This window comes from Chamaea fasciata, unplaced genomic scaffold, assembly GCF_029207755.1.
Source record: "Chamaea fasciata isolate MVZ Bird 193981 ecotype frontalis unplaced genomic scaffold, bChaFas1.0.hap1 SCAF_6, whole genome shotgun sequence".
NCBI lineage: Eukaryota > Metazoa > Chordata > Aves > Passeriformes > Sylviidae > Chamaea > Chamaea fasciata.
The window spans coordinates 665410-800892 of record NW_027094091.1 but is presented as its reverse complement, the minus strand read 5'-3'; the positions used below and the strand labels follow the sequence as shown (position 1 = coordinate 800892).

Below are 135483 nucleotides of genomic sequence, written 5' to 3'. Positions count from 1 at the left end.
GGGGACAATCAGCACCCCCGGCCGCTCGCTCTCCCTGGGGCTGTGCAGGGACGGCAGCACCCAGTACAACCTGAACCCTGACGGCTGTGCTGCCCAGAGCTCTCCTGCTCCGAGGACAGCCAGCAGGGCAGGGCAGAGCCCGTGGAGCTGTTCCTGCTCAGCCAGGAGATAAGGAGCCCCAGCACAGGTGTCTGGCTGAGACACCCACACCTGCCCTGCCCATCCTCACTGGGGTCACAGCTCCCAGGGTTTCAAACCCGGCTCCAGTGTGGCCAGAGGCTGCTGCATCCGCTGCCCAGAGCAGCTTTCTGCTGCCCAGGGACCCCCAGGTTAGTCTGGGGCCACCACTGATGCTCCAGCACAAGAGCTGAGTGTCACCTGCTTGAAAGCCACCGCAGAATTTGTCCCCCTCGACGAGGCCAAAAGGAGGGTGAGGAGCCAGTTAAGGCGGAATGACACTCTCATTTATTTTTGCCTCACTTTTGACTTTTGTTCTGGGCTTGAGCAAAGTCCAGCTCCTTCTCAGCATGATGGAAAGAGAAGTGACCTGATGCTCCCTCCCTGCAAGGAGCAGGCACAGCCGTGCACCATCCTCGAGACGGAAACATCCAAACAACCATCCATTGGGGTGGGAACATCCATCCTCTGGCATGGGAACATCCAAATCTCCATCCATTGGGATGGGAAAATCCAAACAGCCATCCGCTGGGATGGGAACATCCAAAGATCCATCCATTGGGATGGAAACGTCCAAACCTCCATCCATTGGGATGGAAACATCCAAAGATCCATCCATTGGGATGGAAACATCCAAACCTCCATCCGTTGGGATGGAAACATCCAAACATCCATCCCTGGGATGGAAACATCCAAACATCCATCCATTGGGATAGGAACATCCCAACATCCATCCTCGGGATGGAAACATCCAAACATCCATCCATTGGGATGGGAACATCCAAAGACCCATCCATTGGGATGGAAACGTCCAAACATCCATCCTCTGGCATGGGAACACCCAAACTTCCATCCATTGGGATGGGAACATCCCAACATCCATCCTCAAGATGGGAACATCCAAACATCCATCCACTGGGATGGAAACATCCAAACCTCCACCTGGGATCTCAGCAAAGCTCGGGATGATGGGCTGTCTCACTGGTGACAACCCCACCAGCTGTGTGTCCCAGCGGTGCTGTGTCCTCGTGCCTCGTCCGCGGTGATAGGATCAGGACACACCAAGGATGTGGAAATCCTCTTCAGCCACGATGGTGCCTCCTGCTGCCCATGTGCTGGGAGGGGACAGTCCATGTGCCGGCAGCCACCAAGCTGCCCCAACAAGCCAAAGGATCAGCTCCTCCCGAGGGGCAGCACAGGGGCAGCTCCGATCTCTTCCCTCTGGTGCCCAAGGACAGGCCTGGGGAAGGGCTGGAGCTGTGCCAGGGGAGGTTTAGGATGGATTTCAGGGAAAGGCTCCTGATCCAGAGGGTGCTGGGCACTGCCCAGGCTCCCCAGGGAATGGGCACATTCCCAACTCTGCCAGAGCTCCAGGAGCCTTTGGACAGCCCTGCCAGGGGTGCCCAGGGTGGGACTGTTGGGGGTCTGTGCAGGGACAGGATGATCCCTGTGGGTCTCTCCCAGCTCTGGACACTGTGACTCTCTGATCCCCTGGCAGAGCTGTCCAAGCACATGGACAGAGCCCAGGATCCTGGAAAGGATGGAGAGGGATCCCACAGGTGGAGTCACTGACAGTGCCAGGGGCTGGAGGAGTTGCTGCTCTGCACATGAGGCTCCACACTGCCCACTGGGACTAAACCCTACAGGAGCTACAACCACCAGGACACTGCAGGAGAAGGGAGAGAGGGCTGGGGGAGCCACCAGGGCTGCTCATCACAGCCAGGCCTGAGCCCCAAATGTCACTGTCACACCCCCACAGCCAGCACAGAAGCTATGACCAGAGCATGGCTAGGAACCTCCCTGGGACCAAGCTGGCCTGGGAAGCCAGTGGGAATGCTTGGATGTGTTTGAAAACAGGGATAATCCCACCCAGGTGTGGTCACAGGCAGCTGCCAGCCCCATGGCAAGTGGGAACAGTCACTGCTGCAGGGCTGGAAAAGGTACTTTGGAAAAGAAATCATTATCCTGCTGCTTCCCACTGAGGGCTCTGCCTCCTCCGTTTGTCTCCGGGAGGATCCAAGAGCTGGAGACGTTCCTCGAGCTGTGTTTGTCCTGGGATGGTGGCACCAGGTCCTTCCAGGGATGCTCCACACCTCCCAGACAGGCCTGAAGTCCTGGTGGACCTGCCAAGGAGCTGGGCCAGTTTCCTCTCCTGGTCCATGAACATCAACCCGAGTGCGGAATGAGCTGCTCACAGGCTCCTAATCCAGAGCTGCATCCCAAGTGGATCTGAGTCATGATGGAGCTTAAGGCCAAGGTGGAACATCTCAGGGTGACACTGGCCCAGCCCTGTCCCCCTCTCTGAGCCAGCCTTGCCCTGTCCCAGCTTTCACCAGCGCTTCCAAGGTCACTGCAGAGCACAGGGCAAAACCAGGAGCACTTCCCTCAGCAACTCCCAAAGGAAACCTGTGAATGTTCATGAAAATGCTCCTCACACAGAACCAGACAGCAGAGGACAAATCCCTGGGAATGGCTCTCCCATGGCCCAGCTGCTGTGCCTGGAGCACCACACAGCAGCCACGGGCCAGCTCTCCATGGAGAAAGGCTCTAGAGGAGGAATGGGAATGGCTGGGCTCGGGATCAGCTCCCCCAGGCCTGGCCCTGGCTGTGCCAGGCCACAATCCCAGCTCCAGGGGCTCCACCAGGACCACCAGGGTGAGGTGACCTAACCTGAGACCTCGTTTTCAGAATGCTGTGACTCCCTGCACTCCTGACACGAGGGGGGCACAGCCTGTGCCACCACCTCGGCACCTGTGACATCCCCACTGCTGTCACCTGCACCTGCCACAAGATGCTGGGCCAGCCCCAAGGCAGGGGCAGGAGCTGCACAGCTGCTGGATTCCAGTGCAGGAGCTGCACAGCTGCTGGATTCCAGGGGAGGGGCAGGAGCCGCACAGCTGCTGGATTCCAGGGGAGGGGCAGGAGCCGCACAGCTGCTGGATTCCAGGGGAGGGGCAGGAGCCGCACAGCTGCTGGATTCCAGGGGAGGGGCAGGAGCCGCACAGCTGCTGGATTCCAAGGGAGGAGCAGGAGCTGCACAGCTGCTGGATTCCAAGGGAGGAGCAGGAGCTGCACAGCTGCTGGATTCCAAGGGAGGAGCAGGAGCTGCACAGCTGCTGGATTCCAGTGCAGGAGCTGCACAGCTGCTGGATTCCAAGGGAGGGGCAGGAGCCGCACAGCTGCTGGATTCCAGTGCAGGATCTGCACAGCTGCTGGATTCCAAGGGAGGAGCAGGAGCTGCACAGCTGCTGGATTCCAAGGGAGGGGCAGGAGCTGCACAGCTGCCAGGCTCGTCCCAGCAGCGGAGCTCCCAAGGCACAGTCCCAGGCTGTCCCTGGGGTCCCTCCTGTCCCAGGGATGCGACACCTTCCCAGCAGTGAAGGCACCATCCTGCCCTCTCCCCAGGAGCAGCACAGGGCCCTCCACACACCTGGGAGTTGCAGCTGATGCTCCCTTGCCCCAGCAGCCACACAAGATGACCAAAGAGCCTCTGGCCACTTGGGAAGGGGCCATGGGACCCCAGTCCCAGTTTCCAGCTTTCCTGAGGAGGCACTGAACCCCCTCACCTCAAACCCTCACCAGGTACCTGCTCCCCTTCACCTGCAGACACTTCTGTCCCAGCCAGGACTTAAAGCCCATTCCAAGCCTGAAGTCTTTCCTCTTTCCTTCCACCTTTTTTCCTACCATCTTCCCCTCATCAATGTGCCTCTGGCCATTCCAACAGGAGATGATCCTGGGAAGGGAAGCGTGGCCATGAGGATTGGGAAAAGATCCCTTCCAGTCTTCCTCCCTCACCCTGGGACAGTTATCATATCTCCCCAGAGGCCTCAGGAGCTCTTCAGAGGTTCTTCAGTCACAGCAAGTATCCGAAATGTGCTGGAGGCACCCGAGCAGGGAAGTTCCAGGACCTCCTGACCATGTCACGACAGAAGGCAGCACTGATAACCAGGATATCCAGCTCTTGGATCCCATTCCATGCCAGGAGCCTGGATGGATGCACAGGCAAGGCTGGGGATGACCACGAGCAGGCACTACCAGCACAGAGATTCCTGCACTCCCCTCACTGCCTCAGTTATCCCGTTGGGATGGCAGGACACTTCTCTTTCCATGAAACGCAACAAAATTCATGTTTCTGTGCAGCATCTCTGCAAATTTTCAAGAAGGCTATCTGCTGGAGGATGAATAATCCAATTAAAAATGATTGGAGGACCTGGCCTAAATAGGAAGAAAAAAAATCATCCGACAGACCCAGGCAGATGCTGGCCTTTGCTCCAGAGATGACTTTGCACCTCACGCTCAACCCAAGGAGAGCTGCCCTTGTGGAAGGGCTGGAGCTCAGTGAGTCCTGCTGGTCCCATCTTCCCTCCTTTCCTCAGAGCCACAACCACTCCTGCTCCTGGGGCAAGGTGGGATTTTACCATCTCAGTGCCCCTAGGAAGCTCCATGTGCCTCAGGATCAGTGAGGCTGATCAATAAATCCCTGCTGGAGCTTGGGAAATCAGTTTGGGAAATCGGGCAGGCAGAGCCCAGGCAGGCCAGGGGAAGGAGAACCAGGACAATGAGATGGACTGAAGGACACAGGGCAAGACTCCATGCCCTGAACTCACCAGCTTTGCTTCAGGGCGTTTGTACAGAGCCAGGATTGACCTGGGAGGAGGAGCAGCCCCTTCTTTCCACCCTTCCCATCCCCCTCAGCCTCAAGGCTAAATCCCACTTGCTTCATCACCAACGGGCATGTCGGCAGGAGGGAGGGGAGAAGGGCATTTTGCCCTGGTGAGAAAACTCTCTTTTTCTTTGGCTACGGAGAGAAGGAGGTTCTCAGTACCCAACGGGCACTTGAAAGGAAAAGCAGCCAAAGCTGAATGGATGGCAAGGGCAGGGGCAGCAGCTGTGCACATGCCATGAGGGAGCTCAGGAGAGCAGAAACAGCCACAAGCTCTCCTGGCAGGCACGGGAAAAGGCATTTCTTCTGCAAGCACGGGGAAGATGATGGGAGCCAAAACCAGCGCCAAGTGAAACGTGGGTCCAGTTCTGAATTTCCAGCTGGGGCAGGCCGTGGGTGCACGGAACCCTTTGCCCTGGCCAGGGGACACACGGGACACCGGAGGCCATTCCCCTCAGGATCCCAGAGAGCCCAGGCTCCCAGCAGCTCGGGCTGGGGCTCTCTGCGACCAGGGGAAGGTGAGAGAAGGAGGAGCTGCAGCACTGAGCGGAGCAGCCTCCTTGGAGTGAGCCCAGCTGGCCGGAGAGCAGAAGGGGCCAGGGCTCAGCTCTCCCACACACACACACACACACACAAAACCCTTTGCCTTTCCCCGCAGTGCTCACCTGGTCGTCTGCTGGCACAGGGGCTTCTCAGCCGGCCGTGTCTCCCTGGGCAGAACCGGGAGCGCTGAAGCTTGAGCATCCCCGGGCTGCGGGCGGGGCCGGGCGGCGGCGGGGCGGGCGGGGACCCCCGCGGGGCTCCGGGGGAGGCCACACGGCTCGGGGTTAGTGGCAGCCACGAGGAAAGGGGTGGAGAAGGCCAGGGGCTGGCTGGCATGCAGGGGGGTAGCGTTAGTGGGCTGCAAGCCGTGCCCGGGGGCTTCCTCCTGCAGGCTGAGGAAGCTGAAGTCGGCCCGCTCAAGCTTTTCGGGCAGCACAGCTTGGACGGGGAGAGGGGCTGGGGGCTTCTCCACGAAGGGGTTGCTCGGGGAGTTGGGGCTCAGCGACAGGGTAAAGGGATTCCTCAAGGCTGAAGCTCCCTGTGTGTGCCTCTCCTCTGCCCTATCTGGCTTCCAGAAATCGGCTTTCTTGAAGTCTATCCTGCTCTCTGCCGAGTGCCCCTGGGGCTCCTCGCTGGTGCTGCCCTGCTCTGCCTCCTCGGGAGGGGCACAGGGCTCGGGCTGCTCTCCTGCTCGCCCCTCACCATCCTGGGATGGGCTCTCCCCACGTTCTGACCTTTGGCGCTGTGGCTGTGGATGCCCAGCTGCCTCTTGTTCTTCCAGAGCCGTCCAGCTGGCCGGCTGGCCCAGGTCTAGCTTGGAAGGTGGGTTTAGTCCTGAAATACTGAGCTCCTCGGGGAAGAGCTCCTGTTTGGAGGCCATTTCCCACTTGGCACTGTCTGTGGCCCCCCGTATCTGAGGGGATAAACGGGGCTGGCTCCAGCTCTCCTCAGCACCCGACTGCTCCAGTCCGTCCAGGGAGAACTTGGATGCGCAAGTCTCAAACTGTTCGGCCACATCTGTCTCGTTCATCTCTGCTGGCTGCTCCCCCACAGAGGTGTCCCCTGTCCCCGAGGCAGCTGCTGAGTCCACAGCGGCAGCTCTGGCACCCTCGGGCGCTGGGAACTCGCTCCCGGCTTCAGCGGCTCCCGCTCTCGATTTGGGCAGGCTGGGGGGTGCTGGCACCGAGGGCTCGCTGCTCCCACGGCTCCTTGGCAATTCCACCTCTGCTCTCGGGCCCTCTGAGTCCTCCCCTAGCTCCTGCTTGCCTGGCTGGGTGCCACCAGGCTCCCCCTCCTCGCCGTCCCCCGCAGCCCCCGCGGCCGCGAACCACCGGGGGGGTTTGGGGGGCGGCACCGGCGGGCCGGGCACGGGCTCCTGGTGGCCTTGGGGACCTGCCCACGGGGACAGCACCACGTGCCTCTCCCGGATGTCAGAGCTGAGCCTCAGGAGGCCGTCGCTGGCCTGGAGCCTCATGCTGGCCTGCAGCCTGTACACGGAGCTGCGGATGTCCACGGCGCCCTCCTGGGCGCCCCCGGGCTCGGCGCCCGCCTCGGGGAACCTCCGCGGTGCCACCCGCGGGGGCACGGCCACCACGGTGCTGCCGGGCAGGGCCTCGGGGGACAATGAGCTCCTGGGTAACACGCGGCTGGAGGCGCGGGACGAGCCCTGGGCTTCGAAGGTGCCCTCGGCCAGGAAGGGCGGGCGCGGGCCGAAGGTGGCCTCGCGCTCCTCGGCCGCGCTGGGGGTGCTCTCGGAGGGGTCAGCGGCGGTTTCCGTGGCTATGGTCATCCAACCGTTTGTCCCTGCACTGCACGAGTCCTCCTCACCACTGTCCCCTTCCTCCCTAGCGCTACTGGCAGCGCTCAGCGCCGTTGACGCCTCTTTGTCCCCGGGGTTGCCCGAGGCAAACGCGGCTGTCCAGACCGTGGGCGTGCTGCTTTTCCTCCTCCCGGCCATGGAGCCCGCAGACACGGGGCTCAGCACGTCCTCGATCACCGTGGCCTCCTGGGTGGTGCTCACCAGGTTGGCCCCCACGTCTAAAGTGGAGAAATTCGTCCAAGAGCGGAGAGCTGCAGGGATTTCGGCGCCGACGGGCGACTCGGCCTCCTCAAACACCTTGGAGCCCTTCTGGCAGGGCGGCTCGGCTGAGCTCTCCGCGGGGCCGGCTCTGTCGGGGTCGTCAATGAAAGCCATGCCCTCTGCTGCCACCGAGGCAAACGAGGTCTCCTTCTTCCTCTCCGGTTTGAGCCTGCTGGTGGCAAAGGCATCGAAGGTATCGTCCCACTCCGAGGGCGCCGGGGGGACGGCGGGGTCGGTGTCGGCAGGAGGGAGCTCTCCCGGCGCTGGGGGGGTGGTTTCGGGCACGGGGACACCAACGCTTTGGGCTGGAGACTCCCTCTCGGGGTCTGCCTGCCTTGGGGAGGCAGAGGGCCCGCAATCCTCAGAGGAATAAAAGCTCCCAGCGACCTCTGGCGCAGCACGCGGCCCAGGCGGGAAACTAGAGAGAAAGTGAGTAGGTGAAGGAGAATTTAGTACCTGGTCAGCGAGGAGCTCCTCAAAGAAGGGATTGCTCTGCAGGGAGTTGAGGAATGGGTTGGTGGGGGACAAGCATCCGGCCTGGCTGTCTCCAGGAGCGGCAGCGAGGTTAGAGCTGGGCATGCTAGCGGGGCGGGCAGCAGGGCACGGGGCAGGGGAGCAGGGAGCAGAATGAGAAGGAGCATCTGAGCTGGTTTCTACCTGAGGAGACACTTCCAGGCTGTGGAGGGAAGACAGAACAGTCCTCCTGGTTAATGCTGTGACAGAGCTGCAAGCACACACCACACACACCACAAACTCCAAGCAGCGCCATGACCAAACCCATGCCTGGCTCTTGTTAGGCAGAGCAATGATTATGGAGTCGAGGCGTGGAAAGGACATGCACGACACACAGGAAGGGGCAGCCCTGCTCCCAGGACACTCCTCCACATTCCCCTGTCTGCCTCAGGAGCCAGAGAGGTTTTCCCACCTCCTGCAGCCCCCAGGACTGGCTCGGTAAGTTTGTCCCGGTGCTGGTGGCACCACCCAGGGCAGGTGGAGCACGAGGAGCTGCCCGGGCTCCTGCATCAGGGTTACAGGGTCACTGCGTGCCTGAACCACTCCAGGCACACACAGGAGCCTTTCCCAGCTCGCCCCAGTGCCTCCTCACTGGTTTGTCAGCATGACCAGCATGGGAGCGCGCACGGAGCTCGCGCTTGCACAGGAGAGAGGGACAGGGCTGAGGAACAAGAGCCCAGCAGGAAGGAACACGTGGCCAGGACAGGGCCCTGGCCCCACTCTGGACTCTGCCCCGCCTCCCACATGCCCCTTGCCACGTCACTTCTGCCAGAGATCACTGAAACCCCACGGGGGATCCCAAGGTGGGAGGCATTCAGCACACCTGGAATTCAGAATCTCACCCCAAGTGAGGCTGAGAGCGCCCTGCTGCCTGTTCAGGCAGGGCCGAGGGACCTTTCTTTGGGATTTCCTCGATCTTCCTTTGGGAACAACTCCAGCAATGTGGAGTCACCACCCCGAGGAGGCTCACCAGGCTCAGAGGTTTTCACAGCACAGAGGGGGAGTGTGGAATGGACACCCCACGTCCACCTGGTGCTCCCACTGCCCTGCTCCCTCCTCCTGGGCCCATCCCCTTGACTCACCCCTGGGAGGAGCAATCCCATCCCCAGGACAGGATTGGGGCCCTGCCCCATCACAGATCCCATGGGATTGGTGCCTCCTGCAGCAGCTGAGCTCCAGAGAGTTCCCCTCTTGGCTGGGGAGAGATATGGGCATGGATCAGGCAGCTCTGGGCACACCAACGTTTAAGAAGGAGGAATAAATTCATTCCTTTGCCAAGGTGCCCAGGGTCTGTCCAGCCCTGGGGTTACACCCTGGGATTTCCCTCCCCAGCTGCTTGGGGGGATTGCAGGTGGCACTGCAGGATCACAGAGTTGCTGGGACAACTATTTCCACGTTACTGTGCATCCACCAAACGCCTCCGACACGCATTTTAAAGCACAAAATGCCATCTTGAGGCAAAAGCTGACGCTGGGGATAGTGCAGCTGGTCGGTCCCAAAGCAGGGAGGGCGCTGGGCTGGCACCACCTGGGCCCAGGAGTGATGTCCCCACCATGGGGACCCGCTGCTCCCACTCCTGGCAGCTCCACAGCCCCTCTGAGCACCTCCTTGGAAAGGTGCCCACTGAAGCCATCCATGCCACCAAAGTCCCCCGTCCCAGTTTGGGGACAGGGAACGCTCCCAGTGCACAACCAGCTCCGCTCCCGCACCCACGGGACACCACTGAAGTGACCTGGTGACCCAAGGACACAGAAAAGCCTCTTCATCCTCACTCAGAGCTGCAGCTCCCTTTTTGGGGCACACACAGCTCGTGGCTGCCCTCTCCTGCTATCACCAAGCAGCGGTGGTGGCCGTGCCCAGCCTGGTCCCTGCCCTGCTCCCTTGTCCTCTGCTGCTTCTGCAGGGAGGAACAGCCAGGAAGGCAGCCCACAGCTGCAGCCCAGCCCCTCCCAGGGGTTTGGGGCTCTGGGTGAGCACAGAAAATCTCCAGAAGTTTTGGGAGAAGCTGATGGGACCCTGAGGCACAAACCACTCCTGACTGGCAGCTCCAGGGAAACCTCTCCTGGCATTCCCAGCCTGGAGTTCAGCAGAGGGTTGGACCTTTTTCCCTAATCCTCCTCGAATTTAAGCTGCCCAGAAGAGAACGGCTGCTCAATACCTGACCACTCAGCTGGACGAGTTCACAACATCCACAATTAGATTTCGACAGGGCAAAGCATGGCAAATTTTCCTTCCCAGCTGGGAAGAGCAGGTGACAGGGGAAGGTGACAAGGGAAGGTGACAAGGGCCCTGCCCCACCTCTGCCTGTCCCGCTGGCACTCATTCCATGTTTTGCATCCTTTGTGCTGAGTAAGAGCAGCCAGGGCCTGATCCAGCTCTGCTGGGCTCCAGCTCTAAAAGGCTGCCGAGCATTAATCAGCTGCAGGCTCCTAACGAGCCCTGGCTGCTAATGACCATCCCAGCTGCCAGAAGGGGAGTGGGGGAAATTCCCTCCTCAGGGGTGGCTGATGCAGGAGCTGGAATTGCATCAGGTGCAGGAACAGCTTCAAGGCCTCCTCAAACCCCCCGAGATGATCCTGGCTTCATTCCCCAAGTCATCATGGAATGGTTTGGGTTGGAAGGGGCCTTAGGGATCATCCCATTCCACCCCTGCCATGGGCAGGGACAATTCCCACTGTCCCAGGTGGATCCAATGTCCATCCTGGCCTTGGGCATTCCCAGGGATCCAGGGGCAGCCCCAGCACGTGTGGGAATTCCAGCCCAGCCCCTCCCCACCCTCCCAGGCAGGAATTGCTGCCCAAGATCCCAGCCCAATGTCCCCTTTCCCAGTGGCATCCATTCCCTGTGTCCTGTCCCTCCAGGCCTTGTCCCTCCAATTCTTCTGGACTTTACAAGGGCTGGACCTGCAGATATTGGCTAAATATATAAAGACAGAAATTGAATCCATCTTTGTTGGATTCTCGTTTTCCTCCTTCAACTCCACTGTGGAAATTTCCTTTCTGCTTCTCAACCCCATTCCCACCGGGGTTTGTTCAGGGGCTCTTGGCTCTTCAAACTCCAGGCAGAAGAAATCATGGAATGTTTAGGTTGGAAAAGCCCTCTAAGACCACCAAGTCCAACCACTCCCTGCACTGCCAAGGCCAGCCTGTCCCCAGGTGTCACATCCACAGGGCTTTAAAAGCCCTCCAGGGATGGGAGCTCCACCCCAGCCCTGTGCCAGGGCTGGACAAAACCTTTACAGGCAGGAATTTCCCCAATATTTCCCAACCTGACCTTCCCCTGGACCAGCCTGAGACTGTTCGAGAATCTGTGACTTCCCAGTGGGATTTCAAATCGCAGCGTCACCGTCATTCCTTGGAAAAGCCTACCTGAATTATTGAGTACTAAAAAGAGAGAACAAAGAAATTCTAGGCTTTTCGAGGTGTTGTAGCAAGTAGGAGACTTGTCTCTGCGCTGTGCTCGGCTTTGCCTTTGTTTTTGTATTATTTTCTTCCTTTATTAAACCCCTTTTGATTTTTCAAGCCACACTCGATCGTGTTGTGTCGCTAATTGATTTTTTGCCACTGGTCCCTCAGGGGTGTGGGTTAAACCCACAGGATGAACATCCCACCAGCCTGGAGCCTTGCTCTGCCCCCCCCCCCCCAAAAAAAAAAAAAATCCCCTTTCCCGTTTTTCCCCGAGGAAGGAAGCTCTCCCTGAAGGATTCCTCTAGAGGGAAACCTTCCCTTGCAGCAGCCCGATGGAAGCAGCTCTTTGCAGCACTGAAACGCTGACTCACCCTCCTCCTCCTCCTCCCTCTCCTCCTTCTCCTCCCCTTCCCAGCACACGGCTCTGCCAGCCAAAATAAATCTCGGGTACCTTCCTGCCCTCATTTATTTGTTTGGCAGCACTTCACAGACGCCTTTGAGCCTCGCAGCAATAATAATAAAAAAAAAAAAAATAAAGGAAATAAAATATTGCTGAGCAAACCCCTGATGGAAAAAAAGACTATTGGAAACAGCTTGTTCAACGCAGGGAGGTTTCTCCCTAAGGATCCCAGCCTGGATTTCAGGCTGAGGGCAGAGCTCTGCAGTGCCCAGCCTGGCTGCAGGAGGCTGGGGGGACTCTGCACCACCGGGAGAAAACGGCACACGCGCTGGAAAAAGCAGCGGTTTGGGAAGGGCAGGGATGAATCCAGCCCTGAGGTGCTGAAGCTCAAGTGGAAAATCCCTCCGAGCAGGGCTGGATGCGGGGATGTGTCGTGCCCTGCCACTCCCCAACTGCTTTTGGCCCCGTTTTCCCCATTTTCAGGGCTGCCTTGGGTGGAAAAGCAGCAGGATGGAGGTGCTGGAGCATCCTGCAGCAGCTTCAGAGCTGGCAGGGATCAGGAATTTCCTGCCACCGGCAGGAGCAGGGCTGGCACAGCAGGAATTGTGCAGGAAGGGCTCGGGAAGAGCAGCAGCCCAGGACCTTTTTGTACAAGGTGGGAGCACCAGAAGGGAAGGAGTGAGGGAATGTATTTTAAATAGGAATTCCAGAGGTGGAAGGAGTGGATTTCTCTCTAATAAATCACCGAGGATAATCTATAAATTATCTATAGTAATTATCTGTGCAGTAATAACCACTTGGCTCTTCCCTTGGGCCTCACCTGTCCATCAGCCCCAGTCAAATGGACAAATCTTCCTTTACAGACATCTGCCCTCAAAACCACTTGAAATTTTAAAAAATTAATTTTTAAATAATTTGAATTATTTTTAGGATAATTTAATATTTAATAATAAAATAACAATAATTTATTATTCAAATTATTGTTATAATAATTTAATTATTTTTTAAAAAATCATTTAAAGAAGAGGAGAAATCTGGGCAGTAGGAACCCAGGGAGATGCAAACTCCAAGCCCCAATTCCCGCTTTCAGGAGAGGGAGTGGGGGCTGTGCTTTTCCTGGGAGGTTCCAAAGCACCTCAGGGCTCAGCTCTGGACCCAGCCCCCCATCCTGCCTGGTGCCCATGCCAGGGAAATGCAGGCTCAGCAGCACAAGGAGCCATTTCCCAGCCTTGCAGGCTCCTCACACTGATCCCACTCCTTCCCCGGGGCTGCTCCAAGGAATCCACACGGTTTCACATCGTGGCCTTCATCTCCCTCTTCCTCAAACCCTGCAGCTTTCCCAGGCTCTGCTCTGGGTCCTGCTGGCTTTTGGAGGGGCTGCCACAACCACATCCATGCTCCATCCCAAGGACTGGCCAAGGACTCTGCTCCAAGCATTCCAAACCTTCCTCCCATTCCCAGCACTAAGGAAAGGCAGTTATCAGGAGCTCACGAGGAGCAGGGAGGAGCTGAGCCAATATCTGGCCAAGGGGATGGGCTCTGGGAAGGGGCTTGAAGGTGGAAATGGAACTGATGGCCCGGTTTTTACAGGGCAGAGCACAGTTCCCTTTCTCTCCTGTTGCCAGGCCTAAGATGCAGCCCCCGTTTTATCATCAGGATTCTCCACAGGAAGCAGGAGCTGCAGAGCTCTGATAACGTTGGAGGAAACCCTGGGAACATTTAAAGGATTGTTTTAGCCCCAGGCTTTGCCTCAAATAAACCTGCTGAGCTTCTTCCTTACATACAACCCTTCACGCACTGACCTTCAAAACAACAAACCCCAACCAGGCTTTGATTCGGCCTCCAAAGAGCAAACAGCATCTTCCCACTGCTCCCATCCCCTCCAGAATCAAAGCCGGCAGCTCCCAGGGATTAGCAAAGCCAGGGATGATGAGCAGAGCCTTTGGGAGCTGAGAAGACCCGGGGAAAACGGGGTGTAAATAAGGGCTGAGGGCAGAAATGCCCAGTTCTCTCCCCAGTGAGAGCACGGACAGGTTTGCAGAGCCAGCTCCCCACACTTACGGCTCAGCAAAACCCACCCAGCACATGACGAAACCCTTTTCTCATAAAGCTCCAGACAAACCCAGCCCAAAGGCAGCAGCTCCTTATTTTGGGAAGGGTGTGTTTGGCAGAGCAAGTGGGTAAAGATGAGCTGTGCCAGGCTGGGCTTTGCTGCAGGCAAGCTCGAACCATCCTTCTAATTACAGACCTTTTCACTAATTACAGGCTGAGGTTTCTGGGCTTGCCAAGAGATTTTGATGCTTTCTCACCACGTTCAGCCCTGGGTTAAACTTGGCCTATCCAAGGTGGGCAAACAGGTGAGAAGGTGCTGCTGGCAGCAGCCCCAGAGCTGGAGTTTCCAGAGTCAGGAGAGCAGGAGGGGATTATTTCTTATTTATTCCTGTAAATAAGACTTCAAAGTGCTCAGGTCAGCAGCTGCTTCTCTCCAGAGCAAGGGTTAATCCAGCTCTAGAAGTGACACTGGTACTGAACAGCTGCAGGCGGACATCAGAGAACCCCCAGAGATCAGAGAATCTGCAATGGTTGGGGCTGGAGGGACCCTAAATCCCATCCAGTGCCACCCCTGCCATGGCAGGGACACTTCCCACCGTCCCAGGGGGATCCAACCTGGCCTTGGGCACTGCCAGGGATCCAGGGGCAGCCCCAGCAAATGTGGGAATTCCAGCCCAGCCCCTGCCCACCCTCCCAGCCAGGAATTCCTGCCCAATATCCCACCCATCCCTGCCCTCTGGCACGTTGAAGCCACCAAGACCTAAAAGCTCTTCCACAGCTTTGACCTGAATCACCAGCTTGGTCCACGAAGTTGTTCAGTGTAAGGAAGCAAAACAAAATCAGAGAGGTCAGTTCTGGTATAATTAAAATGACTAACGATGTCCTGATGAATGGCCAGGAAAGCTGAAGCACTGGGAAAAACCAGGGCAGAGACAAACCCTGTCCCCGTGACGATGCACAGGGCCTTTCTGCAGCAAATCAGATTCAGTCACCAAATTATTATCCCAAATCCCTGCACGCTGGGAGGGAGAAATCCAGCACTTCCCCATCCTCCAGGAGCCACTCCTCCCAGTTCCGACTCTCAACCCCCCCTGCTCCAGCTGAAGCTCATTATTTCCCATCCTCAGTTGCAAACTGAACTTAAAAGCCCACTCAGATCTTCCTGAAGGCCCTAAAAGTGGCTTCTGTGAATTCCTTCTCTCGTGCTGCCTGGAATCCACTCCTATTTTTGGGAGAGAAAATCCCAGCCAGAGGAGCTGCTGCCACACAGCTCATCCAAGCCTCTCCTCACAAGACAAAGTCCTCTGCAAAGCTCAGCTCCAAACAAATCTCAGCTCTGGCTGAGCTTGAGACTAAACTGCGAGCTGTGGAGTGGATTTAATAAAACCCACGGAGTGGAAACCCTCTGGGAAAGGAGCAAGGCTGGGAATGAGTCCAGGAAGGCAGGGAGCCGTCAGAAACCAGCAGCGTTCAGGGGCGCTCCTGGTGAATAGCCACTGGGTTAGATGGAGAAGAAACCGAATTCCAGCTGGAGCAGACATCCCTGCCTCAAAATCAGTGTCCAGCAGAGGATCTGGGCAGGCACGGCCCTGCCTGCCTCCTTCCCAGGGCTCCAAAAGGGGAAAACCTGCTGGTTTCTCACCCATTTCCCAACGACAAGGCCCCAGGGATGCCAAGGGCAGCTCCATCCCATCCCATCTCCCCTGGGTGCCTCAGGCACTTGTGGAGTCACTGCCTGGATACAGCAGCATTTTTAAGCCTTGATTTTTTTTTTTTTAATCTAGGCCTTAACCAGCAGGTTCCTTATCCCAAAATTAGAAGGAAAAATTAAAAGGACCATCTTGAGCGGGAATACTCCGTGTCCTTCCTCAAGGACAGGCTGCAGAGACCCGAGTCCTTCAGGCTCATCCACAAATCCTGCCCTGGGATGTGACACCAAACCACTGGCAGGCCTTTGAGCCTCCGGGGAATCCCAGAATCCCAGCATGGTTTGGGTTGGAAGGGACCTTAAAGCCCATCCCATTCCACCCCTGCCATGGACAGGGACCTTCCACCATCGCAGGGTGCTCCAAGCCCCATCCAACCTGTTCTTGGGCACCTCCAGGGATAGAAAATGCCAGAGCCACCCACAGGGAGACCCCTCCCCCTTGTCTCTCCTGCTGCTGGAAAAGCACAGAGCTCCCACATCCTGCCTGCTCCTTCCCAAGGATGGACGTTTTGGGACGGGATACTCCTGATATTCCTGACCCAGGGTCCCCAGCTCTGCCTGTGCAGCCTCAAGGCCACTCTGAGCACAGGAAGGAGGAATTTTGGGGCTGGTTCTGCAGCCAGGCTCAGGGATGTGCTCATCCCTTCACACGTTTAAGCCACGTGGGAGCCAGGTTTATGTGGAATAAACCAGGAGTGCCTTCCTCGTTAAAGGAGGCTCAGACTGAACTCAAATCCTTCTGCTTAGTAAATTAGGTTAAAGTCAGCCCAGATTAGAAAATCCCTCTAATAAACCAAGGCTGCAGGCTGAAGCAGCTCCCGGTGCTGGTTGTTTTTTGTTCTTTCTTCTGGCTGATTTTAACCCCATTTCCTGCCTCTCAATGACAACACCCTCGACCTCTGGACTGCCAGCTCAGCTCCAGGGGTGGACGTGGGTGATAAATTCCTCACAGGAACAGCACAAACACCACAAAAGCCCAAGGATTTGGAGGGATGAATCACCACACAGAGCAAGAACAGTTAGAGGTCCGTAACTGGGAGAAGGGAAGGCTGGGTGGGATGGGCAGAGCAAAGAGCAGGGTTGGGATTAGTTAACTTTGGGAATATCAATGATACCTCAGGTAAACAAAGTGCTGCTGCTCCCTGCCCAGACCCTGTCGGGGGTGTGGGGTTCATTACAAGAATGTTATGAACACGTCCCAGCCTGAGTGCCAGGGAAGCTTTTTTTAGCTCGTTAAAGGATAATAAATCTGTATTTTGAGGCCACGGAACCACTCGGGTGTGACCACACTGAGCCTCACCTCTGCTGAGGGAAACCTCTCTCCATGGAGGGGAGAGGGAAGGTTTCCCTTCCCTGAGAACACACCCCACATCCAGCAGAGGTGCTTTCTGGCAGAAGCCAGGAGAGGATCCAAGAAAATCCCCTTCCCTCTGAGACATCTAAGAGCAAGGAAGCGTCTTCCCTGCTCTGACCTCGCCTGAGCGCTCCCAGGGGCGCTCCAGGAGCTCTTGGAGACTGGACTTTGGGGCAGGAACCACCTGCCTGGACCTCCACACACCCTCATCCACTGACCTGGGTTTCTGAGGGGACTCTTTGGGCTCCTTGGAGCCAAACCAGCCGCCGTTCTTACTCCTCTCATCGCCCGCCGCCGAGGCGTGCACGGGGGTCCCTCCGTCCCCTTGGCTTTTGCCCCCATGGTGGAAGAAACCTCCCTTGGCCTTCTTGTCGTCCTTCCTGCCGTCCTCGGGCGCTCCGTCCTTGCCCGGCTCGGCGGAGAAGCCCAGAGGAGCGGCGGCCCGGCCGGCTTTGCCCTCCAGGCGATTGCTCTCCTCCATCCTGGCCCTGCCCAGGTGGTTGCTGAGGGTCACGGCCTTGGTGGACACCTTGAGCTCTTCCTGCAGGGCCAGGCTGGGAGGGGACGGGATGAACCTGGGCTCGTCCCTCTGCTGCTGGGCCCTCTCCAGGCCGCCCGGCCCCCAGGGCGCCTCGTGAGGGTCGGCTGGCAGCGGGCTGAAGCCCAAGGCCTCGTCGTGCCTGCGCGGAAGGGCGGGCACGGGCGGCGGGGCCGCGGCCGAGGCGGGCGGGTTCCTCAGGGCCGGCTCCTGCCCGTACACGTGGCTGCCGTTGATGCAGAGCGAGGAGCGCGACGCGGGCTCCGGCGGCTGCCGGGGCCGGGGGCTCGGCGTGCCCGCGGGCTCCGGGGCCGGGCTGACCTGCGACACGTCGTCGCTGAAGGCCCGCTTGTGGGTCGGCTTCGGGGAGGGCAGCAGCTCTCTCGCTGAGGGGAACAAAGACAAAAGAGTGAAGGGGGTCGGCTTTGGGGAGGGCAGCGGGCCTGTCACTGAGGGAAACAAACACAAAATAAGTGGGGGGAGGGTCACATCCAGGGAGGGCAGCAGGTCTGTCACTGAGGGAATAAACACACAACAGTGAGGGGGGTCAGCTTTGGAGGGGACAGCAGGTCTGTCACTGAGGGAATAAACACAACAGGTGAGGGGTCAGCTTTGGAGGGGACAGCAGGTGTGTCACTGAGGGAATAAACACAAAACAAGTGAGGGGGTCAATTTTGGGAAGGGCAGCAGGTCTGTCACTGAGGGAAGGAAACACAACAGGTGAGGGGGGTCAGCTTTGGGAAGGGCAGCAGGTCTGTCACTGAGGGAAGGAAACACAACAGGTGAGGGGTCAGCTTTGGAGGGGACAGCAGGTCTGTCACTGAGGGAACAAACACACCACAGTGAGGGGGGTCAGCTTTAGGGAGAGCACCGACAGAAACAAACACAAAACAAGCGAGGGGGGTCAGCTTTGGGAAGGGCAGCAGGTCTGTCACTGAGGGAATCAACACAACAGGCGAGGGTTCAGTTTTGGGAAGGGCAGCAGGTCTGTCACTGAGGGAAACAAACACACCACAGTGAGGGGGGTCAGCTTTAGGGAGAGCACCGAGAGAAACAAACACAAAACAAGCGAGGGGGGTCAGCTTTGGAGGGGACAGCAGGTCTGTCACTGAGGGAACAAACACACAACAGGTGAGGGGTCAGCTTTAGGGAGGGCAGCAGGTCTGTCACTGAGGGAAGGAAACACAACAGGTGAGGGAGGCCACGGGTACAGCATCATTTTCTTCCGCCTGTGAAGACCACAGAGATCGAGGAAACCACCCCAGGCCTTGTCCCTGTCAGGCTCCACAGGATTCTGATGGAATTCCTGGCAATGCAAAGCCCAGCTCACGGGTGTGAACTCAGAGGAGACACAGAATTGTCCCCAAGCACAGCAGGGGAGGACCCCCAGAGGAGGCTCTGTAAGGTGACAAACCCCTTGTCTGAGAGGATCTCAGAGGGTCCGATATTGGCAATAAATGCAAGGAACTCCCCAGAAGCTCCTTAAAAGGTTTTAAAGCTTTCCTGTGATTTATGAGCTTGCGCTAAACAAGAGATGATGGGGCCATGAGCTCCAGGCCACTGCTTGGTGTGACGAGCCAGGAGGCTCCAGTGCCTGCATCTCCCTCCCGCTGCCTCCAGGCTCGGACTTGATCATCTTAAAAATCTTTTCCACCCTTAACAATTCCGTGACTCTATGACCTTGTGGCTACTGCCAGTTTTTTGGGGGTAAAAGTCGTGGAGAACTCGAGAAAAACAACTGACACAGCTGCTGGTCCCACCCAGCTGGAGATGCTGCTTCCTTCACAGAATCCTGGAATGCTCTGGACTGAGAGCGACCTTAAAGATCACCCAGTTCCACCCCCCTGCCACGGGAAGGGAAGCTCCCAGTAGCTGCAAGGCGCATCCCAAGGAGGATGATGGCACCAGCACAGGAATGTCACCCAGCAGAAGCCACACGGCGTCCCCAGGGACTCCCACCCAACCTGGCAACGTGCTGTCCGCAGCCGGTCCAACCATTTCATTACAGATTTGTTTCCAAGGGGGAATTAATTCCCGACAAGGGCCTTTTTTGTTTGTAAATCGCTGCCCTGGGAGTGCCAAGAGCTCAGATTGTTTTAATCACCGGAGCCGGGCCCCGTTTGGGCTTTGCCTGCAAGCCGGAGGCGGCTCATTAGAGAGAGCAATGACCCAGGGCAGGGCCAGCAGCTGCCAGCCCAGCCCAGCCCAGCCCAGCCAGGGCCGTCCTGGCAGGGACTGCTCACAGGGGCTGAGAAAGAGCAGCCCTCCACAGCCCTCACATCCCGGGAGCTCGTGGTGCAGGCGTGGAAAAGCAAAATCTGGAATTCCTCCTGTTCTGGCAAACACCTCAGTGCCAGCACGCAGAAGGTCTCCGGGGGTTTGTGCAGGATGTCACCTCTTGGTGACATCCTGGAGAAAAAGGAGGCTCGGGGGGGACCTGGTGGCTCTGCACAAGTCCCTGCCAGGAGGGGACAGCCGGGGGGGGTCAGGCTCTGCTGCCAGGGAACAGGGACAGGAGCAGAGGGAACGGCCTCAGGGAAGATTTAAGGAAAATTTCTCCACTAAAATGTCTCCGCTAAAGGGGTTGTCCAGCCCTGGCACAGCTGCCACGGGCAGGGGTGGAGTCCCCATCCCTGGAGGGATTTCAAAGCCATGTGGACACTCGGGGACACGGTCAGTTGTGTCACAGCCTTGGCAGTGCAGGGAAGAATTGGACTCCACGATCCTGGAGCGCTTTTCCAGCCTAAGCAACTGCACAATCCCCTGGTTCTGGGTAAGCAATCAGTTAACAGAGCTGCATGGCAGTCACACCAGTCCCTTGCAAAGGAAGGAAGGGGGAACACTGGCGGGGGGATTATCCGTGATCCTCTTACCAGAGCGCTCGGTGGACAGGCTGCCGTGTCTGCTGGGCGATTTGGTGCCCTCGGGGGCCGTGGCTGCCAGGCTCAGGCTGGCAGAGGAGATGGTGCTGTCGGATCCCAGCGAGGTGTTGGACTGGGTCAGGGACGATTTCCGCAGCTTGTTCCTCAGGAAGAAGCCCTTGACTTTGGACTTCTTGCCCCCGAGCTCGAAGTCATCCTCCATGTCCAGGGCTCCCATGCTGGGGATGATGGCAGAGGCCGATTCCAGGTCGTACTTCTTCTTGCCTGTCACCTTGTCCTTCAGCTTCCCGAAGGGCGAGCGCGGCTTGTCCTTCATGGACAGGTCGAACATGCTGGCGGTGAGGTTGTTCCGTGTGAACTGGATGCTCACCAGGATCTCACCACGCTCCTTCTCCTTCTTCCCAGCCTTGGAGTGCAGCTTGTGCCACCTGCAGCCGGAGGGGACAGCAAAGGAAAGGGTTCTCTGTCATCCCCCAGAGCCACGAGGCAGGAGAGCTTTGGAGCTGCTGGCTGGGAGAAAGCGCCAGGGAAATCACAAGTTTCTAGCACGAATTTCTCCAGGGAAAGGGCTGGAAAATGTTGGAACTGCCCAGGGACGTTTGGAGACCCCATCCCTGGAGGTGGCCAAGGAATGGCTGGATGTGGCACTCAAGTGTTCTGGGCTGGGGACAAGGTGGCACAGGTTGGACTCGATGATCCAGGAGGGCTTTTCCAACCTCAGTGAGGCTGGGATTCTCACCCAAGTGTCCCAGATATCACCTAAAGCCTCGGCCAGAGACACAAACACCCCACGTGGAGGTGGCAAACAGGACCTGACCCCTCCCTGATGCACCTGCAGCTCCATCCCCATCCCTGTCCTTACCCCAAACGCTGCCCTTCCACTGAATAACCTGGAAAACACCACCCCAATCACCCCTGTCACACACCACTGGGATTCTCCAGGGAAAGCTGGGAGCTGGCTTTAGGAGACAAAGCTGCTGGCGTTTTGTGCTCGTGATTTAAATATCCCAGAGCTGGTGACTCAAGGGATGCTCTCAGCAGAGACTGACCCGGAATGGCAAAGGAACTCAACAGCATCCATTAAATCAATTTTCTGCCAGACCTGCTGTGTCTCACTCCAATGAAGGTGCTCAGGTTTGCCTGGAAGTGTCCTTGGATCAAGTACTTTAAAGGATGATGCATCCCAGCAGTTCTCCAACCCCACCCAACGCAAGCCCAGCCTTGCCAGGCTGCTGATTTGGGGACAATTCCCACCGCAGGGAATGGTGACAGCTGCAGAAGGAGCTATCGGCCATATCCAGCCCAAAGCTCCCACTGATTCCACAGAGGACTGGAATCCCAACCCCACTGTCCCACCCCACACAAACCCCATAACCCAGACTTTGCTCCAAAGCTGCCCATGGAAATGGAAGAACACTGGAAAAGCCTCCAAACCCTTCACTGCACGAGGCAGAAATACCCCCAAGCCTCCCTTTAGGTCCTGGTGCTTCTGCAGGGAATGGCCTGGGAGCTGGCAGGGCATGGAGCAGCCTCTGGAACGGGGCGGGAGGGGGGTCTGGATTCCTGCCAGCAGGGAGGAACGGTGGGATTGGGGACACCAAAGCAAAGCCACACCCTGAGCCACCCTCTGCTTCCCCATTTCCACATTGCAGTGAGGCGGCACCAAACAGAGGCCACGAGGGAACTGTTCCTTCCCAAAAAATTCCCCATCTCTCTGCCAGTCCCAGGCACCACTTCCCGGGGCAGCTGCAGGAGCAGGAGCAGGAACCCAGCACAACCACGGCCCTGATCCCACCCAGATCCAAGCCTTCAATGAATTTCCGATTAAAATTCCTCTTAACAAGGCACAGGGAAATCTGCAGGCTCGGGATAAATCCTATTTCTCTATGTTGTGCTTCCTGGGAGCAATGGGAGGTGAAGACGCTTCTGACATGCATGAACAATCTCCCAGAAAATAAAAATCCCAGTGGTGTCTTACATCTCCTTGGAGAGTGAAGTCACTGAGCAGAAAAAAAAAATAGGGAAGGAAAACGGGATGGGATGGAGCTGGGTGTGGAATCACCATGGTGAGGGGAAAAAAACCTGGAATTGTGTCCTCCAGAAGTTCCTGGATTTGTGCCAGGGAAGTTATCACAGCCTGGATGAAGGGAAGAGCTGGGAAGCCTGGGAATGCTACACCCAGAATTGCCCAAAGCCAGGTTGGACATTGGGGCTTGGAGGAATTGGGATAGTGGGAAGCCTGTGGGACTGGATGGGTTTCAAGGTCCCTTCCGACCCAAACCAGTCTGGGATGCTGTGAAGGGGGCACAAAATTCCCTGACAAATATTATCAGAGGATAATTTTTATGGAAGCATCCAGGTCCTTCACCACAGGGGCAGTGCCTGGGACTTTGCTGGCCACAGACATGGAATTAAATCCCAGTGAATCCACTCCTACTCCCACCACTCACTTCTCCCACCCCATCCCATGCCTACTGCAAAATTCTCAGCGCTCAGCTTGAAAACATCCAGGCAGGAAAAAGGAAAACAAAATCCCTGGGAAAAGGCAGCATTAACCCTTTAGAGCAAAGCAGCAGCAACAAAAGCAGCCCAGAAGAGGCTGAGCCAGTGGCAGGGAGCAGGAGCATCAGGAGGACACTTCCCGAAGGATCTGAGGGGAAAAGGCTGCCTGGAACATGCCACAGGGCATTGCTCACTTGAATGCAGGAGCTGGAAGCAGCTCAGGAGGGAAGGGGCTGCAGCAGCTGGGAAGGACAGACTGACGGGGCTTTGAATCACTGCACGGGGAAAAACAAAGAACTCTTGAAAGGAGTTTTTGTACCTTACATCATCCCATGGAAAAAAAAAAAAACAAACAAAACAAAAAACACAAAAAAAGCCAGGGAGAATCTGGGTGGATAAACACGAGGAAAGGCAGGAGCTCCTCAGGAGGAGATGGAACAGCCTGGACATGCCCCCAGCATCTCCCATCCCCGTGGGCATCAAAGGGAATTCGAGTGCTGAGCCTGAGCTGCTCCAAAAAGCAGCTGTTCGAGGCAAAACCTCTGCTCTGCCGGCATCCAGGAGCTATTTTTGGTTCCCAAGACCTCATCAACAGTCGGGGCTACACCTCCAACGGGCAACGGGGGCTATTTTTAGGCTGAGCTCTCAGTTTATGGCACAGGCCGAGGCTTTGGGAGGATTCAGCTGTTCCGTGTCCTGTGCTTGGGATTTTTATGAATCAGTGGAAACAGGAGGTGCAAACTCCTGGGATGCAGCAGGAGAGCGGGATCAGGGAGGGATCAAATCCCAAACAGCAACACACAAACTCCCGCCGCAGCTTTTCACCACAAACCCCATCCCACAGCCCTCGGTTTCTTCCAAATTTCTTCCAGGAGCTGCCCTCGGGGGGGATCCTGGGAGGGGTTTTCTGGATTGGGGCCACCCCAGGTCACATCTTGAAGAGGGACACGATGGTTTTTATATGGGAATAAACAACACATCTGGAAAACAAACATAAAATCCCTTTTGCAGGGGTGAAGGGGCAGAACATCAGTTACATCAGTCAGAGCTCGGGGGCATGGAGGGAACTGTGCCAAGCACATCCAGCCCCAGGGATCCACAGGGATCTGCTTCCTGGGGGTGTTTTGGAGGCCACAGCTGGCATCCAGCTCCTCGCTGCACAGGACACCCAGAACAAGCCACTCACCTCCAGCTCTGAGGGATCCCACCAAGGTTTGGAGGGGTCCCAGCCCCACACAGCCTCGGCTGGTTACAAAATTTAAATTAAAATGAAGTTAAATTCTGTCCCAGAGCTGGGGGGGATCAGGAGCAGGATTGCTCCCAGCTGAGGAGATGTGTCCTGGCCTGTGCTCCTGCCCTTGCTCCCTGCAGCTGGAATGTGCTTCCAGAGGATGGAACCCCCTGGATCAGCATCCTCTGCTCCGTGGGGAGCTGCTCCTTCCCCAGCTCCTGCCCTGCCAGGTGATGTCCTGCTACACACGGAGACATCTTGGGGGACATCTTGGGGACATCTCCAGGGTGACACATCCATGGGACAACTCCAGGGTGTCACATCCATGGGACACCTCCAGAGTGACACATCCATGGGGCACCTCCAGGGTGACACCTCCAGGGAATGGAGAGCCCAGGGACACCTCCAGGGTGACACATCCATGGGACACCTCCAGGGTGACACACCCAGGGAATGCATCTCCAGATGGAAGGCACAAGCCCCAGGCTGGGCAAGTTCACCTTTGCTAACAAACGTGAATTCTTCCCTGTGCCGCTCCCCCGGATCCCGCAGGGCTGGGCGTGCATCCCCAAAGGGAGGGATCCCAGGATCTGCCATCCACGCACAGGGAAGGGTCAGCACAGCAGCCTGGCCTGGCTGAGGGGGAAGGAAGCAGCCACTCACGCCAGCTGGGCAGAGAGGAAACCTCCAGCAGACGCGTCCCCGGAAAGGGGAAGCTGCTGTGAGCTGCGGGGCGTGCAGCTGCTGCTCCTGAGCTGTCGCACGCAGCGGGACCAGCCACGCGTGGCACGGGCTCCCCAGCCCCCACCGCGGGGCTGTGCACACTCATTTAGGTCAGCGTGGTTAATGAGCACAGCGCAGCTCTCCCAGACACCCTGTGAATCCCTCCCTCTCCCCTCTCTCCCCACGGCGAGGCCCGGGGAGCGGAGCCAAAGGCAGCTCTGGGAGGCGGCACCCGCGCTCTATTTTTACATTTGCTCTTGCCAGGATCAGTGGGAGGCACAGGGAGAGCAGACACGGAGCTCCAGGCTCCCCAGAAACACAGCTGCCCTCCTCCTCCTGCAGCGTCCCAGGCCGGGGAGACAAACGCCGCTGTGGAAACAGGAGCGCGGGAATGGGGTTAAGGAGGGAGAACGACCCCGCAGAGGATGAGGATGGGATGGATTGGCTCAGGGCAAACACCTTCCCTTTTCCTCTGCGCTCCCCTGGGCAGCAGGGGACAGGCCAGGGGGGACACAGAAACATTCCTGTGGGTCTCAGAGCTATGGGAGGAATGCTGGGGCACTGTTGATCCCATCAGTGAGGAACTCCCTGGGTTTGGGAGGGAACGATGGGATGAGCAGGACACAGAGCCAGCCCCGACAGGAGGGCAACACCAGCCCCGAGCCGAGCTTTTCCATCACTTTGTCCCTTCCACATCCCCCTGGGGCGAGTAACTCCTTCAGCCAAAGCCTCCAGCCCATCTTCCCAAAGCCCTGGCGTGATCCAAGCTCATCCCACCGCTTTGGGATTGCCAGTGGACACTGGGATGAGATCAGGAGAGCAAGGCAGCACCCTGCTCCACTTCCAGGGAGAATATGGATTATTCCCAGGGAGAATAAGGCGTATTCCAGGGAGGACATGGGCTATTCCATGGAAGACATGGGTAATTCCAGGGAGGACATGGGTTACTCCAGGGGGACATGGATTATTCCAGGGAGGACATGGGTTATTCCAGGGAGGACATGGGTTATTCCAGGAGGACATGGATTATTCCAGGGAGCACATGGGTTATTCCAGGAGCACATGGGCTATTCCAGAGAGAACCACCTTTGCCCTTCAACACCTCTGGCTGGGGTCGCCCACAGCCCCCTCCAAGCCCCAGCTCAGCTGTGCCCCACCAGCCCTGCTCACCACCCCCTGGGCCTCCCGTTCCCCTCTCAGACTGGTCCCAGGGCTTTGCCGGCAGGGAGTTCAGGGAGTTTCCTCGGGGATTGAAGTTCCTTGGTGACTCCTGGGGTTCAGGGATGCCCAGGGAAGGAGGCACAGCTGGAGCATTTCTGGAGAGCTTCCCAAAAACCTCCCAAAAGCGCCGAGCACTGTCAGGGCAGACAGCGCTCACCTTAAACCTGGCAGAAATTCTCCTGCCCTGCCCAGCTCGGAGCTGCAGTCGGACACACACACATCCCAAGCCAGAGGCTCTTCCCAGCCAGCTCCAGGCTGGCATTTACTGCTGATTCATCCCTGCAACAAGGTCAGCCCTTAAAGCCTTAAATCAAGGATCCCTTGGGCTGCTACAGCGACAGAGCAGGGCAGGGCGTGGAGAAGCCAATCCAGGGAAAACACTGCGGCTCCTCCTGGCACAATCCCCCTTAAAGCCTGGCACAGGGACACTTCCCTGAGCCTGGAGCTGAGGGGAAGCACAGGCTGGAAAACAAGCCAGCCCCGGGGAATTTTGTGGGTTTTTTTGGCCGGCTCCGTGTTCCTGCCCCAGCTTTTCCGCAGCGCCGTGTTGGTTTTGGACGGCTGATCCTGCCCAGGTGATCCCTGTGCTCAGATCACAGATGGAAAACAAACCCCAGCTGATTCCCCTGGGCATGGAGCAGCTGAGGTGGGAAGTTCATCTCTCCGAATGTTCTTCTGAGCAGTGCTCACAAACAAGGCTCCGAGGAACCAGCTCCTGACACCACGGAGCAGCCCAGCCCTGCTCCTGTGACAGGGACAGCTCCAGAGGGGCTGCAGGGCAGGAATGAGGAGCAGCAGCTCTGTGGAAGGGCAGGAAAGCCTGGCCATGGTGCTGGTGCTCCACTGGGACCACCAGGAACCCAGGTGAGACAATCCCAGCATGGACAGGCGCTTGCTGAAGGGCTCATCCCAGCACTCCCGGGCCAGGAACAGAGATGTTGTCACTCCCAGTGGGACTCGAGGGCAGGAACAGCCTGAAAACCAGGGAAAACTTGTGTCCCAGCAGGATGTGGGACATCCCAGTGCCCTGGGGATGGGACACGGCCCATCCTGGCAAGGGCAGAGGCAAGAGGGTGGGATGGGATGGGATGGGATGGGATGGGATGGGATGGGATGGGATGGGATGGGATGGGATGGGATGGGATGGGATGGGATGGGATGGGATGGGATGGGATGGGATGGGATGGGATGGGATGGGATGGGATGGGATGGGATGGGATGGGATGGGATGGGATGGGATGGGATGGGATGGGATGGGATGGGATGGGATGGGATGGGATGGGATGGGATGGGATGGGATGGGATGGGATGGGATGGGATGGGATGGGATGGGATGGGATGGGATGGGGACAGCTTTTGGAGCAGGATAGACACCACGGATGGAGAAAAGCTCCCCAGGACAGTGCTGGAATGAGATCAAGGGCAGTAGCTTCATGTCTAAGCACTTTGGGCTAAGAAAATCTGAGGCTTTTCTCTAGCACAGGATTGTGAAAAACGAGTTTCACTTGGTTAGAAAAATTTCTAAGTTGAATAAAAATAAAAATAGACAGTTTAGGAGACAGAAGAGCAAAAGTTCCAGCTGGGGTGCTTCACTAGAAATCACCCTTTCTCCTTCAAATTTTTTGCTTTTAAGGATTAACCTTTTACATATTCAATAGATTTTAACGCACGATTCAAAACATTCTTTTCGAGTTTTTATTTAAGTACCCCAAATCATCTTATCTGGTGGATTTATTTGTGGGTGGCTCCACTCTTTCTGGTAACACGGGTCTTAGGAGTCTTTCTCTTGAGGTTTGTTGGTTATTTTCATTTTGAAAATGAAAAAAAAAAAACAAAAAACAGAAAGTTAGCAGTCTTTATGCAGGGTTACAAGGTGACGACCCTTTCCTCATACCTTCTGGCATGGTCAGTTGAGATGTTACAAAGAAAAAAGAAACAAACCCAGTGTTTTTACTGTTAACCCTCTGGTGCAATCAAAAAAATACACATTCATCACCTCTCTAAACTCTATTAATAAAACATAATACCTTACAGTTATACATCTAGTATTCACGTTCGTATCTGCAAAAAGCCATCGATATAATCTGCATTTCTAACAGCATGGACAGGTGGGAAGAGGGAAGGAGGGAAGATTTAAGGAGCTGTAAAACAGCACGAGACATACTCAAGCTGAGTCAAGGGAAATTCAGGTTGGATATCAGGAAGAAGTTTTCCACGGGAAGAGTGATAAAACCCTGGAATGGTCTGCCCGCGGAGGTGGTGGAGTCACCATCCCTGGGTGTGTTCAGAGCAGACTGGATGTGGCCGTGGTTCAGTTGAGGTGTCGGCGCTGGGCTGGACTCGATGATCTTGAAGGTTTCTCCCAACCTTCACATTCTGTGATTCTGTGATTTCCGAGCGGGGACAGCGGCAGCAGGAGTCAGGACGTGACCACCTCGGCTGGATTTATCTGCTCACGCTCCACAGCACCCAGGGGCCAAGTGAACCACCCCTGTGGTCACCCAGTGCCCTGAGCTGCCTGCACACCCCCAGACAGGGGACAAGGTGACACTGGCACTGCTGCTGCACAAGATCCACAGTTAAACCACCGCCAGCCCTGAGCTGACCCTGAGAGCCCGCAGGAGCTGGAGCACAGGCTCCCCTGGGGCGGCTGCTGCCCCCGGCAGCCCCTCCGCGGGCACGGGGAGCGCGGGACAAACGCCCTTTGCTGTAAACGCTTCCCACTTCCAGCTGGGACACGCACCGTGGCCGGGCTTGCACACAGAGCCACAACCCAGAGGCTTGGGAATGCCTGTTCCAAAGGGACACCGAGCCCAGGGAGGGGACACCAGGGCCAGGGAGGGGACACCAGGACCAGGGAGGGGACACCAGGACCAGGGAAGGGACATCGAGCCCAGGGAGGGGACACCATGCCCGGGAGGGGACACCAGGCCCATGGCTCCTCCCGCTCTGGGAACAGGTCACACACGGATTGCTCATCCATCACATCAAACCCTGCTCAGGAGCGAGTCAAACATGAAAAAAGGGAAAAGGGAACGGAATCCTGAGCCCAGCAGCACACTCCACTCCCTTATCCTGGCTGGATTTATCAGGGAAGAGCCCCCTGGGAACGCAGGGCTGGGGAGGATGCCAGGCTTTCCTTGGGCACCTCGACTGAATTTCTCCAAGAGCCAGATGTGTTTATCTCTGTGAGGCTGTCCAGCACCTCACAGAGAATGGTTTCAATAACCCGGCAGGGTGGAGTGTGTCTTGAAAACGCAAAAAGGTTTTACTAAAGGAAGAAAATAATAAAAAACCAAAAGAACAAAGCTGTTCACAGTGCGGGGACAGGTCCCACACAGCTGCTACAACACCCCGTGCTCTTCTTGAAGCATTGGGCGATCTGGGTGGGGTTTTTGGCCAACAGCCCGAGAGAGAAAAGCTCCATTTCTGAGGAACAGCTAAAGAGACCATCGGTGTTTTTGTCTTGGCGCTGAGACAATTGCTGCCAGGAAAGCAAAGAGGTTTCTGGCTCCTTTTACCTTATTAGAATCGCAAGGAGCGAGTCTCAAACCTTTCCCTGTATGGGAGCACCTGCTGGGGTGTGGGCTTTCTACACTCCTCCACCACCGAGCATGCCCCAAAAACAGGAATGGCAGAGCCCACCCTGCTCACCAAAGGCTGCCAGGAAAGGCTCTGGAGGGATCTGGAGGGAGGGAATCACCCAGGAGGCTCCTGGAGCTGGAGCAGGAGCTCTGCACCAACAGGACCGAGGGGTTTTCCGAGGTGCTGCAGGTTTTTCTGCAGCTGGAGGCAATCAGGGCCCTGGGAAATGTGTGAGAAGCCCGACTCTGCAGGTTTTGGGGCTGTAAGATGATGGAGGGTGATGGGGCAGCGCTCTCAGCCACCAGCACACCAGAGCCAGTGTGCCAGATCCGCAAAGCTGGGATCAGACCGCTCAAATAGCTCAGAAAAAAACCCAAGAGAAGCAGAGTTTTCCTGCAGGAGAGCAGAGCAAGGGCCTTAAACTCCTTAAACCAGCAATGGCAGCTGGGGGAAAAGGGGGTTAACTGGGCAGGTAGGAGCAAAATTACACCTGAGGAGCACCTGGGCCCTCTGCCCTGGGCAAATGCTTGCCCGGGGTCAGCTGGTCACCGTGAGTGGCACCCCAGCCCTGGTCACCACGGGTTTTATCCCATCCTGGTCACCACGGGTGTTATCCCACCCTGGTCACCCCAGATTTTCCCCCAGCCCTGCCTGCCCTCCGCACCCCCCCAGCAGATCATCCTGACCCAGTTTTTGGCAGCACCAACCCCTCCTTCCCTGCGGCATTTCGACACTCCAGGGCGTTTCCCTCCTCAGACACAACAAGGTCTCAGAGCTGAGTTTTCAGCCCCGAACCATCCCTGCTCAGGGCTGGAATGCTCCCTGGACACCTCCCAGAGCCTTGCTGGGCGCTCTGACCACAGGGAAAAGGGCTCTTGGAGTCTAAGTCCCCATCCCAAATCTATCCCAGAGCAGCAATCTCCTCCCCAGCCCCGCTCCAAGGTCTCTCCGTGTCCTCGGCCCGAGGACAGACGTGCCAAGGACAGAGCCGCAGGGGTTTGGCCCCGCTGGGAGCAGAGTCAGCTCCAAGCCTGGGTGTGAGAACCTCCCCGGGGAGAGGCACGAGGAGCCGAGGCCACGCTGGGAATGAAAACCAGCCCCAGGTCCCAGGGAGATGCCACAGCCTCATCCCGCTGCTAACGACCTCCTGATCCTAATTAAAGCAGGGAGGGAGACACCACAAGCGCGCCGTGGGGCTGACAGAGGTCCAGAGGGGCCGGAGGAGGAGGAGGTGAGAGCGGCTCCATGCCAGGGGAACACCAGGACGGTGCCAGGGAAAGCGTTTGGCACAGCAAGGAGGGGACAGGAGGGGTGCCACCAGTGAGGGGAAGGGACAAGTGCCCGGCGTGGGGCTCAGTGAGGGAGGCCTGGCAGGGATTGGGGACCGTCCCTGGCCCTGAGGGAGCTGCTCACCCCTGCAAGGTCCCAACGCGCTGAGCAGCCTCTGGATCAGCCCTTTCCTCCTCCCAGCCTCCCTGCCCCTGCTGGGGCTCACAACCTCCTTCTCTGCTCTCCTCTGGCTCCACGACATCTCCCCCACAAACCCAAGGAATCCCTGTCCCTTTTCCACCGAGCCTCAGCCCCCACAGGAGCTCCAGCACAAGGGCGGAGAAGCCCTGGTGGCCTGGAGGACTTTGGCTGGCCGAGTTTGGCCAACTGTGATGATGGAGAGGGAGGGGAGTCCCACCCTCTGCAGCCCCAGAGGAGCCCTGAGCCCCCCCGGCAGCAGGTGCCCCCACAGCTGGGCAGGAACAGGAACAAGAAGAGGGAAGTGCAGCACGGAAAGGCTTTGGGGAAGTCGGAGCTGAGCTAATTCTGCAGAAGGAACAACTCCCCCGGACGAGTTCCCCATCGCTCCCAGCCCAGGCAGAGCTGCAAGTCACTGCAGGAACAGCAGAGCCAGGAATCCTCACTCCTGCTGCACTCCCTGGCCCTCAAACGCAGATCCCAGCGCTGCAAAACCCCGGGCTTGGAGCCCTGGCAGGTCTGAGGTGTGTTATAAATACACGTGATTGGCTTCTGCAAATATTAAAATGAATATTATATGTGCTGTGTTAGAAAGGTAGGCTGTATTAATAAAGTCTCTTTCAGCAGGGGGATAAATAGAGTTTTTAGGCAATAGCAGGGGAAAAAAAAAAGTTAAACAGAAACACCTGAAGTCCAAAGAAATGTTTAAACCATGTCTGAAATTTATGAATATGCAAGAAATGACATTTAAAGGAAAGATCCTTTGTTAGTAAATTCCTTTGGTGTGGAATGCCAGGTACCCAGACATCTGTAAACCTTTTTTTTTTTTGCTTTACATGTCTCTTACTGTCTTCTTTTATATTAAACTTTAAAAAATTTTAACAAAAGTGCGTCCCACGTTTTTCACAGGTGTTTGCAGCTTGAGCCTTTCCCCTGTCCGAGGGGCTGGGAGAGATTTGGGCCAGAAGAAAAATGGAAATGGTGCTTCAGGGATGGAGAGACCAGGGAGTGGCAACCAGGAAATCTTGGCCCTTTTGCTGCTCCCTCCCACCATCAGCATCACCCTCACACGGCAAAATCGAGGATATTTTGTGTTCCCAGGCAGGGAGATCCAAGGTCCGGCCCTGCAGGTGGTGCCAGGCACCTCCTGTCCCCCCCTCAATGTCCCAAGGGATGCTGCACCTTGGCCAAGGGAAAGGTCTCCCACTGGAGAGGGGCTGGGGCCAAGGGCTGCAGGGACAGGACACAGGGAGTGGATCCCACTGGGAAAGGGGACATTGGGCTGGGATCTTGGGCAGCAATTCCTGCCTGGGAGGGTGGGCAGGGGCTGGGCTGGAATTCCCAGATTCCCAGGGGCTGCCCCTGGATCCCTGGGAATGCCCAAGGCCAGGCTGGATCCACCTGGGACAGCAGGAATTGTCCCTGTCCAAGGCGGAGGTGACACTGGGTGGCTTTTACAGCCCCTCCCAACCCAAACCACTCCGGGATTCTCTGATTCCAGCAAACCCAGCCTGATGTCTGCTGGGTGGGACCCTGTTTCTCGGGATGCACCCCCAGCTTTCCCAGGTGATGGGCTGCGTGTGCAGGGGACAGTCTCTGCCTCGCTGCCACCCCCACAGCGGGGGACCCCAAGGGCATTTCCTGCGTGTTGGGAAGCAGAACCAACAGCTGAGTTCCCAAAAATCCCTCTTCTCCTGGGCTTTGCAGGGACAGGGAACTGCAGGATCAGGTCAGGGGAGGGAGGTGAGGACCAGGAGATCCTGCCCAGCGTTCTCTGGCCAAAGGGGAAACGATGCTCGGAGCTCGTTTCTCCTGCCAAGCCCAATCCCTGGAGCTGCCTGAGCGTGGGACAAAGCCTGGGATGCCCAAAAAAAGGCCACGAGAGCCTCTCAGGCTGCTCTTGTGCAACTCCAGGAGTCGATTTTTCTCCTGGCAAAGCACTGAAATGACCCAGACTGGGCTGCACGAGGCAGCTCGTAAACACCCCCGGCCGGCCGCTCCTTCCCGGAGAAGAGTTCCAAGTTTGACGGAACATTTTCCACCCAGCCGAAAAACAAGGGGAATAATTATCACCCGTGTGGAGTCTCTGTGCAATAAAAACAAAAAAAAACAACCAGCAGGGAAACGAGAGCACGGTCACCAGAGCGACAATGGATCCTTTGCTGGAGCAGGCTCCCACCCCAGGGCTGTGCCCGGGGCGAGGATGGGATCCCAAAACCCGGCTGGGGCAGAGGCTCAGCCCCACAGCGCCGTTATCTCCCCAGTGCAGGCCTGGGTGGGCTCAGCAGGGGTGGGATCCTCTGTTTGTTTTGCTCTTTTTAATCTGAGCCTCCAAAGTTTCCTCCTGAACAAAGTTGTTTCCAGACCTCGGAGCGGGCTGGAAGTTCCCAAAAGAGCCAGAACTCCCTGAGCTCCATATGATCCTTCTCCCACCTGGGTGGACAAGCTCCAGCCGCCGAGATTCTCCTCCAGGCTGCAGAGCTGCCACCCACCCTGGGGACCTTGCCAGTTTGGGATTGCAAAAGTGGAAGTGCTTGGGGCACGGGGTGAGAGCTCCCGTCGTGTTTTCCGTGCTCGCTCCCAGCCTCGGGGGCCACGGGTGGAAAACAGCGAGTTCTAAAAGCTCTTGTGATCCCAAATGCCACAAGGGGAAGTGAATTCTCCTTACGCAAGCAAAGCTGCAGGAAGGGAGGGAGGCAGACAGCAAGTGAGAGAATCATGGAATGGGGCTGGGCTGGAAGGCACCTCAAATCTCATCCCACGGGCAGGGACACCTCCCACTGTCCCAGGATGCTCCGAGCCTCGTCCAGCCTCACCTTGGACACTGCCAGGGATCCAGGGGCAGCCACATCAAATCTGGGCACCCTGTGCCAGCCATCCCCACCCTCCCAGCCAGGAATTCCTTCCCAATCTCCCATCCAGCCCTGCCCTCTGGCAGTGGGAAGCCATTCCTGTCCCCAGTCCTCTCCAGCTCTCCTGGAGCCCCTTTGGGCTCTGGAAGGTGCTGGAAGGTTTCCCTTCTCCAAAGCCCTGTGGATGTCCAGCCTGGCAGCCCGGATCCCCCTTGGCTGCAGGAGGGATGTGGCACTTGGCTGTGACACGGGCTCTGCCCAGGCTGGACATTGCTCCCGTGGGATTAACAGCCCCTGACGAGACCTTTGAGATGGGACCAAGCCCTGGCGGGGCCTCACGGGGCTCCAGGAAAACCTCTCCCCAAGCCCCAAGCTCATTCCCCAAAAAAACCCCGGAGCCGTTCCACACCCGCCGCGTCTGTTCCCAAGGCCCCGCAGCCAGCGCTGGTTTCAATTAAACCCCAAGAATCCCGAGCCGGCTCCTCGGACACCGCCCGGCCTGCCGGCATCGTGCTCAGGAAAGCAGAATAATCGCCGGGGGTGCGGGAAGTTCCCAGCCGCTACCTGCGGGCTCACTCATTTCTGCTCCCTGCCCACGCTCCCATTTCGGGGCAGCCCGGAGCCTCCGGGGTTCTGGAGTCGCCTTTCTCCACGGGAAAAGTTGTTTTGGTTTTTTTTCCCCAATCCCTTTCCACGCTAATCCCCGGGTAGGAGGGCGAGGGAGGTTCCTCTCCAAGCCCGCAGCTTCGGGCGGCAGGCCAGCAGAATTCCCGGGATTCGGGGGGCCACGGTGCAGGGGAGGCGGCACAAAGCCCCCAAACTGAAGGAATTTCAGCCACATTCCTGCTTTTTTGGGGGGCTTTGTAAAAGCTCGAAAACATTGCGATTGTTTGCAACCCTCCAGGGCAAGGAGGAGGATCGGCAATTCCCCCCCAGGCATAGGGATTTGTGCTGGAGGCAGTGCGGGGTTTGGGGTCCGGAGCCCCACATTGGGGTCACAAACCAGGTGACAACGAGGTGGGGGCTGCAGAGCCACCGCAGCCATCAGGGGACAAAGCACGACTTCCCAGGAGGGACAGAGCCCGGGAGAACCGTGCGGGGATGCAGAGCGGCCGTGCTGTCCCCTGGGACCCCTGTCCAGGGATGGATGGATGGATGGATGGATGGATGGATGGATGGATGGATGGACGGACCTTTGTCCCACAACACCTTCCTGGCGCACACGTGATGTCCCACCCCTGCCACCATGTCCTTCCTTCCTTCCTGGAGCATGCCCAGGCCGTGCAAGCCCCCGAGTCCTTCTGGGGACACCTTCCCCCGGCCACCAGGGCCCCCGTGTCACCCTCCCTGCTGCGGGCACAGCCCACGGGCGGTGGGTGAGCCCCCGGAAAACCCTCATGGGGACACGGCTGGACCCGCCACACCCTAACCCCTGTGGCACGTCCATGGAAGCCGCGATGTCCTTCCCCCTCCAGCACCCGTCCTGGGTGCCCAGGGACCCCAGAAAGCCACAGAGCGACCCAGTGCCAGCCAGGCCAGGGCACCGGGGGGCTCCATGTGCCCACCCTGGGGCACAGTGACCCCGCTGTCCCTGCAGGGTAACAGTGACACCACCGTGGGGCACACAGTGACCCCGCTGTCCCTGCAGGGTTACGGTGACACCACCGTGGGGCACACAGTGACCCCGCTGTCCCTGCAGGGTTACGGTGACACCACCGTGGGACACACAGTGACCCCGCTGTCCCTGCAGGGTTGCGGTGACACCACCGTGGGACACAGTGACCCCGCTGTCCCTGCAGGGATACGGTGACACCACCGTGGGACACACAGTGACCCCGCTGTCCCTGCAGAGATACCGTGACACCACCGTGGGGCACACGAGGATCCAGGACAGCAATCCCAGGGCCACCCCGTGACACCCACCCGGTGCCGGGCCCCGCACTCACCGCTCGTCGGGCTCGCGGCCGCGCTGCCGGGCGGGCTCCAGGGGCACCAGGGCCTGGCCCAGGAACCGGTCCATGCCCACCAGCGCCCGGTGCATCACGGTGAGCACCAGCCCGCCGCAGGCCCCGGGCTCGGGGGGCAGCTCGAAGGCACATTCCTCCCTCCACTCGGGGCTGCCGCCGCTCTTCTCGGCCACCGAGGTGCTGTACTTCTCGCGGCCCAGCTGGATCACGGTGTACGCGTCGCTGCCGCCCGCTTTGCCTTTGCCGCCGCCGCCGCCCTTGCAGCGCAGCCCGCGGGCCCGCACCACCGTCACCTGGACGTGCGTGGGCAGCCAGGCAGGGCAGCCCTCGGCGGGCAGCGCGGCCGCCCGCAGCAGCGCCATGGCCGGGCCGGGCCGGGCCGGGCCGGGCCGGGCCGGGCCGGGCCGGGCGGGGCCGGGGAGAAGCGGCCGGGCCGGGCCGGGCCCCGCTCGGAGCCGCCGCTGCCGCAGCGCGAGCGACACCGGCCGCGCCGGCCCCGCCCACAACGCCGCGGGGCACGCCCACAATGGCGCGGGACACGCCCACAACGGCGTCGACCACACCCAGAGCCGCTCTGACCACGCCCGCAACGCGGTCTGGCCCCGCCTCTGCCTGGCTTTAGCCCCGCCCAACAGCCCCAGTCACGCAATAGCCCCGCCCCCTGCTCTTAGCCACGCCCCACCAGCAGTTCTAGCCCCGCCCCACTCCCACCCCACCCGCCTTGACTCCGCCCCATCCCATCGGCCCCGCCCCGGTCCCGCTCCGCTCAGCAGAGGGAGGGGGCGGGGCTCGGGGCGCGCGCAGGGGCGGGGCCGAGGCGGGGCCGGGGGCGGGGCCGGGGTGACGCCCAGCCCCGGCGCGGTCACACCCCGGCGGTCACACCCGGCGCGGTCACACCCCGGCGGTCACACCCGCGACACACACATCCCCGGCTCCGCATCCCCGGCGTGACCCTGCCTGGCTGTCCCCCAGACCCCGCCACGGGCGCAGTGTGCACATGAGCGTGAGCACAGGTGTGTCCCCGCACAGCTGTGTCCCCATGCCCATGCGTGTGTTCCCAGGTGTGTCCGCGCCCACATGTGCACATGTCCTGGTGTGTCTGTGCCCAGGTGTGTGTGTGCCCAGGTGTGTCTATGCCCAGTTGTAGCCACACACTGATGTGTCCGTTCCCAGGTGTGTCCATGCCCAGGTGTGCCCCTGCCCACACCCCACACCTGTGTGGGTGACGGAGCCCGCGGGCCGTTCTCCCGTGACCGCGCGCACACGGGAGCGGATTCCCGGCACCATCCCCGGTGGCCCCGAGCCGCGCTCACCCTTCCCCAGCCCAGCTCCCTCCCACCTGCGGAACGTTTCCCCGCCCGGGGCAGGTGAGGGGCAGGGCCGCGATCCCAATGTCCCGTTAAACGCCGGCGCCGCCGTTCCCGGCCCGGGGCAAGGTCGCGGGGCGGCCGCGGGCGGCGATCGAGCCGCGATAAGGGGCGGCGGGGTCGGTGCCTGCCCTGCGCTATCGCGGCCATCGCCGCTCCGCTCCCGCGGCTCCGGGCGCGCCCGTTCCGCCCCAGCGCGGGGACACCCGCGGGCTCCGCTGCCAGCCCCGGCCGTTCCGTGCTTCCCGCGTCCCTTTCCCTGCTTTTGGGGACACTGAGCAGGCTCTGCTTCCAGCCCCATCATTCCATAATTCCTGTGTCCCTTTCCCTGCCTTTGGGGACACCCAGCGGGCTCCACTTCCAGCCCCATCATTCCATGATTCCCGTGTCCCTTTCCCTGCTTTTGGGGACACTGTGCAGGTTCCCTTCCAGCCCCATCATTCCATGATTCCATGTCCCTGTCCCTGCTTTTGAGGCTCCTGCTTGCCCCAAACGCTGCCGACGGGGCTGAAGCTGCTGAGTGCAGGAAGGGCCACATTTCCCCCCCAAAAAAGCTTCCATGCAAACGCACAAAGTGTGGAAAATCCTGGATTTCCTCCATGGGGGTGTGCTGCCCCGGCCCATATTCAAATATCCCATTAAAATATGCTTCCTACAGGAACAAAAATCCTGTGCCGGGAATTTCTTATCGCCCCCGAGATGAACTGAAATCCAATTATCCCTCGAGTCCAGGGCCTGCTCCTGCTCCACCGGCCTCCCCTTATCCCTCCTCAGCATCTGCTTTTGATTTTCCCTTCTTTTGATTGTTTTTCCCCCCTTTTTTTTAATGCTCTGATTATCTCCACTCTCAGCACATCTCCTCCTCTCCGCCACTTCCCATCTTTTACCTCCATAATTGGGATTTTTTTTTCCCCATCTCCCTTCACCTTCCCTGCCCTGCTCCTGTTTATTTATCTCCTATTTATTCATCTCTTGGATTTCACGCTCACCTCTGCATTTGATGCATGAGGAGGGGTTTTTAATTACCCCTGAAATCAATTACTGTAGTTTTTTATTCCACTCTGGAATCAAAGGGAACACGGGCATTCTGCAGCAGCTTCCTCAGCCAGCCTGAGCTGAGCGAAATTTTCCTTTCATTCTTGCTCCAACTTTAACTTTTTTCTTGCTTTAAATTTTCCTTCAACTTTAATTTTGGTTTTAACATAATTTCTTTTTTTGCTTTGGCTTTAATTTCTGCTGTAATTTATTTTTTTTTCTTCAACTTTAATTTTTTCCTTTTATCTCTCCCTCGACCTGAACCTTCCCTTTGATTTTTGATTGATTGTTTTCCTTTCATTTCTCCCTCAACTTGAACTTTTCCTTTGATTTTTGATTAATTTAATTTTTTTTCCTTTTAGTTTCTCCCTCAACTTTAACCTTTCCTTCAATTTTTGATTAACTTCATTTTTCCTTCCTCCTCCGTGGAATTTCCCTCTCCCCAGCTCACCTGGATGCTCCCCTAAAACGCTGGATCTGGACTCCCAACAAACCCAGCTCCCACCCCGGGAAGAAGCTGGAAAACAACACAAATACAGTAAATAAAGTAAATACAATTTACAAATAAAGTAAGTGGGATTACTTTTTTTCTCTTTTTCCGTACTTTTGGTCCCAAATCCCGCTCTCCATCCCAATGGGACCAGCAGCCGCTCGCCCCAGGAGCTTCCCAGGCTGGAGCTGCCCCTCCCTGGGGATGGGAGAAGCTCCTTGTTGGGGCTGCAGAGAAATGGGAATTTCATGGGAGTGAAGGAAAACGCTGCAGGAACATCGGGAACATCGTGGGATGTGGGATTGGGAATGCTGAGCCAGGCTTGGCTTGGGGAGGCTGGGATCCCATTCCCAGGGCTGGGATCCCATTTCCAGGGCAGGGATCCCATTCCCAGGGCTGGGATCCCATTCCCAGGGCTGGGGTCCCATTCCCAGGGCTGGATCCCATTCCCAGGGCTGGATCCCATTCCCAGGGCTGAGATCTCATTCCCAGGGCTGGATCCCATTCCCAGGGCTGAGATCCCATTCCCAGGGCTGAGATCCCATTCCCAGGGCTGGATCCCATTCCCAGGGCTGAGATCCCATTCCCAGGGCTGGATCCCATTCCCAGGGCTTGTTGGATCCATTTTGTGGCAGAGCCAGGGCAAGAGCGAGGCAGTGCCAGCCCTGGAGGGAAGGGAAGGGGTGAAGGAAGATCCAGAGCTGGGAATGCAGCACCTCGAAGGTGGGAGAGGCTGGAAATGACCCCAACCCCCTGCCAGGCCTGGGCAGATCCCAAAGGAAAGATGGGAATTGTGTCCCTGTGGGCCCCGAGGTGATTCCCCCCCCAACCTGCAGAGCTGCCCCAGCCCTGGGGCCAGCAGCACAAGGATGTGGAGCTGCCGGAGAGAGTCCAGAGGAGGTCATGGAAATGCTCCCAGGGTTCTGGAGCCAGGCTGGGAGAGATGGGAATGTTCCTCCGGAGAAGGGAAAAATCGGGAATGCTCAGAGTCCCCAGAGGGGCTCCAGGAGAGCTGGAGAGGGGCTGGGGCCAAGGCCTGGAGGGACAGGACACAGGGAATGGCTTCCCACTGGGAAAGGGGACATTGGGCTGGGATCTTGGGCAGCAATTCCTGCCTGGGCTGGAATTCCCACATTTGCTGGGGCTGTCCCTGGATCCCTGGGAATGCCCAAGGCCAGGCTGGATCCACCTGGGATGGTGGGAGCTGTCCCTGCCCGTGGAACTGGATGAGTTTTAAGGTCCCTTCCAACCCAAAAGATCCCACGGTCCTATGGAATCTCCTCCCCAAGGATTCCCATCCCTGCACATATTCCCACCACCACCAAAACACCCCCCAGACCTGGACACGCATCCCGGGACTGACACCAACCCCCAAAGCTCCCCCAGCCCCAATTATTCCTTGGAATTCAAGCAGCAGAACTTGTTCAAACGCGCCGGGAAGGGGCTGGAGGCCGACGCCGGCGGTTTCCCGGTGCAGAATCCCAGCTGGCAGCGCAGGGATCCCAGGAATGGAAAGAGGGAGAGGAGGGGAGCGAGGGGGGGGGGGTATGGGGGAAGGGGCCTGAGCCAAGACAAATAAAAGAGTTCAAATGGGAAACGATTAAAACTAAACTAAAGTCAAATAAATGGAAAGCGGGGGAGATAAGGCGCGGGCGCCCTCGCCGCCTATTTAACATTCATTGGATTGAATAATCAGGCCTCATTATCTCAAATTGCTGCATATTTGCCCTCAAAATGCTAATTTGAAAGTTGGCTGCGAGCGCCGTCTGCCTATTTTGACTAAAATATGATTTTGCTTTATTGCGCGGCGCTCGTAGCTCCGGGGGCATTTCCCCTGCGCCAACCGAACGGGGAACGGGCGGAAAAAAAAAATAGGAATAGAAATAAGGGGAGGAGGAAAAAAAAAAGAATAAATCACCAATCACCCAACATTTATCAAAAGCTTGGCCGGGGAGGAGAGCGGGGCGCTGCTTTGCGTAGAAATGGCATTTTTAGGCCTCGCAGTGAAATTAAAGCGTTATCAGGCGCTTTTCGGGGATGGACGCTTTATCGCTCATCTCGGGAAGGGAAATGGGAGAAATAATTTGCTTTTATTCTGATTGTTTGGCGGAGCGGGGAGGGCTGGAGGCTCCTCCCTCCTTTCTCCTCGCCCCCCCAGTCCCCTTCACCCGCCCTTCCAGCCGAGGGGGGGGGGCAAAAATCGATCCTCTTGGGCTTAATCCCGAGGATCCCACATGGAAAATTCGCTCCATTTGATCTCGGCCCGGGGATTCAGAGCATCAATCTCCGGGTGTTATTACCCTTCCCGGGAGTCAATCAATGGATAATAAGGTGGGGATAAGGGGGAGCGGGAGCGGCCCCCCCCACCCCCCATTCCCGGCGGGGATTTTGGGGTGAGCAAAGGGCGCGGGCTCGGCTCCCTCAATCCCGTGTTAACGATGCCGGGATTCGCTCCCGGCCCCCCAAAGGACACGTTCCTCCTGCAGAGCCCCCACCCCACCCCAGCGCTGTTTGCACAGCAAACTGCAATTGTGTGGGGGATTAAGGGGGCTCCGGGGGAGGCCAAGGAGCCTTGTTGACAAAGCGGGGTGGAAATCCGGCGCCATCAATTCCGCGGGCGCCTCCGGATTTGGCAATGACACCGCCGGTGACTTTCCCGCTGCGCAGATGGAGGGGCGCTGACCCCTCCCACGTTTGGGGGGCAGATGGCGAGAAAAGGGGGGACCCAGCGAGGGGCTGGTGGCCCTGGGGATGCTGCAAGCCCCCCGGGGGTGACTCCAGGGGAAGGTCAGAGGAGTTTGGTCCTGCTGTCCCAAAATCAGCATGTGAGGCACAAATGTCCCCCTTGCCGTGGTCCCCATGGCTGCTGTCCCTTGGGGTGGTGGGGACGTGTCCCACATCGACACCCAAAGGCTCAGCCAGAGCTCGATGGCACCAAAGCACGGAGAGGGGACAGCTCAGAACCGCCATTTACCCATGGGGATAAACCTCCGTCATAAACATCCCGGGAAAAACCTCCTGGCACTGGGATGTCCCATCCTGGAGTGTCCCATCCCATTGTCCCATCCCAGTGCGTGCCAGCCCGGTTTGTCCCATCCTGCTGTCCCAGCCCTCCTGTCCCTTCCAGGTGTCATCAATCCCAGGTATCCCATCCCATGTGTCCCAGCCTGGTGTCCCCCAGCCCACGATGTCAGCCAAGTGTCTCCCCACTCTGGTGTGTTCTGTTCTGGTGTGTCCCCCGCACTGTCCCCATCCCGCTGTCCCATTTCAGTGTCCCCATCCCGCTGTCCCATGTCAGTGTCCCCATCCCGCTGTCCCATTTCAGTGTCCCCACCCCGCTGTCCCATGTCAGTGTCCCCATCCCTCTGTCCCCATCCCGCTGTCCCATTTCAGTGTCCCCATCCCTCTGTCCCCATCCCGCTGTCCCATGTCAGTGTCCCCATCCCTCTGTCCCCATCCCGCTATCCCATTTCAGTGTCCCCATCCCTCTGTCCCCATCCCGCTGTCCCATTTCAGTGTCCCCATCCCGCTGTCCCATGTCAGTGTCCCCACCCCGCTGTCCCATGTCAGTGTCCCCATCCCGTTGTCCCATGTCAGTATCCCCACCCCGCTGTCCCATTTCAGTGTCCCCATCCCGCTGTCCCATGTCAGTGTCCCCACCCCGCTGTCCCATTTCAGTGTCCCCATCCCGCTGTCCCATGTCAGTGTCCCCACCCCGCTGTCCCATGTCAGTGTCCCCACCCCGCTGTCCCATTTCAGTGTCCCCATCCCGTTGTCCCATTTCAGTGTCCCCACCCCGCTGTCCCATGTCAGTGTCCCCACCCCGCTGTCCCATGTCAGTGTCCCCATCCCGCTGTCCCATGTCAGTGTCCCCACCCCGCTGTCCCATTTCAGTGTCCCCATCCCGCTGTCCCATGTCAGTGTCCCCACCCCGCTGTCCCATGTCAGTGTCCCCATCCCGTTGTCCCATTTCAGTGTCCCCACCCCGCTGTCCCATGTCAGTGTCCCCACCCCGCTGTCCCATGTCAGTGTCCCCATCCCGCTGTCCCATTTCAGTGTCCCCACCCCGCTGTCCCATGTCAGTGTCCCCACCCCGCTGTCCCATGTCAGTGTCCCCACCCCGCTGTCCCATGTCAGTGTCCCCATCCCGCTGTCCCCTCTCTCTGTCCCCTCCCGGGGCCCAGCGCGGTCTGGGATCGCCCTCTGGCGGTCACTGAGGGAACGGCTCCGCGGGGACCCCACTGGGACATCACTGGGAACTGACCGGAACCCCACTGGGACCTTACTGGGACCTCACTGGGAACTGACCGGAACCCCACTGGAACATCACTGGGACCTCACTGGGACATCACTGGGAACTGACCGGAACCCCACTGGGACATCACTGGGAACTGACCGGAACCCCACTGGGACATCACTGGGACATCACTGGGACCTTATCGGAATCCCACTGGGACCTCACTGGGATCTCACTGGGACCCTGCTTTGAGACCTTGCCCTGCGGCACCTCCCATCCGGGATCCTCTGGGATCCGCTGCCTGGGATGTTTCATAACTGGGATCTCTGGATACACTCAGTAGGATCGGCCCTGACTGGCACTCCCAGTAATTAGCAGCCTGTTAATTGGGATGGTTGGTGATGGGAGCTGGCAGCCAGCTGCAGGCGTGCCGGCTGGGATTGGCACTAACTGGGATCCCTGCTAACTGGGATTGGCACTAACTGGGATTGTCACTAACTGGGATCCCTGATAACTGGGATTAGCACTAACTGGGATCCCTGATAACTGGGCTGCTCCCTAACTGGGACTGGCACTAACTGGGATTGTCACTAGCGGGGATCCCTGATAACTGGGATTGTCACTAACTGGGATTGTCACTAACTGGGATCCCTGCTAACTGGGCTGTTCCCTAACTGGGCTCCCGGCATCCCTGTGGATCAGAGATGCTCAGCACCTCAGGTGCCTTTGGGAATCGGACTCAGATGCTCAAGAAAGGAATTTTTTTTTTTTTTTCTGGAGGTGGCTCCTTTGGCACCACCAGCATCCAAAGGAGTTTGGATACAGAGCAGGACAAAGAGTGGGAAGGGCAGGGCAGGAACCCCAGGACAAGCACAGTTCCTAAGGCCCCAGAACAGAGATAAGAAAGATTATGGAGAAAAAAACCCCAAATCATCATTTTTCCTTCAGGTGCATGGGAAAAGCTTTGGACATTACACATCCCTGCTTCCTCAATTCCTGAAGGATCCATCCCAGCGCTGGGAAACCCATCCCATTCCTGGGGGATCAAAGCCAGCCCTGGAGGGCCCATCCCAGTCCCAAGGGGTTCCCTCTCCAACACCCCCACTTTGGGATTTGGGGCACATTCTATCCCATTCCATTCAGCCACGGATGTCATTATTTGCGGAAATTCCTCTGTTGGAGCTCCCAACTCCCAAAAGCTTCTGTCCAAGGTTTCTCAGGTCAGGGAAATCTGCCAGGGTTTAAAAATATTTTTTTTTCTTTATTTTTCCTGCATTTTCACCCTCAAACAGCCGGGGTGACCTGTGCACGTCCAAATCCTGCTTGGGAAAACCTCCCTGGAGCTGGGTCAGGTCTTTGGAGAGAAGCAGTGGAGCTGCATATCTTAGGACGCTTAAGGGAGGGCTTTGCTCTGCATCCCAAATGCGGCTGGCAGACCTTTAATAACCGCCAAAGAAGAGAGGATTTTCTTGGGGGCGGATGTGGAATTCCGATAAAACGATCCCACGGAGGCCCGGGGTCAGGTGTGGATCCTCCTCAGCCACTTGATGGCACTGGGTATCCAAACACTCTCCCTTTTTTTTCCAGTAATTTCGGCTGGATCGGTAGGAAATGTTCCTCTTTCCCGGCAAACTGGGGGCGTCTCCTCGTAGCGCAGGGCTGGCAAAGGGATTTTGTGGGTGAAAGGCTGCAAGAGCTGGGATGGACACACGGACACATGGACAGAGGGACGCTGCAGGACAGGGCATGGACACACAGCCCAGGGGGGTCCTGGGGCTCTGGGATCACCCTGAGCCTCACAGGGATCCTCCATCCCTCAGCAATCCACACCCTGCCCAGACAGCCTGGCCCAGGGCTAATGAGCAGCCTTGTCATTAATTAGCTCAGGAGCCGCAGCCTCGGGCAATTAATCCTCGAAATTAGGCACGAGCCATCCCTGGATTCACCTCCCGCCTGTGGATCCAGACCTGCTGAAAGGAGACCCGGGGTCTGTGGGCAGTGACCCCAAACCCAGCTCTCCCTGCTCCCTGTCTGCACCTCCCCAGATTTCTGCCACCTCCCTCCCACCCCTGCAGGACGGGATCCTCCCACCTGGGGAAAAAAGGGAAGAAAAAAGCTCCATTTTAACCCAAATCGTTTGGATCCCAAAGCCCCTCTGGGTCCCAGGATCCCCATTTCAGCTCCAGACCACCTGGATCCCAATCCCCGTGGATCCCAAAGCCCCTCTGTGTCCCAGGATCTCCATTTTGGCCCCGAATCACCTGGATCCCAATCCCCGTGGATCCCAAAGCCCCTCTGGGTCCCAGGATGCCCATTTCAGCTCCAGACCACCTGGATCCCAATCCCCATGGATCCCAAAGCCCCTCTGGGTCCCAGGATGCCCATTTCAGCTCCAGACCACCTGGATCCCAATCCCCATGGATCCCAAAGCCCCTCTGGGTCCCAGGATGCCCATTTCAGCTCCAAACCACCTGGATCCCACTCCCCGTGGATCCCAAAGCCCCTCTGGGTCCCAGGATCCCCATTTCAGCTCCAGACCACCTGGATCCCAATCCCTGTGGATCCCAAAGCCCCTCTGGGTCCCAGGATGCCCATTTCAGCTCCAGACCACCTGGATCCCAATCCCTGTGGATCCCAAAGCCCCTCTGGGTCCCAGGATGCCCATTTCAGCTCCAGACCACCTGGATCCCAATCCCCATGGGTCCCAAAGCCCCTCTGGGTCCCAGGATCCCCATTTTGGCCCCGAATCACCTGGATCCCAATCCCCATGAGTCCCAAAGCCCCTCTGTGTCCCAAGATCCCTATTTTGGCCCCGAATCCCCTGGGTCCCAATCCCCATGGGTCCCAAAGGCCCTCTGTGTCCCAGGATCTCCATTTTGGCCCCGAATCACCTGGATCCCAATCCCCGTGGATCCCAAAGCCCCTCTGGGTCCCAGGATCCCCATTTTGGCCCCAAATCCCCTGGATCCCAATCCCAGGGGTGCCAGCAGCACTCCGGGCTGCTGAGCCCCCCCACGCTGGGACCACCCGGCTCCGAGAGGGTTCCAGGGCTGTTTGCCGAGCTCCACCAAACACGGGAGAGGAAAAAGGGAATAAAAAGAGGGAAAGCACCTCCTGTCCAAACACAGCCGGGCCCACCACGGGCCTCCTGCCTTTTCATCTTTCCAGGGCCCTAATTAAGACCCAATGACGCCAAATCTGCCACCCTTTCATCTCGGCCCCCTCCCCAGCGCCTTTATTTGCCCCCAGCGCAGTGGCAGCGGGAGGGGTCCCTGCGCTGCCCTCGCGGTGCCCACCACGGGATTTTGGGGTATTTTGGGGGTATTTTTGGGGTACAAACCCCCTCCGAGAGCTTTCCCCTGCAGTCTCCAGGCCGGGGAGGGGTGTCCCAGCACGGCGGATTTGGGGGTCCCGGTGTCCGTGCCCACCCCCGAGGCGCGGGGGCAGAGGATGCTCCTGCCCAGGGCGCAGCCCTGTGCTGACTTTCCCGGCTCGGGGGTCGTTCCCGGCCCTGAGCGGGGCAGGTTTGGGGTTTGTCCCCGCGGAAAGCCGGACGAGGGGGCTGCAGTGGCGCAGATGTGACCCCGGCCCGGCTCCCCCGAGCCCCATTTCCTCCCCAATAAAGCCCCGAGCCCCGGGGGAGTCTTTGAGCGGGGGCCCGCCCCCCGCCGCTCGGGCCGAGGTGTGACTTTTCCCAGCTCGTTAGGAAAAGCTGCGGGATTTTTAAGGATCTCAGACCCCTAATGACCATCTGAATCCCATCAGCAGAGCGGGGCGAGCTGGGGGGGCCCAGGGAGAGCCCCCCCCTCCCCGCCCGCCGCCTCTGCCGCTGTCACCTCCCCTGGCTGACCCGGGGTGCACTGACCCCCCAAAAAGGCCGGGGACAGAGCTCAGAGTGCCAAAGGGGACCCCACGTCCCTTCCCCGGGAATTTGGGGTGACGCTGAGTTCCTCTGTGGTCCCCTGGGCATCCGGATCGGCCTGCCCGAGTAATTCAGGGCCAATGTCACCGCGTGGGGACACGGGGGGGTTCTGTGCCGCAGGGGCGGGGGGACACGGCGGGGACACCCAGTCAGGGGCAGGGGGACATGGGACAACACCTCAAATGGGCACAGGGGGTGTGCGGGTATCCTTCCATCCGGGGTAAGGTGACATTTAGGGACACCCAGTCAGGGGCGGGGGGACATGGGGAGTCCCCCACTGAAGGCAGAAGGACACGGAGGGGACACCCAAGGGGACATTGCCATGAAGCGCTGGAGGACACTGCGGTGGCCTTGAGGGCCGGGGGACATGGAGGGGACACCCTACGGAGAGCAGGGCCCAGGGGACATCCCCAGGGCGGGCAGAGGGACAAGGAGGGGACACGGAGCGGGTTCCGGGCGGGGCAGGGGCGATGCCGCGGTCCCGCCCCGGTGGCCCCGGGCCCTATAAAGGGCCGGGCAGCGCTGCCCCGCGACCCCGCCATGCCGCCCCCGGAGCCCCCCGGCCGCTCCTTCACCATCGCGGCGCTGCTGGGCCGCTCGTCGCCCCCCCCGCCGGCCCCGGCCCCGCTCTGGGGCTGCCCCCCGGGCCCGACCCCCACCCCGCTGCTGCCGCCGCCCCTCTGCGCCCCCGGCTGCGGGGTGCCCCCCGCCTGGGCCGCCCGGCTCGGGGCTACAGGTACCGCTCCCCCGAACCCCGCACCGCCACCCTCCGCTGCTCCCGGGGGGCGGGGGGGGGGGAAAAGACCCACAACCGGGGTCCCTTCTCCTTTTTGGGGATCCTCATGCGCTTCTCCCGGGGCTCACCCGGCAATGGGGACCCCTTCCTGCTCCCCACACCCTCCCCTGCCGGGGGACACCCCGCAATGGGGACCTCCCTCCATCTCTTCAAGGGGGGGACCCTTGACCGCCTCTCCCGGGGGACCCCTCCCAAGGGGATTGCTCCCACGGGAACGTCTCCAAATGGGAGCCTGAATCCACCTCTGCCACGGGGACATCTGCAAATGGGGACCTCCTTTCACCTCTGCAAGGGGGAATCCCCTCCAGAGGGATCTCTTCCGGGAGGGTCCACGTCCATCTCTCTTGGGACACCCCCAAAAGGGGCATCTCTAAATTCGGGAGAGCTCCTCCCACCTCTACATGAGAAATCCCCTCAAAAGGATTTTTTTTTTCCATGAAGGACCTGTGCCCGCCTCTACCCATGAAATTCCCTCAAAGAGATTTTTTCCATGAAGGACCTGTGTCCACCTCTCCAAGGAGATCCTCAAGAAATGCAGGGCCCTCTTGAATAAAAAACCTCTTTTAAAATCCTCTTTTAAACTTCTTTTTGGAGGTTTTAAACCCTCCAAATGGGAAAATTCCCTCTGCCCCTCCAGGGAAGAAGCTCCAGAGGAGGAACCCCACTTTCGAGGGGACCTCCTCTCCACCCTGACCCCTCTCTTTGTCACCTCCAGGCTTCCTGATCTCCAAGTGCTGCTTGCCCCTCCTGAAAGCCAAGCCTGGCAAGGCCAAGCGCGTCAGGACCATCTTCAGCAGCGAGCAGCTGGCGCGGCTGGAGCAGGAGTTCGCCCGGCAGCAGTACCTGGTGGGGCAGGAGCGCTGCCTGCTCGCCTCCTCCCTGCACCTCACCGAGGAGCAGGTGAGCCCCACCTGGCCCCAGCAGCTCCAGGGGGGTTCCCCAGGGCGCTGGGACCTGGTACAGGACCCCCGGGGGTGCTGATGATAGCAGAGCTAACGTGGAAAGGGCGGTGGGGAAACTGAGGCACGGCGTGGCTGCCCCGGGGCCAGGAGCTTGTGTCCCACCGGCAGCTCCAGCTGCTGGGAGCAGTTTTCCATCTTGTCAGGAGTAGACTGGGCGCTGCCTGAGCCCAGGAGCAGCCTGGTTGGAAAGCCAAGCTTTGCCCTTTCCTAAGTGGGAGTGGTGGAATCACCATCCTTGGAAGTGCCCAAAAACCACGTGGGGGGCGGGGGGGGGGGGGGGGGGTGGCACCTGGGGACAGGTTCAGTGGTTGGACACAATGACCTTTCCAGGCTCGATAATTCCGTGGTTCTGTGATTCCCAAGGTGAAGGTCTGGTTCCAGAACCGAAGGATCAAGTGGAGGAAACAAAGCCTGGAACAGCAACAAGCCAAACTGGCCAAAATGGGTTTGGGCACCCCGCAGAGGAGCCCAGACTCGCAGAGCCACCCCCAGGAGGACAAGGACCTCCCGGCAGAGCCAGGGGACAGCCAGGAGGACGCGTCCTTGTCCCCTGCACAGACTGTGACAAAGAGCTGCTGAGCCACCACGGGGCCCTTTGTCTGTGTGTATTATAGGATGTATCATAGCTGGCGATATCTAATATATACGGGATGTACAGGGCACCCCCGGTGTTTGGGGGTGAAATAAATTATTTATGCCACTCTTGGGCTCATCTTTGCAGGGATAATCCCTGTTCCTGGGAGTTCACCTGGGGGACTGGGAGCCACCGGCGGCCTCAACTCATCCCAGAGGTGTTGGGAGCTTGGAGATCTCCCAGCTCAGGATCTTCAGAGATCCCAGAGCCCTGGAGGGGATTTGTCACTCTGCTCTGCCCGCAGCTCGTAAATCCCACCCGGTGCTCTCTCCAGGGATTTCAGGGCCAGGACAGGAGGGAAAACGCACCTGGAGGCAGAGTTGGAGGGAGCTCTGTGACCTGAGCTCCTGGGGTGACATCTCAGCTGGGCAAGGATTAGCCGGGGCTTCATCTTCATTAATTGCCACAGGCGGAGGTTTCAAATCCAGCAGATTCGGGATGCCCACTGAGCAGGGAATGATCCAAAGGTGGGATCCACGGGAAGCTGGGGGGCTCCCTGGAGGGTGCAGAGCAGGTGGGATGGCCCAGATCAGAGCAGCAGTGGGGACACTGGGTGCTCAGCTGCGCAGTAGCAGCTCCTGGAAGTCGACTTTCCCCGTGCCTGTCTGTGTTCGGAGCTGGGGGAAGAAGAACCTCAGGTGGGGGATTTATTTGGGCAGGTGAAACCTGCGGCAAGGACGGGGGGACAGCCCAGGAAAAGGGGGGATGTAGCCCTGGTTTCGTGCCTGGTTTTCTGAAATTCTTTTCCCGGGGAATTTTCTGTAAACAAGAGAAGTGGTTTTGTGACTGTACCATGTTTGCGTTCTTTTTCCCTAGGGGGGACTTCTTCTTGATGTCCCTCTGGTGATGGAAAAAGTTTGTCTTCGTGTCACCAATCGAACTGGTCTGTGTAAAAAAGCATAAAAGGGAGACACATCCCAAAAAAACACCAGAGGAGTCATTTTCAGCCTTCTGAAGTCGAAATCTGTGGCGCTGTGGTGTAAAACAGCGTCAGGGGGACAGTTAAGGGGATGGTGCAGAGAAGGGATCGGTGCAAGGAGAAGGGGGAGGATGCAGGAAGAGAGAGATGATGCAGGGAAAAGGAGATGCAGGGGAAAGGGGACGATGCAGGGAAAAGGAGATGATGCAGGAAAAAGATGATGCAGGGAAAAGGGGACGATGCAGGGAAAAGGAGATGATGCAGGGAAAAGGAGACGATGCAGGGAGAGGGAGATGATGCCAGGACAGAGAACAATATCAGGAGAAGGGGACGGTGCACGGAGAGGCGGAACGATGCAGCAGGAGAAGGGGACAATCGAAGAAGGGACGGTGCCAGGAGAAGGGGAGGGGATGACCCGGGGAAAAGGGGACAGCGCAAGCACAGAGGGACACAGTGCCAGGAGAAGGGGACGCGGTGACGGAAGCTGCCCTTTGTCCCGGCTGGTGCAGGGATTAGCCGGCACATCTCAAAGGGCCCAAACTGTGCTCATGACTTCACACGTCTGCCGGGAGCCCGGCCTGGGCGCGGGTTTAACGCGCTAATCTCGCCTGCCGCTGGCTCATTACGGTCAGCGCCGAGACAAGAGGGCTCCCGGCGCTGGTTCAATCCCGCCCGGCCGGGGGCTGAGCTGATTGCGGCACTTTCGTTGTTCTCGGGACACCTTTAATCCCCTGGGAGCTGGCGGGGCTCAGCCCCCGGGCAGGACCGGGCTCCTCCCGGGAGCAGTGGGGGACCCGACCCCGCTCCGGGGATGTTCCCGCAGGCTCTGCCCCCGCTGCGGGGAATGTCCGAGCCGGGGATGATTTAATTAAAACCGCTGGGCTTGATCGGGTTTGTAAAATTTACTTGTATACGGATTAAATCACATTCCTCTGGCACCTCGGGGTTTGTCCCTGCGGTTTTTTGTTGGTTTGTTTTTTTTTTTTTTTTCAGGGGGGGTGCAGGGATGGCTCTGCTCCCTGGGGACAGCTGAGTCACACGGAATGCCGTCCCTTGTCCTCCTCCCAGCCAGCACTGAGCTGTTCTCAGGTCCCTCAGGGTGGGGAAAGGACAAAGCAGCGATTGCTGCTCCTGCGGGGATGAGAAGAGCCAAGCCCCGGGGTCTGCCCCCGATGATGGGATGGAGCTGACGGCTTGCAGGATTCATCCCGGTCATTTTCCGTGCTGCTAAACCCCTGCCAGGCTGTAGAAATGGAGTTTTCTTCCTCTCCGATCCCGCTGTCTGCAGCTCAGCTCCCGGCAGCTCCACTGGGGGCACGTGGATTGGGATCGAGTGGAAAATAAGGGAGCTCGGGCTGGATCGATCCACTTGGGGCAGAGCCTCGGTCCTCTCATCCCCCGGGAAATCCGTGTGTAAAAGAGCAAGAATAGAGGAAGAAAAAAGGAAGAATGAAGGAAGAATCAGAGCTGTGTGTCCTTACCCAAGCCGCCCCCACATCCCAAATCTCCCGCCAGTCTCTTCCCAACCCACGGCTCCCAGACAGACGCGGGTTTTTCACATGCCCTGCAAAACCCGAGGTGGCTTTCAGCGACAGATAATTAAAAGGAAGTGAGAATTAAGCAGCTTCATTAAGGGGATAAAGGTTATCTGCCCCAGATGCAGCGCTGAGCGCGTCCCGGCAAATCTCCTCTCGGCTCCGGGGAGCAGCGGGAGGCTGTGGGGCGGGCAGGGGCGGCGGAGCGGCGGCCCGGGGAGATGTTTTCCCCCCCTCAGGGACCGCAGCAGATGATGGGTGCGCGATGGGGATGAATGCGGGCCGCTGGTGAAGAGGTGCGAATGGCCCGGCTGAGGTCGGGATGGAGAGATTTGGGAAGAGGACAACCTTGGGGGGTGCACCTCCCTGCTCTCCTTCCCGCCAGGATGAATCCGCACATGGGCGCGGTTTGTTGTTGGCGGGACGGGGAGTTTGGATCCCCATCCTTGTGTCCCGGCTGCTTTCCAGGCTCCTGGAGCGTCCCTTCCCCGATTGGAGGGGTCGCTCGATGGGATTTGCGCGTCCTCAGCAAGGCCCGGGGCCGGCCGTGCGTGTTCCCCGCTCCATCCCCTCGTGTAATCCCGTTAAATGGTCAGGGAGCGTTTCCCCCGCTTCTCCCTCCCCGCTAATTCCCGATTGAAACATCAAATAAGTTTCCCGAGGCTGCTGGGCGGCTCTGCCCGGTTTCGGTGGGGATATAAAAAAAAAGACGTCGTGAGCAATGGGAGGAAATCCCGCCACATCCCGTTTTTTTTCCAGACTGTCTGGGGTGAATTTGCCCCAAGCTGCCCTGCACAAGGAGCGAAGACATCGCGTTTTTACATTAAAACTCTCCTGGATACATGAAAATCAGGATGAAATGGAGTGACCTGCCTGGAAATGCAGCAGGGGGAGCGGTAAACCCTCTGTGGACTGAGCATTGCAGCGACCAAAATCTTCGGGTTTAAAAACCCTGGGTTCAAACCAGTTCTGGTGAAATCAGCTGTTATTAAAATAAAATAAAATAAAATAATTTTTAAAATTCACCACTTCCCTCTTTGCAGTTTGTGGCAAAAATTAAACCCCTTGTCCCTGTGGCACCCAGAGATATCCATGTCATCCCAGGATTTCCCTGGGGATTTCCCAGGCCCCCTCTGCCTGGTGTGATTTTATTGCCAAAGCTGATTAAATCATTAAACCAAGCGATCTCTGCCGCTGTGGGATGAACATGTGGGACCTTGGCACCATCCACCCTTTGCACGGCGCGATTTCATTGTAAAAACTTGATGAAATCCTTTAATAAGTGAGCCCCGACGCTGCGGGATGAATACGGGGATGCTGTCAGAAGGTGCGGGACTGGCGGGGAGATAAAGCGCTTCGCAACTCTGCTAAAACCTCGTCCTGAGCTTTAATTCGGGCCCTGAAGCTGCCGTGCCTCAGTTTCCCCCGGCGCTGACCCCGCTCCCAGCCCGCACACCCCCGCGGGGGAGCCCAGAGCCGGATCCGAGCCTGGGATCTGCCCCAATCCTTCCCCCCCACTCCATCTCTATTGATTTAATAAGATGGAGGGGAATTAACGGGGGCCGGAGCATTGGAATAATGAAAGATGAACAAAGGGGCAGCGCTAGGCAAAGATGCTGCCAGCTTTTAATGATGAGGCCGGGCAGATCCCCCGCCAGTTGTCCCTTTGGAGTGGCGATTAAGAACATACTGTTATTGTTAAGGCCGAGAGATAAATCCCTGCACCGTTTCTGATGTGATCAGCCGGGGCTTCTCCCGACAATTTGTGATCCTATTGTGGACGGTGTTTGCCCTGGGCAAGGAGAGTCTGGGAACCACTTATGAACCATCCTTTGGTCATTAGTCTCCTCATTAGGGGAGAACAATGTGGGGAGAAAAAAAAAGAAAAAAAGAAAAAAAAAAAGATAATTGAAGGGAGCAGCGGGCTGATGGCGCACTCGGGCCCAGCCCAGCGCCGCCTCAATGCTTGTTTAGAATTCCCAATTAATTTTAAATGCGCAGGTTTGGGATGCTCTCGACACCTGGAATTGCAATCCCTGTGAGAGGCGGCTCCGGGGCTGTGCTTGACGGGAGGAGCATCTTGAGCATGAATTGATTTTTTTTTTTTTTTTTGGGGGGGGGGGTTTCTCCTTGACTTTGGATGGAGCCGCCATGGAATCATGGAATTCCAGGCTTGGGAGAGACTTCTAAAGGTCATCCAGCGCGGACACAACTGGTGCACTCCAGGCATGGGGGGTCCGGAGAGACCCCGGGCAGGGTGAGGGCGGGGGGTGCAGCACGTCCCGCTCCCTCATCCCACATCTGGCTGAGGTTCGGGGCCAGATGTGGCACGGAGGAGCGGCACAGGCAGGAAGGAGCCCGCTGGGATCAGAACTCCCCAAGGAGAAGTTGGGACAGAACCCAGCCCGGCCCGGGCTCCTGCCCGGACATGCCCCGGGTGCCTGGGCCATGAATCAGCCCCGGCTGGGCGCGGGACCCTGCCCCGGGGAGGAGGAGGAGGAGGAGGAGGAGGGGGAAAAGCCCTAATTCCTCAGGATGCTCGATATTATCAAGTGCTAATGAGGCCTGGATGGGGCTGAGGTGCTTTGCAGGCCATTATCCCAAATTAACCTGACAATGAGGCCGGGGAGCGGTGTCTGAAGGGCGGCCGGGGTGTGTATTGGCTGTCTGGGCTGGGGACAGGGGGCTGCTGTCCCCTGTCACCCCCCCCGGAGCACAAACCGAGGGCCTTGGGGGTTTGCAGGAGGAATTTTCCATGGCGTGAACACGGAATCACGGAATGGTTGGGGCTGGAAGGGACCTCGAGGACCATCGTGTTCCAGCCCTGCCGACTACCTGAGGTTCCTCCAAACCCCGTCCAAGCTGGCCTTGGACGTGTTGAGTCGGCCCCTGGGGAGGTTTGACGGGCAGGAGACACAATGAGGTGACAATGATGGAGAGAAGGGCACACACTCCTCTCCAGGCGCCTGTTTGGGGTGACATTTTTCTGTGAAAGTGGCATGTCCCCAAATTGTCCTGTCCATCCCGTGCTGGACTGACAGCGAGCTCTGGCAGGGTCCTTTGGGGGTGGCCTTGTCACCCGGGGTCCCCTTGCCCCTGTCCTCACCCAGTCCGGGGCTGTTGGCAGCACCCTGCGAGGTGCTGAGGATCCCGGAGGTGACTCGGATGCTCCTGCCACAGGAGAGACGGGATTTACCGGGAGCAGACAACCCCAGCACGGTGTCCTGCAGCTCCCTGAGGCAGGGTGACTCCTTGGCACCCACTTCCAGGTGCTCCCGGTGCACAGAGCGCCCACAGCTATTGTTAGCCGGAGGATTTTACCTTTTCCAGGCGGAGGGATTATATAATGGAACGTATCCATTATCCTCCTCGGAGAAAACCTGTGCTCCTTGCCGCTGCAAAGAGGGATCCCGACTCTCCTCTCCTGGAGGATCCAATGGGATCCAGTTCGGAAAGGGGCAGTTCACCAGCTCAGGGAGCCGTAGGGTTCGAGAACATTCCTAATTGCCCATTACTGGCTTATTATTATTATTTTTATTATTATTATTATTACATTATGGATTATTATTGACTGCCGCTTTGGGCTAGCACAGGAGAAACCTTCGCAAAAATCCGACATAAAGCCAAACCCTGGTGCTCAGGATCCCATTTTTAAGGCAATTTTCGTTAAAAGGCGCAAGCTCAGGATTTCAGCGCCCTCAGCTTGGGGGTGCTGGGCCAGTTATTCCAAAGAGTAGGAGCACGGGGAGCCTGGGATCCATCCTGTCCCTAATTACAGGGATGCTCCCGATGTTTCCTCGCTGGCAGCAGGACTCAGGCCCCGGATTACAGATGCACCAAAATCCCCGTCACGTTTTCACGTGTGCTTGCTTTGCTGCGGCTTTGGGGGAGATTTCCGCCACCCCTTTGGCCCCGCTGGGATGGGTTTGGAGCCGGGAGAGGGATGGAAATGGAGCCGGGCTCTCCTCACCAGAGAGGCGAGGTGTGAAATTTCTCATGGGCAAACAAGTGAGAGCCGCGGGGTGCCCAGAAGAAGGGGGACAGAAAAGATGAAGCGGGGAAGGGGGGGGGGGGGGGGGAATGAGGAGGAGGAGAGAAAGCAGCAGCCAGGGAGGAACAAAAATCCCTAAAGCTCCAACCTGGATTGAAGAGTGGGGCGTTTTCTATGGGGGGATTGTAAAATGCGCTCTCTCTTTCCCCTTGGCAGGGGGGAAAAGGGCCCCCCCTCTATCTGATAGTCATTAGCATCAATTAGCCCCGTTTGAAGTAGGCAACATCTTTGTCTCTTTGCAAAAAAAGAAATAAAAAAACCTTTCAGGGAGCCCATAATAACATCTGGAGCAGGAGAGGCTGAACTCGAGTTCCCCACTTTCATCTCTTGTCGAGGGACTTGGAATGTTAATGCAGCCTCATTCTTTAATGGAGTTATCAGGAAATGCTTTTCACCTCCTTCCCTTTGCTCAGGGGGGATGTTTACAAAGGGCTGGGGGGCTTTTTGGGGGGGCTTTTTGGGTTGTTGTTTTGTTGTTGGGATTTTTTTTTTACCCCTTCCCTAAGAAACTCCCCCTAAGAAATCCCCCCCCCCTTTCCCCTTTTATTTTCCGCACCCTCAAAAAACAAAACAGGAATAAAATGTAATGAATAGGATATAAGTGAATAAAATAAATAAAGTAACCAGCAGCAGAAAACCAAAGAGGATCAGGGGAGAACTTTCATGTCCCCTCTCCGGGGGCTCTGGGGCCGCTGGTCGGAGCTGGTGCGGGCAGGGGAGGTGGGGGGTCCCGGCCACAGCCCCCCGCCCTGCCTGGCTGCCGGGTGCTACATTTCCCAAGTCATTAGCAGCGGGTGAAAATTTCCAGCTTTCCCAGCGAAATGCATTAGCTGAGCACACAGCGCTAATGGGAAACAGGGCGCGGCGACAGGCAGCGCCTGCGGCCGGCGGGGCAGAGCTGAGGGGAAAATCAGCGCGGCTTGCCTGGTGGTGCATCCGTCTGTCCATCCCTGCGGCTTCCTGTCCATCGGTCTGTCCATTCCTGAGGCCTCCTGTCCATCCCAGCGGCTCCCTGTCCATCCCAGAGGTTCCCTGTCCATCCCAGCAGCTCCCTGTCCATCCCAGAGCCTCCCTGTCCATCCTTGCAGCTGCCTGTCCATCTGTCTGTCCACCCCAGCAGCTCTCTGTCCATCCATCCCAGCAGTTCCCTGTCCACTCCTGTAGCTCTCTGTCCATCCCAGTAGTTCCCTGTCCATCCCAGTTGTTCCCTGTCCATCCCTGCAGCTCCCTGTCCATCCATCTGTCCACCCCTGCGGCTCCCTGTCCATCCCAGCAGCTCCCTGTCCATCCCAGCAGTTCCCTGTCCACCCCTGCGGCTCCCTGTCCATCCCTGCAGTTCCCTGTCCATCCCAGTTGTTCTCTCTCCATCCCAGCAGCTCCCTGTCCATCCCAGCAGCTCCCTGTCCATCTGTCTGTCCATCCCAGCAGTTCCCTGTCCACCCCAGCAGCTCCCTGTCCATCTGTCTGTCCATCCCAGCAGTTCCCTGTCCACCCCAGCAGCTCCCTGTCCATCTGTCTGTCTGTCCATCCCAGCAGTTCCCTGTCCACCACAGCAGCTCCCTGTCCATCTGTCTGTCTGTCCATCCCAGCAGTTCCCTGTCCATCCCAGCAGCTCCCTGTCCATCTGTCTGTCCATCCCAGCAGTTCCCTGTCCACCCCTGTAACTCTCTATCCATCCCAGAGGTTCCCTGTCCACCCCAGCAGCTCCCTGTCCATCTGTCTGTCCATCCCAGCAGTTCCCTGTCCATCCCAGCGGCTCCCTGTCCATCCCAGAGGTTCCCTGTCCATCCCTGCATCTCCCTGTCCGCCCCAGCAGCTCCCTGTCCATCTGTCTGTCCACCCATTCTGCCAGGGGGTCCATCAGCACGCCTGCCCTGCCCGCAGCTCGCCCATCCCCGCAGCCTCCACACAGATCCTTTAACAACTGCAGCAGCTCCAACATCGCTTTCCCCGGGAATCGCAGCCAGGACTTGTTCTGAAGAGCAAAATCATGAACTGATTCAATAACCTTTTAATAACCCTAAACCTCATCTAATGACACCCGTGTTCAATCCCACACATCCTCTGTGCCAGCATAGCCAGGAGCTGTGAATCTCCAGGGATGTTTTTTTTCTTTTTTTTTCCCAAGGTGACTTTTTTTGGGGGAGAGGCTTCAGCTTTGAACGTGTGATTCCAATTAAGGCCGTGGCTCCACGGCAGCGGGATCAGAGCTGCCTGTTTGGATAAGGAGCAATAAAACAGCAGCTGTATTTATTCACTTATTTGGAAGCTGCTGGGGAAGACAGGATGCTAAAAGGCAGGGGGAAAAAAAAAGTGTCTTAAAGGCAAACTTGAGGGCCTCTTTTGTCTCCTGTGGGCATCCTCCTCCCCGAGGATCCTGTAGCCATCACCAGGGTGCTTCCTCGTGAGCAGGATAATCCTGCCTGTGCATTCCCGTCTGCTTTGAAATGCCCCAAAATACGGAGATTTTAATAATTATTTCTATGGGTTGTGCAGGGAAAAGGAACTTTAAATGGCACGAATCCCTGTTTTAAGGCAGGATTTACTGGCTATGGCCCCTGAGCCTGTGCATGCAGGGATGGTTAATGCCAGGTTATTAAACCACAGGGGATTTTGGCTCTGTGGTTATTAACCTGGAGACTCCGGGATTTCTCTGTGTGTTTGCACATAGCGGAGTGAATTCCCAGTGAGAATCTGGTGGGATTTGAGCGGGAATCCAACCTGGGAGAGGTGTCTGTGCCATCCACAGCTCCCCACCAGCCCATGCGGCCGTGCCTGGCTCCAAGGGTGTCACCCAGGGATGGCACCAGGTCAGGTCACCTCGGATCCCGTGCGAGTTCCTGAGGTGCTTGTCCCGTATCCCAAATATTCCGACACACTCCAGCACACCTGGACAGGTACAGACACATTCCCCTTGGCACAGGGGCAGGATGTGCTGGCACAGCCCGTCCTGGGGTCTGTAGGGTGCCCTGAGGAGTGTGGGGGCTCCTGTGAGGGGGTGTCAGGGGAATGGGGCCGAGGGATCCTGTTTGTGTCCCTGGGGAAGGATTTGGTACTGCTGTGAGGTGTCCATTGGGAAGGAGTTCAGGTGTTGTTTGGGATGTCTGGGGAGGGAACAGGTGTTGGCGTAGGGGGCCATGAGGAAGGAAGCATAATCCGTGGGGCATCCTTGGGGAAGGAGGGGTGTGGTGGTCCTTGGGGAAAGAGGAGGTCATTGTAGGGGAAGATGCAGGGCAGGTGGCACTGGAGGTGACAGCAGGGAAAGAGGGGTGTCCATGGGGTGCCAGGGTGGAAGGAGCGGTGTCTGTGGGAGTGCTGGCATGGAATGTGGGGCTGTCAGGCTGGAATGGGGGATCTGTGGGGCTGTCAGTGTGGAACAGGGATCAGTGGGGTGTCAGTGTGGAATGGGGATCAGTGGGGTGTCAGTGTGGAATGGGGGATCAGTGGGGCTGTCAGTGTGGAATGTGGGATCAGTGGGGTGTCAGTGTGGAATGGGGATCTGTGGGGTGTCAGTGTGGAATGGGGATCTGTGGGGTGTCAGTGTGGAATGGGGGTTCAGTGTGGCTGTCAGTGTGGAACAGGGATCTGTGGGGCTGTCAGTGTGGAATGGGGGATCAGTGGGGCTGTCAGTGTGGAATGTGGGATCAGTGGGGTGTCAGTGTGGAATGGGGATCTGTGGGGTGTCAGTGTGGAATGGGGGATCAGTGGGGCTGTCAGTGTGGAACAGGGATCTGTGGGGCTGTCAGTGTGGAATGGGGGTTCAGTGGGGCTGTCAGTGTGGAATGGGGATCCGTGTGGAAGCAGGGCTCTCCATGGAGGAGCCTGGGTGTAAGGAGGGTTTCCACGGGAGTGTCGGTGGGGAGGAAGAGGTGTCTGTGTGGAAGCTGGGGTGTCCTTGGGAATGTCGACAGGGGAGCAGGATGTCCATGGGGGAGCAGGGGTGTGGGTAGGGAAGCAGGAGTATTGCTGGGGGACCAGGGGTATTGGTGGGGTGTCAGTAGGGAAGTAGGGGTGTTGGTGGGGGTGTCAGTGGGGAAGCAGGAGTATTGCTGGGGGACCAGGGGTATTGGTGGGGTGTCAGTAGGGAAGTAGGGGTGTTGGTGGGGGTGTCAGTGGGGAAGCAGGAGTGTAAGTGGGGTGTCAGTAGGGAAGCAGGGATATTGCTAGGGGAGCAGGGGTGTCAGTGGGGTGTCGGTGGGGGACCAGGGGAGCCGGTGGGGTATTGCTGGGGGGCCAGGGGAGCCGGTGGGGGACCAGGGGAGCCGGTGGGGGGCCAGGGGTGCCGGTGGGGTATTGCTGGGGGCCAGGGGAGCCGGTGGGGGACCAGGGGAGCCGGTGGGGTATTGCTGGGGGGCCAGGGGAGCCGGTGGGGGACCAGGGGAGCCGGTGGGGGGCCAGGGGTGCCGGTGGGGTATTGCTGGGGGCCAGGGGAGCCGGTGGGGGACCAGGGGAGCCGGTGGGGGTGCAGCTGGCAGCCGGCGGGGTGTGTGCAGCCCCCGCCTCCCCCCCCCCCGCCGTCACTTTGCATATAGCACCGCGGCTGTCCCCGGCCCTCCGCCCTCCATATAAGCGGCCGGGGGCGGCGGTGGCCACACCGGCCCGGCCATGCTGCAGAGCCCGGCGCTCCCCCGGCCCGCAGCGCCGCCCTCCAAGACCCCGTTCCACATCGAAGCGCTGCTGGCCCGGGAAGCGCCGCGCCGCAGCTCCGCCGCCCCCGCGATCCGCGGGCCGGCGGCTCCTGGCTGGCCCCCGGCGGGAGCCGCAGCCGGGCCGGCACCGCCGGGAACACCCCCGGGAACACCCCCCGGAACACCCCCGGGAACGGGGCTGGGGCCGCTGCCCGCAGCCTGGGGCTGGGGCTGGGGCTGGCCCGGCGCAGGTGAGCGGGGTCCGGGGATGCCCCGCACGGGGACGGGATGCGGGAGCGGCCCGCTGGGGGATAGCGGCGTCGGGGTCACCCCAAAGCGCGGCGTTTCGCCGCTGCTGGGGTAGCTGCGTTCCTGCAGCCTCCGCAGAGACGAAGCGTTGGGCTGCGGGACAGGGACGAGGGAGAGGGAAAACTTTCCTTAGAGGTTTTTTTTTTTTCCCCCCCCTCTCTTTTAGTGATCGATATAGGGAGACGAAATGAACGTTTTGTGTTGTTTTGGGGTTTTGGGGGGTTTATTTGTGTTTTGTGGGGATTTTGTTTCGGGGTGGGTTTTTTTTGGTGTTTTTTTTTTTTGTTGTTGGTTGGGGGTTTTTGTGTTTTTTTTTTTTGTGGTTTTGTTTTTTGGGTTTTTTTTGGTTTGTTTTTTTTGTTTTTTTGTTTTTTTTGTTTTTTAATATTGCGAGGGAGTTTCTAACACACTCTTTTTTTGATAAAAGAGCCTGTGATCGATTCCTAAAGATGCTACGGGATTTTACTAATCCATCATTCAGTCCCCAGTCCAGAACCTGGCGCAGAATATCCAAACTCACTGTTTCCATTTGAGACGGAGAATAAAAAATGGAATAGACTGAATAGTAAAGGGACAGAGCTAAAAAGAGTATTCCAGCGCCTGGGCTAGTGGAAGGTGTCAGGGGTTGGGACTGGATGATCTTTAAGGACTTTTCCAACCCAAAGCAATCTGATTCTGTGAGGTTTTACGGGTGACTTTACACACATGGGCATTTATTTCACCTCTTCATATATCAGGAAGGCACTTCACTGCCAGAGTTTTAATCAAAAACTTGCTGTGATTTCCCAAAGCCTCGCTCCCAAAATTAATTTCTTCGCCTCTGCTGCTATGTGGGTCCCTCTTCTCCCAAATTTGCCCTCATCCCTTTCTAATTTTGCTTTCCCTGCAATTTTTCACTCATAGAAGTGAAACTGCCAAGTGTTTTGCGGCACCTGGCCCTCAAAACTTCATCTTTTCAGTGCTGAGGCATCTAAGGAAAAATGTTTTTGTTGTTCTGGGTAATATTTACACCGTGGTGATGGATGATACTGCCTGGTCTCTCAGGCTCTTATTTTCACTGGAACTTTATAAGGACAAGGACCAAGGGATTTTTAAAAATATCTCCATTCGGAGAGAATGGAATTAGGTATTCCTTTTTGGCATTCAGAGCGTGATCTTGCTGTTGTCCAGGCAAAACCTGCAGCCGGGCCCATATTCCAGGTGTATAAAGAGCTCCAGATTTGATCCTGATGCTACAATATTTAGCCAACCATTTCATGTATTATTTCTTTGACGAGACAGCATCTGCGGAACTGTGTTAATCTTTATATGTCAAACATCCAGGTATGAAAACACAGTTAAACAATTTGCACAGCGACTTCCACTCAGCATTTCGCGTTGGAAATTACACTTGCCATTATCCCGGCGTTAAAATGGAAACAAAAAAGTGACGGGTGAAAAGATTTTAACGACGAAAATAGTTTTAAGTGCAATTACAGCTGTTAAGCTGTCAGGTCTCCGTCCCACAAATCCTTAAACACGCGCAGAACTTCCACCCAATTAATGAAAATAAGTAGGTCAAGGTGCAGGATTGCGCCTGGAGAACGTGACAAGATCAGTCATTAAAGAAGAGATAAAAGTAGCAGGTGTGAATGGGGATCATTACGTGCAGTATTTCCATAAAAAACCAGAGGAACCTGTCTTGCCACAATATTTTGGAACAGCAGAGATGGGGACCATTAACGGCCCGATCCTGCCAGTGCATTCGGTGCTTTCCACACGGAGAATCCCGCTGGTTGTAATTAGTGGATTATTTTGAAGTGAAGCCGGCGCTCGGAGAAGCCGTGGTGCCATCAGTGCTGGCCATCCCTGGCTCCCAAACCCTTCCCGCTGTGCTGTGAGCCCTGGAGGAGTTCTCCAGTGCGACCACCTGGGCATGGAATGGCAGAACGCTTGGGCTGGGAAGGGATTTTCAGGGACCTGCAGTGAGCAGGGACATCAGCTGGATCCGGGAGGATGAGGGATTGAGGGAGACCTGCTCTCAGTCAGGTGCCAGCGGCAGCGTCGGTGTTGGATTGTATGTTAATTTATGCTAATTGCGGTTATCCTCAGGCCACAGCTGGAGAGGAGACAGCTCAGAGACACTTGTTAGCCATGCTAAATCCTCAGCACCCCCTGGGAACTCGATGGGGAGCAGAGGTGCAGGATGTGGCCCTGCATGAGAGCTGGACACTGAGCCCGTGTGCCAAGGGAAGGGGGAAACTGGGCCAATCCGGGGTAAACTCCCCCAAACTTTGAGCATTTCCAGTTTGGGGGGTCTTGACACAGAGGTGGGATTTTTGTTTTCTGCAGCTCTTAATGCAATTCATTATCCTGTTCCGAAGGTCCTGTGCAGGCAAAGGTCAAATCCTGCCCACCTCACTGAATGCTGATTTCTTTGGATCTGGCTACATGTCCAGGTGCACCTTGAGGGTAAAACCACAAGACAGGCCCTCAAAAGTTCTTTTGCTCCAGCTTTTCATGAGAAAAGGAGCCTAGACGAGATAATCCGGGTAGGGACAGGACAGGCACATCCCTGCTGGCTTTGGTGCTGCTTTCTCCCAGCTCCTTTAGTGCAGACCCCTTCCATTTTTTGCTGCTTTCTGCAGGTCTGGACTTGTCTCACTGTGTCGGGACCAGCTCGTTGGGTCCCACCGGGCCTTGGAGGTCGGGGGGGCCCTGCAAGATGAAGAGAGTCCGCACGGTCTTCAAACCAGAGCAGCTGGAGCGGCTGGAGCAGGAGTTCCTCAAGCAGCAGTACATGGTGGGCACCGAGAGGGTGGACCTGGCTGCAACTCTGCACCTCACCGAGACCCAGGTAAAGGATGTGGGAGCTGAGCTGCTGGAACTGATCCTGGGGCTGCTCTGGGCTGATGTTCCCACTGGGAAGCGTGGTGGGAGGAGGACACGGTGCCGAGTGACCGTGACCCAGGTGACATTGAAGAGATGTGCCGGGAGTTTGGATGGTTTCTGGATTAGATTTCTGAACCCATGCAGTGGAACAAAAAGCATTCGGGAGCACAACGCTGCTGTGCTTTAGAGTTGGAGCTGGGTTGGTTGCTGTGTCTGCATTGTTACGATCCTCTGGAGACTGTTTCAAGTGTCCTTTCATGACACTGGATATAATTATTTCCCTGCTCTGCCATGTGAGTTCCTGCTCCTGCCACAGTAAACTGCTTGTTTGGTGTGGAAAGAAGGAGCCAGGTGATCTTCCACAGTGGGATCTAAACTCAGCTGGCAAACAGGGAGAGCAAAACAAAGCCAGTTCTGGGGGGACAAGGGATAATTATCAGGGGTCTCGTCATGCCCTGTGGCAACTGCAGTCCTGGGGATGGGTTCAGAGGCTCCTTAGGGAGCTGCTTCTTCACTTCCCTGACCCTTCTCATTGCAGCTGCATCCCCCTGTGCCCCGATCCTTTCCCGTCAGCACTCTGCCCTCCATAGTTTCCCCTCCTCCTGTTCTCATTCACTATTCCCTGAGAGGATAATGCACATCCCCATTTTCAGGAACTCTGCTTTCTGGGGATATCCACCTCGGAAGCACGTGCCACTAGAAAAGGCTCCCAGAGCCCTTGGATTGAGCTGTTGTGTTCCCATCCAGGTCAAAGTGTGGTTCCAGAACCGGAGGATCAAGTGGAGGAAGCAGAGCATGGAGCAGAAGGCGGCCAAGCTGTCGCAGTTCGGGGTGATCCAGCCTGCGAGCGCCGACTCCACGGACAGCAAGGACCACGAAGAGGACACTGTGGACGTGGAGCTTTGAACAGCCGAGGAGATTGGGCTGGTTTTTGGTGCCTGGGGACGTGTCTGTGCTGCTTTGGTCCTAGTGAGACTGATCTGAGAGCTACAGGACTAAACTGCAGCTGGCTGGAAAGTTTCTTTGGCTGCTGTTTGGTAGCCAAGAGCTGTAATTCCTGGGGCTTCATCACTTGATGGCAGGTGATCTCCTGTTTGCCCATGAGGCGCCAGGACGCACAGAGAGGCTGAGGTGACAATCAGGGTGTCTCTGGTGCTGGGGTGAGAACTGGAGAGTGACTGATACTGGAGTGACAATCAGAGAGTCGTTCTGATGTTGGGGTGACAATCTGCTGGTTTTTCTGCTGTTGGGGATGACAATCAGGGGGTTACTCTGAAGCTGGGGTGACAATCAGAGGGTGACTTTGATGTTGGGGTGACAATCAGTCTGATGCTGGGCAGGCGATGGGCTGCTGTCTCTGACGGCTCTGAGCACCAGGGCATTTCAAACCAGGGTCACTTAAGTTACATGTGGCTGTGTGCTCCAAGGAGGAAGGAGGAGAATCTCTCTGACGGCGTTTTCTTCTCAACTTGACTCCCATGTTTGATGTTCAGATCAATCACAACCAAAACACCCCCAAAGGGAAGCCCTTTGCTCGCACCCGCAGACTCCTGCAGTGCCGTGAGCAGGGTCTGCAGCAGAAATGCCTCCTCCTGTCAGTGCCTCGGTGAAATCTGTGCCTTTTGCCTGGCTCCTGCACTCAGCCCCGGCGGTCTCTGTCCCCTGGCACTGCTGTCCTCGCCCAGGTTGTGTGCGTGTGTGTGTGCGTGTGTGTGTGTGTGCTGCTGCTGCTGCAGGGAAGCTGGGCTGGCCGAGCTGCAGGGCTGGAGGCTGCAGTAAAAAACCAGCTCCCAACACCTCTGCAGCTCCAGCCGGCCCCCTGCCCCGCGGCCAGATGTGCCAGATGTGCCATTGCGGCCCAGACACGGCAGCGGCTCTGTTCTCTCCTCATTATCCCCGCACGTGCCCTGGGACACGGCACCTGCAGCGCTCCCAGCACATCTGGAGCAGTCCGATGGGGTTAACAGCTGGATTTTTGGGGGGTCAGGAATAAGGACTCAGGCTGTCACCTTGCCTTCCGACCGCTGCCCAGGGCCCATCAGCTCAGGATAATTTATTCAGTCTCTGACCTAGAACACTGTATATCACTTTACTCTTATATTGTTATTTATAGAGTTGGTTGTTTGGGGGTTTTTTTTGCCTTAATGCGTGTCACTTATTTATTTGCTTTGTCTGTTGATAAAAATCGAGTTAGTTAAGGGATTGAATGAGTGTAAAAAAAAAAATCGAAAAATATCCAACTGCTCACTTTAATTTTCAATTGAAATTAGTAACAAAAAAAAATTAAACCAAATGTATTTTCATTCTTCTAAGAGTTTGAGGGATTTTTTCTTAATAAACTATTTTGGACAAAATATACACTAAAGATTTTTTTTTTTCGATTGCTTGATGACCCCATTTCAAAGTAAATGAAGGGAGTTGCTATCTCTGGGCTGGTTCCTGCGGAGATAAAACTACATTTTCAGTAAGAGCAGTCATGCCTGGTGAGAATGGGCTCCTGGAGAACAAGAACCTGTGTCTGCAGGTGGATGTGACCAAACCTCTGCAGCTCCAGCTCTGCCAGCCTGAGGGAATGGAGCGTGTCCAGGGAAGGGAATAGAGCTGGGAAAGGGGCTGCAGAATTCCTGAGGGAGCTGGGAAAGGGCTGGAGAATTCCTGAGGGAGCTGGGAAAGGGGCTGGAGAATTCCCGAGGGAGCTGGGAAAGGGGCTGGAGAATTCCCGAGGGAGCTGGGAAAGGGGCTGAGCCTGGAGAAAAGGAGGCTCGGGGGGGACCTGGTGGCTCTGCACAAGTCCCTGCCAGGAGAGGACAGCCGGGGGGAAATGTGGGATCTTATCCCAGGGAACAGGGACAGGAGGAGAGGGAATTACAGAATCATTGAGGCTGGAGAATCCCTCCAAGGCCACCGAGTCCCAGCTTTTCCCCAGCCCAGAGCAGAGTGCCAGCTCCAGGAATTCCCTGGACGCCTCCAGGGACTGCGACTCCAAACCTCCCTGGGCTGCCCCTGCCAAGGCCTGAGCATTCTTTCCATGAAGAAATCACTGAGGAAATGGCCTCAGGTAATGTTTATATTGGAAAATTCATTCACAGGAAGGTCTGGCCAGCCCTGGCACAGGGCAGGTGTGGAAACTCCATCCCCGGAGGGATTTAAAAGCCGTGTGGATGTGGCACTTGGGGACACGGCTCGGCGATGCCCTTGGCAGTGCCAGGGAACACTGGACTCTTAAGTCTTACGGGGCTTTCCCCACGTAAATATTCCACGAAGCGCGGAGGATGTAATGGCGACAGGAGTCACGGCGGCATTGTCCCTCCTGCTCCTTGTCCCTGTGATGGAGCACAGCCTGCGCCGCATCCACAGCACCGCCTGGGAAAGGTGGCCCTTGGCAGCCGGCTTGTCCCTTGTCGCCCAGCCTCGTCACCCGGCGTCGTGTCCCCGCCACGAGCCGACAGTGACATCTAGTGACACCAAATGTCTCCCCAAAGGCCCGAGTGCCGGGATCGCCCCGAATTCCCGACCCTGCTCCCGCCGCCCGGCCGGCGAGGAGCGGGGCTGAGCCGCGGCGCTGTGATCTGTAAATGCAACCGAACGCGCATTTATTTCCGTGCGATCTAAGGCTTTGCAGACCCGCCAGGCAGGAGGCGAGAGGGCAGAGCGGCCACGGCGGCGCGTTCGAAAGGCGTTTTGGGGGAAGACGGGCCGGTTTTGGGGGCGCAGGGCGACGCCTCCTCGCTCCACGAGGGGAGACCTGCGGTGAGCGGGGAACTCGTGTTCCCGCCTGGCACGGCTGTGACGGCTGTTCCTCTGTAATAGTCATTGTTTTGGCGGAGAGACGTCGAACTCTTGTACGATTTGCAGCGGGAGCGCCCCGGCCCCGTTTCGGGGTGTTTTTGGAGGTTTTTTTGCGGTGTTTTTTGGGGTGTTTTAGGGTGTTTTGGCGGTGTTGGCAGACGCCGGCGGGGGGCTGCGGACGGGGGGGCAAGATGGCCGCCGGCCCCCGCGCGCCCCGCGGCTGAGGGGGGCGATGGCGAGCGCGGGGCCCTGAGGGGCGCAGGGGGCGGGCGCGGAGGAGGAGGAGGAGGAGGAGGAGGAAGAAGAGGAGGAGGAGGAGGAGGAAGAGGAAGAGGCGCTGCCCGGCGGGTCAGGGCGGGGAAGTCGCCGCCCGAAGATGGCGGCCGCGGCGGGGCCACACGCCGGGGCTGCGGCGGAGGCGCGGTTCATCAGCAGCGCCAAGGTGAGCAGCCCGCGGTCTCCCCTCCGTGAGGGTCCCTCCCTTCCCGCAAAGCTCGGGGGGGGCGGAGGGAGTAGAAGCCCGCAGGCTTCCCCTCGGGATCGGGGGATTCCCTCAGCTCCCGGGTATGACTCGGCTTCGGGCGCGTCCCTGACCCGCGGTTGTCCCTCGGCAGGGAAAGGGCTTGTTCGCCACCAAAAACATCCGCAAAGGGGAAACGGTGTTCGTGGAGAGGCCGGTGGTGTCATCCCAGTTCCTCTGGAATGCCCTGTACAACTACCGAGGTGAGCGGCTGGCGCCGGTGGCGTGTGCCCGTCGCTGTCCCCTGTCCCGGTGGGGTGACCGCGGGACCCCGGAGGAGCTGCCCGGTACCGAGGGAGGGGTTTGGGGTTGTCTTAGCGCCTCTGGAAAGGTGGCCCTGCTGCCTTTTCTGCCTCTGCACTAAACTGTTGACAAGTTGAAGTGTCATCTGAGGGATGGTGACTTCCGTCAGCTCTGGAGGAATGTGCCTGGTGCCACCATAGAGTCTTGGAATGGCTTGGGTTGGAACGGGCCTTAAAGATCATATTCTACCCCAAGGAGACCTTGCCCTAGCCCACACTGCTCCAAGCCCTATCCCCTTGTTGCTCTCTGGTGTTGGTACCAGCTGTTCACTTGCCCTGGGTTCTGGCCCTTTTCCTTTCTGAAGGCTTTTCTGTGGTGTCCATCCATCCATCCATCCATCCATCCATCCATCCATCCATCCATTCATCCATTATCAATCCATCCATCATCCATTATCAATCCATCTATCCATCCATCCATTCTCCATCCATCAATCCATTCTCCATCCATCCATCCATCCATCCATCCATCCATCCATCCATCCATCATCCATTATCAATCCATCCATTCCTCCATCTTTCCATCCGTCCATCCCTCCATCTATCCTCCCTCCATCCATCCATTCTCCATCTCTCCATCCCTCCATCCCTCCTGTCTCCCCACAGCCTGTGACCACTGCCTGCGAGCGCTGGAGACGGCGGAGGAGAACGCCCAGCGCCTGCTGGGGAAGAGCTCTCTGGTGCTGCCTCACCCGGAGCAGTGCAGCATCAGGAAAGACCTGCACCAGCAGTGTCCCCGCTGCCAGGTACTGTGCTCCTCTTGGGATCCTCGAGTCCTTTCCCTCTAGCCAGCCTCTTGTGCTCTCTGCCTTTCCATGCTATGGGCCAAAGAGGCAGCGCTCTGCTGGTCACGGAGGGGGCGCAGCTGGCTCCAGGAGCCCCTTTTCCTGCTGCCACAGCCAACGGCAGCGCTGTCCCCTCGCTCTAGGTGACGTACTGCAGTGCAGAATGCAGGCAGGCAGCTCTGGAGCAGTACCACCAGGTGCTCTGCCTCGGCCCGTCCCGGGACGACCCCACACACCCGCTCAACAAGCTGCAGGAGGCATGGAGGTAGGGCCTGAGCTGCCTGCTGCTCCACGGGCAGGGGAGGTGGCTCTCCCGGGCTGGTTCCTTGCTTTGCATCCCTGCACAGCGTGGCTGGAGGGTGGGGACGGCCGTGGGACACTGCCCAGCTCTTCCTCCTGGTTGGGTGTTGTGATGTTGGCAGCCCAACAGCTGAGCACTCCTTCTCCCACTGAAGAGCTACAAAGTGCTGAGCTGCCCATCCCTCACTCGTGCAGTTTTATGGTGCTCCTGCAGATCTCCAGCCTCTGGGAGATCGTCCTTGCAGCATCCCGTGGCTCCCTGTTTAAAAAAAATGGTCCTGGAGGGGATACACAACATCCCTGACCCAAACCTTGTCCCAAGCCCCAGCAGAGTGAACAGGACAGAAGGGATTGCTTTTATGGTTGGAGCAGGAAGGTGGGTGCAGGTTTCTCTCCACTGGACCCCCACACAGCAGTGCTGCACTAACAGCTTCGGTGTGATGGATCAGTGCAGGCCTGACCACAGCTATGGCAGCTGCCCCAGCCTCCCTCCGGCTTTTCACTCCCATGCCAGCCCTGATCTGCTCACCTCTTCCCCATCTGAATCCCACAGAAACATGCATTACCCTCCAGAGACCTCCAGCATCATGCTGATGGCCAGGATGGTTGCCACCATCAAACAGGTACACTGGGTGGTTTTGTTGTCCCACTGTGGATGGTATTCCCGGGGCTCTGTTTCCTTGGCCTGCCTTTCTCAGCATTTTTTCTGACAATCCTCCCTCCCTCTGGGCTGGGGAGGAAAGTGGTGTTGGTGCAATGCCTCTGCTGATTCTTTTGTCAGGCTAAAGACAAGGAGTGGTGGATCAAGGCCTTCTCCCAGTTCTGCAGCAAGACAGCGAATGAAGAAGAGGAGATTGTGCACAAGCTGCTGGGGGACAAATTTAAGGTAGGACCCAACAGCTTTTGAATCCTTGAGCCTTCCTTCTCCTGCCTGTGTCTGTGAGCCCACAGATGCAAAAGCCTCACTTATTACAGCAGGGATAGGAAACACTGGAAACCCCAGGCTCAAAGGGAGGGCCCTGACAGTGAGGAAGTGGCAGCTTAGAGGGTTCTGGCCTTGTGATGCTTTCATGGGATACGCTGCTCCTTCCTGTGGAGGAGATGTTCCTGCTGTGGGCTGGGACAGCGTGATATTTAGCTGCTGAGTAGGTGGCTCTTGCTGCAAAAATGGGCTGATTTGATGGCTGTGAGGGCAGCAGCCTCCAGCCATGCAGGGCAGGCCGGGGGGCCCGAGTCCTCCTGGAGCCTGGGGGCTGTGCTGGGCTCGGGCTCAGCCCGGGGCTGGCACCCACAGCACCTCTCCCCCTGACCGTGCTGCTGTGTCCTGCCAGGGCCAGCTGGAGCTGCTGCGCCTGCTCTTCACCGAAGCCCTTTATGACGAATATCTCAGCAGGGTGAGTGCACTTGCCTCCCAGACAGCCCAGGAGCACTGGCCAGGGCTTCCCCTGGGACTCTGCTCCCCCAAAGCTCCCTGTGGCGCTCGAAGCATTGCGGAGCGAGGTGCTGCTGCAGGCTGGCCTGGCCTCAGTTCCTTTGTCCTCTCCCTTGTGCAGTGGTTCACCCCAGAAGGCTTTCGATCCCTCTTTGCCCTCGTGGGGACCAATGGCCAGGGCATAGGAACCAGGTAATGGGGCTTTGGGGCTGCTCCTTGCAGGGCAGTGGAGATGAGGAATGTGACTGGCTGGGTCTAAGAGGAGGGGCGGGAGAGGCAGACTTAAAAACTTCCTCCTGCTTGTGTCCAACCCTTTCACATCCCTCTGCCAGACCTTGGCTGCTCAGAGCCACCTTGGATCCCCTCTGCAAGGTCCCACTGTGTACTGACAGCACTGTGGGGCTGTGGCAGTGTCCCCTGTCTCCCTGACAGCCCTGTGGGGCTGTGACAGTGTCCCACTGCTCCCTGACAGCCCTGTGGCTCTGTGACAGTGTCCCCTGTCTCCCCCCAGCTCCCTGAGCCAGTGGGTGCACGCGTGCGACGCGCTGGATCTGCCCATGCTGCAGCGGGAGGAGCTGGACGCCTTCATCGACCAGCTCTACAAGGACATTGAGAAGGGTGAGGCTCTGTGGGACTGCAGGGACAGCACAGGGAGCCTCAGGGTATGAGTCTTTGTCCTCCATTCCCTCCCACTGTGAGGGAAAAGCTGTTGGGAAATCACCCTGCAGCACCCGGCCCCAGAGCAGTGCTGGCTGTGGGTGTTCCGAGTTGAAGGACGTTCCTTGGTGTTCGTGTGTGGAAGAGCTGGAATGGACCATGCAAAGCTCTAACCCCTCTCTCTCTGTGCTGCAGAGTCAGGAGAGTTCCTCAACTGCGAGGGATCAGGGCTCTACGTGCTGCAGAGCTGCTGTAAGTAACACAAGGACTGGGAGGAAAACCAGTGGTGAGGAGGGAAATGTCCCGTGCTAGGCTGGCTCGCCTCTTCCTCTGGAGAAAGGGGTTTGTGCTTGCCATCTGTGGGATGGGATGGCGTGGATGTGATGGGTACTGCTCTCTCAGTGTTCCCTGGCACCTTGCCCAGCTGTGGAATGGCCAGTCTTGCCTTGGATGCACTCAGATGTGATGTGGTTCCAGGAGCCACTCAGGCACATAGCGAAGAGATTGTGTTGCCCGTAGGTAACCACAGCTGCATCCCCAATGCTGAGACATCCTTCCCAGAAAACAACTTCCTCCTGCATCTCACTGCTCTGGAGGACATCGAAGCAGGAGAGGTGAGACAGCAGGGCCTGGGTGGACCTGAGGTGACATCACAGCCTGGCATCATCCCTGTGTCCCCCACATCCTCTGTGGACCCCAGCCCCAAAACCTCCTGTGTCCTGCATCATCTTGATAGAGGAATTCAATCCCCATCCCATGTAGGGGCTGCCAGACCCCACGTTTCTGCCTGATTCTGAGAGGGGCTGTGACAAATGCTGCTGCTTTGGGATCGTGGGGAGCCGTTCTGAGCCCAGCCCCTTTCTGTTTGCTCACAGGAAATCTGCATCAGTTACTTAGATTGCTGCCAGAGGGAGCGGAGCAGACACAGCCGCAACAAGATACTCAGGTAGGGGCTGCCTGGAGGTACCTGGGGGGGAACTCACACTCCTTACACCCCAAACAGTCCATCAGGGCAGTGTGTGCCTTGGGGTGGGCTGTGCATGGGCTGCTGTGAACTTCGGTGGGCTTGTGGCAGGGGGTGTGTGCAGCACGTGGTGCTTCTGGTGCTCCGAGCTCCTTGTAATGTGTTGTAGCCGTGGGGACCAAGGATTTGGGTTCCCCACTCTCTCTGCAGGCTTACACCTGCAGACCCTTCCTTTTCCTTCTCTGTTCCTCAATAGTAGAGGTTCCTGCTGGGGGTCACTGTCCCCCTGTGGGGCTGAGAAATCCCCCTCTCCACCCAGGGTACCTTTACCCTGCCTGAGCCAGCAGGATGGAACCCCCAAACTCCTCTGGGTGTGTGTGACACATTTAGCCCCTTGCCCAGCAGCAGGGTGGGATTGTCCCAGCCTCAACACCATCCCTGTGTCTCCTGCCTTCCCTCCCTGCCAGGGAGAACTACTTGTTTACCTGCTCGTGTCCCAAGTGCCTCGCACAAGCCGACGACGCCGACGTGACGTCGGACGAGGAGGAGGAGGGCGAAGGAGAGACGGACGACGCGGAGCTGGAGGACGAGATGACGGATGTGTGACCCTGGCCCCGGGCGAGAGGAGAGGGAAGGGATGGGACAGGAAGGGAAGGGCCTGGAGGTTCCTCCCAGAGGCAGCAGCTTTAATACTAGAACAGGGTTGTGTTGTGGGGTCGGGTGGTGCCGCAGCGGGACGGCTGGGAGCCGGAGGCAGGCCCTGCTCCCGCCTGTCCGTGTTGTCCCTGTGTGTGTGTGTGTGTCAGGCTGTCCCTGTCCTCCCTGTGAGGACAAGCTGTGAGCCAGTGGCCCTCCCCCACAGCCCAGCTGGCAGTGGGACTCGCAGGGGAGGCTGGAGCAGAGTGGGATCCAGCCAGCCCCTGGTCACCTGTGAGGTGGCCGTGCTGTGTCTGCGCAGGCTGTGGATGCAGAGGAGCTTGTCCTTCCCACCCTGCAGGGACGAGGGGAATGTGTGTGTGTGTCTGTGTGTCCGTGCACGAGGGTACTATTTAATGTCTATATTAGCACTATCTACACACTACGCAGCTGGGGCCCTTATATATCCTCCATTCCATGCCTTGGCCAGCAGTGAGGGGCGCAGGGGTCTTGCAGGGGATGCCTTGGAGGGTGGCCCAGAGCTGGAGTCCAGCAGGGAGAGCAGAGCTGACCCTGCAGACACCTCCTCCCCAGCTCGGCCCATCCCGCCCATGACACAGAGCCCACAGGACTGTGTGGGGATGGAGAATGGAGCTGACATGGCCTGTGGTGGCATCCCAAACCCAGAAGACACTTTGGGTGTTGCAGGGAGTTGTCTCTCCCTCCAGCTGGAGGATTGTGCCTGTGCAGGAGCGGCCATGCCCGGGGATACAGCATGTGCTGGGTGCTCCCACGTGGAGGTGTGCCAGTGCAGAGTGGCCCTACTGGATGTCCCCTTGTCACCCATCCCACGCTGCCACCCTCAAGGCCACACCACAGGGCGCTGTCCCTGCGTGCAGACACCACGTGGCTGGAGGGACAGCACAGCTCCAAGTGACGAACAAGCAGCAGGTCAGGAATGCACCCGGGGTTGTTTCTTTCCTCCGTGGATTTTGGGGAGTTGTTTTCCTGCCGCCATGCCCGTGGCAGCCGGACTGTGGGACTGAGGGTGGCACACCTGTGACACTGCCATCACTGCCAGCCCTGCCTCCTGCTGCTTGTCCCCAGCCGTCCCGGGGCCACATCCCCTTCAGTGTTCGTAATAAACCGAGACTGGTGACAGCTGGGGACCTGTGCTTTGTATCGGTGGGTGCTGAGGGCTGAGACCCAGGGGCTGGGCCGGTGGGGACACGGCTCTGGGGGTGAGGGAACAGACACCTGTGCAAGTGTGGCCTCTGGATTTGTCACCAGCCCACCCCTGGGGACAGGTGCTGGAGGCCGTGCTGTCCCATGGGGCTCTGACTGAGCCCTGCCTCAGCTGCAGGAGGTACTTGGAGAACTTTACTAGGAAAAAATACGGGGATGAGATTTATCCCTTCATTCATTGACTGCTGCGAATAAAAGAGAAACATCCCTTTCTCTAAAACTTAATCAGACTTCATTAGCTCAGACAAAAATATACAGACATCAGGTGAGCCCTGCTGGTACAGACCAAGCCTGTATCGCGCTCCCCCCATCCCTGCCAGTCCTGCATCCCTCCAAATCAGCATCAAATGTTTCCCGGGAAGTGCTGGCCTGCTCTGGGCCCTCACCTCCCTCCCACGCAGTCCCAGCTCGGTGCCAGGCTCAAGGTTCCCCCTGGCATTGGTGTTTGTCCTTGGCCACACACCGGTGCCAGCAGAAAGATCTCCCTGTCACCGAATCCAGCGGGATCTCTGGAGCACGTTGGGATCCTTTCCTCAAACCTGGTCCTTAGGGCAAGATCCTGGGATCCACCAGGAAGTCTTCAATCCACCATAAGCCTTCTGCTGCTACCAGAAGGTCCAGGGGGGCTGCATCATCTCGTAGGTGGGAATGCTGGTGACGTTGACAGGAATGGAGATGACAGCCCAGGGGAGCCCGTGCTGCTCCAGGGAGCGCCTGATCATGTACCTGGAGGGATGGAGGGTGACACATGTTCCCCAAGCTGCCAGGGCTGGGAGACCCGAGCACAAACCACAGCCCAGCTCAAACTCTGCCCGTTAACCATGCAAAATGTGGCTCCTGAAGCCCGGCAGGGCCATGCTGACCCCTGGCACCTCCCCGTTGTCACTGGGCTGTTCCCGTGAGCTGTGCCAGCCCTGGGGAGGCAGCCTGGGCACACGTACCCGTCCCTGCCCAGCAGGAAGAGCGCGGGGATGTCGGCCGTGCGCCGCGAGCTGTCCTGGATCATCTCGATGTAGAAGCTGTCGTTGTCGTAGGCGTTGTCGGCGATGATCACGGCCCGCCCGCCGTGCTCCTGGATCACCCGTGTCTTGGACAGGAACGAGCAGCCCCTGGGGCACACAGGGACCACACCCTGACCAGTCTGTGGTGGCCACAGGCAGCTGCAAAGCCTGAACGTGTCAGAGCTTTCCTGGAGTCACCCCAACTAGGGATTGTCTGCCTGATTCCACACCTCCTCCAAACCCTGCTCCTCTTGAGTGCGTATTTTAGGCACAAGGCACCCACACTCCTAAAACATGAAATGAAATCTTGGAATGGTTTGGGTTGGAAGAGACCTTAAAGCTCATCCAGTTCCACCCCATGCCATGGCATGGCAGGGACACCTTCCACCATCCCAGGGTGCTCCAATCCCCAATGTCCAACGTGGCCTTTGACACCTCCAGGGATATGAGGCATCCAGAATTTCTTTGGGCAACCTGTGCCAGGGCCTCACCACTCTCACAGAGAAGAGTTCTTTCTCACTGTCTAATCTAAATCTACTTTTTCAATCTGAACCCAGACAGGGCTTTTCCTACCTTACCACAGGCTAAAAACCACAAAACGCAATTCTCCAGGGTAGGAACGCCCTGACGTTTCCCTGGTTTATCTGAGTGGGGAAAGCCACAGGAAGAATGTGGAGGTGATGAGGAGACGTGGCCAGGGTCCCCGTGGTGCCAGACCTACCCCCTCTCCACCAAGGCGATCTGGTCCTGGATGAAGACCCCATTGTTCAGCTCTCCGCAGGCCTCCGGAGGATCCGCCGGCACCAGGTGGATCTGCTCGTACCTTGTGTTCTCCCAGGAGACAGGCAGGGGTGAGCCGGGGGGGGATTGGAGCTGCTCTCCCTCCCCAGCCCCACACCCTGCTCAACCCTGTGGGGGAGATTTTGGGGCTCCCAGGGACATTCAGAGCCAGCCCTGGGGCCAATCCCCGCCTCTGGAATCCTGCTGAGGGCAAGGATGCTCGTGGAAGAGCAGTGAGCTCCATTTTAATATCAACTCCAACTCACTGAGGAGCAATATTGGGATGGAGGGACCCCAAACAGACAGATTGGGTTTTTAATACTTACAAACACGCCACCGAAATCCTTGGCTGGGGTGGCGGTGAAGATGTAGCGGATGTCTCCAGGGCTCAGCACTTGGAAGTACAAATACTCATGGATGCGTAAACCTGGGGGTGAAAGGACAGAGCTGAGAGGGAAACTAAAGGCAAACCCCCTGAAACGAAGGGGAAAAGTCTCAGTTACCACTCCTGAACCACGGCGGAGAGAATACGCCCTTCAGCAATGCCAAACCCTGGCTGGAGCCAGGATCCAAAATGCCCCAGAGTTTTGGGGTGTTCCAAAGGCATGTGTGGCAGTTCCCAGGGGCTGGGAAAATCCAGCATTGGGGTGCTCAAGGGGAAAATGCTGCTGGACCATGGAGGGGACAGGGGTGACAGGCACCCAGACTGAGGGGAAACACAGCAGGATCACAAGGCACCGAGGGAAAACGCGCATGATTAGGCGGCAGCAGGAAATGCAATGGAGCCGGGGCGCAGGGATGCGAAATTCACCGGGATTACAGGGCCCAGAGGGGAAATCCAAGGGGAAATGCTGCTGGATTGCGGGGCTGGGTGGGGAAATGCAACGAGGTCGCGGTGCACCGAGGGAATTGCACCAGGATTGGGGTGCAGGAGGGGAAATGCACCCACGCCGGGATGCAGGGAAGGAAAAGCGTCCGGATTGGGGTGCAGGAGGGGGAAATACACCCGGATCGGGACGTAGGAGGAGAAACGCAATTACGTGGGGGAGCACCGAGGGGAAATGCCCCCGTACTCCGATATGGGTACAGGAGGGGAACCGCAACGGGGCCGGGCTGCCGGGAGGGGAAATACGCCGGGATCACGGCGCTCCAAGCGGCCGGCCCGGGATGCCGGGGGTGTGTGCGGGGCCCGGGGGCGCGGTCCGGGTCGTTGCGGCGCGGTCCCGGCCGCTGTCCCCGCTCCGTCCGTCCCTCCGTCCCTCACTCACCGCGGCCCGGGCAGCAGCAGACGCAGAGCCAGAGCCAGAGCCAGAGCAGCATGGCTGCGCCACGCCCCGCCCATCGGCCCGCCTCGCGCTTCCCATTGGCGGGTGATCTTACCGCGCTCCTTCCTATTGGTCTGTGCCGCCATCAATCACGCGCGAGCCGGCGCGGGCGGCTCGCTGTCAGCGCGGCGTCTGCTGCCAAATTCTGAGCCGTCGTATTTCCCCGCGCTGCGCGCCCTCTTCCCGCCCTGCCAAATTGTGTTCCCCGCCCCCGGCCCGCCCCCGGGAAGGTTCTGGGCCTGCGCGGTGCATTGTGGGGGGGCCGGGAGCCAGCAGCCGCCGCGATGATGGTGAGTGACCGCGGCCCGGCCGCCGCATCCGCCGCCATCCGCCGCTATCCGCCGCTATCCGCCGCTGTCCCCGTGTCCCGCCGCCCCGCACCGGCCGTGGGGCTCCCGCCGTCCCGCAAGGAGCGGGCGTGGCGGGGTGGCGGCGGGCCGGGCCGGGCCGCGGGGATGGAGCCGCCCCGGCGCGCAGGCCTGGCGGTAGCGGGGCTGTGGCGGTAGCGGGGCCGTGGCCGTACCGGGGCCGTGGCGGGGCCGGGAGGGACGGGAGCGGGCAGCCCGCAGCTCCAGCCCGCCGCCTCCGCCCCGCTTCTGGCCCCCGCAGCCGCACGGCCTCGGCCCCGGGTACCCAGAGCTCCCCGGAGCCCCGCGGTGATGCGGGAGGTGGATGTGTCTCCGCCCTGATTTCCCCGGGGATAAACGGTTCCTTTTCCCTTGAGATTCTCGCTCTGCTGGGTGTGGAGGAAAGCTGCGCGTTTTCTTCCACAAAAGGGTTTCAGGGATCACAGAATAGGCAGGGCTGGAGATCACTCAGTTCAAGCCCCTGCCCAGGCAGGGTCACCTGGACAGGTGATATACTGGCAGGTGACCCAGGGACGTGTCCAGGTGGGTTTGGGATGTCTGCAGGCAGACCTTCCCTGTGCCGCTGTCCCAGGGCTCTGTCATCCTCCAGGGAAAGAAATTCTTCCTCATGTTAAGGTGGAGCTATCTGTGTTTTAGTTTATGTCCCGTTGCTGGGCACCACCAGAAGGAGTCTGGCACTAGCGGGAGAGATTTTTATGGATTGATGGGATCCCCTCTCAACCTTCCCTTCTCCAGCCCAACCAGGCCCAACTCCTGCAGTCTCCTCATATGAGAGATGCGCCAGACCCCAGAGATGTTCTTTGTGCCTGTCCCTGAACCCTCTCCAATAGCTCCTTTCCTTGTACTTGTGACCCCTCAGTGTGATAAGCACTGACTTTTATTCAGTTATTATTCAGTTTAATTCTGCTCTGTGCCTGCTGGCAGCTCTTCCAAACCAGCTCATCCCAGATTTTGGCTGTTTGGCCTTTGCCTGAGCTCTGCCTGTGCGATGGTTGCAGCACTCGTGGGCTGGTTTGGGTGGGAAGGGATCTGAAATCCCATCCAGTGTCACCCCTGCCATGGGCAGGGACACCTCCCACTGTCCCAGGGTGCTCCAAACCCCAGTGTCCAACCTGCCCTTGGATGATCCCAGGGGTGGGGCAGCCCTGGAAGCTTCTCTGGTGCTCCCAGCACCCAGATTGGTTTGGTTCCTCACTGTCCCTGTAATCCCTGCATGTTCTGTCTCCTCCAGGCCAGCACCAGACTCAGAACCACAGTGGGCACTGCTGCCCCAGGGAACCCTCGTTATTTTTGGGACAATCCCTGAGCCTGTGGTGGGAGCAGCTGTGTGAATTCCCTGTGGGAGATGGAAAGCAGCCGGGTTGTGTGGAGCGGAGGATTTACGAATCTGTATTTTTGGCCTTGTTCTTGCTCAGCTGTGCCCTTCTGGGCCGTAAGGAGTTTGCTGTGGGTTCTCGGGCTTGGGATGATGTGGGAAATGGATTTGTGGGGAATTCTCCAAGCCTGACAGAAGGCTCACACAGTCCTGTGTGTCTGTGTGCAAACTCTGAGATGAGAAATGCTGACTGAGAAGTGCCATGGGGTAGGACAGACATTGGTGAGGAAGAAATGGAACTGGAAACAAGTTTCGAAGGGCGGCCTGGCAAATAAGACTGGATACTTTGGAGAAATGGAACTGTGACGGGTGCATTGTAGCAGGACCCACGAGGGGTGCAGCATTGTGTGACAAAAGCTGACAGGCCAAGAAATGTTTATAATGGACTGGAATTAGGGAATAATTTGGGTTCTGATTGTGATGGCGTGAGTTGTTACATCTGTGTTGTCTCACCCTTCACATGAGACTGAAAATGGAATAAAAATCTAAAGTGCCTCTGAGCTGCCCCATGTCTGGGTCAGGAAAAGGGCGTGATCCAGCAGGGTGAGTGCAGGGGGAAATGGGGCACTGAGTGACAGAACCAGTATGACTCCAACAGAAGTTATTGTTCACATTACGTGCCAGGGATAGATTCTAGGTCTGCTGTCCACATGGGCGTCTCTGGGCTGGCCAAGCTGCTTCTTCCTGAGGCAGGCACACATCCTTCAGGACATCCAGCTGGTCAGTGTCCATCCTCACCTTGTGCTTCCCCTGTCTAAGGTTTACATTTTTTGCAGGCATTTTCTCAGGCTCTCTTCTTATTTTCTATCCCATTGTTTTCTCAGTAAGCTTGACCCTCTCTGCCCAGGTCTGTGGCCTTCCAGGGTGACCAGAGGGATGCAGAGGTGGGAAAATGAACTCCCCTCTCTTTTTGCCCTGACGAGCTGACTGTGTGCGTGTCTGGTGGTCAGGATTCGGCGCTGTCTCCGGGCTCCATTCCCTCCCGGTCAGGGTTTTCCCCTGTACTCAGCACTGGTCAGGCCACACCTTGAGTGCTTTGTCCAGCTCTGGGCCCTCAGTTTAGGATGGACACTGAGTGCTGTGTCCAGTTTAGGATGGACATTGAGTGCTGTGTCCAGTTTAGGATGGACACTGAGTGCTGTGTCCAGTTTAGGATGGACATTGAGTGCTGTGTCCAGTTTAGGCTGGACACTGAGTGCTGTGTCCAGTTTAGGATGGACATTGAGTGCTGTGTCCAGTTTAGGATGGACATTGAGTGCCGTGTCCAGTTTAGGATGGACATTGAGTGCCGTGTCCGGTTTAGGATGGACACTGAGTGCTGTGTCCAGTTTAGGCTGGACATTGAGTGCCGTGTCCAGTTTAGGATGGACACTGAGTGCTGTGTCCGGTTTAGGATGGACACTGAGTGCTGTGTCCGGTTTAGGATGGACACTGAGTGCCGTGTCCAGTTTAGGATGGACATAGAGTGCTGTGTCCAGTTTAGGATGGACACTGAGTGCTGTGTCCAGTCTAGGATGGACACTGAGTGCCGTGTCCAGTTTAGGATGGACACTGAGTGCTGTGTCCAGTTTAGGATGGACACTGAATGCTGTGTCCAGTTTAGGATGGACACTGAGTGCTGTGTCCAGTTTAGGATGGACACTGAGTGCTGTGTCCGGTTTAGGATGGACACTGAGTGCTGTGTCCAGTTCTGGCCCCTCAGTTTAGGAAGGACATTGAGAGGCTTGAGCGCATCCAGAGGAGGCAACAAAGCTGCTGAAGGGTTTGGAACACAAGCCATAGGAGGGACGGCTGAGGGAGCTGGGGTTGTTTGTCCTGGAGAAAAGGAGACTCAGGGGTGACCTGATCACTCCCCACAACCCCCGGAAAGGTGGCTGTGCCCAGCTGGGGTCGGTCTCTTTCTCCAGGCAGCAGCTGACAGAACGAGAGGACACAGTCTTAAGCAGTGTCAAGGGAAATACAGGTTGGATATCAGGAAGAAGTTTTTCACGGAAAGAGTGATAAAACCCTGGAATGGTCTGCCCGGGGAGGTGGTGGAGTCACCATCCCTGGGTGTGTTTAAAGATGTGGCTGTGGTTCAGTTGAGGTGTCGGGGCTGGGCTGGACTCGATGATCTCGAAGGTCTCTCCCAGCCTACACACTCTGTGATCCTTTTTGTCTCCTCTAACCTCAGAGACCCATTGCTGCAGGTAAGATCTGTGCTGTGCTTGTCCCTGCAGCCCACCCCGGTGATCCTGCTGAAGGAGGGCACGGACACGTCCCAGGGCATCCCTCAGCTGGTCAGCAACATCAACGCGTGCCAGGTGATCGCCGAGGCCGTGCGCACCACGCTGGGCCCGCGCGGCATGGACAAGCTCATCGTGGACGACCGCGGTGAGCTGGCGATGTTGTTCTAGTTTGAGATTTTTTTGGCTAACAGTCTTGGTTTAGATAGACAGGGATCTGCCAGGGAAGGTTGGAGTCTCCCTTGGAATGTAAGCCCCTCTCCTCCTTTTCCAAATTGTTATAAATTTGCAATTAAAAGGCATGGACAAGCTCATCATGGATGACTGCGGTGAGCTGGTGATGTGCTTTTGGTTTGGAATTTTTTTTTGGCTAACTATCTTGGTTTAGACAGACAGGGATCTGCCAGGGAGGATTGCAGTCTCCTTTGGAATGTAAGCCCCTCTCCTCCTTCTCCAAATTATTATAAATTTGCAATTAAAAGGCTGTCAGGGAAAGGTTTGGGGAATGGGTGTCCCAGTTCTTTACTGGGGATGTAAAAATAGAAATGTTGTAGTACAGAGGAATAAGCAAGAAACAAAGAAACAAGAAATCCCAGAAAACCCTGACGGGGTCAGAAACACAAGCTGGCGCCCTGTTGGTCAGGGTGTTGGAAGCAGGCCGGAGGGAGCCCTCCTGGAGTGGCAGATGTGGTTCTGTGGGAGCAGGGATGGTCCCGTAGGAAAAGGGTCCAGTGATGGTGAGATGGGTCCGGTCTTCCTCCAGGGATCCGCTGGAAAGCTGGATTCTTAACATGTCAGAAGGTGAAGTGAGGCTCTTTCCCTGTTTGGAAACACCTGCTAGAGGTGTAGGGATTGCATTACCACACTATTATTTATGTGGTGGTTTTACATTTGTTGTAATTCATTCATTAACTGGGAGATAGAATCTTTTGGGAGAAAAAGGCGAAACAGGCTTAACTTAAAAGTAAACAGATTTTATTAACGTATACCAAGAAAAGAGGTAAAAAAATGAGACATTTAAACACTTTCTTTTTTCTTCACAAACTGTTCACTCAATATAGAGAGAAAACTGTGATTTTTAGTCAGTTGCAATCACGTAAACACGATTTTGCATTACTTTGGGGGAGGAGCTTTTTTAGATTTTATGGAGGTGCACGCTACAAGAAAAGGTTTGGTGGCTCTCAGTGTCACAAATATGCGAGTGTTTGGAATTTTGCAGATTTTGTGCAGTTTCACACAGTTAAGAGAGGGGACCCTGCTGGCCAGGGCAGCTTTTCTACAGTTAGTGCCACCCCTGAGGCTTGGCTGGGTCTGGCCCTGGGGAGGCTTAGTCTGAACTTTTGACTTAGGAGGTGATGGGAGCTCCTTGCCAGCTGGAAAAGGGAAAAAAAAAAGCTGAATCACTTAAAACTTTCAATTTAAGACTGAATTTCCATAAGTGTATACAACACTTTTATTTGTCAGCTAAGCTGTCAATTTATTTTAAAAAACCTCAAATTTTTTTTACATTTCTATGAAACCACCACATCTGGAAAGGTCTGCACTCAGTCAGGAGATAAATTTCCGGACGGTTCCTGCACTTGAGTATATCAAAAATTGAATATTCCTTATATTCCTTGTCTCACAGAAATACCACCTTCCTCACCATGGCTTGGCTGTTTTTCGTGTGCTACCCTGACAAAGTGGGTAGTAAAAATCAGGAACAAAATTAAAGGTTGGAACAGCGAGGGCAAAGCAGCCACATTTTGTTTTCTGGCAGTATACAGTTCCTTACATAAAAATATAAAATCATAGTTAATCTTCTGGATTAATTTCACACAGTGACTCAGATCTTCTTGGACTTTGGGCATCAAATATAAAAATATTAAAATAAATAAATGAAATAATTTATAAAACTACAATAATATATTATTAAAATACAGCATTAAAATTGTTATTATATTAATAGCATAGTATGATATAAATATAATAATATAAATAAAGATAACCCAGCATTTACAAGTGTGTCCATTTCAGCAGCCTCAGGCTGTGCCAGGCTTGGCTGTCACTGCAGAGCCTCAGGTGTCACCTGAACACCTGGGTGTCCCCTGTGGAATGAAGGACAATTTCCAGTCCAGCCTGAGGGTTCCCTGTTTGCTCCCCAGGGCAGTGCAGACTCAGTGGGGTTGGGTGTATCCACTGTAAATCTGTGCCAGACAGGGGAAACAGCGAGCCTTGACAGGTATTTTTGGTCGTCTCTGTTTTTAAATGAGGCTCCTGGTACCTGTGGAGTTCCTCAGCACTTGTGGCTGAGTGTGAGGTCAGTGGATATTCCTGGGCTGATTTTTCATCTTATTTTTGGAGTATGATTTAGAGATGAGCTTTGCCCTCACTCTGAAAAGACCTGCATGAAGTCACCAAACTAATTATTATTTTTGTCACTGGAGGGTGGAGTGAAAAGGCTTAGTGTTGTCTTTAAATAGTTTTTACAAATAAGGACTGTAATAAATCCTTGTTCACAAGGATAATTGGATTTAAATTGATCTAATAACTAATCTGATTTCTAGAGCGTCTCAGACTAGAAAATGGTTTTATTAGTCTGGGGAGGCTGTTGAGAAGAGGGAAACGAGTTCCAAACCTTTGTTGGTGTGGGGAGTTCTTCTGCTGTCAGACGGACTTCACTGAGCCTGCTCCACAACGGGGCTGGGAGGACTCGGTTCTGATGGAACAGAGGAACCTGCTGAGATCTCCTGGAGCCCCCAGAGACAGGGCTTCACCCCTGGTGGTGTCGAGCTGCCTTTTAACTTCCTTTTCTCCACCAACCCCAGGCAAAGCCACCATCTCCAACGACGGGGCCACCATCCTGAAGCTGCTGGACGTTGTCCACCCTGCCGCCAAGACCTTGGTGGACATCGCCAAATCCCAGGATGCGGAGGTGGGAGAGGAGCCTGCCTGGGCCTGGGGGTGCAGGACGAGCAGCCTGGGTGTCACTGCTGCCCTGGGCTGTGTGCTGACTGCTGGGAATTGCTCCCGGAGTGCTGGGAGTTACTCTGCCTGCTCTGCAGCCAGGCTGGGAGAGCTGGAGAGGGGCTGGGGCCAAGGCCTGGAGGGACAGGACACAGGGAATGGCTTCCCACTGCCAGAGGGCAGGGATGGATGGGATCTTGGGCAGCAATTCCTGCCTGGGAGGGTGGGGAGGTCCTGGCACGGGGTGCCCAGAGCAGCTGTGGATCCCTGGCAGTGTCCCAGGCCAGGTTGTGGATCCCCTGGATCCCTGGCAGTGTCCCAGGCCAGGTTGTGGGTCCCTGGGAGTGTCCCAGGCCAGGTTGTGGGTCCCTGGGAGTGTCCCAGGCCAGGTTGGACACTGGGCCTTGGAGCAGCCTGGGCCAGTGGAAGGTGTCCCTGCTATGGCAGAGGGTGGCACTGGGTGACTTTGAGGTCCCTCCCCACTCAAACCACTCTGAGCCAGTGAGGAATTCAGCCCCAAATCTGTGAGCAGGGAAGACCCTGGGCTCTGGTTTCCCTGGAAGCCCTGCGGGAGTTTTGCAGCTGCTCTCGGGTGGTCTCCGCAGTGTGGGGGTGACCCAGTGTCCCCTGTCCCTGCAGGTGGGTGATGGCACCACGTCTGTGACGCTGCTGGCAGCTGAGTTCCTGAAGCAGGTGAAGCCCTACGTGGAGGAGGGGCTGCATCCCCAGATCATCATCCGCGCCTTCCGCACGGCCACGCAGCTGGTGAGCCCGAGGGGACAGCTGGGGACAGCCACCCCGCCTGGGGACACTCTGCCAGGGAAAAGCCACGTGGGAATGGGGCTGGGGAGTGCCAGCAGCCATCTCCTGCTGCCTCCCTGGTGCAGCAGTGCCTCTGCTGCTCCCAGTCTGTGTCTCTGCAGTGCCGTCGCTTCCTTTGGGGTTTTTTCCCCAAGAAGGGATAAATAGAAAACTCCTTTTCCATTCTCCTGTTCTCTGCTGCCCCTTAGTAAACTGTCTCCTGGAGCCTGGTGGTCCCATTAAGCTGATTTTTGGAGGTTCACTCCTCAACAGCCCCTTTGGTTGCCAGGATCTGTGCTGAAAACAAACAGCAAAGCAGCTCTGAGCCTCCTCCCACTCCTCAAACATCAGCGTATTCCGTGGAATTACTGCGCTGGCAGGGGTGGAATAACTTAAAACACTTCAAACTTCAGTGAGGTTGAAGCAGAGAACAAAAGATAAAACACAAAGGGAGAAGTTGGAGATCTCAGCAGCTCGGGAGCATAAATCATTAATCCAGCTGTTGGTTTGTTTTTGTCAGGCTGTGAACAAGATCAAAGAAATCGCTGTCTCTGTGAAGAAGGAGGATAAGGAGTAAGTTTCCCGTGGAGGTGACCTGGTTGTGTGCTGACTGCTGTCAGGGTGCTCCTGAATTCCACCTCTGGCTGAGGGCTCCAGGTGGCACCAGGAGCTGCAGCCCCACGCTGGGGTTATTCCCAGTTTCTCTGGGATTTCCTGCTGCTCCAGGGGCAGTGCTGTGCTCCCACTTGGCTGCAGGGGATGATGTAGGGCAGTGTCTCTCAGGGCTCATGGGGGGAGCTGGGCACCAAAATAAGTGGCCTGATTTCTTTTTTTTGCAGCGGTGGAGTCTTGGAGCTCCTGCTGCAGTCAGTGGCAGTGTTAGATCTCAGCATTTCCCTGAGGATCAGATCCCTTTTTAGCTGTCACACACACCAAGGTAGATAGCTCACAGCAGGGATCCCTTCAGCTCAGGTGAGAATAGCGGAGTTTCTCTTCTCCCTGGATTTTAACCTCTTGTCTGCTTGACCTTGCCGGTACCTGCAGTTTATTTGGAGTATTTCAACTGCATAAGCATCTTGAATAAATCAGAATGGGTTCTGCACACCAAATGCTAAAAAAAATGGTGGAGAAAACCCCAAAAGTGGTCCTGTGATGGGGAAATGGAGTGGTTCCCATGGGGGATAGAGCCTGGCAGCTGGATCCACCTCTCCCTGATGTCCCTGTGTCACCAACTCTGCTGCATGTATTTACCTGAGTTAGTACTTCAGGAATTGTGCTCTTTTAGAGGGTTTCACAAGCATCTTCCTGCCTTGGGATGAAGGAAAGCAGCTGCTCTGCTCTGATTTTAGGGGCATAAAAAAGAAATCAGCCTTGTCAGTGCTGGGCTGGTGCTTGAGCTCTAAAAAGGGATTTGTCAGTCTGGGATTGGTGCCTTGTTCTCCCCATTGGCAGGAGGGGGCTGATCTTTGTTAGAGAGGATTTGGGACCCCTCATGGCCAGACAGACCCTGAGGGGCTGGAGCGTGTCCAGGGAAGAGAAGGGGCTGGAGAATTCCTGAGGGAGCTGGGAAAGGGCTGGAGAATTCCTGAGGGAGCTGGGAAAGGGGCTGGAGAATTCCTGAGGGAGCTGGGAAAGGGCTGGAGAATTCCTGAGGGAGCTGGGAAAGGGGCTGGAGAATTCCTGAGGGAGCTGGGAAAGGGGCTGAGCCTGGAGAAAAGGAGGCTCAGGGGGGACCTGGTGGCTCTGCACAAGTCCCTGGAATGTTGGAGCCAGGTGGGATTTGGGATCTGATCCCAGGGAATAACAGGATAAGAGGGAACGGCCTCAGGCTGGACCAGGGGAGGCTCAGGGTGGACAGCAGCAGGAATTTCCCCATGGAAAGGGTGCTCAGGCCTTGGAAGTGCCCGGGGAGGTTTGGAATTCCCATCCCTGAGGGATTTCAGAGCCCTGTGGATGTGGCACTTTGGGGACAGGGGACAGTGGTGGCCTTGGCAGTGCTGGACTCAGACTTAAAGGCATTTCCCAGCCTAAACCCGGGATTAACAAAGCCACACAGTGTTTGTGGAGCTTGTGGAAAGATCTGCCAGGTGACCAAACCTTTGTTTTTCCTTTCCTGCAGTGAGCAGAGGAGTCTCCTGGAAAAGTGTGCAGCCACAGCCCTGAGCTCCAAGCTCATCTCCCAGAGCAAGGAATTCTTCTCCAAGATGGTTGTAGATGCTGTGATGATGTTGGATGACTTGTTGCAGCTCAAGATGATTGGGATAAAGAAGGTGCAAGGAGGAGCTTTGGAAGTAAGTGTTGGAGCCTTCCTGAAGGGCTGAGGGACAGGAATCCCCGCTCTGGTGGTGGCTTGGCTCTGGCAGAAGTGCCTGTGGGGCATTCCCAAAGTGGAACAAAGCTGTTGGTGTGAGGAGGGAGCTTGGCAGATAGGGCTGGGTTTCTTTTCCATAGGTGGAATTTCTGGTTTTTGAGCTGGATACACTTTTCACCTCACTGCAGCAAAAGTTGTTAGTGATAGAATCCCGTTTATCTCTCCACAAATGATTAAATTTTCTTTTGTGGGAAGTCTTTGTTACTTCTGGATCCAAAAGTCCTGGTTGTATGCAGGATTACTGGGTTGGGAAAGATACAAGGAAAACCTCATGAAGCTGATCTAGTGGATACGTGGTTTATGCCACAGTGCTGAAAAACCTCTTGTGTCTGGGACTGCACCTGGATATGTGGTAGGGGATTGTTCCTGGCTGTGGGACAGCCCCTGTGGAGAGGGAGATCCTGATTTCTACACTTAGGAAATTTGGGAGGTGGTGATGGAACTCTGAAAGAAAAACCAGAGAAAAACCAGCCCCAGGTGGGGCTGTGGATGAGAAATATCCAAAAGTTCCAAGGAGAGGAATGGAAGAGAGATCAGGGAGAAAACTGATTGCTCCTCTCCTTGATCTTCAGGGTGTGTGAGGAGTTTCTGGCTGTGGAGTTCTGAGGGGTAGAGAGGAAGCTGCTTTTGTGAAGCTGGAAGAAATCCTTGCTGTTTCTTTCCTCTAGAAGTGGGTTAATCAAAGAAGACAGTGCTGGGGAAGGCTTTGCAAACGAGACCTCTGGAAGCAGGGAGTGCCCTGTGGGATTTGTTATTATTAACCCTGTGCAGGAAGCCTTGGGGGCTGAGCCTGAGGCCAATCCCTGTGTTGCAGGACTCACAGCTGGTGGCTGGAGTTGCCTTTAAGAAAACCTTCTCCTACGCTGGGTTTGAGATGCAGCCCAAGAAGTACCAGGCGCCCAAAATCGCCCTGCTCAACGTGGAGCTGGAGCTCAAAGCTGAGAAGGACAACGCCGAGGTCAGGGTCAACACGGTGGAGGTAAGAGCCCCAGGGGAGCCTGGCCTGCTTCCTCAGCCCTGGGACACCTGGGGCTGCTCGTCCTGTGGGGTAAGGAGGAGGTGGGAGAGCTGGGAATGTTCCCCTGGCGAAGGGAAAAATCCAGGGAATGCTCAGAGTCCCCAAAGGGGCTCCAGGAGAGCTGGAGAGGGGCTGGGGCCAAGGCCTGGAGGGACAGGACACAGGGAATGGCTTCCCACTGGGAAAGGGGACATTGGGCTGGGATCTAGGGCAGCAATTCCTGCCTGGGAGGGTGGGGAGGGGCTGGGCTGGAATTCCCAGGGCTGGTGTGGCTGCCCCATCACTGGGAGTGTCTGAGGTGAGGCTTGGAGCAACCTGGGACAGTGCAAAGTGTCCCTGTCCATGGATGGGGTGGCACTGGGTGATAATTAAAAGGTCCCTTCCCATGATAAATGAGTTTGGCCTTCTCCCCATCCTTCACCTTTGGGAACAGCTGGTGGGTTGTGCTGCCCTGGGAGTCACAGCAGGTTCAGGACACGTTTGGGAGCTGTCCCTGTCCCCAGCTGTGCTGAGCCCTCAGCTCTGTGGTGGTTGCCTTAGGCCTGAGGGGTGGCCTTGCAGGGACAGCTTATCCAGCAGTGCTGGGAGAGCTGCAGGAGGTGCTCAGGTTTAATCAGCCTTTAAGTTTAATCAGGTTTAATTTGGGCAGTGGCACAGAGCAGGGCAGTGCTGCTCCTGTGCTGCACGTGGGGCCACAGCAACTCCTGTCCCTCTGTCCTGCTGCCAGGATTACCAGGCCATCGTGGATGCAGAGTGGAACATCCTGTACGACAAACTGGACAAAATCCACAAGTCAGGAGCCAAGGTGGTGCTGTCCAAGCTGCCCATCGGGGACGTGGCCACCCAGTACTTCGCAGACAGGGACATGTTCTGCGCCGGCCGTGTCCCCGAGGAGGATCTCAAGAGGACCATGATGGTGAGCACCCCTGGCTTGCAGGATAAAAAACCTTTGTGCTCACTTCTGACACCGCAGGCTGGGAGTTCCCAAAGAGCTGCTCACTGATCTCACTGCTCCTTGCAAGGCTTTGAAAGGACAGGGCTGTTCCTTGGCGGGGTGAGCAGTCACACACTGACAGTGTGGCATTACACATAAAGATCTGATCAGTGCAGCAGCTGAGGCTTATTTTCTTGAGTTCTTCCCTGTTCCTTCGTGAATGGTTTGGTTTGTTTGTTTTTTTTTCCTGGGCTTTCTTTGTGTATCTCCTGGACTCTGGAGCCTGTGAGTCAGCACCTTGAAGCTGCATCATCTTATTTTGCTGTCGAGGGTTGGCCTGGGTCCATGAGAGGGGAGGGAAGGAGAAGGATTTTCTGAATCTGCACCAGCTCAGCAGCTGAGCTGTCCCTGAAGAGTGGAGCCTGCATTGTCAGCACTGCTAATTCCATGTTTGTCTCCCTTCCCTGCAGGCCTGTGGGGGATCCATCCAGACCAGTGTCAATGCCCTGTCAGATGATGTGCTGGGCCGCTGTGAGCTCTTTGAGGAGACCCAGATTGGGGGAGAGAGGTAAAAACACCAGCTGCAAACCTGCACTGCTGTGCAACCCTCTCCTAGCAGGTGGAGAAGTTGGGGTCAAAGCGTTGGCAGGGTCAACATCTGTCAAGCTGTTGAGATGAAAACAAGGTTGTTACAAAATGTGTATTTTATTGTAGCCAGAAGCTGCTTTTGGAGGCTGAGGGAGGGGGCAGGAGCAAGATTTCATTGACATCCTACCTCCTGTAAATGCTTTCAAAAATCCATGTTTATTCTGCAGTGCCTTGTAACAAGCTCAGCAGTGCTGTTGCATTTGTAATGGAAAACCAGCACATTTTGGGGTTGGTTGTGACACCTCTGTGATGTTGCAGCTTCACACTTCCCTGTCAGTGCAGGTGAAGCTGGGGACACACTGGGGTCCTGGAGGAGCAATCCTCTTTGGGGCTGGCTGCTGCCCTCTGTGCTCCTGCCAAGTGCAAACTGGGAGCACCAGCTCAGTGTTGAATCCCTGGCAACAAGAAGAAAATGAGTTTTCCTGGCTCAGCTGGAATGTCACCTCTGTGTTCCCTGGCTCTGCTGCTCCTCAGCCCACGATCCACAGGGGCTCGAGGGGCACAGGGCTGCAGGGTGGGAGCAGAGCCAGCCAGCCCAGCCTGTGCAGCAGCAGCTTCTCCATCCCTGTTAGCCTTGAAACACATAATCACAGAGGGATTATGGGCAGGTGCTTTTATTGAGCAGCTCTGGGAATCAGGGGTACAAACCCAGCCACCTGTGGCCCTCAATGGGGATTTTTCTCCCCCACCCAAGCCCTTGAAGAAGAAGGTGAAAAAGAAAGGACTAGCCTACATCCTAAATCTGACTCCCACGTGGATTCGACGTGGACATGTTTTTATACCCTTTTATTATATAACCACTATTAATTATTAAGCCCATATTGTTCTATTATATGAATTTTGTCATTTTCATCAGGGCCCCCAAATACCACTTCTCATAATTCTTGTTATGAATGAACAATCATCATATTCCATCACCAAGCAATCATTACATTTAACAATCACATCGTTTATCACATGATGATTATGCAGGTGCAGTTTCTTCTGTACATGATCCAGTGAAGACAAAGCCCAACCTTTGTTTCCAGGGTTTGGTTTAGTTTTGGTTCCCTTCCCCAGGCCTATCCCGGCCCAACCTTTCTTTCCACCTCCCCTGAATCTGTTGTACGCAATCCCCACAATTCTTAGAAACATTTTAACCCTCTGCCATCATCCCCACACCCTCTTTTTTTTTTTTTTTTGGCAGGTACAACTTGTTCACGGGCTGCCCCAAGGCCAAGACGTGCACCATCATCCTGCGGGGCGGCGCCGAGCAGTTCATGGAGGAGACGGAGCGCTCCCTGCACGACGCCATCATGATCGTCAGGAGGGCCATCAAGGTGAGCTCTCTGCTGCTTCATCATCTTTCCTGTTCTGTCAGAGCAGGGGTTAAATGCTCCACAGATGGTTTTTGTGTTCAGACTCCTCAGGTGTTTGTTAATTCTTATCTATGTTGCGGTCTCACAAGCGGGGAGTTCTGCAGCGCTGCTAGCTGACAAAGTGAAAAATGGCTCCTGGCTCTTCCTTTCTAAAATTTTCTAGAAAAATGGCTCCTGGCTCTTCCTTTCCAAGGCCTTTTAAGCACCAACTGTCCAATTATGAAATGACACCTAAATTGTTTTTGCTTTTAACCCAATAACCAACCACCCGTGGCCCGCAATGCGGATTTTTCTATCAAATTAAAAAACATCACCCAGACTCATGAAGGAGAAGGTGAAAAAGAAGGACTCAGCCTACACCCTAAATCCTCCATCTTGCTTTATATATTTTACTATGTACTAAAACCTTAAACTGTTGAGTTTTCTACCCTGTGATATCACACACTTGTATCCAAACTCCACACCCACAATCCCAGTGCTGTCACTCAATTTTGGGAGCCTTTTCCACGGCCTCAGGTCCAATGCAGTGTTTGCCTGGGGGTCAGTGCCTGCCTGCACAGAAAGCCTAAAACTCTCAGCTTCCTGAGTTCCAGCACTGGAGTTTCCCTGCACTGCCAGGGCTCTGCATTGGCACAGAACTGCTGGGAGCCTCCTGACACACCAGGCCTTGGCTCAGGGCTCTGTGCAGAGTGAGCACAGCTCGTGGATTTACTCAAGTGCGGTTCCTTGGCCGACTCAGCGTGGCTTTGGCAGCGTTTCCAGCTGCTTTCCAGGCACGCCTGGGGTTTGCCTGCTCTTCTGTACAGCTGGACCCTGTGCTCGCTCCATCCTCCACCCTAAAGGGAGCAATCTCCTGGCTGTGCTGGGTGGATCTTCAGGAGATGGAGCAGCAGAGTGATGGCACACGTGTGTCCATGCCCATAAAGCCACTTGACCCCTCTCCTGGTGCCCAGCCTGAGGGCAGACAGTCCCCTGGCTCTGAGGCAGGCTGGGGACACCGGGAGCAGTCCAAGGCCTCTCTGGATGTGTGTGTTTGGTCCTGGGGGATGCTGCCAAGCTCTGGGTGTTTCTGGGTTACACAAAAACTGTAGGAATGGCTTCTGGTTCAAAGCAGCTCTGAGGCTGCGTGTCCTGAGGGGCTGGGGAGGAGCACGTCAGGATTTCTGGAGCTTTTGCCTTTAGAAAGAACATCTCTCTCCTGGAAAAACAGCAGAACTGAGCTGCAAGGTGTTGCTGCCTGTATCTTTAAATTTGGAGGCTTTGTGGAAGGGAGGGAAGTTTCCCTGGCCCGAGTTGGCTGTGAGCAGCCATCCCTCCCTTTGGGTGTGGATGCAGTGTCTCCCCAAACCCCATTTTATCCTGTGCACAGCTGGGCTGAGCTGCTGGAGCTGCCACTGGAGGTTCTTGGCGTGTAGCAGTGAGCTTTTTACGTGTGGAGCTGCTACCTAGATCCCAACAAGCATCTCCTGTGGAAAAGCCACTTGTGGGGGGAATTCAGGCAAAGCAGCCAAACTCCCACATCCACACACCACAGCTGAGCTCAGCAAGGAGAGGCAAGAAGGGCCTTTGTAGGATTCAGTTCCAGCAAGGTTTATTTCTGGTGCTGAAGGGAGATGAGGAGCAAAGACCTGGCCATGTGCTGTGTCCCAGTTGAAGTCTGGGGTCAGCAGATAGTGACCTGGGGACACAGGGCAGTACAAGGGGCAGGGCAGAGGTCACTGACCTGTAGGGAAAATGGGGCTGGACACCCGAGATGCCACCACCAGCAGGGAAACAAGGAAAGGAGAAACCACGAGAGCCAGGGGTGTGGGGAGAGGAGAAACCAAGGCAGAGCACCACGGGGAATGTCCTCTCTTTCATCCTAGGCAGGGAACACCAGGTGATGCTGTTTTACACCACAGTGACACAGACTCTGAGATTCAGAAGGCTGAAAATGACTCCTCTGTTTTTGGGATGTGTCTCATACCATTTCACACAGACCAGTTTGGTTGATGACACAAAGGCAAAACCTCTTCACTCACACAGGTCAGAGCAGAGGGACAGCAAGGAGGAGTTCCTCCTAGGAAAAGGAATGAATGACAAGGTTACAGTTACAAAAACACTTTTCCTGTGTACAGAAAATTCTCTGGGAAAAGAATTTCAGAAAACTAAAACACTTCAGGCACAGAACCTGGGCTACAGCTGGGATCTGTCCTGCTAAGGCCAGACCCTGGGAATTGTCCTGAGGAGTTCCAGGGCCATGGGGAGAGATCAGAGCAGACCACACTGTGCAAAGCACCATGGAATGGAGGAATGTCCTCTCTTTCAGGCTAGGCAGCGAAGACTCTGTGGTCCATCCTTCCAAGGCCAGACCCTGGGAATTGTCCCGAGGGGTTCCAGGGGCAATATCAGCCTGGGCTGTGGATTGCCATGGGCTGGCAGTGCTGCAGTGCCCTGACAGAACAGCCAGGGCAGTGGGTTTCCATGGGCTGGCAGTGCTGCAGTGCCCTGGCAGAGCAGCCAGGGCAGTGGGTTTCCATGGGCTGACAGTGCTGCTGCAGCCTGACAGAACCCTGTGCTGTGCTGTGTCCCTGCAGAACAGCCAGGGCAGTGGGTTTCCATGGGCTGGCAGTGCTGCAGTGCCCTGGCAGAGCAGCCAGGGCAGTGGGTTTCCATGGGCTGACAGTGCTGCTGCAGCCTGACAGAACCCTGTGCTGTGCTGTGTCCCTGCAGAACAGCCAGGGCAGGGGGTTTCTGTGGCTGGCAGTGCTGCAGCCCCCTGACAGGACCCTTTTCCCTGCCCTGTCCCTACAGAACAGCCAGGGCAGGGGGTGTCTGTGGCTGGCAGTGCTGCAGCCCCCTGACAGGACCCTTTTCCCTGCCCTGTCCCTACAGAACAGCCAGGGCAGTGGGTGTCTGTGGCTGGCAGTGCTGCAGCCCCCTGACAGGACCCTTTTCCCTGCCCTGTCCCTACAGAACAGCCAGGGCAGTGGGTGTCTGTGGCTGGCAGTGCTGCAGCCCCCTGACAGGACCCTTTTCCCTGCCCTGTCCTGCAGAACGACTCGGTGGTGGCGGGCGGCGGGGCCATCGAGATGGAGCTCTCCAAGTTCCTGCGGGACTACTCGCGCACCATCCCGGGCAAGCAGCAGCTGCTGATCGGCGCCTACGCCAAGGCCCTGGAGATCATCCCGCGGCAGCTCTGCGACAACGCCGGCTTCGACGCCACCAACATCCTCAACAAGCTGCGCGCCAAGCACGCACAGGTGGGATCCCTTCTAGGCCTCTGCTTTTGGGGATCCCCTCTCTCGTTCTGGGGTCGCCTCCTCACCTCTAGAGGTCCCTTTTTAGGGCTCTTCCCTTTTTGGGATTCTCTCTCCCATTTTGGGGTCGCCCCTTTGACGCTGTTTTACACCACAACGACACAGACTCCAAGATTCAGAAGGTTGAAAATGACTCCTTTATTTTTGGGATGTGTCTCCCTTTTACACTGTTCTACACAGACCAATTCCATCGGTGACACAAAAGCAAAACCTCTTCACTCACATTGGTCAGAGCAGAGGGACATCAAGGAGAAATCCCTCCTAGGAAAAAAGTTACCATTACAAAAACAGTTCTCCTGTTGACAGAAAATTCCCTGGGAGGAAACCAGGGCTACACTCCTTCACCTCTAAAGGTCCCATTTTAGGGCTTCTCCTTCCCCGTTTTGGGTCCTCCCTCCCATTCTGGGGTCACCCCTTCACCTCTAAAGGTCTCATTTTAGGGCTCTGCTTTAGCTCCCTTTTTGGGGTCCCCTCTCCTGTTTTGGGATCACCTCCTTCACCTATAAAGGTCCCATTTTAGGGCTTCTCCTCTCCTTTTTGGGGTTACCTCTCCCATTTTGGGGTCACCTTCACCTCTGAAGTTCCCTTTTTAGGGCTCCACCCTCGGTTTTTTGAGGTCCCCCCTCCCGTTTTGGGGTCACCCCTTCACCTCTAAAAGTCCCATTTTAGGGCTTCTCCTCTCCTTTTTGGAGATCCTCCCCTTTTTGGGGTTCCCCCCCTCACTTTTGGAGTCCATTTTTGGGATCCCTTTTATGGGTGCCCCCCCGCCAAATTTGGGGTCCCTTCTTTGGATGTCACCCCCTCCCCCCCCAGTTTTGGGATCCCTTGTTTGGGGTCTTCCCCTCCCAGTTTTGGTGTGTCCCCCCCCAAATTTGGGACCCCTTTCTTGGGGTACCCTTCCCTTTTTGGGTGTCCCCGCCAAATTTGAGATCCCGTTTTTTGGGTGTCCTTGCCCCAATTTTGGGGTCCCCATTCACCTTTTGGGGCCCTGTTTTGGGATCCCTTTTTATGCCCCCCCCCCCCTTTTTTTTTGGGATCCCATTGTGGGGTGTCCCCACTCCCATTTCTGGGGTCCCCAGTCACCTTTTGGGATCCCTTTTTGGGGGGCCACACCAGGGCAGAGCTGGTGTGTGTGATTCCTGTCTCCTGTGTCCTCCTGGAGCCTGTCAGAGCTGGGGTGTCCTGGTTTAGGGCAAATTTGGGAGGAAACCTGCCAATGGGGTCCCTCTAGAAAGCAAATTTGAGTGACTCCTCCCTGAGCTGGTCCAGGAAAAATCTCCTTAGAGAAAAGTGGCAAAAACCTGTTTATTCAACAAGCAAAGTGCCCACAAGCACAAAAATGAATAATATGAAACAAACAATATAATCTCTGAAGAGAGATGATAAAATTGAGAAATCCTTGCTGTGGGTGTAGCTGAGCTCTCCCAGTCTCTTACCAGTCCTTCCACACTGGAAAATGCCATCCTGAGCCCCAGGTGTGAGCCCTGGGTGCTCTTCTGGGTTTTTCAGTCCAGAGCAGGTTTAAACAGATCCAGGAAAAGGAAAGGAAAACAGTCCAGGGAACTTCTCTGCCTCAGCCAGCTAAAAACTGACTGCAGGCACAGGAGATCTGTCCTGCTGTCTGTCCATGCTGCAGGCAGCACAGCCCAGGAGCAGAATGTGGAGTGAGGGCAGTTCCTGCAAACAAACCCTGCACTTCTCCTTTCCCTCCCTTCCCTCTCAGAACCAGTCCGAAAGGTGTAGAGCTCAACATCCAGCACAACCAGAGCACACACTTGGGGGTACAAACATGACAAAGTCACCCCGGGACACGGTGTCACTCAGCCCTGTCCCCTTTGATTTAACACCCTGTTTGTTTCACATCAGGGATGGGCCTGGCACGGGTTTGCTATAAATGGAAAGGAGCTGTTTTCCCTTTGATCCCGGGTGACTTCCTGAGCTGGGAGTTCTGATTTGCTCCTTAAAAACGCATCGTTTGTCAGGAAGGAGCTGCTGTGTTAGACATGGAAGGAAGCAGAGCGGTTTTCCTCAGGAGCTGCAGGCTGAAGGTGCTGGTCTTGTGGAGATCCCACCTCCTCCAGTGCCTGGAGGTTGTGTCCCTTGGGTTCTGTCACTGCCAGCACTTTTCACCCTGCTGCTGGTGGGGCTCAAAATGAGGGTGCAAAGCCCGGGGGGAGTCAGTCCTGGGAGGTTTTTACAGCTTCATGGCAGGGGCAGCCCAGGGAGGATTGGAATCCCCATTCCTGGAGGTGTCCAAGGAATTCCTGGGGGTGGCACTCGGTGCTCTGGGCTGGGGACAAGGTGGGGATTGCGCACAGCTGGGGCTGGGAGGGCTTTTCCAGCCTCGGGGACTCTGTGATGTCAAACTGGAAGGAGTTTCTTTTTCCGAAGCATGGCTGGCACTGGTGGCTGAGAGCAAAGCCTTCTCAGTTTGGAGTTTTTGTGTTTTCCTCAGACATTTCCTTCACAGCCCCTCCCCTCACCTTTACCTTTACCTGGCCCTGGCCTTCCCTGCCAGGCTTTCCCCACATCCCACCCAACCCCGTGACTGATCCCTGTCCCCTGTGTCCCCTCTGTCCTTACAGGGTGGGATGGGGCACTCATCCCTGTCCCTCTGTCACCAGTGTGGGATGTGACCCTGATCCCTGTCCCCTCTGTCCCCTCTGTCCTTACAGGGTGGGATGGGACACTCATCCCTGTCCCTCTATCCCTGTGTTCCCAGCGTGGGATGGGGCACTGATCCCTGTCCCCAGGGCAGGATGTGGCACTGATCCTGTGTCCCCAGGGCAGGATGTGGCACTGATCCCTGTCCCCGTGTCCCCAGGGCGGGATGTGGCCCTGATCCCTGTCCCTGTGTCCCCGTGTCCCCAGGGCGGGATGTGCCCCTGATCCCTGTCCCCGTGTCCCCAGGGCGGGATGTGGCCCTGATCCCTGTCCCTGTGTCCCCGTGTCCCCAGGGCGGGATGTGGCCCTGATCCCTGTCCCTGTGTCCCCGTGTCCCCAGGGCGGGATGTGGCCCTGATCCCTGTCCCTGTGTCCCCGTGTCCCCAGGGCGGGATGTGCCCCTGATCCCTGTCCCCGTGTCCCCAGGGCGGGATGTGGCCCTGATCCCTGTCCCCGTGTCCCCGTGTCCCCAGGGCGGGATGTGCCCCTGATCCCTGTCCCCGTGTCCCCAGGGCGGGATGTGGCCCTGATCCCTGTCCCCGTGTCCCCAGGGTGGGATGTGGCCCTGATCCCTGTCCCCGTGTCCCCAGGGCGGGATGTGCCCCTGATCCCTGTCCCTGTGTCCCCGTGTCCCCAGGGCGGGATGTGGCCCTGATCCCTGTCCCTGTGTCCCCGTGTCCCCAGGGCGGGATGTGGCCCTGATCCCTGTCCCTGTGTCCCCGTGTCCCCAGGGCGGGATGTGGCCCTGATCCCTGTCCCCGTGTCCCCGTGTCCCCAGGGCGGGATGTGGCCCTGATCCCTGTCCCTGTGTCCCCATGTCCCCAGGGCGGGATGTGGCCCTGATCCCTGTCCCTGTGTCCCCGTGTCCCCAGGGCGGGATGTGGCCCTGATCCCTGTCCCTGTGTCCCCGTGTCCCCAGGGCGGGATGTGGCCCTGATCCCTGTCCCCGTGTCCCCAGGGCGGGATGTGGCCCTGATCCCTGTCCCTGTGTCCCCGTGTCCCCAGGGCGGGATGTGGCCCTGATCCCTGTCCCCGTGTCCCCAGGGCGGGATGTGGCCCTGATCCCTGTCCCCGTGTCCCCGTGTCCCCAGGGCGGGATGTGGCCCTGATCCCTGTCCCTGTGTCCCCATGTCCCCAGGGCGGGATGTGGCCCTGATCCCTGTCCCTGTGTCCCCGTGTCCCCAGGGCGGGATGTGGCCCTGATCCCTGTCCCTGTGTCCCCGTGTCCCCAGGGCGGGATGTGGCCCTGATCCCTGTCCCCGTGTCCCCAGGGCGGGATGTGGCCCTGATCCCTGTCCCTGTGTCCCCGTGTCCCCAGGGCGGGATGTGCCCCTGATCCCTGTCCCCGTGTCCCCGTGTCCCCAGGGCGGGATGTGGCCCTGATCCCTGTCCCCGTGTCCCCAGGGCGGGATGTGGCCCTGATCCCTGTCCCCGTGTCCCCGTGTCCCCAGGGCGGGATGTGGTACGGCGTGGACGTGACCAACGAGGACATCGCGGACAATTTCTCGGCGTGTGTGTGGGAGCCGGCCGTGGTGCGCATCAACGCGCTGACGGCGGCCTCGGAGGCCGCGTGTCTGATCGTGTCCGTGGACGAGACCATCCGCAACCCGCGCTCCACCGTGGACGCCGCTCCCGCCCGGGGCCGCGGCCGGGCCCGGCCCCACAACCACTGACGGTCCGCTAATTAAACCTGATCGGCGGGTAATTAGTGCTCAACACACGGCCCCCCAGGATGGGTTCAGTCACAGGCAGCTCCTGGCCCTGGCAGCCACAGCCCCTGAGCTGACTGCCGCTCCCTGGGCTGCCCTGGGCACTCCCTTCCCTGGAGTTTCTGAGGGTTTCCCTTCCTCCAGGAGTATTCTCCTTCCCTCGGGGCATTCCTTTCCCTCGAGGGATTCCCTTCTTCCAGGAGTATTCCCTTCCCTCGGGGTCATTTTCCCTCGGGGGCATCCCCTTCCCTCCCCGGGCACTTCCTTTCCCTCCGAGGGTATTCCCTTCCCTCCCCTCGAGGGCATCCCCTCCCCTCTGGGGCATTTTCCCTCGGGGGTTCCCCTTCCCTCGGGGGTGTTCCCTCCCCTCCTCCGGGGCGCAGGGAGGGGCCTTGGCCTATTTATACTGCTTTGGTTGTCGTCCTGCTGGGCGCTTTGAACCCAGGCTCCAGCACAATAAAACGAGTTTGTCTCGGGGGCAGACTGGGGCTTTCCTGTGTTCTCTGCTTGGTCCTGCACGCTGAGACCTCAGGGCTGCAGTTAAGGGAACCTTTCAGGCTGGTTCTTGGCTCCGGCTCGAAGCTGGAGGGCAGGGCACACTCCAGGCACAGCCCAGGGGTGCTCCTAGGACGGAGCTCTCTGATATCTCAGCCATCATCTCTCGGTGATGTTTTAACTGGCTTTTGCTCAACGGGGCATTTTCGTTTTCTGTTTTGCTTCGTGGGAGGAGGTTGAGGGCAGCAGCAGCTGTGACAGCTCCGAGGGGCTCCAAGGCTGCATCCAGACATTTGGGGGGGCTCAGACAGGGAAATGGTGCTGGGAGAACGTGCGGAGACGTGGGTCTGCTGGGTTACAAGTGTTAGGGGACGACAGTGGAAGAAATGCAGAACCACGGGGTGGTTTGGGTTAGAAAGGACCATAAGGATCATCCAAGGACAACTTCTGCTGTCCCAGCCTCCTCCAAACTCCGATGTCCAACCTGGCCTTGGACACTTGAGGAACCCGGGGGCAGCCACAGCTGCTCTGGGCCCTCTGTGCCAGGGCCTGGCACCCTCAGTGCTCGCCCCGTGCTGTCCCTGTGTCCCCCTTTGTCCCGGTGCCCCGTGATGCCAGACCAGTGGAGCCCACGGAGCTGCAGGGGGGATCGGGACACTTCAGTAAGCCCCAAACAGCAATTTTCTCACTGGTGTGGGTGCAGTGTGATCCCTCCCTCCCCGGGAGAGTGAAAACCCAGCTCGATCTCCAGAGTCTTTATTCAACACTGAATCATAAAATAGCTCTTTACACACTTTCGCTGGGGGTTGTTTCTCTGTAATTCTTTAAATACACATTGTTTTACACTTGCCAAAAGTTTCAAAGCAACAACATCAAAGTGCGTCTACAGGTGAGAGAGAGAGTTCCAACCAAAGTGCTAAAAAAACCACACGGACTCCTGGCCGGAGCTGGGCCCTGCTCCCACCGAACCCCCCCAGGACTCCTCCCCTGCTCCACCTCTCCCGTCCCAGGACATCATCTCCGGCTGATCTCCCACCGAGGGCCCGCTTTAGCATCGAGGGACCGCGGGATGGAGGGGGGGAGGGAGGAAAAAAAGGGGATGTTTGGTTCTCCAGACACTGGCACATCGCTGCGGAAAGACTAAAATAGACCTAAATTTATATAGAGTTAAAAAAATAACTTGGGGAGGGCCACGGGAAGCTCTGGGGGAGGGAAGGGGAGGTCGCTGTACAGGGCCCCTGGGGCTCCCTGTGGAGCCGCCGCCGCCCTCCAGGGCTGGAGGGAATGATTGCAGTTCCTGGATTTATAAATCTCTATTCTCTGCGCTGATTATCTCCTCTGATTATCTCGAAGCAACTGTGCATCACCCCCTCGGCTTCCCAAAAAAAAAAACCTGCCCCCGCACCATTGCACCCACTTGTCCCCGGCCCCAACCTGCCTCGTTCCCCTCCGCGGGGCTCAATCCCGAGGCTGCATCAGAAAAATCCCTTTTTTGTATTTTTTTTCCTTGCTTTTGGGCAGTTTTCCCTCCTGGCTGCTGCAGCAGCTTTTCCTCAGTGCTCTCCCACCCTCCCCAGGGATTATTTTGCCTCCTGCCGATGGGGAAGGTCCATCTCCACCTCTCAACACCCCGCAATGCTTCCGGTCACGACAAACCATCTCTGCTTCCCAAAATCTCCCTGCTTCCCGGGATCGTTCCCCTTGTAAAGCACTTTCTCATTTGGCACCAGTTCCCAAACGCTTTTGCTCCACCCCAACCTGCTGTTTCTCACCCCAAAAGGAGGCAGAAGCGATGCTCCAGCTCCTGGGCTGGGGCCTCCCCTAAAAGAAAACATTTGTTAAGCGCTTCAGGAGCCCTTACCAACACTTCTCCTGGAGTGGGTTGGTTTGTTTGTTTGTTTTTTGGTCTATTTTCCCTAAATCCAGGCTCTTTGGGAAGATCCAGACAAGCCCCTGCCGTGGCTGTGCCCTTGGTGGCAGCAGGGACCAGGACACAGGGCAAGAAGAGGGACCGAGAGGTTTCAAATCCTCGCTGGGCAGAGCCAGCCTGGGGACTCCCGTTTCCCTCAACCCTGGAGCCCCAAGGCAGCGGGATAAGGCAGGAGGAGGCAGCTGATCCCCAGAGCATTCCTGGCTCCTGGAGCGAGTAAAATCCAACACGAGGGAGACACAAAAACCGGGATCTGGGAAAGCTTTGGCCCCCCCCCGGAGCTGGCTTTGGTGATGTTGTTCCTCTTGAAATCCCTGACCAGCGCCCGAACTCAGGCGAAGGGGAACGCTGGGAATGTCGGCCACGGGGAAACTTTGGGAAAACTCGATAGAAAAGGAATAAATCTCCCCAAAACTGGTCCTGCAGGAGCCAGGCTCAGGACCATCCAGCCCCTGCCAGCTCTGGCCATCGCTGTGACCCCAATCCATGGATTTTTTGTTTTTACTGGGGATTGTCATCGCAGAGCCCCTCTGGCACTTCCCTTTAGGGGCAGAGCTGAACGGGCTGCGTGATTTGAAGGCTTTCCCAGGAAATTTGGTATTTCTGCGTGTTTCCATCGCTTCCAGAGGAAATGGGGACCGAGGTGGGGAATCCACGGCCGCGGGCAGCGCGGCCAGAGCCTCCCGCACAGAGAAAGCAGCAGGGGCAGCATCCATCTGACATTTCAGAGCTGCTAATGAGCTCGTTAACAAGCCGGGCAATTAGGAGCCGCCAGGAGGGGCCTCATTCCCACCGCTCCTGTCACTGTGCCAGCCGCCTTCATCCCCAGCTGAGGAAGAGGAGGAGGAGGAGGAGGAGGAAGGGATCCATTCAAGCCCCCACTTTCCATCTTCTAATCCGTGAACCCGCTCAAGGCCTTGTGTCAGAGGATTTTTGTGAAAAGGTGGCTTTGCCGAGCTGGATTTCTTTTCGGGAATGCCCCAAGCTGAGCTGGTGGTTTGATCTGGCCTTGGGGATGCACCAAAGCCCCGAATCCAGGTGAGGATCCTGCCGTGACTTCCCAAACCCTGGTGGGCAGCGGCGGGGTGGGGATGTCACAGGGTCACCAAGGCCACCACACACACACACCGCCACCGACCCCGCAGGCACAGAAAGCTGCTCCGAGAGTCCTCCACACCTCCGCTCTTCCCATCGCCTCCTCCTTGCCCTCGCCACGGCCCCCAGGAGCCGGGGAGGGTCCAGGCACCGCCAAACCCGGAGCAGCCACCCCCAGGCTCGGGCCACGACTCTGGGCCATGACAGTCTTTAAGCATAGAGTGTATAAACATGCTGAGTATATAATTTTTCCTTTAAAATCTTTTTTTTTTTCTTTTTTTTTTTCTCCTTCTTCTCTTTATAGAAATAAATACGTACTTTGTTGGTTTGTTTTTTGTTTTGTTTTCAAGGAATTTCTCAAGTCCCCGCACCGTGGTGGTGACATCTCTGCTGCTGGATGGTCCCCGGGGGGGTTGTAGCTTTGCTGGGTGGGTTTGGTTGGTTTTTTTGCTGGTGGGGCATCCCTTTTGCTCCTCTTGCCCCTGGATTAGGAGTGTCCCAGGCTGCCCGGGGTGGAGGTAACCCCGCGGTGGGCACGGCAGGGAGCTGCTCCCGCCGCCCTCACCCGCGGGCTGCGGGAGTTCCTGGCGGGCGTTTTCGGGTTCCCCGCAGTTTGTGCATTTCAGGGCCAGCCTTCTCCCGGAGAGCTGCGTGGCAGGGGGAGCAGAGGGGCTGCCCACGGGGGGCTCTGGCCACAAAACCCTGCCCCTGTTCCAGCGCAGGCGGGATCCAGGGCCGGTGAAGGGTCTCCAGGTGGGCTCGGAGCTGCAGGAGCTGCCTCCAGAGCCCCACCAGCCCCAGCGATTTGGGGGTGATCTTCCTCCCTCTGGGGATCCCCACGGGCTGTCTGGCAGCCCCAGCTGAGGTCAGCAGCTCTTGTGCCATAGGTGAGGGATGTGGTGCTGGATCTGCAGCCCGGCCCCTCCAGGTGAGTCCGTGGGGAGGGGACGGGCTCTGGAGGTGTGCCCTCACAGCCACGCTGGCCAGCAGGCACCAAAACCTCCAGCGCCGCTCCGGAGGAGAGGGAAAAACCCCAAACCCACTTTCCCAGTCGCTTCCTCTCCGCTCAGCCCAAGGGCACGGGGTGGGGCTGTGGGTAAGGCCGGGGTGTCCCCGCTGCTGGCAGTGCTCTGACGGGTGTCCCCAATTCCAGGGGCACCTCCCGGTACCTTCTCCCCAGGGTGGAGATGCCTGACCCTGCTGGGTGCCTTTCCAAAGCCTTTTCCCGTGGAATAAAAGGATGCTTCGGGGGATGATGATGATGTCCTTGCAGGCAGAGGGGCGCTCAGAAGAAAGATCAGGTTTAGGAAATGGTGGCTGTAGATAAAGGCTCAGCCAGGGCTCTCGGTTGGTGCTTTGCTTTTCCCAGGGTCCTTTCAGGATAATCTGGCCAGGGTTTCTCCTTCAGGCTGCTGGGGAAGGCAGTGGGGTGGCAAACGTGGCTGTCCCGTGACAGTGTCTCTGTCCACGTGGGACAACTGGCCTCGGATGGAGTCGGGGCGTGGATGGTGGGGACAGCAGCGGCGTGACCCGTGTGTCCTGGTGGACGAGGACTTTGCAGATGGTTTATTGCCTTGGCTGGAGGGTTTTGGTGGAGAGGAAGTGAGGCTGGAGACCTCTGGAAGAGCACCCATCTCTCCTGGCGTCCTCTGGCTCCCGAAGCCCCCGAGGTGCAGCTCTGCTCCTTGTGCTGTGGTGGCTGCTGGTTTCTGGGAGCGTTTCTCCCAGGTCTGGGTGCCAAATCCGAGAGGAGAACGAGCGGAAACCCTGCGGGAATGCTGAGCCCTCGGGAGGAACGGAGGGCCTCACCTCACGGAGATGCTGAGGCTGCAGAGGCCGAGCCCAGCGCTCTGCCGAGAGCCCCCGGAACGCTCCAAAATCCCCCCAAAAGACAGAGTTTGACGGAAAAGCCATCCCCAAACGCGCACCCTGGGCGAGGAGCGGCCGCAGGGGTTCAAAGCCATCTTCCCTCCTGGGAGAAGAGCCCGGCCCTGCCTCTTGGGGCAGCCAGAGAAATGTCCTCAAGTAGCACCTTCTCGCCCGCGAGCGGCCCCGGGACGGCCCCAAAGGCCTGCGAGAGTTTGGGGGTTCCTTGTGCACGGGCTGGGGGATCCCTGCTCTGCTCCCAGCCCTGGAGGAGCAGCCCACGCCGCTGGGTTTGGTCTCAGGGGCCTCGGGCTCCGCCGGGCAGAGCAGGGAATGTGCTTTGGGTTCCCTGAAGGGCTAACAGCCTCCTTCCACCTTGATGTGTAAAATCTTGGAGAAGCCGGGTCTTTTCCTCAGGGCCTGGAAGAGGAGAAGATGGTGGGGCTTGGGGTGGGGGGGGACACAACAGGGCCAGGGGGAGAGGGAGGGGAAGGGGGAGCGCCTCAAATCCCTGCCAGGAGAAAGAAAGGGGCGAGGGAGGGACAGGGGAATCCCTGACAGGTGAAGGACACAGGGCAAGGGAGGAACGGGGGGAACACCTCAAAACCCTGCCAGGGGAAAGAAAGGGGCGAGGGAGGGACAGGGGAATCCCCGCCAGGGGAAAGAAAGGGGCGAGGGAGGGACAGGGGAATCCCCGCCAGGGGAAAGAAAGGGGCGAGGGAGGGACAGGGGAATCCTTGCCAGGGGAAGGACAAGGGGCGAGGGAGGGAGAGGGGGAAATATCTCTAATTCCTGCCAGGGGAATGAAAGGGGCAAAGGAGGGACAGGGGAATCCCTGCCAGGGGAAAGAAAGGGGCGAGGGAGGAACAGGGGAATCCCTGACAGGTGAAGGACACAGGGCAAGGGAGGAACGGGGGGAACACCTCAAATCCCTGCCAGGGGAAAGAAAGGGGAAAAGGAGGAACAGGGGAATCCCTGCCAGGGGAAGGGCAAGGGGCGAGGGAAGGACACCTCAAATCCCTGCCTTGGGAAGGGCACGGGGTGAGGGAGAGAGAAGGGAATCCCTGCCCCTGGAAGGACACAGGGCAAGGAAAGGACTCGGCGGGGAGGAGGATATCTCCAATCTCTGCCGCAGGGAAGACACGGGGTGAGGAAGGGAGAGGGGGGAACATCATCCCAAACCCCTGCTACAGGAAGGAGAGAGGCAAGGGAGGGAGAGGGGGAACATTTCTGGTCCCTGCAAGGGAAGGACCCAGGGCTGGTGACACTGGTGGTAACCGGGACTGGGGCCCTTTACCTGCAGTTTGTTCACCATCTCCTCAAACATCTTCCTGGCTTCGGGGCTGTGGGGCTCCTTGAAGTAGTCCACGATGCCCACCTGCACCACGATGGACTTCAGGTTCCGGCACACACCTGGGGGCACAGACACCACCTGGACCTGCACACCTGGGGACAGGCCGGCAGGGACCCCAAAACCCCACCCTGTGCTCCTCAAGGCCTTCTGCGTGTGGGGAATCCTCGCCCTGAGGATGGAGGAGACCCGGCCAAGGCGTCTGCAGGGAGGACCACGGGCTGTGAGGCGGCCCCTGTCCCAAATTTGTGTCCTCCCGCTCCCCTGACTCTGGCATCCAGAGGGGTGGGCTCCCAGCAGGTCCAGCCACGATCACCTGAGCTGTGACCACCACGACAGACCCTCCTGCGGCCGTGAACCTCCGGCCAACGGTGTGACCCAGGCTCAGGTGGGTCACAAACCTCAGGTGGGTCACAAACCTCAGGTGGGTCACAAACCTCAGGTGTGTCACAAGCTCTGATCACCCTGGGGACCACGGAGGGAGTGTCTCCATCCTCCCTGCGGCCCGAGGCAAGATCAGCTCTCCCTGGGCCACCCTTGGTGGGAGTGTTGGATCCCCTCTCTGGGACCTTCCCCACAGAGCTCCCAGCTGCGCCAGCAGCTCCCGTGGGTGGGGCTGGAGAACGTTCTGCCCCATAGATCTGGGCATCAGAGCCGTGGGGAAGATGTTTTGGTGTGAGAAATAAAATATTGATGAGTTTTGTTCGGAAAAATTGTATAGAGATATGCAAGATAACAATAGAAGTTGTTATGATTATTACTATACTAATAAATTTATTCTTTAAAATTAATAATATTAAAGTTTTATTAATATTATTAAATATTATATATATTAAGTATATTAGATATCATACATATAGATACATACCATATATAATATAATTCTAGATTATATAAATAATATTATTAAAATCATTAATATTAATTATTAATATAACTGTTATTAGTAATGTTTTCGATACTTTAATTATTTATAGTTTTATCATTAATATTTTAATAACATTAAAATATTTTAATAACATCAACAATATTTATTAATATTTATATTATTATTGATATTGCTAATATTATTGATTATTATTGCTATTATTGATTTTTTTTAAACTGCTTTTTAAGATTGTTTTTTTGGCTGACGGCCCTGGCGGTGGTACTCACTGTTGAAGTGCAGCAGGGCTTTGGGGGTCACGGGGGTGGAGGTCAGCACCAGCATCTCCAGCCCCTTCAGCCCCTCCCGGCACACCTCGGCAGCCACCTCCTGGTTGATCTCGGCCACGTGGTCCAGCTCCAGCACCTGCAGCCTCATGCAGTTCCTGGCTGCGGGGACACGGTCCCGTCAGCCCCCGCACGGAAGGGAAGGGGCCAGGAGAGCGCAGGGAGGGGCGGGGAGCACCCATGGGTGGGTGGGCTTCTCCCCATGGAGCATCTCCCTGCCTACAGCACAGACATCTCCTTGGGCCACAGGAGGAGGAAGGGGCTGCCCGGGGAGGGGTGGAGTCCCCGCCCGTCCCTGGAGGTGTCCAGGGAATGCCTGGAGGTGGCACTCAGGGCTCTGGGCTGGGGCCAGGGTGGGCATTGGGCACAGGGGGGACTCTGTGGGCCCAGAGATCCTTCCCAAGGCCAGTGACCGGTTCTGTGATTCCGAGTGCTGGGGACAATGGGGGCATTGGGCACAGCTTGGACTCAGTGTCACCAGGGATCTTTCCCAAGCCAGTGACCCGCTCTGTGATTCTGAGTGCTGGGGACAAGGTGGGCATTGGGCACAGCTTGGATTTGGTGTTCCCGCAGACCCTTCCCAAGCCCAGTGATCCATTCTGTGACCCCGTGATTCCAGGTCCTGGGCTGGGGACAAGGTGGGCACTTGGCAGAGGATGGACTTGGTGTCACCAGGGATCTTTCCCAAGCCCAGTGACTTGTTCTGTGAGCCCGTGACTGAGTGCCGGGCTGGGGACAAGGCGGGCATTGGGCAGAGGGTGGGCTCGGTGCCCCCCCAGCCCCTCCCCAGCCCAGCGCCCCTCTCCGTGCCCCCGTGGCCCCCGGCAGTGCCTACCTAAGGACGCCAGGCCCTGCACGCCGCAGCCGGCGCCTCCCACGCCGAGCGCCCGCAGGTGGGGCCAGCAGCGCCCGATCATCTGCAGGCAGCGGTTGCTGAAGCGCGTCGGCTGCTGGCTGGGGACAGCAGGGACAAGAGCTGGGGGTGGCGCGGCCGCTCAGCCCCTCCAGGCACTCCTCTCCCACCCCACCGGCCTGGGGGGTCACCCTGGGGTGTCCCTGCGTGAGCAGCACTCGGGGCTGCTCCGAGTGCCCCGAACCTTGCCCAGAGCAGCTGGGGCTCCCCCTGGATCCCTGAGGGCTCCGTGGCCAGCTTGGAGCACCCTGGGACAGTGGGAGGCGTCTCCGCCCGTGGCAAGGGTGGCACTGGATGGGCTTTAAGGTTTCTTCCAACCCAAACCATTCCGGGATTCTGTGATTCCCACCCTGGAGACCCAAACCAGGCCCTGAGCTCTGTTGCTTGCACGGGTCAAAGCAGCAGCAGGGCCCGGAGCTCTGGCTCAGGTGGAGGAGCCAGGTGCCACGTGCTGCTCCCCCAGGGCAGAGAGGGGCCACCAGGGCCTGACACTGCTGGGTGACATCCCCTGGGCAGTGACACTGACATCCCCTGGGCACTGACACCATCCTCTGCTGCTGGGTGACATCCCCTGGGCAGTGACACCATCCTCTGCTGCTGGGTGACACCCCCTGGGCAGTGACACTGGCCTCTCTGGCCGGGTGACACCCCCTGGGCAGCGACATTGCCATGAACAATGCCCAGGGCACTTCCCCTGCGTGTCCTGTGCTGTGTGAGCCATCGGCTCCCGAGCTCCCAGACGTTGTGGGGTGCAGGTGAGACCCCACCAGCAGCTCCCCCAAAACGCTTCCCCAAAACGGGAGCAGCTGCAGCGGCCCCCCAGGCGGTGACACCCCTTTAACAACCACACCCAGGGCTGAGCAGGGAGAGCTCAGACAGCGCTCTGATGCTCTGTGCCAGCTCCCAGACCCGTCAGGGATCCCTTTCATCTCCCCCGAGCAGCCTCCCGGGAGCATTCCCGGCTCGGCAGGGAGCTGCAGACACCCAGCAGCTCCCAGTTTCCACGGGGAGGGATGGGGCTGAGTTCCTGGTCATCCCATGGAGACCCTCCCTGAGCAAACCAGGTTCCAGCCCCCGGTTCCTTCCCAGCTCAGTGGTGCTCCTCACACCCAGCGTGGTCTCCTCCTGACCCCATTCCACCCCTGGCAGTGCCCCAGGCCAGGCTGGACGGGGTTTGGAGCATTTTGGGACAGTGGAAGTGTCCCTGCCATGGCAGGGGTGGCCCTGGGTGGCCTTTGGGGTCCCTCCGTGGTTCTGTGCCTTACCAGGGGTGCAGGGGAGCGACCTGGAGGGAGATGATGTCCCTGCAGCCTGCTCCCAGGGCCCAGATCACCTCGTGGCCCACGGGGTCTGTGGAGCTCCTGCAACGACACAGGGGACACACCTGATGGGCCCTGGGCTGGGTCTGCATCCCCCAGGGAGCTCCTGGAGCACCCAGGGGTGCCAGTGTGGTCATTATTTACAGCCCAGGACCCGCCCCAGGAGCAGCAGCCTGTGAGGAAGGCTGGAGGCATTCCCGACTGGAATGTGCCTGTGGATGTGCAGTGTCAGCAGGGGCAGAGCCTGAGGCTGCAGGTGCATTTTCCACGTGCAAAGGTGACAAGGGGCTGGCAGAGACTGCCGGGCCGTGTGCCCCAGACAGAACCTGTCCCACGTCACTCTGGGCTGGTGTCCCCTCCCTGCACGGGGACAGTGCCAGGGCGTGGGAAGGACAGTCCAGCCGGGGGCAGGGGCTGCTCTGTGGCCTCTGTCCCTGCTCTGCGCTTGTGCCACCTGTGTCTGTAGGTGGCACTTGGACAAATGTCACTGCAGGGTTTGCTGTGGCTGCTGCTTGGGTGTCTTTGTCTCCTGGGACGCTGCTGGGCCCGGGCAGGGACTGGGGCAGCTGTGGGTTTATCATGGGGTGGAGAGGAGGAGAAATGCCACCATCCTGATGCCACCAGCCCAAAGAGTGCCCTGGCTGTCCCACCACACCAGGAGCCTCCCGGGCAGCGAGGCTGCGCTTCCCAAGTCTGAACGCCCCACTTGAGAACTTCAGGCAAGCCTAAAAATAAGGCTGGGTGTTATCCAGAGTGCTTCACACATCTGTGCTGGAGCAGGGTGCCAAGAGCAGCGGGGCAATCAGAGCGTGGCTCACAGGCACAGCTCGGGCTGTGCCAGGAGCTCTTGGAGCAGCTCTGGGCTGTCTCCTGTCTCATGGTGTGGCTCAGAGCCGGGTCTGAGCTCCTGGGTTCACACCAGGGGAGTGGCTGGATGTCCTTCCCCACCTGGAGGGTGAAGCACCAGGTGGAACAGATGAGGCTGAGGCGGTTGTCTGCAGGTGCAGCAGAGCAAGGATCACCCTCCTGGAGGGTGGAGGGAAGGCCAGTCCTGTCTGCACAGGTGGCCAAAACTAAGGAGTGGCCAGTGATGCCCTGCAGGACCTGTGACCTCCTCCAGGAGCACCGGGAGTCCTGTGTCCCTGACCTCAGGCCAGGTCCCCAAGCTGAATCTCGGCTCTCCCGTGGCAGAGCCGCTCCTCCCTCCCAGGAGAGAAGGGCCCTGAGCCCCTTCCCTCCGCTGACTCCTTCCTCAGGGGTGACAGCCAGGTGGGACCTCACCGGGCGCCTCCTCCTCCTCACCCTCCTCCACCAGAGTGGCGTCTCCTTGCCAAGGCCCTGGCCGGGATGAGATCAATAATGGGATGATGGGAACGGAGCTGCGAGTGAGACACCTGCACGGGAACAGCCTGGAAGGGCACGGGAGTGGCCGGGACAGCTGGCACTGGGGACACTGCGGGGGACACGGACGGGTCCTCTGCACCGGGACAGGCGGGCTGTGCTCCGCCGAGGAACGAGGGTGGTCACAGCCCGCCCCGTGGGCGTTCCCAGCGCTGTCCCAGGCGCTGGTGGCCGTCCTTACCGGTAGGTGACAGCCTGCAGGGCGCGGCAGTAGCAGCTGGCCAGCCAGAGCGAGCGGTCGGTGAGCACGTTGGGGCAGTGCGAGATGCGCAGGATCAGCAGGTTACTGCCCGTGGCCTTCAGCAGCGACTCCAGGCCGGCCTCCAGGCAGCCCCTGCCGCCACCGAGACACCATCAGGGACTGCAGCCCGTGCCCGCCCTCCCGTCACCACCCCGGGAGGGTGACACGGCCCACGGGCAGCCGGGGTGGCTCCAGGACACCCAAATCCCACAGCAGGAGCCGGTGTGCGTTGGGGTCCATCAGGGGAATGGGGCTCAGGGAGCTGAGCAGCCCCGAGGAGCAGCTGTGGGAGGGGGGACACGGGGACATGGGGACTCACCGTGTGCTCTTCATGTAATCCTCCTTGCTCTCCTTCTTGCCCCGCTGGCGCGGCTTCAGGTTTTGGAGGGTGAGGGAATGCATCTGGGTGCACCACTGGGACAGCATGGCCAGGAACTGGGGCACAGGGGGGACAGTCACCGCCGGGGACACCCCAGCATGTCCCACACCACCCACCCCTGGCAGGAATGTGTGAAAACGCACACACGAGGCCGTGGCAGAGCATGTGCCACAAAATGATGGGCGCGACCACAAAATCAGGGGTCTGACCACAAAATGATGGGCATGACCACAAAATCAGTGGTGTGACCCCCCAAAATCACGGGTCTGACCACAAAATGATGGGCATGACCACAAAATGATGGGTCTGACCACAAAATCACATGAAAGCCCGTGCAGGTGTGAGCTCCTGTCCTGGAGCATCCACCTGTCCACCTGAAACACCTCCAGAACCTGAGCAAGTGCCCACCTGCGTCCCCCGTGACCTCGATGGCACAACCATCCCGCCCACCAGGGAGACGCTCGCACAGCTTTGCCCCTCTGGAAGAAAAGCCGTGCGCCCGGCGGCGCCAGCCCCTCCCCGGTACCTTGGAGGAGACCCTGGCGTTCTCCAGCAGCACCCGCGTCCACACGGCCGGGTGCCGGGCCACGAACTTCCAGTCCTTGCACACCTCGGCCGCCCGCAGCAGGGTCTTGGTGTCCAGGTAGGTGAAGATGCAGAAGAGAGCCGCGCGCATCTTGAGGATCTCGGGGCTGATGACCTCGCTGCAGTGGCCCGGGCTGCCCCGCTCCAGCCGGCACACCTTGCCCCCGGCGCCCTCGGGCCGGGCCGCGGGACACCCGGCGTCGGTGGCCACTGGTGCACGGGGACAACAGCAGGTGAGGGAAGAAGCTCGGTCCCCGTCCCACCCTTCACCTCCCGGCCCCCAAAAGGCCCCGCCGCTCTCTCACCCGTCAGGCGGCAGCTGCCGGCGGGGCGGGAGGCGGCGGATCCCGGCGCCTCCGGCTCCCAGCCCTCGGCCTCCGACTCGGTGGTGCGGGAGCCCACGTCGGACACGTCGCCCTCCTCGCCCTCGGTGCTGTTGCGGTAGGGCCGGCGGTGCCAGTTCTGGATGGCCTGGCGGCGCAGCCCCGAGCCCCGCGCCGCGTACGGCGGTCCGCCCTCGGCGGTGTCGTCGGTGGGACACGGCTCCGCGCTGTCGCTGTCGTAGCAGCCCGAGCTCTGCGACACGGCCTTGGCCCGGCTCGAGGCCCTGGGGACGGGGAGGTCCGGCCTCAGGGCTGGCCGGGGGCGCGTCCCTTCCCGTTAAACCCCGGGGAGCGGCAGGGACGGGCGCTCACTCACCCGGTGCTGGAGGAGGAGCGCTGGTTGGACACGCCGTAGGGACCGTGCACGGCCACCGCCGGGCCCGGGTGCCGCTCTCTCTGCGGGGACAAGAGGGACCGACGTGGCACAACCCAGCGTGTGCACGGTGCGCCGAGGGGGGGACCCTGCTAAGCCACCAGTGCCAGCTGCGTTTTGGGGGGGACACCCTCCCCCGGCGGGATGCGGAGCAGCATCTCCAGCACCGCCCAGCGCCACGGGAACACCCACACTGGGAAACAACCGCTCTGTGGGATCCCCCACCCGGGATTGGCCATTCCCCATGGGAAGAGGACGGGGCTCCCCGCACCGCCCCGGGGTCCGGATCCCCCACCCGGGATTGCCCATTTCCCATGGGAAGAGGACGGGGGTCCCCGCACCGCCCCGGGGTCCGGATCCCCCACCCGGGATTGCCCATTTCCCATGGGAAGGGGACGGGGGTCCCTGCACGGCCCCGCTCGGCCCCTGGCGGGGGACACCCAGGGGCGCATCCCTGAAGCCAGGCTTGCATTATGGAAAGCCTCGGGCGCGTTCCCGAAGCCCCGGGCGCACTCCCGAAGCCCCGGGCACATTCCCGAAGCCCCGGGCGCGTTCCCGAAGCCCCGGGCGCACTCCCGCAGCCCCGGGCACGTTCCCGAAGCCCCGGGCGCGTTCCCGAAGCCCCGGGCGCGTTCCCGAAGCCCCGGGCGCGTTCCCGAAGGCGCGGCCGTGCCTGTGCCCGCAGAGGTACCGCTCGGGCGATGGCCTTGGTGGCCGGGGTGCCGCAGCGTCCCAGGCTGCCGTTGGGGGTGGTGCCGCAGCTGCTGCTGATGATCTGCAGCTGCTTCTCGGCGCGGTCGGCGCGGTCCAGCAGCTCCTCGATGAAGTGCTGCAGCCGCACCTTGGCGTTGGCCTCCCGCGCCGCCGTCTCCTTCAGGAACTGGTCGATCTGCAGCACCTCCCTGGCAGAGGGACCCGCGGTGACACCCCCGGGCAGCGTCCCCACCCGTCCCCTCAGCGCCTCCGTCGCCGTGTCCCGGCCGGGAGCGGGCTCGGGGGGGCTCACACGCATCCTCGGCCTGCTCCGGGTCTGTGCCAGCCCAGGTGGCCCCGGGGATGGGCTGGGGCAGGACGGGGGTGGAGGGACGCTCCCAGCATGCAGGGGGGTGTGGTGGTGGGTTTTTGAGAAGTTCGGGTTTGCTCCTGTTACCCCTCTCGCAGTGTCTGGTTTATTTTTGGGTTTTACCCCCGGTTTTCCCCTCCCCGGTCCCTTTGCTCCCTCTCCTGACCCTGCCCTGTGTTGACCCGGGGACAATCACCTGCCTGCCCCACCCTCTCTGCCCCCCCCGGTTTGAATGTTAGCGCAGGGCCCTGCCCTCACTCCCTCTCCTGAAGAGAATAAAGAATAAATTCTCCACCTTGAAGAACGAACAGCTCTGTAAGAGAGAGCCTTCTCCGAGCCCCCCTTTAAACCTAGACACCGAGGATCTCCAGGACCAAGGGAGCAGAAGGCAGCTCTGCTCTCTAACGTCACTTGGGCTGTTCGCAGTTTAAGGGCGCTCACTTCTGGCCAGCCTGGCCGGGGTGAGAGCTGGCCCGGGCCCCTGGTATCAGGGGAGACGTTGTCACCTCGGTTTAGGGGTGAGGTGACATCCCCAGCACCTGGAATCAGGCTCCTGAGCACGATGGAGCAGTGGGAAGAGGATGATGATGGTGTGACAGGGTGGGGGAGGAGGATGGCAGTGACACCATCCCCGCTCAGCCCCGTGGTTGCAGGGCCCCGGCTCCCTCATTAACACGTTAATTAGCGGGTGCTCGGGAGCTCTGAGCCTGCGGGAGGGCTGTTTCCCCCAACATGTGGCCAGCCCTGGGGTGCCGTGTGACAGCAGCTCCGCGACCCGAGCTGACCCCGCCCCGGCGCAAACACCGCTGTCCTCATCCGCTCCCCAAAAACCAGGGAAGCACAAAGGGACCGCATCTGCTCCCCAAAAACCAGGGAAGCACAAAGGGACCACATCTGCTCCCCAAAAACCAGGGAAGCACAAAGGGACCACATCTGCTCCCCAAAAACCAGGGAAGCACAAAGGGACCGCATCTGCTCCCCAAAAAACCAGGGAAGGACAAAGGGACCGCATCTGCTCCCCAAAAAACCAGGGAAGGACAAAGGGACCGCATCTGCTCCCCAAAAACCAGGGAAGGACAAAGGGACCACATCTGCTCCCCAAAAACCAGGGAAGCACAAAGGGACCACATCTGCTCCCCAAAAAACCAGGGAAGGACAAAGGGACCACATCTGCTCCCCAAAAAACCAGGGAAGGACAAAGGGACCACATCTGCTCCCCAAAAACCAGGGAAGGACAAAGGGACCACATCTGCTCCCCAAAAACCAGGGAAGCACAAAGGGACCACATCTGCTCCCCAAAAAACCAGGGAAGGACAAAGGGACCACATCTGCTCCCCAAAAAACCAGGGAAGGACAAAGGGACCACATCTGCTCCCCAAAAACCAGGCAAGCACGGGGGGACAACACCTGCTGTCCTCATCTGGTCCCCAAAACCAGGGAAGCACAGGGGGGACAACACCCGCTGTCCCCATCTGCTCCCAAAAACCAGGGAAGCACAAAGGGACCACATCTGCTCCCCAAAAACCAGGGAAGGACAAAGGGACCACATCTGCTCCCCAAAAACCAGGGAAGCACAAAGGGACCACATCTGCTCCCCAAAAACCAGGGAAGCAAAGGGGATAATACCCACTGTCCTCATCTGCTCCCAAAAATCAGGGAAGCACAAGGGGTCATGGCACAGACACCCCAGGGAGGCCACACGACCCAAAACACACAAGGCCACCACAGTCCTGAACACAGATGTGCTCCATGAACACCCAGGTGTGCACCAGGTGCACACACACACAGACCCCTGTCCTGCACACCTGAGTGTCCCAAACGCTGCCAGGAGAGCACAAATCCAGCACAGAGCTGGCACAACCTGGCACACACAGCCGGGCACACACAGCTGGGCACAACCAGCACACACAGCCGGGCACACACAGCACACACAGCTGGGCACACACAGCCGGGCACACACAGCACACACAGTCAGGCACACACAGCTGGGCACAACCAGGCAGGCACACACAGCACACACAGCATGGCACACACAGTACACACAGCCAGGCACAACCAGCACACACAGCCTGGCACACACAGCCACAGCCAGGCACACACAGCACACGCAGCCTGGCACAACCAGCACACACAGCCAGCACACACAGCTGGGCACACACAGCCACAGCCAGGCACACACAGCACACACAGCACACACAGCATGGCACACACAGCCGGGCACACACAGCCGGGCGCACACAGCACACACAGCCAGGCACAACCAGCACACACAGCCGGGCACACACAGCACACACACCTGGGCACACACAGCCGGGCACACACAGCACACAGAGTCAGGCACACACGGCACACAGAGTCAGGCACACACAGCACACACAGCATGGCACACACAGTACACACAGCCAGGCACAACCAGCACACACAGCCGGGCACACACAGCACACACAGCTGGGCACACACAGCACACAGAGTCAGGCACACACGGCACACAGAGTCAGGCACACACAGATGGGCACAATCACCCTGGCACACACAGCACACACAACCAGGCATCACCAGGCACACACACGCACAGGCAGCATCAGAGGGTGCCAAGCCCTGGCACAGGGTGGCCAGAGCAGCTGTGGCTGTCCCTGGATCCCTGGAATGTCCAAGGCCAGGCTGGACATTGGGGCTGGGAGCACCTGGGACAGTGGGAGGTGTCCCTGGGACAGTGGGAGGTGTCCCTGCCATGGCAGGGGTGGCACTGAGTGGGCTTTGTCCCTTCCCACCCAAACAATTCCATGACTCTACGAGAACCCACGTGGACACAGCCCAGGCACAGGCACAGCTGCTCACACCTGCACAGCTGGTGGTGCACACCCACACCCAGAGCTGCTCACACCTCCCCTCAGCACCCAGGAACCCCTGAAGATGCACAGACACAGCTTTGCACACCTGTCTGGGGCACACCTGAGCTCGGACACCGGACCACACGCACCCAGACACACCAACCTGACCACAGAAACACAACCACACACACCTGCCCTTGCACACCTGATCACGCACACCCGACCTCAGAGCGCCGACCGTGCACACCTGGACACCAAACCTGATGGTGCACACCTGACCTGGGACACCTGGACACAACGATCTGCTCAGAAGCACAAAGGAGAAGGAGGGGGCAGCCCTTAGTGACGTAATTCCCACCGTCGGCTATCAATTACCAATTAATTACCAATTATTTACCAATTAATTACCAATTAATTTCTCCCCAACCTGCTGCTTGCAGGCAGAGCCTGGGAGCTCTGGGGATGCTCCCGGCAGGGGCCCCCGGGGATTTGGAAGGCAAATGTGGAGCTGGGCAGCAGCTGTAAGGTGATGCTGACGGTTATCTCCTGCATCTCTCTCATCCCCATGCACTGGGTGGAAAAACACTGCTGGCAGAGGAAACGGAGCCCAGGAGCCAAAGGTCTCCCAGGAGGACAATGGCTTTGTGGTGTCCTGGAGCTGGCAGGGCTGGGAAATGTCCCCACAAGGTTTTCAGGGAAGGCTTTGCCGATTAAAAGGATTTCGGATGACTTTCCCACGTCCAGGGGAAAACCTCCTCTCACACTGGCGCTTCCCGTCCTCTCCCTGCAGCCTCACAAGGGATTTTGTCCCTGGGGATGGAGGAGTTTGGGGACTGACAGGGACAGTCGAGGGGCAGGAGGGTTTCTCTGAGGAGTGGGAGCTCCAGGAGGTCGTTTTGGGGCATAAGCCCAGGGTTTTAAGTGGTAACGTTGTCCAGACTCCACCAAGAGACATCTGCCCCTCAGTTTACCGTGTCTAGCCGTCTCCAGGCCCTGCTCCAAACTCAGCCAGGCTGGAGTCCCTAATTCCCTCACCACATATCCCCAGGGTGCCCCTGCACAACCCCCACGAGGCAGCCCCCAACCCCCTCATTGCCTGTCCCACAGACGTGCCCCCAAAGCTGGGGGTGTCCTTATGGAGCCCCAGGGCCACCCCACTCCTCAGCCAGGGCATCCCCCCGTCCTGGGAGCCCTGTTTCTGAGCCAGGTCATTCTTTTGGACTCAAAGTCATTGACAAATGTGCAGAGGATGACAGGAATCAAAGTAATTCCTTCAGGAATCCCAGCGGTGCCCCCAGCCATGCCTGTCCCTCACAAACCCCTCACTGACCTGCTGGGCCCCCAAGATTTGCCCAAACTCCTGAGGATCCGGCTCTGGTTTGCTTGGACAGCACCCGTGGGCAGAATTGGGCCGGAGGGAACCTCAGGAGCAGCGTTGTGGTGGGCAGGGGGTGTGGAGCAGGGAATACGGGATGGAAATGAGGACGGCAGGGTCACAGGCTTGACAGCAAACCGAGGTGGAGCTGCTTGGGTTGCCCCGCCCTCCCCCTGGGAGAAAAACCTGGGATTTGGCATGGGGGTGGGAATGAAGCGGGATTTAAGGTTCCTTCAGCCCAAACCAGTCTGTGGGTTGGTGCCCCCCAGGCTGGCCATGCCCTGGGGACAAGGTCTGGTTTGTTGTCACCCAGCCGTGGAGGGGCCCAGGTCTGTGTGGACAGTGGGTGGGTGGGAGAAGAGGCAGAACCTGACCAGGGGTGATGGTGGTGGGCGTCACCAAGAGGCTGTGCCTGGGGGTTTGGTGGTGATCCTGGGCTCCTCTGGACTTAGGGAATTGTTTGGATTGGAAGAGACCCCAAAGCTGATCTCAGTCCACCCCCTACCATGGGCAGGGACACCTTCCACTATTCCCCACCGCTCCAAACCCTGCCTCGAACCCTGCAGGGACGGGGCAGCCGCAGGTTCTCCAGGAGTCCCCGCCAGGCACCCCGAGGCTGGGACAGGGACAAAGGACTCACTGCTGCTTCCGTGTGAGCTCCTGCTCCTTCTGCACCAGGTCCTGCTTCAGGGAGGCCAGCATCTCCACGCTGACGTCCACCTGGCGGGACAGCTCCGAGGCCCGGTCCTCCAGCTCCTGCTTCTCGCGGCTCAGCCTCAGGCTCTCCTGCTTGGCCTTCTCCAGCTCCGAGCTCTTGCGGTCCAGCTCCACCTGCAGCCGGCCCACCTGCGAGGCGATCTTCTGCTCCACCTCCTCGGTCAGCTTCTCCAGCCTCTTGTCCACCTCCAGCTTCTCGAAGGCGCGGATCTTGAGGCGGGCCAGGCCCTCCTCATAGGCTGCGTCCATGGCGGCGGCCGGGGCGGGCGCGGGCGCCACGGCCTTGCCACGGGCGAAGATCTCGCTCAGCGGGATCTCGATCTCGTGCACATAACGCGGCGACGGCGACGACGACGGGGCCGGCTCCAGCTCCTCGGCGGGCACCAGGTCGCAGGAGAAGCGCTGGTCCTTGCCCTGGAAGGAGGTGCTCTCAAAGTAGTCCCTGCGGGCGGCCGGGGCCAGCAGGGCCCCGTCGGCGGCCAGCGGGAAGACGGCGGCGTCGCAGATGCTGTTGGTCTTGGAGAGCACGTAGAGGGTCTCGTAGGTGTGGTTGTACTCCAGGTGCGCCCGCAGCGAGGACAGGCTGCGGAAGCGTTTGTGCTCCCCGCAGCGCGGGCACCGGTAGGGCAGGTCCAGCGAGGCCATCCCTCCTCTCGTCTCCCCGGGGCGCGCGCGGGGCCCCGCTCATGGCGCGGCGCGGGGGCTGCGGGGACGCGCGGGGGGCGCCGGGGACGCCCCGGCACCGGGGGGGTGGCTCCGCTGGGACATGGCCTGGGGACAGCCTGGGGTGGAACGGGGGGGATCCGGCAATCCTGGAGGGGATACGGCAATCCTCGGGGGGGGATCCAGCAATCCTGGGGCGATCAGGCAATCCTGAGGGAATCCGGCAATCCAGCAATCCTCAGGGGGGATCCGGCAATCCTGGGGCGATCAGGCAATCCTGGGGGAATCCGGCAATTCTGGGGAGGATCTGGCAATCCTTGGGGAGATCCAGCAATCCTCGGGGTGATCCGGCAATCCTGGGGGGATCTGGCAATCCTCTGGGGGGATCTTGCAATCCTTGGGGGGGATCTGGCAATCCTCAGAGGAGATCTGGCAATCCTCGGGGGGCTGTCAACATCGAACGGTGCCGGGCGCTGGAAGAGATGGGGGTCAGTGATACCGGGGTGAGGGAACCCCCAAAAATCCCTCTTTGGTCCTTCTCCTGGGTCCCCTCTGTGCCTCCAGCCCACCCTCCCGTGTTCCTCCCACCCACGCGCATCCCTTGGGAGGGCACACGGTGCTAAAGGAGGTGCAGAGCCCTGGGAATGTGCAGAGCCCTGGGAAGCTCCAGAAGAACCACTGGGAAGTTCCACAACCCTTGTGAAGACCCAGAGCTTTTGGGGAGCCCCACAACACTTGGGAAGTTCTACAACCCTTGGGAAGCTCCACAGCCCTTGGAAAGTCCCACAGCTTTTGGGAAATTCCACAACCCTTAGGAAGCTCCACAACCCTTGGAAAGTCCCACAGCTTTTGGGAAATTCCACAACCCTTAGGAAGCTCCACAACCCTTGGGAAGCTCCACAGCCCTTGGTAAGTCCCACAGCTTTTGAGAAACTCCATAGCCCTTGGGAAGTTTCACAACCCTTAGGAAGCTCCACAGCCCTTGGGAAGCTCCCCTCTCCACAGCCCCTGAGAAGTTCCACAACCTTTAGGAAGCTCCACAGCCCTTGGGAAGCTCCACAACCCTCAGGAAGCTCCACAGCCCTTGGGAAGCTCCACAGCCCTTGGGAAGCTCCACAACCCTTAGGAAGCTCCACAACCCTTGGGAAGTTTCACGTCCCTTGGGAAGCTCCACTCCACAGCCCCTGAGAAGTTCCACAACCTTTAGGAAGCTCCACAGCCCTTGGGAAGCTCCACAACCCTTAGGAAGCTCCACAACCCTTGGGAAGTTTCACGACCCTTGGGAAGCTCCGCTCCACAGCCCCTGGGAAGTCCCACAGCTCCTGGACTCGATGATCTTAGAGGTCTTTCCCAGCCTGAGCGATTCTGTGGTTCTACGACCCCTTGGGAAGATCCACAACAGCTGGGAAGGTCTCCCAGCGCTTGGGAAGGGTCACAACCATCTGGGGGGATCACAGCCATCAGGGAGGTGGACAACCTACGGGTATCTCGCTCCATCCACCCTGAGCTGGTCACAGGAGGTGGCACAGATGACCCTTGCCCACCCACCACCCAGTGAGCCCCTGCAGCATCAGGGGTCTCCAGGATCATCCCAGTGTCCGACACCAGTACTGGTGTCCTGAACTTTCTCCAAGCAAAGGTCGACCCAAATCCTGCTGGATCAGCCTGTGAAGCCCGGGATGGGATTCATCCCCAGGAGCTCCCACCCTACCCTGAGCCCCCACGCTCAGTGCAGGGGACATGGTGGCCTCTCCTGCCTGGGTGGGCGAGGGTCCCTGTGGGACCTGGTCCATCCCAAAATCCTCCACGACACCGGTGGGGGAATCCACCCTTGTGAAATGGGATAAACCAGGGAAAACCCAGCGTGGGAGGCTGCCACGGCCCCCTCCAGTCTGGGGGGCACCTCAGGGCACGATATTTTCGTTTTTCATCCATTTGTCCATTCAAAGGTGAAAACTGCGATGCTTTTACCCCAGAACACCGAGGGCACCCACGGGTGGGAGTATCCCCTGCTCATCCCTCTGCAGTATCCCACAGACGGCTCTTCCCACCCCCCTAAAAGCCCTGAGAGCCCTCCTGCATCCCATAACCACCAGCTGGTGAGCCCTGAACCTCCACCCATCCCTGCTGGTCCCCAGGCCCTGGTGCCTCGGCATCCCCTCAGAGGGACAACCAGGCCACGAGGCTGGGAAACCATCTTTTTTTAAGGGAAAAACCGGCAAAGGCAAGAAATCCGTGCCAGAAATAAACCCGAGAGCAGCCGGCAGGGTTTGTGACCGAGTTTTGGGGCCGTTACTGAACACACCCTCCCACAGTGACCCCACCTGGGCGACCACCGGCCCGGCCCCGCCGAAACCCGAAGCGCGGCGAGCACAAAGCATGTCCGGACACTCCGGCCGCTGCCGGGGGGGATGAGAAAGCGCTTTTCCAGCTCGGGGATGGGGAATCGCGCCCCGCTGCCTCAGGCCTGGATCCCTGCCCGCGTCTCCCGGGGCCACCCGAGCAGCCTCAGCCCGAATTTCCCGGCCAAAACCCAAGGCAGGATCCGGTCCAGGCGGCTCGGGGGAGCGCACGGAGCCCACGCTCCGTGTCCTGGGCAGGTCCTGCCGCGGCCGCAAAACCTCTCCTCGCTGCCATCTCCACGGCAACGAGCGGGATTCGAGGGAATTAGCGGCGGAGTCATTACTACGGCGGCCACGCTAATAAAACCCACAGGCATCCGGAGCCGGGAAAACGCCGCCGGAGCGCCGGGATTGCAGCAGCATCCCCGCGCTGCTGCTCCGGCGCCGCTACCTGCCATCCATCATGGAGCCTTTTCTTCGCATTGTTTAACGATTTTTCTGCCCACCCAACCCTTCCCCCCCACCCCAAAAAAAAAAAAGTATTACCGGCAGGCAGCTCTGCTGCCTGGTTGAAGAGGGAAGGGGGGATGGAGAAGAGGGCGAGGGGGGATGATGCCGGGGTGGAGGATGCTGTCCCCAGCTTCCCCCGGCGCTCCAGCGGGCTGGGAGCACCGCGGTGGGCGAGGGCGGCTGGGGCTAGAGCGCAGGGGGCTCGGGGGGGAGGTGGGCATGAAAATCCGGATGCGTTTTTATCCCCCCTCCCCAGCCCCTGGAGCGGGGAGCGGCGGGTCCGTCCTCACACGGTGGCAGCGGCTTTGTCCCCGCTGCGTCCCCCCTGCTCCCGGGGGCCCTGGGTGAGGAGCATCCTCAGGGGGACAAGCCGCCAGCACCTCCCAGCGCACCACCGCCGCTCCATCCCGTCCCCTGCCGCCCCGTTACCTGCTTCTGGCCTCCGAGCTCCCGCGCCGGGCTCCTCCGGCGTGGGCAGCATCTCTCCCGCTGGCCCGCGGGCCGGCCCCGAGCCGGGGGGTGCGGGTGGGGACGGAGCCCGCACAGCCGCTCACCGCACAAAGGAGGCGGCTGCCGGCGCCTCAGGGCTCTGCCGGGGCGGGGGGATGCGGGGCGGGAGGGATGCAGCCCGCGGGAAGCAGCCGGCTCCCTGCGGCCAGCACCTCCATGCCAGGCAGGCCCTGGGGAGGGAGGGAGGGTGGGGGGAGGGTGGTGGCTGCGGGGTGGGGGGAGGAGGCGGAGGAGGAGGAGGAGGAGGAAGGAAGCCGAGGCTGAAGGCCCCGGCGGGGCGCTGGCAGGGTGGCGGCTCTGGGCACCCTGGGGATGGCGGGTCCCCGGGGCGCTGGGGGCTCAGCGCGGGCTGGGCATGGCGAGCGAGCGAGGGAGGGAGGGATGCAGGGATGGAGGAAGGCGGAGGGCGAGCGCCGGCAGCCGCCTCCTCCCCTCCCTGCAGCCGGAGCCGGGGCTGCCTCGCTGCCGGTTCCTCCCGCACAGCTCCCTCTGCCTGTCTCCCCACGAACACGGCGGGCCCGGCTGCCATGGCAGCCCCCGGCCCCACAGCCCGCTGTCCCCACCGCTGAAGGCCCCGGCGGCTCCTGGATCACGCCGAGCATCCTCCCCGCGGGTACAGGGACTGTGCGGCCCAGCCGGGGCACCTGCCCCGTCCCGGGCTGGGCACAGGTGTCCGGGCACGGGCTTGGTGCCAGGACAGTCCCTGATCACCCTGACTTCATCCCTGTCCTGATCCTAATTGAGGCGCCGAGTATCCTGCCTTGGTCCTGATCGTGTCCCTGAGCACCCTGGCTTGGTCCTTGACTGGGTCCTGAGCTGGTACCTGAGCATCCTGGCTTAATCCCAGGCTTGATCCTGATCCAGCCCCCAAGTGGCTCGGTTCCCAGCCTAGTCCTGATCTGGCCCCTGATTGCCCTGGTTTGCTCCCTGGTTGGGTCCCCAAGGGCCCTAATTTGGTCCCAATCCTGTCACCAGTTACCCCGGGCGGGTTCCCAGCTTGGTCCTGATCTGGTCCATGGCTGCTCTGGTTAATCCGTGTTTTAGTCCCAACCTAATCCCTGAGCAGCCAGTTTTGGGCCCTGCCTTGATCCTGAACCAGTCCCTGAGTGTTCTGGTTTAACCCTGCCTTGATCCTGACCCAGTCCCTGAGTGTTCTGGTTTAACCCTGCCCTGATCCTGATCCCATTCCTGAGCACTGTGGTTTAACCCTGCCTTGATCCTGATCCCATTCCTGAGCACTCTGGTTTAACCCTGCCTTGATCCTGATCCTGTTCCTGAGCTCAGGCCCTGCCGTGCTCTCCTCTCCCAGGGTGGGCGTGGGGGATTGGCAGCACCCCAGGGTGCTGGGGCACGGGGCCAGGGGGTGTCCCCATCCCCTGGGATTGGGGGTGCCACTGCTCCTGCCCTCCTGCACGTGTGCCCAGCCCCAGCAGCTGCGGCAGAGGCTGTGGGCTCACTGTGGGGTGGCTGTGGGGTGTCGTGGGGTCACTGCAGGGTGACTGTGGGGTGGCTCTGGGGTGGATCTGTGGGATGGCTCTGTAGGGTTGCTGTGGGGTGGCTCTGTAGGGTGGCTCTGTAGGGTGGCTGTGGGATGCCTGTGGGGTCGCTATGGGGTGGCTCTGTAGGGTGTCTGTGGGGTGGCTGTGGGGTGACTCTGTAGGGTGGCTCTGTAGGGTGGCTCTATAGGGTGGCTGTGGGGTGACTATGGGGATGGCTCTCTAGGGTTGCTGTGGGGCTGCTGTGGGGTGGCTATGGGGTGGCTATGGGGTGGCTCCGTAGGGTGGCTGTGGGGTGTCTGTGGGGTCACTATGGGGTGGCTCTGTAGGGTGTCTGTGGGGTGGCTCTGTAGGGTGGCTCTATAGGGTGGCTGTGGGATGTCTGTGGGGTCACTATGGGGATGGCTCTGTAGGGTTGCTGTGGGGCTGCTGTGGGGTGGCTCTGTGGGGTGGCTGTGTGGGGTGTCTGTGGGGTCACTATGGGGTGGCTCTGTAGGGTGGCAGTGGGGTCGCTATGGGGTGGCTGTGGGGTGACTCTGTGGGGTGGCTGTGGGGTGTGTCCCAGCCCTCCCACCTCCCTGGCATTACTAGCTGGAGGAGCAGAGGGCCAAGGCTGGAGCGGTGCCTGGGCAGAGCTTCCAGGCTCAGCATCAATTATGGATGATTTCCGGAGGGATATTCATCAAGGCCGCCTGCATCATTCACGGCCAGCGGCGCAGGGAGGGCTCGGCGGGATCGCACATTCCCCGGGAGGGGCCCGACCCCGACCCGAAGGACGCCCGAGGGGACCACAAAAGACGTGATGTCTCCCCGAGCACTCGGGGTCTCTGCACCCCTTGGGGTGCTCCTGGCTCAGGGTGAGGTTCCCACACACCGGGAGGGTTCACCCCAGGGTCACGAGCACCCTTGGGTGCTGTCGGGGTGTGAGGTTATAGGGACACATCTGAGGGGAAATTTGGGATTTCCTTCTGGCCCCTTCCCACATCCCATCCATGCTACAACCCCCCCATCCCCTGCCCAGCGTCCCACCCCAATGCCACAGGTGGATTCTGCTGGGATTACTGGGACACTGGATTTTTTTGGGATTACTGGGACATTGGATTCTGCTGGGGTTACTGGGACACTGGACTCTATTGGCATTACTGGGACATTGGATTCTGCTGGGATTACTGGGACACTGGTTTTGTTGGGATTACTGGGACACTGGATTCTGCTGAGATTACTGGGACACTGGATTCTGCTGGGATTACTGGGACACTGGATTCTGCAGGGATTACTGGGACACTGGATTTTGTTGGGATTACTGGGACACTGGATTTTGTTGGGATTACTGGGACACTGGGTTCTGCTGGGATTACTGGTGTTTATCCCCGGAATGCTCCAGTCCACGTGCTGACAAAGGGCTGAGGGACATGAGGGAATAAAGCAGGGTTACCCCTCTTTCCATCCTATAACTGGGGGCAGATCCCAACTCTCCAGGGCTGCTGGAGGGGACGAAATCCATCAGAAAAGGAAGGAGCAGAATGCTGCTGTGCCCCCTCTCTGCCAGCAAAGACCCTAAATCAGCCCCAAATCACCTGAGCAGGGATGACAATGGCCCTGCTGCCTCCATGCCCGCAGGCGCCTTCCCCTGATTAACGGAGACCACAGCTCGGCGTGCCCCTGCCCAGCACCTCCCACCGGAAGGACGAGGTTTGGGGATTTCAGGATTGTAACTGATTTTTAGCCACCAGAGGAGGGAGGTTCCTCCATGGGAGGGACGTTCCTGGCTGCAGCAGCGTCTCCTGTGCCACCCAGCCCGGGAGAGGGGAACCAGGGTCCCTCTGCCATCGAAAATCCTGAAAGGGAGGGAGCAAACAGCTTCCCTCTCCCATCGAAAATCCTGAAAGGGAGGGAGCAAACAGCTTCCCTCTAGCATCGAAAATCCTGAAAGGGTGGGAGCAAACAGCTTTCCTCTAGCATCGAAAATCCTGAAAGGGAGGGAGCAAACAGCTTCCCTCTGCCATCGAAAATCCTGAAAGGGAGGGAGCAAACAGCGTCCCTCTGCCATCGAAAATCCTGAAAGGGAGGGAGCAAACAGCTTCCCTCTAGCATCGAAAATCCTGAAAGGGAGGGAGCAAACAGCTTCCCTCTGCCATCGAAAATCCTGAAAGGGAGGGAGCAAACAGCGTCCCTCTGCCATCGAAAATCCCAAAAGGGAGGGAGCAAACAGCGTCCCTCTCCCATCGAAAATCCTGAAAGGGAGGGAGCAAACAGCGTCCCTCTCCCATCGAAAATCCCAAAAGGGAGGGAGCAAACAGATTCCCTCTGCCATCGAAAATCCTAAAAGGCAGGGAGCAAACAGCATCCCTCTCCCATCGAAAATCCTAAAAGGGAGGGAGCAAACAGCATCCCTCTCCCATCGAAAATCCTAAAAGGGAGGGAGCAAACAGCGTCCCTCCGTGCAGGGGTCCCCATCCCACCTTCCTGGATCTCTCCAACCCTGGGGCTGAGCCAGGCTGGAAATGGGGAATGGGGACCTCATCCCATATCCTGAGGGTGAAGCCAAGGGCATGTGGGACATCCACATCCCACCAGGATCCGGGAATGGGGGCTCTGAGCTGGGCTTTGGGGTCCCCACAGGAGAGGGGAAGGTTCCTCCAGGACTCAGCCCCATCAGAACAAACCCAGAGCCCTGTGTTTGGAGGAGACCCAGCACCAGGAGCAGGATCCCTGCTCTGCCCCAGGATCAAACCTTGCTCCCGGGATCAGCCCCCACCTGGGACCTGGGGATGCTCAGGAGGTGTCACCGACCACCCCGCCGCTCTCACGGATTCTTTTCTCCCTGCTAATTACGGAAGCACCTATTTTTTCCCCACCTTCCCACAATGCAGCAGCAGAGGCCAAAAACCCGACGGAAAACAGAGGATGGAAAGGCAGAGAGCAACCTCAGCGAGGGCTTGGATCAGCTCGAATCTTTAATTAGAAAAATAGACACGAATTTGAAATATTCCTGATAGAGGCCTGTTCTTTTTACAAACAGTGATGATGATGATGATGGTGATGATGATATTGAAATCACCTTTCCCAAGGGCCTGTTAGCACCGGTTGCCAGAGCCTGGGGGCGCCTCACTCTCTCCCTGGGGAGAAAGGGCCGGAGCTGCCGCAGCCCCGACCGTGCCGGCCGGAAAATCTCCAGCCAGGAACATCCTGCTGAAGTGCTGCCTCGGGAAACCACAGCCCCGGAATGTCCAAAAAAACGCACCTCGGCGGTGATTTGTGTCTGTACACGGGTTTTTGCTTTTTCCCCCCTCCTTGGAACAGGAGCTGTAAGATGGCTCAGTCGCCGCGGTTCGGAGCTGGCTCCGGGGCTGCCACATCCCATCCCCGCGGGGAGATCCGGCCCCGCGGCACCGCCTCGCCTCCCGCGGGGCCCTCCCGGTGCCCGGCTGGGCTCCGCCGCCTCTCCTCTCCTCTCCGGGGCCACCCAGGAGGGAATTCCCACCCCGGCTCTCCCGTGAGACGCTCGGGGGAACCTCGGCAAAGGCCGCCTTCGCCCGGCGGCGCTCAGGCGGGGGGTTCAGAGTGTCCCGAAGGAGAGCCCCACGGAGAAGAACCCCAAACCCTTGAGCTTCTCCTCGGTCCGGGCTTTCTGCTTGAGGTGCACTTTGCTGTGCCGCTTCTTCTCGTCGGAGCGGGCGAAGCGGCGGCCGCAGGTGTCGCAGGAGAAGGGCTTCTCGCCGGTGTGGGTGCGGATGTGGGTGGTGAGGTGGTCGCTGCGGCTGAAGTTGCGCAGGCAGATGCGGCACTGGAAGGGCTTGTGGCCCGTGTGGATGCGCAGGTGCCGGTTGAGCTCGTCGGAGCGGGCGAAGCTGCGGACGCAGTTCTCCACCGGGCAGGCGAACGCCTTCTCGTGGGGCTTGGGGCAGAAACACTTGGAGGAGCATTTGCTGCGCCGCGTCTTCTTCTTGGGCTCGGCCAGCGCCGCGGGAGGGTTGGCGGGCAGCAGTGAGGGCAGCGAGGAGGAGGAGGAGGAGGACGCGGCGTGGCCCAGAAAGTCCGTGGGGGGAACGGAAGGAGAGGGGTGAGGATGGAGGAGCTCGGCGGAGCCCAGCAGGCCCGGCAGCACCTCGGCCTGGGCCAAGGAGGCGTCGAAGTCCGGCAGTAAAGGTGCGGGGATGTTGTGGATCTTGGCGTCGCCGAAGTCCCCGCGGGCCGGGAAGTTTTCCGGCTCGCAGCCGAAGCCCAGATGGGTCCCGAAGCAGGCGGGGTCCTCTGCCAGGCCGCCCAGCTCCGACGGGCAGCTGACGGACAGGACGCTCTCCAGCTTGGAGCCCAGCGGGGGGAACAGCCCCTGGCCGCTCTCGGCGGCCCCGAAGCCCTCGGCAGAGGGGAAGGCGGCGGGCAGGAAGGCCTGGGGCTGCTGCTGCTGCTGCGAGAGGGGCTCCCACTGGGCACAGGCGGCTTTGAACTTGTCCAGGGGCGGGGAGCCGGAGGCCAGCTTGATGTCCTGCTTGCTGTCCAGCAGCTTGGGCTGGAAGAAGCACTGGGAGGTGTTTCCCAGCGCGGGCTGCGCCGGCAGGGGCTGAGCGCCCTCGGCCGCGGGGAAGGCGCCGTAACCCGGCTCCGGGAACGGGGCTGGGCTGGAGCCGCTCATCTCGGGCTGGCACGGCGGGTACAGCTCCAGCTGGCTCTGAGCCACCTCGGGGCACGGGTAAAGAGCGTCCAGGTGCCTCTGGTGGCCCTCGGAGGAGGCGAAGGGGGAGATGCCCAGGATGCCCGACATCAGGTTGAAGAGGGATTCCTGGTCCTGCGGGTGCTCCGGGACCGCCTTGATGAAGAAGCTGCCGGTGTAGCTGAGGGAAGGGGAGGGCTGGCCGCCCAGCAGGGAATAATCCACGGCCCCGCCGCTGCCGGGGGCACCCAGCAGCTCACCTGGGAAACAGAGGAGACGGCGGTGAGAGGGCTGCAGGGCTGCGGGGCTGGGGGCGGGATGCGGGCAGCAGCGGGAGGCTGTGGCGTCACCGCGAGGTCTCCGTCCCCGAAAGCGCACCGGGAGCCCCGGGATCCATCCCCCGTCCCCCAGCAGGATCCTCGGGGACCCCCGCCCTGAGCTGGCGGGGGGCTGTGGAAGCCCCAGCCCGGGGATGGGGGCGGAGGAGGGGAAGGTTCCCGATTCCTGGATGCAGCCATCCTTCCCAGCGGGGTCCCCCATCCCTGCCCGCCCTTACCTCCAAGGAAATCGGCCTCTGCCAGAAGTTGCTGCTCAGGCTGCCCCAATGCCTGCAGGTCTCCGCTTTTCATCTCGCAGCTCTCCTCGTACTTGGAGTAAAGCGGATCCGGGCAGGAGAAATCCATAACGTTGAGCATCTTCCCCGGAGACGCGGCCGGAGCGGGGCGGGGGGGGGGCGGACTGGGACGAGCCGGGGATGCTCGGGGAGAGCCGGGAGGAGCCGGGGGATGCCCGGCGAGAGCCGCTGGATGCTCCGGGCGAACCCGGGATGAGCGGGGAGTGCTCGGCGGTGCCCGCACCGATCCGAGCGATGCTCGGGGACGAGCCGAGGGACGCTCGGGGTGCCCGCACCGATCCGAGCGATGCTCGGGGCAGGTGCCGGGGACCCTCCAGGTGATGCTCAGGGGTGCTTGGGGCGATGCGGGGGGTGCTGCGGGGGCAGGGCCCGGGCTGGAGGGGGGGGGGGCAGGCAGGGCCCGGCGGCGGCGCAGCCCGAGCGGACACCCGGAGCTCCCTCCCCGCCGCCCCCTTTATAGCGGGAGCGGGGCTGCTCCGACCTTCCGCCGCAGCCATTTCTGGAGTCCCCAGTGAGGCTGCCGTGACGTAAATGCCCATATATGGACTCAGGATGTAGGCTAGGGAGTCCCAATAAGGAAATCTCTCCCGTGACGCGATGCCCCTTCCCTCCCCCTTCCCTCCTCCCCTCCCCCTTTTCTCTCCTTCTGTTTTTCATTCCTCCCCCCCTTCCTTCTCTCTTTTTAACTAATAATCGCGATATTTTTAACAAATCGCCGCCGCTCTGTGTGTGCGTGTGAGCGCCCAGCATCCCCTCCCGCAGCCCCGGCCCCGCACGGGTTGTGCACACGCGTGTGCAAGCCCCGGGTGTGCAGGGAGCAGCCTTTGCTTTCCCTCGGGGGCCGGTTGGGCCCCTGCGGTGCTCGCAGGATTTTGGGAGGCTGCGGGGCATCCCCGCGGCTCCGGCCCTCGCTCCGCAGCCTTGGCTCCCGTCCCACCGTGGGCCGCAAAATCTCGGGATTTGCATCTTCCCCAAGCTCCCCTTCGCCCTCTGCTATATGTTCCCCTCCCCCCAGTAAATGCCTTTTGTTTCTCTTGTTCCTCCCAGCAGCGCCAAAGGTGCCGGCTTTGCTCGTCCTCCCCCCCGCCTTCCCTTCCCCGGTCTCCCGGCCGGATTTGGCCATCCTTTCTGCGGGCATTTCGCGGCTGCTGGATGCGGAGCGGGAGGTGGATGCCGGCTCCGCAGAGCGAGCGGCCGGGAGGAGAAGGCGAAGGCGGCCACAGCTCCCTCCCTCAGCCCTGCCATCCCAGCCCATGGCGTGTGCCAGGGCTGGGGGAGGCAGATCCACCCCGCCAACCCCTCCGTCCTCCCGGGGGGAGCTTTCGGAGCGGCCTTTCGGGGTCGGGAGGGATCCTGGCAGCGCTCCCACCCCCGAGCATCCTCCCGGCTCCCCTGCCGAGGTGCAGCCCCTGCGGGGCCCTGCTGGGCTCTTTGGAGATATCCACATTTCCAGCGCTGGTTTGGAGCTGATCCCGGGCAGGCAGCGACGCTTTGGGGACAGGATTGTCACCGGCGCGGTTTGGGTGGGGAGGGGAAGGTTTGCTCCGGGTATTTGGGCTTCAAACCCACTAAAGGGACGTTCATACAAACATCTGGGGTAGAAACCCGCTGCTGTCCGCACACAGCGGCTCAGCAGGTGACCTCGGCGGGGCTGCGGATGCAAAGGAGCTGGAGATGAGGAGGGGGCTGTCCCCGGCCTCCCTCAGTGCCTCTTTTCCCGGTCTCCAAGTGCTCACAGCCCCTGCTGGAGGGCCAGATGTGCCGGGGCCGTGTCCCAGATGTGCCGGGGCCGTGTCCCAGGTGTGCCGGGGCCGTGTCCCAGATGTGCCGAGGCCGTGCCCCCGTGCCCAGGGCCGTGGCGGCAGGTGAAGGGCTCTGCTCCCCGCAGCTATTCCTGGCTCCGGGATGAGTCACGGCGTCACCTTGGGCAGATCCCGGGGATTTGTGTCGATTCGTGTCTCGCAGCACCTCCCCTCACCGGGGGCAGCTGCTGCTGCTGCCTCTGCCAGCGCACCCAGAGCCCCGGCACGGGGCAACAATCCCCCCCGGGCACTCAGGGAATGAGCCCAGAGGGTCAGAGGGGATGGAGAGATGCAGGCGATGGTCAGAGTGTGGGAATGTTCAGTGGCATCCCATTATTCCCAGTTCGACTCCTCGGATGAGGAGAGCCCAGGGCAGTGGCCAGACAATGGGTTTCAGTGAACCAAAGGTAAACTTTCACCCTGCAGTGTCGCCCTGGTCTTTTTCAGCCTTATGACGTTTGCTTTTTTTTTTTTTGTAACGGAGTTTCTCACGGATTTTCAGGTAAACAAAATTATATTTAAATTCCTCTCTGGAGGAGGGACAACTGATGGACTTCTAGTTTGACCAGCGTGGCGGGAGAGGTGTCAACCTCATTGTCCAAAATCTACATAAACCCGAGTAAAAAAATAAACTTCTCTCTTTTTGCCCTGACTGCGTGCGTGTCGTTGTTTTCCTGCCCTGCAGCGACACTGCAGTGCTCAGTGAGGCTGGAATTTGGGGCTTCAGGACATCGTGGGGACCAGGACGGTGACCAGGATTGAAATATTCCCCTGTGGCCACTGGCCACAAGCCCAGGCTGCCGTGAGGGATGTGCTGGATGCTGCTGGGATCCAGCCAGGGATGGACCTGGAGCTCTTCCCCACCTCCCCTTGGCTGCACCTCTGCACCCACAGGCCTCGGTGACTGAATTTACTCAGCCGTGCCCGCTTTGCCTGGCAGGGGTGTCAGGAATTTGGGATGTCAGGAATCTGTCAGGCCACGGGATATGCAGGATCTCCAGTCTCCAGCTGGAGCCCGGGTCTGTGCACACCCAAGCCATCCTGATTTTTCAGCCTTCTGATATTTGCGTTCTCGGACTGGAGCTTTCTCAGGCATTGTAACATTGACAACGAGATTGTTTTCTCATTCCTCTCTGCGATGGACTTCTGGTTTGACCAGAGAGGTCAGAGAGGTGTTAACCTCCTTCCCCCAATCGCTGGTCAAAGTCCAAACCCCATTTAAACCCCAAACCAAAATAAACTCCCTCTTTTCTCTTCTCGCTTCTCAACCAGACGGGTGAGTGTGGTTTTATTGTGTCGGTCTAGTGACACACGCAGGGACAGCTCTGCTGCCCCACAGGCAGCTCCCCTTCCCTCCCAGACATGAAAATACCGTCCCTCCTTTGAGACAGCACCATGGGAGGTTCTCCGCCACAGCCACAACCCTCCCCTCACCCCCAGAGCTGATCCTGGGGCAGCAGCAATGGTTTCAGCTCCCCGGGTAAGAAAATCAACCCTCACTTTGCGGTTTCTAAACCTTCAGCTGCAGGAGTGGCTGCAGAGGTCCAGCCCGATGTTCCCACCTCCCCCGGGTGAATGCTGTCACCCTTCAAGCCTGATATAAATAGAGATTTCTATTTTAAAAGCTTTTCTTTTTTTTTTTTTCTGTCACGTTTTTATCGGATAAAAACCCGAAGGGGTTTAACGGGCAGGAGTGTGGCCGTGGAGGTGACACCAAGCATGAGGTAATGGGAAAACGTGACCAGGGCTGGAGCCGAGCCCTGGATCAGGGATCAGCTGCTGGCACCGCGTTTCCCGGGCCAGAAGGGGCTCCTGGCTGCCGAGGAGGCGGGATTGCCTTCCTGGGGGGAATCGTGCCGTCACAAGGAGCAGGGAGGGAATCCGCGCCGCGTCCAGCTCCCGCCACTCTCAGGGCTCAGATCCCTAATTTTGGGGCTCAGAGCCCGAATTCCAGAGCTCAGAGTCAAAATTCTGGGGCCCAGAGCCAAACGCCACAGCCCAAGTCCCAAAATTTGATGTTCAGATCCTGAATTCTGGGCTCAGATCCCAAATTTCAGGGCTAGGAGCCCAAATTCTGGGCTCAAATTCTGAATTTCAGAGCACGGATCCCGAATTTTGGGGCTCAGATCCTGAATTTCAGGGCTCCGAGCCCAAATGTCAGGGCTCAGAGCCCACCCCACGGCTCACACAGCCCGAGGGGACCAGGCTGAGGCTCTGCCCCAGGGCTGGAGTCCCTCCTGGGATGCTTTTGGTCCTTTTTTTTTCCTGCTAAGGTTAGGATGAATTACATGGGAAATGAAGATGTTGAGTTTTATTATATTTTATGTATGATATATCTCATATATATTCATTATTTATATATTATTAAGTATCTTATAATTATATAATATTACATATTTATTATCACTCTCAATATTATTAATAATAATATATGTTATTATTTCTATTCTATATTTAAATATAATTTTAAATTTTAGATTTAAATATCATTATTTATATGTGTATTAAAATTATATTATATTATTATTATAATAAAATAATATTGTAATATTATAATACTATAATATTATAATATAATAATAATATTATACTATTATAATATTATTAAGTATGAGTATTTACAGGCTAATGCACCATGAGCTTTAATTAGTAAGGCAGGAAAACGAGGCAAAATGGAGTTTTTTAAACTTTTTCAAAGTTTTTTAAAGTGATAATTACTCAATATTATGGTGACACTTATATTATTTATGGTTTTTTTTACTCAATAATGAACAGTTAAGGCCCGCAGTGTGGACTCTCCCTTTCCCCTGTCCCTGAGGTGCTGCAGGAGGCTTCGCACGAGGTGTTTGGAGCCGCCGGGGTCTCAGAGAGCCGGGGCAGCTCCCGGGGTGTCCCTGGGGCATCTCCCAGCCAGGGCAGAGGGATTTGGGCTCCTCGGCAAACCGGGAGCGTCCCTGGGGCAGAAGAAGGGCCCCAAATTGGGGCTGGTGGTGCCCCAGGGCTGGTGGGGCCTGGGGTCTCTCTGGGGTTCCGGGGGGCTCAGGCGGCTCCAGCCTCTCAGAACACTCCGTGGGCTCCAGCCCGGGGCTGCCCCGCTCCCGGACACTGGCACCGGCCGGAACCGCCCGCCCCGGGGCTCCTGCACATCACCACCGGGGTCCTGCCCACTGCCCCGGGGCTCCTGCCCATCGCCCCGGGGCTCCTGCCCTTCACCCCCGGGGTCCTGCACACCATCGGGGTCCTTCCCCGGGCTCCTGCACACCGCCAGTGTCCTGCCACCACCAGTGTCCTGTCACACTGCCACCAGTGTCCTGCCCACCGCCCTGGGCTCCTGCCCATCACCAGGGTCCTGCCCTGGGCTCCTGCCCCCTCCCAGGGTCCTGCCTGGTGAGCCCCTCGCTGCTCCTGCTGCTCTGATCCCCCACAGCAGGGCCAGCTGCCCCCCAGGGTCACCTCTGTCCTGCCACACTGCCACCAACCCACTGCAGCGGCACAGCAGCCTCCTTCCTCCCCAGCTGGGCTTACAGCACAGAAATCCAGCCTCAGCTCTTGGCCTGGTCTGGTTTTCCCCCTGGTTTTCACCTTTGGCTGGCCCTGCCCTGTACTCTGGCAGGTTTTGGCAGGGCTTGGATGCTCCCGGGGCTCCCAGCCCCGGGTTAAGGGAGAAGCTGCCATGGAAAGGAGGAAAACCATCCTCTTCCTCCCTCCTTGCCTTGCCCCAAGTCAGAGAGGAACTGGGGGAAGGGCTGGGAGCAGCATTTTCCCACTGGAACACACGAGCCCCAGGCTGGGGCAAGGGCAGAGATGTGAGATTGGAATTCATTTTTCCAAAGGGATGGGCCGAGGGTTGGCTCACGGCAGCGCCGCTTTGGCAGCCAAACGCGGGGCTGTGAGCCCAGAGCAACTGGGGAAAAGGGTAAATTCCAGGCGTCTGCCCCAAGCTCCCAATATTCACGGCTCGGGCACCTCTGCGGCACCCATGTCCCACATTTGGTGCTCCCCAGGGGATTTTCCACTGATTCCCCTCAGAACATTTGCCGTTTCCTGTGCCGGGAGGTGATGTAAGTTACAGGTGAAGAAATCCCCGTGCCTTTGGAGCGTTCCCACCCTGGCGGGTTCGGAGCCGTGGGTGTGTGCCGGCTCCAGGGCTGCTCGGTCCCCTGCTCTGGGGCAGCAGAGCCCCTCTGTGCTGATGGGCAGGGCGGGGAGAATCCCTGCTGGCAGCACCGAGCCCTCCCAAGGCTTCTCCCATGGACCAGGAAAGCTCTGT

General features: G+C 58.3%; 8 protein-coding genes across 13 annotated transcripts in view; 4 read left to right on the top strand and 4 right to left on the bottom strand.

The window, feature by feature from the left end:
• Positions 1–36227, bottom strand: part of RAB11FIP5 (RAB11 family interacting protein 5) — a 42905-nt gene extending 6678 nt beyond the window's left edge. For 2 of the 3 annotated variants that reach the window (XM_066185110.1, XM_066185111.1), the window contains exons 1-4: positions 35845–36227; positions 20309–20745; positions 17116–17821; positions 5506–7881 (exon numbers count right to left, since the gene is read on the bottom strand). In XM_066185110.1, the coding sequence (XP_066041207.1) occupies positions 5506–7881; positions 17116–17821; positions 20309–20745; positions 35845–36227 (3902 nt within the window). The remainder of the gene's footprint in view (positions 1–5505; positions 7882–17115; positions 17822–20308; positions 20746–35844) is intronic. The other variant, XM_066185112.1, reaches the window with a different exon arrangement.
• A 10854-nt stretch (positions 36228–47081) lies between these two features.
• LOC136290471 (homeobox protein notochord-like) lies at positions 47082–49327 on the top strand. Its single transcript, XM_066184894.1, has 4 exons — positions 47082–47141; positions 47427–47652; positions 48428–48612; positions 49038–49327. The coding sequence occupies exons 1-4, from the start codon at positions 47082–47084 to the stop codon at positions 49251–49253; spliced, it is 687 nt and encodes a 228-aa protein (XP_066040991.1). The 3' UTR covers positions 49254–49327.
• An 11314-nt stretch (positions 49328–60641) lies between these two features.
• LOC136290485 (homeobox protein not2-like) lies at positions 60642–65970 on the top strand. 3 transcript variants are annotated; one of them, XM_066184905.1, is made up of 3 exons: positions 60642–60692; positions 63378–63586; positions 64369–65970. In XM_066184905.1, exons 2-3 carry the CDS (start codon positions 63455–63457, stop codon positions 64525–64527), a joined length of 291 nt encoding a protein of 96 aa, XP_066041002.1. In that variant the 5' UTR covers positions 60642–60692; positions 63378–63454; the 3' UTR covers positions 64528–65970. The 3 variants fall into 3 exon arrangements, with proteins under 3 accessions (XP_066041002.1, XP_066041003.1, XP_066041001.1); XM_066184906.1 differs by lacking the exon at positions 60642–60692 and adding an exon at positions 60862–60885; XM_066184904.1 differs by lacking the exon at positions 60642–60692 and adding an exon at positions 62930–63006.
• A 1190-nt stretch (positions 65971–67160) lies between these two features.
• Positions 67161–74507, top strand: SMYD5 (SMYD family member 5). The gene is made up of 13 exons (XM_066185108.1): positions 67161–67852; positions 68025–68133; positions 68839–68978; positions 69161–69282; positions 69871–69940; positions 70099–70203; positions 70649–70711; positions 70871–70941; positions 71261–71367; positions 71602–71658; positions 71926–72020; positions 72282–72352; positions 72838–74507. Exons 1-13 carry the CDS (start codon positions 67787–67789, stop codon positions 72974–72976), a joined length of 1215 nt encoding a protein of 404 aa, XP_066041205.1. The 5' UTR covers positions 67161–67786; the 3' UTR covers positions 72977–74507.
• A 75-nt stretch (positions 74508–74582) lies between these two features.
• On the bottom strand, positions 74583–77369 carry PRADC1 (protease associated domain containing 1). Its single transcript, XM_066185109.1, has 5 exons — positions 77301–77369; positions 76359–76459; positions 75974–76083; positions 75193–75360; positions 74583–74977 (listed from the first exon to the last, which is right to left on the bottom strand). Exons 1-5 carry the CDS (start codon positions 77350–77352, stop codon positions 74857–74859), a joined length of 552 nt encoding a protein of 183 aa, XP_066041206.1. The 5' UTR covers positions 77353–77369; the 3' UTR covers positions 74583–74856.
• Positions 77370–77563: 194 nt separating this feature from the next.
• On the top strand, positions 77564–99556 carry CCT7 (chaperonin containing TCP1 subunit 7). Its single transcript, XM_066185107.1, has 12 exons — positions 77564–77647; positions 81320–81473; positions 84133–84239; positions 84911–85036; positions 85593–85645; positions 87192–87363; positions 88258–88422; positions 89189–89377; positions 89866–89963; positions 91230–91362; positions 94437–94643; positions 98816–99556. Exons 1-12 carry the CDS (start codon positions 77642–77644, stop codon positions 99035–99037), a joined length of 1632 nt encoding a protein of 543 aa, XP_066041204.1. The 5' UTR covers positions 77564–77641; the 3' UTR covers positions 99038–99556.
• Positions 99557–100308: 752 nt separating this feature from the next.
• Positions 100309–122634, bottom strand: FBXO41 (F-box protein 41). 2 transcript variants are annotated; one of them, XM_066185104.1, is made up of 13 exons: positions 122547–122634; positions 118526–119738; positions 113290–113518; positions 112560–112639; positions 112166–112467; positions 111802–112070; positions 111216–111331; positions 110837–110989; positions 109201–109296; positions 107858–107976; positions 106966–107124; positions 105757–105872; positions 100309–104879 (listed from the first exon to the last, which is right to left on the bottom strand). In XM_066185104.1, exons 2-13 carry the CDS (start codon positions 119245–119247, stop codon positions 104817–104819), a joined length of 2424 nt encoding a protein of 807 aa, XP_066041201.1. In that variant the 5' UTR covers positions 119248–119738; positions 122547–122634; the 3' UTR covers positions 100309–104816. The 2 variants fall into 2 exon arrangements, with proteins under 2 accessions (XP_066041201.1, XP_066041203.1); XM_066185106.1 differs by having other exon boundaries at positions 113308–113518.
• Positions 122635–127062: 4428 nt separating this feature from the next.
• Positions 127063–129759, bottom strand: EGR4 (early growth response 4). Its single transcript, XM_066184903.1, has 2 exons — positions 129334–129759; positions 127063–129037 (listed from the first exon to the last, which is right to left on the bottom strand). Exons 1-2 carry the CDS (start codon positions 129470–129472, stop codon positions 127683–127685), a joined length of 1494 nt encoding a protein of 497 aa, XP_066041000.1. The 5' UTR covers positions 129473–129759; the 3' UTR covers positions 127063–127682.
• Between the last annotated feature and the right edge of the window lie 5724 nt (positions 129760–135483).

Excerpts from the sequence above, each read along its gene's own strand:
- FBXO41 (XM_066185104.1), bottom strand. The coding sequence starts at position 119,247 with ATGGCCTCGCTGGACCTGCCCTACCGGTGCCCGCGCTGCGGGGAGCAC. Across the intron at positions 112,468-112,559 it reads CGCTCCTCCTCCAGCACCGG|GGCCTCGAGCCGGGCCAAGG; the intron begins GTGAGTGAGCGC and ends CCCCGTCCCCAG. Across the intron at positions 110,990-111,215 it reads GATTACATGAAGAGCACACG|GGGCTGCCTGGAGGCCGGCC; the intron begins GTGAGTCCCCAT and ends CGGTGGCGGCAG.
- PRADC1 (XM_066185109.1), bottom strand. The coding sequence starts at position 77,352 with ATGCTGCTCTGGCTCTGGCTCTGGCTCTGCGTCTGCTGCTGCCCGGGC. Across the intron at positions 76,084-76,358 it reads AGGATTTCGGTGGCGTGTTT|AACACAAGGTACGAGCAGAT; the intron begins GTAAGTATTAAA and ends GTCTCCTGGGAG. Across the intron at positions 75,361-75,973 it reads ATCGCCTTGGTGGAGAGGGG|GGGCTGCTCGTTCCTGTCCA; the intron begins GTAGGTCTGGCA and ends TGTGTGCCCCAG.
- LOC136290485 (XM_066184905.1), top strand. The coding sequence starts at position 63,455 with ATGAAGAGAGTCCGCACGGTCTTCAAACCAGAGCAGCTGGAGCGGCTG. Across the intron at positions 63,587-64,368 it reads TGCACCTCACCGAGACCCAG|GTCAAAGTGTGGTTCCAGAA; the intron begins GTAAAGGATGTG and ends GTTCCCATCCAG.
- EGR4 (XM_066184903.1), bottom strand. The coding sequence starts at position 129,472 with ATGCTCAACGTTATGGATTTCTCCTGCCCGGATCCGCTTTACTCCAAG. Across the intron at positions 129,038-129,333 it reads AGAGGCCGATTTCCTTGGAG|GTGAGCTGCTGGGTGCCCCC; the intron begins GTAAGGGCGGGC and ends TCTGTTTCCCAG.
- LOC136290471 (XM_066184894.1), top strand. The coding sequence starts at position 47,082 with ATGGGACAACACCTCAAATGGGCACAGGGGGTGTGCGGGTATCCTTCC. Across the intron at positions 47,142-47,426 it reads ATCCTTCCATCCGGGGTAAG|GGCCGGGCAGCGCTGCCCCG; the intron begins GTGACATTTAGG and ends GGCCCTATAAAG. Across the intron at positions 47,653-48,427 it reads CGCCCGGCTCGGGGCTACAG|GCTTCCTGATCTCCAAGTGC; the intron begins GTACCGCTCCCC and ends TGTCACCTCCAG.
- SMYD5 (XM_066185108.1), top strand. The coding sequence starts at position 67,787 with ATGGCGGCCGCGGCGGGGCCACACGCCGGGGCTGCGGCGGAGGCGCGG. Across the intron at positions 68,979-69,160 it reads AGCAGTGTCCCCGCTGCCAG|GTGACGTACTGCAGTGCAGA; the intron begins GTACTGTGCTCC and ends CCCTCGCTCTAG. Across the intron at positions 69,941-70,098 it reads TGGTTGCCACCATCAAACAG|GCTAAAGACAAGGAGTGGTG; the intron begins GTACACTGGGTG and ends TTCTTTTGTCAG.
- CCT7 (XM_066185107.1), top strand. Across the intron at positions 84,240-84,910 it reads CCAAATCCCAGGATGCGGAG|GTGGGTGATGGCACCACGTC; the intron begins GTGGGAGAGGAG and ends CTGTCCCTGCAG. Across the intron at positions 91,363-94,436 it reads TCGTCAGGAGGGCCATCAAG|AACGACTCGGTGGTGGCGGG; the intron begins GTGAGCTCTCTG and ends CCTGTCCTGCAG.